The 143,144-nt window shown below is 41.1% G+C and overlaps 7 protein-coding genes and 1 long non-coding RNA gene across 18 annotated transcripts in view; 6 read left to right on the forward strand and 2 right to left on the reverse strand.

The window, feature by feature from the left end:
• Window positions 1–3,500, forward strand: part of psmb12 (proteasome 20S subunit beta 12) — a 4,277-nt gene extending 777 nt beyond the window's left edge. Inside the window, exons 3-6 of the mRNA XM_082522194.1 lie at window positions 1,033–1,164; window positions 1,708–1,837; window positions 1,939–2,083; window positions 3,055–3,500. Coding sequence (XP_082378320.1) covers window positions 1,033–1,164; window positions 1,708–1,837; window positions 1,939–2,083; window positions 3,055–3,182 — 535 coding nt within the window. The 3' untranslated portion in view covers window positions 3,183–3,500. The remainder of the gene's footprint in view (window positions 1–1,032; window positions 1,165–1,707; window positions 1,838–1,938; window positions 2,084–3,054) is intronic.
• Window positions 3,501–5,710: 2,210 nt separating this feature from the next.
• psmb9a (proteasome 20S subunit beta 9a) lies at window positions 5,711–11,497 on the forward strand. The gene is made up of 6 exons (XM_082522195.1): window positions 5,711–6,066; window positions 6,223–6,290; window positions 6,420–6,551; window positions 9,774–9,903; window positions 10,530–10,671; window positions 10,863–11,497. The coding sequence occupies exons 1-6, from the start codon at window positions 6,016–6,018 to the stop codon at window positions 10,988–10,990; spliced, it is 651 nt and encodes a 216-aa protein (XP_082378321.1). The 5' UTR covers window positions 5,711–6,015; the 3' UTR covers window positions 10,991–11,497.
• A 433-nt stretch (window positions 11,498–11,930) lies between these two features.
• Window positions 11,931–16,563, forward strand: tap2a (transporter associated with antigen processing, subunit type a). Its single transcript, XM_082522107.1, has 11 exons — window positions 11,931–12,524; window positions 12,988–13,102; window positions 13,200–13,330; window positions 13,445–13,650; window positions 13,809–14,006; window positions 14,108–14,236; window positions 14,612–14,800; window positions 14,894–15,067; window positions 15,245–15,404; window positions 15,576–15,712; window positions 16,201–16,563. Exons 1-11 carry the CDS (start codon window positions 11,933–11,935, stop codon window positions 16,396–16,398), a joined length of 2,229 nt encoding a protein of 742 aa, XP_082378233.1. The 5' UTR covers window positions 11,931–11,932; the 3' UTR covers window positions 16,399–16,563.
• Window positions 16,564–47,209: 30,646 nt separating this feature from the next.
• brd2a (bromodomain containing 2a) lies at window positions 47,210–56,749 on the forward strand. Of its 2 annotated transcripts, none has more exons than XM_082522106.1 (12): window positions 47,210–47,735; window positions 51,842–52,145; window positions 52,232–52,369; window positions 52,584–52,734; window positions 52,824–53,023; window positions 53,143–53,625; window positions 53,716–53,844; window positions 53,969–54,160; window positions 54,255–54,514; window positions 54,605–54,915; window positions 55,023–55,148; window positions 55,306–56,749. In XM_082522106.1, exons 2-12 carry the CDS (start codon window positions 51,867–51,869, stop codon window positions 55,431–55,433), a joined length of 2,397 nt encoding a protein of 798 aa, XP_082378232.1. In that variant the 5' UTR covers window positions 47,210–47,735; window positions 51,842–51,866; the 3' UTR covers window positions 55,434–56,749. The 2 variants fall into 2 exon arrangements, with proteins under 2 accessions (XP_082378232.1, XP_082378231.1); XM_082522105.1 differs by having other exon boundaries at window positions 47,211–49,333.
• Window positions 56,750–59,823: 3,074 nt separating this feature from the next.
• Window positions 59,824–66,946, forward strand: hsd17b8 (hydroxysteroid (17-beta) dehydrogenase 8). Of its 3 annotated transcripts, XM_082522187.1 has the most exons (10): window positions 59,824–59,891; window positions 60,784–60,986; window positions 61,063–61,179; window positions 61,399–61,494; window positions 62,266–62,351; window positions 62,426–62,510; window positions 62,769–62,811; window positions 63,477–63,551; window positions 63,645–63,697; window positions 66,040–66,065. In XM_082522187.1, exons 1-9 carry the CDS (start codon window positions 59,846–59,848, stop codon window positions 63,662–63,664), a joined length of 771 nt encoding a protein of 256 aa, XP_082378313.1. In that variant the 5' UTR covers window positions 59,824–59,845; the 3' UTR covers window positions 63,665–63,697; window positions 66,040–66,065. The 3 variants fall into 3 exon arrangements, with proteins under 3 accessions (XP_082378313.1, XP_082378311.1, XP_082378312.1); XM_082522185.1 differs by lacking the exon at window positions 63,645–63,697 and having other exon boundaries at window positions 66,040–66,946; XM_082522186.1 differs by lacking the exon at window positions 66,040–66,065 and having other exon boundaries at window positions 63,645–63,847.
• A 114-nt stretch (window positions 66,947–67,060) lies between these two features.
• Window positions 67,061–120,400, reverse strand: col11a2 (collagen, type XI, alpha 2). Of its 5 annotated transcripts, none has more exons than XM_082522096.1 (66): window positions 120,051–120,400; window positions 106,380–106,528; window positions 95,415–95,576; window positions 93,211–93,421; window positions 92,852–93,014; window positions 92,593–92,715; window positions 88,258–89,124; window positions 86,909–87,028; window positions 85,397–85,612; window positions 84,485–84,538; window positions 83,518–83,559; window positions 83,367–83,429; window positions 83,146–83,220; window positions 82,725–82,811; window positions 82,350–82,406; window positions 82,193–82,246; window positions 81,994–82,047; window positions 81,701–81,754; window positions 81,350–81,403; window positions 81,192–81,245; window positions 81,054–81,098; window positions 80,503–80,556; window positions 79,780–79,824; window positions 79,543–79,596; window positions 79,331–79,375; window positions 78,488–78,541; window positions 78,346–78,390; window positions 78,134–78,187; window positions 77,979–78,023; window positions 77,760–77,813; window positions 77,461–77,568; window positions 77,014–77,067; window positions 76,872–76,925; window positions 76,701–76,745; window positions 76,444–76,497; window positions 76,115–76,159; window positions 75,958–76,011; window positions 75,762–75,815; window positions 75,295–75,348; window positions 74,933–75,130; window positions 74,761–74,814; window positions 74,368–74,475; window positions 74,173–74,280; window positions 73,978–74,031; window positions 73,798–73,851; window positions 73,467–73,574; window positions 73,280–73,333; window positions 73,125–73,178; window positions 72,889–72,942; window positions 72,752–72,805; window positions 72,530–72,637; window positions 72,371–72,424; window positions 72,152–72,205; window positions 71,882–71,935; window positions 71,427–71,480; window positions 71,079–71,186; window positions 70,898–70,951; window positions 70,589–70,750; window positions 70,436–70,489; window positions 70,292–70,327; window positions 70,141–70,194; window positions 69,774–70,059; window positions 69,514–69,623; window positions 69,139–69,207; window positions 68,749–68,985; window positions 67,061–67,273 (listed from the first exon to the last, which is right to left on the reverse strand). In XM_082522096.1, exons 2-66 carry the CDS (start codon window positions 106,495–106,497, stop codon window positions 67,127–67,129), a joined length of 6,186 nt encoding a protein of 2,061 aa, XP_082378222.1. In that variant the 5' UTR covers window positions 106,498–106,528; window positions 120,051–120,400; the 3' UTR covers window positions 67,061–67,126. The 5 variants fall into 5 exon arrangements, with proteins under 5 accessions (XP_082378222.1, XP_082378223.1, XP_082378224.1 ...); XM_082522097.1 differs by lacking the exon at window positions 120,051–120,400 and adding an exon at window positions 118,684–118,743; XM_082522098.1 differs by lacking the exon at window positions 120,051–120,400 and adding an exon at window positions 106,649–107,988.
• On the forward strand, window positions 69,583–72,225 carry LOC309699275. The gene is made up of 3 exons (XR_014274293.1): window positions 69,583–69,648; window positions 71,402–71,496; window positions 72,154–72,225. It is a non-coding gene; the product is annotated as an uncharacterized lncRNA (long non-coding RNA).
• A 5,420-nt stretch (window positions 120,401–125,820) lies between the features above and the next one.
• rxrba (retinoid x receptor, beta a) overlaps window positions 125,821–143,144 on the reverse strand; it is a 22,339-nt gene continuing 5,015 nt past the window's right edge. Inside the window, exons 6-13 of one of the 4 annotated variants that reach the window (XM_082522111.1) lie at window positions 140,783–140,803; window positions 138,821–138,981; window positions 138,450–138,579; window positions 137,323–137,455; window positions 134,680–134,715; window positions 132,804–132,895; window positions 132,563–132,668; window positions 125,821–131,752 (exon numbers count right to left, since the gene is read on the reverse strand). In XM_082522111.1, the coding sequence (XP_082378237.1) occupies window positions 131,605–131,752; window positions 132,563–132,668; window positions 132,804–132,895; window positions 134,680–134,715; window positions 137,323–137,455; window positions 138,450–138,579; window positions 138,821–138,981; window positions 140,783–140,803 (827 nt within the window). In that variant the 3' untranslated portion in view covers window positions 125,821–131,604. The remainder of the gene's footprint in view (window positions 131,753–132,562; window positions 132,669–132,803; window positions 132,896–134,679; window positions 134,716–137,322; window positions 137,456–138,449; window positions 138,580–138,820; window positions 138,982–140,782; window positions 140,804–143,144) is intronic. The other 3 variants (XM_082522112.1, XM_082522113.1, XM_082522114.1) reach the window with 3 other exon arrangements.

A 143,144-nucleotide genomic window follows, 5' to 3' on the forward strand; every position in this document is an offset into this window, starting at 1 on the left:
CAAAGCGCCTGTCTAGTAAACGGGAGATCCTGGGTTCAAATCCCAGCAGTTCCTTCCTAAGTGGCTTGAGGTGACTTTTGTTGTGATTTGGTGCTATATAAATAAAATTTAATTCAATTGATACAATTTAGTACTTTTGTTTTCATCTGTTTCATCGCCACCGAAGCTATTACCTTATTTTCCAGTATAAACACATCTGCACCAAAATTTTATTTGTATAAAGTTTAATCAAATCTGGTTTTGTAGTTTTTGTGTAATTTTACTGACAAGTGAAAAAATAATCACATACACTGGGTCCCAGGCTTAGGCCACTTTATACTTTCCTGAGGGTCTGTTTGGGTGCTTTTAGATGTAGATTTTGTCATCAAAGGGATGGACAGCTTAGACAAGTAGTTATTGTTATTTTTATTGTTATTTTCAAGACCACATGCTTGCTGACAGTAGGCAGGCAGAGTTTGTATGCGTGGAAAAGTCTGGAGGTCACTATAAATAAGCGTGGAGCGTTGTGCATTGAGCGTTGTCCACCTTTAAAGACAGAATGTACGTGTCTTGGTCCTAGATGGATGTGAAACAGGTGCAGGGCAGGGGTATGTCTAAGGTAGTCATGGCACAGCACCAGCACCCCCTGAAATGGGTTGACCCCCTGTCAGTGCCAATGGACTGTTAAACCTACAGTGCCAAACTCATTGGATAAGACCATGAATATGCTTAGTATACATGTAAGCAAGTATTTTTACTCAATTACTTTACTGAACTACAGGTTTAATGTTTTTTTACTGAAAGTGTTTCTTATAAACCCAAGTAGTACGGTATAAAAAATGCTGGCAGCAGTGCCTCTCAGCACTGGAATAGGTGCACCTGTGATTTAAATGTGAAAATCCTACATCACCTCATTGTTGAGTTATCACATTCACATACTTTGATGTCCACACCATCTGCTACAGCCACAGATTACACATCTCCATGCTGCAACTATGTGTGTCGTGTCTATGTCAAACACTGAAACACTGTTCATTCCAACTTTCTCCTCAGGGAGTATGTATCGTCTAAGGCCATCAACAAGGTGATTCAGGTTCACGACCGGATCTTCTGCTGCATAGCTGGTTCACTTGCAGATGCTCAGGCCGTCACCAAGGCTGCAAAGTTCCACCTGTCCTTCCACAGGTATGTGCACAGCACAGGTTTAAATTACTTTGCTCAACAGTTCAAGTCCCATGAGGTTTGTGAGATCACAATAATAAGATAATGAATCCACCTTGCCAAACTTCAGACTTATAGTGGACTGGTGCAAACACAAATGTTTGTACCAGTCAGCGTCTACAGGCATGACCAAAGTTGTTCTTGTCCCCAGTTGGTCCAGAGTTGTTAGTGTAAGCACTGCAGTGGCTTCAGTTAGACCTGAATTGGAAAGTATTTCTTTATTTGAAGAAGAGAAAAAAACTACAATAATGGATTTCCTCAGTGTAATAGACGCTGTTTTTAGGCTCATTTCCCAGCATGCTTTGGGAACAGTTTAATTTATGAGAGGGCTCCATTGAGCTAACTATACCTGGTGATTGATATTGAGCCCACATTTCTTTATATTTTGCTGGAAAATGTTCTTGAATTATTCAAATATTTTTCTGAACATCACATTATTGTAAATACTACATTCAATCATATTGAAATAACATTTAGCTGTGTCTGCTTGTTCTCACTCTTCTGCAGTGTCCAGATGGAGAGCCCTCCACGGGTGATGGCAGCAGCATCTGTGTTGAAGGACTTGTGCTACAAAAACAGGGAGGAGCTGCAGGCCGGCTTCATGACAGCAGGCTGGGACAAGAAGAACGGACCACAGGTAGGAGATCTCTGTGAAAACTGTCAGACATCTCAGAAGAGCTGATGATGACTGTAAACTGAGCGAGCTGCTGCACTATGATCTTCTCCATCTCTTTCCAGGTGTACGTTGTGGCTCTTGGCGGGATGTTGATTAACCAGCTTGTTACCATCGCCGGCTCAGGCAGCACTTATATCTATGGCTACATTGACGCTAAATACAAACCCAACATGACGAAAGAGGAATGCCTGCAGTTTGCCACTAACGGTACCGTTTTTTCACCATGTTCACATCAAGATGTTAAAATGTTTTGCAGGGAAATTGTTGATTGCATGAAGAGGAAATATATGAATCACAGTACAGGAGAAAATAAGGATTGTGCTCGGAAAATGTTTGCTGGGATTGTGATGAATTTAACATAATTGAAAAATATTTTAGAGCTTTGAACCACATCTTACACTCTTAAGCAAGAGCTTAAAAGAAATGAAAATGAAAGAAATGAAAGAAATGATCCTAAATTATGAATAAACTGGTACTCATCAGGTGTTTTCTGCTCTAAATGTGCAAAGGACTTACTACATGCCACACACAGTAGACTGAATCATAAGCTTTGTGTCAAAATGCAGTTGCAAAGGAGACTTTACATATAACTTTATATGTCATACGTAGTCTTTATATTTTATGCAAAAACTACTTTTCAAGGTTTCTGTATTTAATTATGAGGAAACAGATCAAACATCCAGAGTATCAGTACTTCTTTCTGTTACTCTTCATCACAAGCATTAAATTGGCATTAAAGTTTTTCTATATAAACTATGATATATAACATGAGACTGAAATTCAAATTTGGGTGTAAAATTGATTTGGTTGCTCCTGTAGTTATCAAATAGTTTTTATTTTAAAGGCACAAAAATTCAACTCACTCCTGTGAAGTTGGAGGGTCTGTAACGCAAAAAACATCTAATATACATATATAAATCTTATATATAAACTCACGTTATTGTAAAAAAAATAAACAAAAATCAGCTGGTTCTCAGTGGGAGGCTTTCACTGGTGTTTCGATGTTATATAAAAATCAAACTTTGTGTTTGTTGGTGACACAGTTGTTAATGTTAGAAGTTGTATATATGCTGGAAACTGATGACCTCTTACTGTTCAACTCAACTAATATTTTTATTCCTGCCTTTCTTCTTCTCCTGCCCTGTTTTTGCTTCATCCTTCTCTCTCCCTGCTCACAGCTCTTGCCCTGGCCATGGGCAGAGACAACGTCAGCGGGGGTGTCGCTCACCTGGTGGTGGTAACAGAAAAGGGGGTGGAGCATGTGGTTGTACCTGGTGACAAGCTACCCAAGTTCCACGATGAGTGACCGCCTTCGTTCCTCCTACCATGAAACTACCAATGAAATCAAAGAGCGGTTATTTGGAAGCTGGACTTGTATTACCTGTTTTGTCTGTTTAGGATGTAACAAGTTAAACACTCAACTGAAGTCAGACACCTGAAAAACAAGTTATTTCTACTCAGTGAAGACGTGAAAATCTAGAAGCACAGTTGGAAAAACAACTGTTTAATCTTTATTACAAAATTGCAAGCAGATTCAGAGATACTTATACAGAAATCAACTTTCCACCCTTTTATGTGACCTTTTATGTCAAAAGAAAAGAATAAAATATTTCCATTTCCATAATCATTTCTTTTTGTCTTTTCTTGCAATTGTTGCTGTTGTGATGCTCTTTAAATATTGTAACTGTGTATTTTTAAGTGATAATAGGATTAATAATAACTTTATTTGTATAGTCCTTTTTAAAACAGAGTTACAGTGCTTCACAGTTTGAGTTAAAGCCACACGTTGAATTAGACATGCTCAAACATACACATAAAAAGACACTTAATCAGCCAGAGGTTCACACATTTATTCCAGCATACACACAAAAAGATGTAAACTATTGCCCCAAATAAAGGAGAAAAGATTAAGGAAAAGAAAACCTATAAAAATGTGTTTTCATCAGTCATTTAAAACAAATCACAGAATAGTCTGAAGGATTGCAGTTTGACATGAGGTACGGAGGACTGAGAGATGCATGTGAAAAGTGAACTGTGGTAGAAGAAGAAAGGCAGAAGAAAATTAAAGTGTGTTTAAAAGTCCAAGATGATTGAATTACAGCAAAAGTTTGATTTTTAAAATATTTCTGAGGTGAGGAAAATAAGTCTGAATGAGCCTTGAGCGTATATGAAATTCAAAATCGAGATGTTTGTGATGATTTGATGTTACTGGTGAGGGACCAGTGTACTGACCAACCTCCTTAGAGAAACTGTCTGGGCCTTAACAGAAAAGTGCAACTGTGTGTCATCTGAATAGCAATGGTAGGAGACTCTATCAAAACCAGAAACCTAGGGGTAACAAATAAACAGAACAGGTCCAGGGATTGACCCCCTGGGGGACTCAACATACAATATACATCGATTTATATGATTTCTAAATGATCTGTTTGATAAATTATCTGTTGATAAAAGTAGCATCAGCAACACTATCAAAGGCTGCAGATAGTTGATCAGGTCTAAAATCTAATGTTCACCCTCATCTGAACGCGTTAGAATAACAGTAATTTTCCATAAAACTGTTTCAGTGCTGTTGTTTTGTCTGTAAACTGATTGGAATTTATCAAAGATGTTGTTTCCTTCAGTGAGCTGAAGGAGCCAATGAGCAACAACTTTCTCTGAGATTTTAAACATGAGTTTGGTAATTGACCTGCAATTATCTAAAACTTTGTGATCTAAGGAGGAAAGATGTTGGCTATTTATGCTGGCTGGAAAGCAGCCAGATAAGCATTGTTACTTTATAACAAAGAGAAGGCACGGGAAGATGACAGGTCAAACCTTTTCAATGAATTTAGGACAGTTAATGTCCTTTGGGCAGGAAGAAAAACATATGTGTGAGAATATATAAAAAAGATTTGTTGTAGAAATCAGTTTAAACTTGGACAACAGACCTGGGTGAGAAACTCGGGCCAGTTGACAGGGTACAGACTTGAACTACAACCTGATACTGTTGATTTCATCATTAAAGAAATGCAGATTTTGTCATAATCATAAGAAGATGACAGAAGACAGCAAACTGAGAAGGAATCTCCTATGGTTTCAAACAAGAACCCTGGACTATGTTTATTATAGTTAATTAGCTAATTAGCAAAATAAGATGTTCTCACACTCATGAGTTGGATGAGCGTGATTAGTAACTCCTTCGTGTGGAGGTAGTGAACGTGGAGATTCATTCTGCACTGTCTTCTGTGGAGACTGATGTGATCACTGATTCAAGGGGAAGAACTGATCTGACTTTTAACTGTGCTATCCTATCCAGAACTAATGAACAAACACTATTAAACCAACGAACTAAGTCACTGATATCTGAAAAAAATGGTTGTGGATACAGTCATAATAGAAAGGAGAGCAGAAAGTCTGGCTGCCCAGTGCTCATTAAAGATATAAAACTAAACAAATTTGTCAAAAATGACAACGTATGCAAAACGTATGCAAATATTATAGATAAACCAAGCGTGAAAACCTTATCCACTGATAGAAGTGTGGCCATAGTTATGTGTGGGCTCAGTAACACTGCACTGAATTAAAAAATGTTAAGGAATTCTGTGGCAGCGCAGTTAGAGAGATCACTGATATGTAAATTAAAGTCACCTACCAAAATTATTTATAAATTTAATATCTCCAGATGAGAGAAGATTCACGCAGCAAAGCATTGCAGGATGTGGGAGGTAAAGGGAGTAAATTACAATACAACATAAACCGACAGTGAGTGGAACACAGTTTAGGTATAAATACGCCTTTTTGGCTCCCCTGTTCAGCTGTAATACTTTCTTAGTGTTGACCTACTGAACTGCGTGCAGCACAATGAAGCTCAGCTGACTGAAACACAGGCTGTTACTGGTGCAGCTCAGTGCTGAGGGTGAACAAGCCTAACTTTCGATTTCGAGTTTATCAGGGAAAACATGGCGTCCGTCTAAAACCTGACTGCAGAAATCGTTTGGTAAATCAAAGCAAAAGAAGAGTAGCAAAAATAGAAGTTAAAGCATAAACGAAGGCTTTCTAAAACGTAAAAAAGTGAAATCAAACCGGAGCTGCTCGACCAAACGCTTCGGTTTACGTGAGGAATCAGACTGCTGTCGGTGTGTAGTTATCTCTGCAGCAGCATGTTGGAAGAAGCAGCACCAGAATGGTTGTCAGAGGAGGTGAAAACAGGAGTAAGTAGAAAGTTTTATGTCTTTTATAGGTTTGGTGGACTGTTGATGTGCGCAGTGCTGCGCTCTTTCTTATTTCGTGGGCTAAATGCGAACATTACAGCTGCGTATTAAGCGGAAGTAATTCTGAATATTGTTTTTTTCCTGTTTTATTCGCAGACAACCATTATTGGCATAGAGTATGATGGTGGGGTCGTGTTGGGGTCTGATTCCCGAGTGTCTGCTGGGTAAGTCGTGCCCGCGCAAATGTGCGCGTTCGCCGTGTGACCGTTTCTGCCTGGATAACAGGTCCTTCTTCCTCCTATTTTAACATATTCACCCTTCAATGTGAATCTCTCCCTTCATCCTCCACACAGAGAGACGGTGGTGAACAGGGTGATGAACAAACTGTCTCCCCTCCATGATAAGATCTACTGTGCTCTGTCAGGATCTGCAGCAGACGCTCAGACCATGGCTGAGATAGTCAACTACCAGCTGGATGTGCACAGGTAAATGCACAAAGTACTGAAAAAAGGCTGATACACTGTGATCCTTTCATAAGTAAGGTTATAATTTAATAGTAAGATTGTAAAACAGAAAAAAGCTTAAAGTCTGATTAAGCTTGTTTGCATCCAGTCCTAACCGTAACCCAGAATGTTGGGATGCTGTGTAAAATCTAAATGAAAAAACATTATGAATGATTCACAAGTCTGATAAACCACTATGTTATTCACTATAGAGTGTATAAAAACATCACACAATTGAAGTGAGGAAGTAAACTATTTAAAAATATATTATCTCATTTCACATTTCTATGGCTGCAGAACATATGAAAAAAACATAGAGCCATGTTTACCACTGTGTAGTTACCCCTCTTATTTTACCAACAGTCTGTAAGCATCTGGCATATGAAGAGAGCACCTGCTGAACTTTTGAGAGAGTAGTATTGTCCCATTCTTCTGTGGTAGAGCATTTTAGCTAGACTGGACTGCATGCAGGTCAGTTCAGCATCCAGACTCTTCTACTACGAGTCACGCTTTTGTTATAGCTTCAGTATGTGGTTCAGCATTGTCTTGCTGAGATATGCAAAGTCTTGCCTGACAAAGATGTGGTCTGCGTGGGAGCATATATTCCTCTAAAATCTGTGTATACGTTTCATCATCAGCTGTGGCTGTAGTGGTTGTAGCTCAGTAGATAGAGCAGGTCAATAAGTAATCGGAAGGTTGGTGGTTCGTTGGTGGTTCCTGTAGTATCAGGTAAATGAGAAGAGGTAGGAGCGTTTGTGCTGGGTTGTTGTTGGGAGGGGGATTAAAAATAATAAAGGATACTCACTGGAGTAATGGTGGGTGTTGTGTGTCTGTGAGTTATGCCTCCAGTTTGATAACACCCACAACCTCTAATAATGGAACAGTTCCTGCCTCCACCAGTCTGCATGGCCAGTATTCTTCAGCAAGATACTAACCCCAAATTGCTCTCCGGTGATTCCATCAGAGTATGAATGTGTATGAACGTTTAAATTGAAAGCACTTAAAGTATAGAAGAAAGTGCTTGTGTGATGGGTGAATGTAGCAAGTTGTATAAAGTGCTTTGAGTGCTCCAGGACAGTAGAAAAGCACTATATACGAATCAGTCCATTACAGTGCCTTTTCAAATGTGCAAGCTGCCAACGCCACAGGCACCATATCATCAGAGGGTCAGACTTTCGAACTAAGCCAGTAATAAGCCAGATGGTCCCTTTCCTAGTCCGCAGGTACCAGTGTCCATGTTTTCCCAAGAGAATTTCAAATTGTGATTCATCTGACCAGAGAGCAGTTTTCAACAATTCCTCAGTCCATTTAAAATGATCCTTGGTCCAGAGAAGATGGCGGCGTTTCTGGCTCATGTTCACATAGGGCTTCTTCTTTGGGTGACAGAGCTTTCACCTGTGTTTCTGGATAGCACTGTGAACTGCCTGCTCAAAGACAGTGATTTTTGGAAGTGTTCCTAAGCCTATGCAGTGACTTTTTAATGACAGAATCATGCCTGTTTTTAATGCAGTGCCACCTGAGGGCCCAAAGATCACAGGTATCCAGTACTGATTTTCAGCCTTGGCCCTTGCACACAGAGATTTCTGCAGACTGACTTTTTTTTGATGATATTATGAACTGTAGCTGATGAGATATTCAAAGTCTTGAATTTTACATTTAGGAAAATTATTTTGAAATTTGTAAAAAATAGTCAGCACTTTTGTTTTTGCTGATTGCTGAACGTATGCCCAACTTTACGTCTGAGTAACTCTGCCTCTAAAACATGTTTTTTGTAGCCAATCAAGTTACTGACTTGTTGCCAGTTTACGTTATTAGCTGTAAAATGTTCCTCTTGCTTTTTCTTTTTAGTACTACTTACTTTTCCAGCCTATTTTTGACCCCATCCCAAACTTTAGCTCATTTTGAATTTGTTACTGCCATCAAATTCAAAATGAGCTAATATTTTTCATTAAACAGTAAACTGGCTTAAACTTTTAGTGTATTTTATAGGTTCTATTGTGAGTAAAATATGACTATGAGATTTTTAAACCATTGCTGTCTGATTGTATTTACATTTTACAATGCACAACAACTTTATTGGAATTGGGGATTTATAAGCTTATTAAAAATTAACAAGTTTAAATCTCTCTCTCAATATTTTTTAACTCTAAATACCTTTAGTTGAGTCACCTACATTCCAGTAAATGTTTTGGAACATTTTTTTTCTGGTTTCTTTATTGTTCAAACTAAAATGGTATTCAGAGTAAAAGTCTAGATATTATTGTGAAAAAAATGATAAATACTAACACTGAGTATACTATTTTCCTAATGAATATCTTCAAACTTTTTATGCTGAATATTTCTTAGAATTTAGCCTATTAGAGCGTGTAAAGGTCTGCCTGAAAAAAGGAAAATAAAATATATCATATTACCACATGTTGGTATTGTGTGTAGGAATCTGTCAGGCTTAATAATGTCAGTGCATCTAAATACATGCAGACACTTGCAAAACACGTGAGACCATACACTGAAACATTTAGAACTAAGATTTGGTAATTATCTAATTAATATTTAGAAACTGTACTTATCCTTCCTTATAATATTGTACATGGGATTTCCAGCTTTGGACCAACAGAGTTCTGTCATCGTCCTGAGTCTTTGACCCAGTATTTTTGTTTTCAATTTGTGATTCAGTCTTATGGAATTAAGAGATGTTCAGGTTCTAGTTCTGTATTACTACTCTGTCTTGAGTTCAGTATTTCTTAGTGCCTCTGGGTATTTTGAGTTCTTGGTTTTTTATGCTAATATCCTTTTTCGTGTCCTGTCCTGTCTCATTGTGTCAACTGTGTCGCCATGTTTGTTTACCTTCTGTGCCCCATGTCTGTCCGGCTCACTGTGTTCTGTGTCCGTTACTGTCTGGTTTTCTTGTCTTGCCAAATTTCTGTCTTTAGTTCTAATCTCTGTTTTTACCAGTTGCTATTCCTATTATCATATCGTGGTTAGTCTGTGTCTTTATCTCCAGGGTCTGTGTGAAGTCCACGTGTCTAAGTCTGGTCTCACTGTGCTTTATTTCCTGTTTTATTTTGATAGTCTTCCGTCTCGTGTATGTAATGGTCAGTTTGCTTTCTCATCAGTCAGATTCTGACAGTATGACTCTGCATACCAGACAGTACAAGCTGTGATGCATTTTCATAAAGTATGTATTATTATGTCTTCTTCTGTCAGTATCGAGGTTGGTGAGGACCCTCAGGTTCGCTCAGCTGCCACTCTGGTGAGGAACATCTCATACAAATACAGAGAGGAGCTGTCAGCACATCTGATTGTTGCCGGCTGGGACAGAAGAAATGGAGGGCAGGTCAGTAATCACATGTTGGTGGTTACAGTTTGAAAGGAACAAATAGAGCCTTTAAAACAAAGGTGTCAAACTCCAGTCCTCCAGGGGCGCTGTCCTGAAACTTTTCCATGTTTCCCTGCTGCAACACATCTGAATAAAATTAGTAGGTCATTAGCAAGACTATAGAACTTGAGTGCATGCTGAGTTACAAAGTCAGCCATTTGATTCATGTTGCAGCAGCTCATAAGTGAATGAACATGGTGCAATACAAGTACTTTTACAAGTACATTTTCCAAACACTTTACTTCACTTTAATTTACTTGAGTAGGGTTAGGAGTTGCCACCTCAGCATGCACTCAAGTTCTATAGAGTCTTGCTAATGACCTACTAATTGTATTCAGGTGTTTTTGCAGCAGGGAGACATGTAAAAGTTTCAGGACACTGGCTCTCGAGGACTGGAGTTTGACACCCCTGCTTTAAAAGATCACTGGGAAAAGTTTCATTAATACATTAATGGTTCAGAAACATCTGCTGCTTGTTGCTAGGAGCTTTGAATAAGATGCCTTAATGAGCCAACACACTTGATGTTATTACAGGTATCATCCATATAAATGACATTGCTTTGTGATATGATCCCTCCTTTACAGGTGTTTGCAACTATGAAAGGGCTCCTGACACGTCAACCGTTTGCAGTCGGCGGCTCCGGCAGCTCGTATGTTTACGGGTTTGTTGATGCTGAGTATCGCAGAGGCATGAACAAGCAGGAGTGCCAGCAGTTTGTTGTCAACAGTAAGATTTTTTCTTTTGTTTTTTTTACAGGGCTTCTGATGATTTGATGCTCAGGGGAAACCAGACAGTTGATGTTTCTTATACTGACAGCTCACAACACCTACTCTATTATGTCATGTTACAGCTAGTAAATATTGTAATAACTTGCATTGTAAAAATAATATTGTGTTGTTCATTTCCCTTTCTCGTAGCTCTTTCTTTGGCAATGAACCGTGATGGCTCCAGCGGCGGCGTGGCTTACATCGTCACCATCGATGAACACGGCACAGAGGAGAAAGTGATTCTAGGAAATCAGTTACCCACCTTCTTTGACCAATAACACATTAGTTGTCCTCACAGAAGCTGTTTTGGCACAACTGTCAATTAACTCAGCCTGTGATGAAACTATTAAGGAGCGGTATATCTTTAATAACAAGTTGCTGCATATCTCACTAATATCCAAAGGTATTTCAAGTTTATATCAACAAACCTTTATGTTAATAAAACCCTGTCTTTACAGTTGATTACATTTTTGTTTCATCAAATGAAATAAAATTGAAAAATAAGTTTTGCATTAAATGATGTTTGATTTCTCTGCAAAATACAAATACATTACACCGCTGCTTTTGTTACTCTTCATCATTAAGGGCAACCTTAGCCTCTTAAACTTACTAAAGATTAATTATTTGAATCTTTTAATGCAATAAATGGGTAATATTTGGAAAATATTCAGAGTCCCTGATGTTCCATAGCTCTACAGGGTTAACACAAGAAGAATCCTTGGTTCAAACCTGAGTGGGAATTTTGTCATGAATGCATCTGGAATAAAAATATGTGCCAAATCAAATATGTGAATCTATCTGCATGTGTTGACCACTTGTAAATAAGGGAGTGGCTGAAACCCCGGATGTTCCTGAAGCCTCAATATAAGTAACAGAGAAATGTTACCATCTTTTATGAGAGGCCTCTGGTCAGAGAAACAATTCTCCAAAAACAAATCACAGATTTTCTTCATTTCACTCGACAGTAAAAATCTTTAAAGGCTGCTTTATGGTCTAAGGAAACATTAACCTTTGTAACATTCAGTGTCTCATACACTGAATGTTACAGTTGCAAGTTTAATCCAGGACAATGTCGGTTGTTAGTTTGCATGTGCAGTAAAAAAAAGAAAAAAAAGAACTTCATATAAGGGATATTAAGAAACCGTCCTGCACTGTCCTGCTTCAGTTGGTGTTGCTTTCTGCATTTTGGATTTAAGGGAAACTCCTCATCCTGTGAGAAAATGAAACTGAAAGTACATAAACCTAAAACTGTGGTCCTGCGACACAGCAGGTCATTTGAGGACGAGTGTTGCCGAAAAATGGCAGCGATCACAGCAACAACAATGCGCCAAGTCGTTGATTTTACTTTATCACTTTCTGTCGACCTTTTGTTGTTTTACGCGTCAGGATTTGCGGTGTTTCACAGCGTCTTTGGACACTTTACGCGTCTCTGGCTCTGTGCGGCTCTCCGCTGGTTGGCTCTTATCGGCGTCTGCCTGCTCACACTCGGGGTTCCCAAAGCGCTGCTGATTCGGTTTATAACTGCGCACAGTCTGCTCCCCGCGGTGTTTGAGACCGGGACCAACGCGCTTTACAGAGAGGAGAGCGAGTGCGGCCAGTTGGGAGATGTGCGCTGCTGGCTTATGTTCAGCGGAGCTTCGCTCGCTGCTGCGCTGTTTTGGGAGATCACCATCCCGGACACCGAGGAAGAGGCCGAAGGTAAAGAGCAGAAACAGAAGTCGAGAGAACTTTTCATGAGAGTCGTCCGACTGTTCAGACCAGACTATCCCCTGCTGTTTGGAGGACTTGTGTTCCTGTCGTTGGCTGTCATCTGTAAGTATACTGTGATACTTCATCTCTAACAAAGGTGATGCTAAGATAATAAGACTGATGGGTCTGAACACAGAAAAGAATGTTGTGGCTGTAGCTCAGGTGGAAGAGCGGATCAGCCACTAACCAGAAGGTCGGTGGTTCGATCCCAGGCTGCTCCAGTCTGCATGCCAAATATCCTTGGGCAAGATACTAACTCCATGTTGCTCTCCGATGCATCCATCGGAGAATGAATGTTAGATACTTAAGCTTAGAAGTGCTTGTGTGATTGAATGAATGATACATGATTTACCAATGTTAAACACTAGGAAACTTTATTATTGTACATATTTTAAAATAGTATGGTCAATATGGGAGATGTTATCCTCTGAAGAGCTACGATTCTGTTTTTGGAACTAAATTTATTCTGATAACAATGATGGTGGTTTATTTTATTTGGGATTTTTATTTGTGCATCTCTTCTCAGGTGAGATGTTCATCCCTTTCTACACTGGGAGAGTCATTGACATCCTTGGAAGTAATTACCAGGAGAATGACTTCCTGTCTGCTCTCCTCTTCATGGGCCTTTACTCTCTGGGAGGGTAAGAGGCAGACAGTGTATTTTCTTCAGGTTTATTCTGTCAATCAAATGTAATATATAACTGACTTTTCCCCCCAATTTATTGATGGTTTGATTAGTTCTGTCAGTGCTGGCTGCAGAGGGGGTCTTTTAATTTGTGCCATCAGCTCCTACACATGCAGAATCAAAGTTAAGCTGTTCGGGGCTTTGACTCAACAGGAAATCGGATTCTTTGAGACCATAAAGACAGGTAAGGCTGTCATGTGCGCACAAAGGACAGAATAAGTAAAGAAGAAATTAAAATGACGAGGCCAAGGAGGGACAGAATGACTTCAGTAAAGGCTTTTATTAATTTTCCATGCAGGTGAAATCACATCCAGGTTGTCTAAAGACACTAACCTGATGGGAAGAACAGTGTGTCTGAATGCCAACGTGCTGCTGAGGACTTTCCTTAAAACACTGGGCATAATCTCTCTAATGTTGAACCTCTCATGGAAGCTCACATTCCTGGTACTGATGGAGACTCCCATCACTGGCCTCTTACAGAACATGTATGACACACACTACCAGGTAAAAGCAGGTTTAAAGAGACAATAAACTGATACCGAATCCACATAGTCATAAGTGTGTGATGCCATGGACGTAACCTTAATTAAAATAAAACAAATGTGAGTGATTTACAAAGGTTTACAGTAAATTTGTTTCCTTCTCCTTTATGCTTTCCTCAGAGGTTGACCCTGGCTATGCAGGACTCCATGGCTTTAGCAAATGAATCTGCAAATGAGGTAGTGTCTGGAATCCGAGTAGTACGAAGCTTTAACACAGAAAAGCATGAAATCTGCCGCTATGGTGACCGCTTGATGGTCACACACACCATCAAAACTCGCCGGGACACTGTTAGGGCTGTTTACCTGCTTGCACGAAGGGTAAGATGTTTGTCTTTTGTGTCTTTTAGAGAACAGGGTGTGTTTGTACAAATTGTTGTGTATTGCCGTATTCAGCAGCATTGGTGTGTGTGTCTATACAGCTGACAGGGTTGGCCATGCAGGTCTTTGTGTTATACTATGGACGGCTTTTCATCCAGAAGGGACAGATGACCACAGGGAACCTGGTTTCCTTCATCCTCTATCACTCAGATCTTGGAGACAACATCAGGGTATCCCATAATGCTTTCTGTTATGTTATCATTCAGGACTTGTGATTACAAACTTTCAGGTGAATTAGCCTGCAGCATCAAAATTGAAGTTTCTGAGCTCCAAAAATTCCAAAATCACAAAATAACTGGAGACAATTTTTTGCTGGAACATAAAACCTAAATGCTGCCTCACCAGGTTTTTAACTCATCCTCAGCACAGGCAGAAGAACGGTGTCAGATGACTGACAAAGTGTTGATGGTTCAAAGCTTTTACACCATTTTTCACTATTTTAAGTATTTGATTGCAAAATATTATATCATATGCAATATTGAACATACATGCATCTCTGTTATTATTATTAAGTGATCCATTTACCAAAGACTGTCATCTCTCAGACGCTCACCTTCATCTTTGGTGACATGCTGAACTCAGTGGGGGCTGCTAGGAAAGTGTTCGAATACCTGGACCGAAAGGCTCTGGTCAGCACAGACGGCAAACTCCAACCTGATCAGCTGAGAGGACACATCAGGTTCAAGAGTCTCAACTTCACCTATCCTGCAAACCCCAACAAAACAGTGCTGCAGGTGAGAATGCAATACAGGCGGGTTGGTTAATGTGGGTGTGATTGTCCTATCCATTTATTCTGTTAGAATAACCACATTTATAACGTGTTTCAGGACTTTTCATTGGAGCTGAAGCCTGGTCAGATGATGGCACTGGTGGGTCCATCTGGAGAAGGAAAAAGTACCTGCGTGAGTCTGCTGGAGCGTTTCTACGAGCCTGAGCAGGGAGAAATCCTGCTGGATGAAGAACCGCTAAAATCCTATGATCACCAGTTCCTCCACAAGAAGGTGATTCATCATGAATCCTGATGCTTTTTGAAAGCTTCCGTCTCCTGTCTGTTTTTAAAATGTCTATTTATTCAAATATACTAAAACACATGATTTTTAGATCATTATATTAATAATCTGTCTCCGTAAGAAAGTTGTCTCATTCTACATGTATAATGTGCTATGTGTGTTTAACAGATCTCTGTGGTGAACCAGGAGCCTGTGCTCTTCTCTGGCACCATCAGACAAAACATTGAATACGGGCTTAAAGGCTGCTCATTGGATGAAATCAAGGACGCAGCAATGAAAGCCAACGCCCACGACTTCATCATGCAGCTTGAGAAAGGCTACGATACAGGTACAGGGTTTAAACTTCCTCTCAGGCTGTTTTTCATGGCTGCATGCAGACCTGCTTTGCATGAAGTTCTTCATCACTGGGACATCAGCACATTGTAGATTCACTCTGTATTATAAGATATGAATATGTTTGCATTAAAACTTAATCTGTGACTTTATGTCCGTTTCTCAGAGGTGGGTGAAGGTGGAGGTCAGTTAGCTAAAAGTGAGAGGCAGCGCATCGCCATCGCTCGGGCTCTCGTCAGACGGCCTCAGGTCCTCATTCTGGATGAAATCACCAGCTCTCTGGATACTGAGAATGAAAATAAAGTATGTTGCACATTTGAAGGTCTCGCCAGCAGCCAGAAGCTTCTAGGTTTACGTTTCAAAGATGGACTCAAAAATTGAAAGTTTAATGTGCTTTTAACCCCTACATGATGAATAGTCAACTAAACTCAAACACTTATGACTACATGTTGTAACTTTAATACTACAAAAGTCACAAACAGTCTTCAGTCTTCTGCAAGCGACTAAATCAGAGAGCATTTTGATTATCTGCTCATTGGTCTTGCATGTTTGAAAGAAACCCATCATAAACATGTATTTATTTCATAACAAAACATTTATTTAACAGAACATGCTGTGAAATATTCTTATTTTTCTGTTATATTAACTAATGTTATAAAAATTAATTTCTTTTAAAATGTCCTACTAATAGGAAATGTTTTTTGTTGTTTGTTGTCTGTGCTTTCAAATAGAAAAGATAATTCACGAGGTTTATAACTAATAATATATTTTCTCCTTCTGCCTCTGCACAGATTCAGCAGTCCCTCGCTAGCATCCCCAACCAGACCCTCCTGGTGATCGCTCACAGGCTGAAGACCATCGAGAACGCAGATCAGATCGTTGTTGTAAGTGGTGGAAAAGTTGAAGAGCGAGGGACTCACAGGGAGCTGATGGACATGAAGGGAAGCTACTACAAACTGAAAGAGGAGCTCTTCACTGAAGGAAACTAACCACAGTGAGAAACCACTGAGTCTGTGCTGAAGCTCGATGTCCTGAGATCTTTGTCTGTAAAACTCTGCTGCAAACAGATGTGTGAGAACGAGCCGGAGGTTATGTAAATATTGAATATATGGTGTTTTGTATATATTTGGTAATAAACCTTTGATTAAATTATACATATGTTTGATTTTTTTCTTAAATATGTATCTTCATGATATAATCTTGTTCCATTTCCTGGCTTTTGATAAAGGTGAATAAATGTTTAACACATCAAACGTATGAAGCCATAAACCTTCATTTATCGTTAATCAGAGAGATCAAAGGTTACTTTATTTCCCTCCAAAAACATCATAGAAAATTAATCACAGACTCATCTAAATGTGCTGGATTGTTTTCCCATATTTACTTAAAAAAAACTTTCACTGGACATTTAATGGCTTCGGCCATTTGATAAATTTTTCCCAATGAAGGAAAAACTGAGATGGTCACATTTTCAAAATGCCACAAAATCGGTGCAGCTGAAATTAAAATAATAGTAACCTGTTACTTTACTGTGACGGGAAAAACAATTAAAAAATAATAAGTAATTGTACTAAACACCCAAATTACATTAATACTCATGCTTGTAGTAATCTAAAGGTTTCTGTGATTACATATCGGTGCCTCTTCTGTTCATCGCGTCTCTGGTATCTCTGCTTTTGAAGGATCTAACTGCATTTTTTGCCCAGAATGAAAATGAAAGAATTTTAGATACATGCCATCAAATCTAAGCGAGGGTTGGGTTTTATTGTTCGAGCTGATGGAAACTCCCCGAGTGTCAGAGCTGTTTTTACTGGCAGGGAAGTTTCTGGAAAGTTGCCTGATGCCATAAACACAAAACACAGCAAAACACCCCCCCTATCGACAAAGATCAGGCTCACCTGAACCAACCTGTCGCCATTTGGTCATCAGTCTGTGAATCCACAAAATGGCGGCTGAGGTCAGGTGACTCAAACGGGGTCAGCATTTGTTTCTTTTGATCATTAATGAACTTTAAAACTTAACCAGCGCTGTGACTTTAAAGTTTTATGAACATGTTGTATTTGTACTGCAGCCCACAGCTAAATGTGTTCTGAAACCTTGTTAACACTGCATTTATAAAAGATGACATGAAAACTCAAACGATGGAAACATCACTGCTGTGTCTGCTAACGACAGGACATTTAAAACAAGTTTAATCATCTTCATTTTTAGCTCGTTTTGGTGCCATATTTTCCCCTAACATTAGATTAACTTATTTTCATTAGCGTGGAGGTTAATATTCTTGTTCAGGAGTGACATTTGGTCTTTTATTTTCACCTAAAACTCCGCGTCACAGTCCATCTGAAAACAAAGACTTTTCTTCGATGGTTAAACTCTGATAGTTTGGAGTTCCCAGGTTTCTGCTGCAGGTGTGACTCATTGCTAAACTTGGCTGTTTCCCATCCACAATCCTGCACCGCCTGCAGGTTAGGAAGGCAGGAGGGCACAAACTCCCATCCGCCATCTTAGGCCGACACTGAACACTGAGTCACAAAATGGCTGACGAGTGCAAATAAAGTTAGACACTCGGTAAAATGACAGACGATTCCCCACATAGCGTTGGCATAAAATCAAAGGGTTGTGTGTTTGGTGGAGACTCAATGTGCACCTATACATATGTTTATGTACTGTATACACACGTGTGTGTTTCTGTGTGTGTTTGCGCCTCGAAGCTTTTGCCTAATCACGTCAGCACCACATCGCTGCACCACACCGCCGAGGTGGAAAGTCCCCGCTCTTCATGCTTTCACTTTCTTTTTATTTGATAATGCTTTTTATTCTGTGCCAAACTTATCCAAACCACAGACACGCCCAAAGTCTTGTGACCAAAAACATTATGTCTGCGAGTCTCTTTTTTAAAAACAATACATACACCAACAAATTATTATCGACACTAAATTGAACGATATCGATCATGTAGCTGCAGAGGATCGCTCTAAAGGTAGAAATTTCCTCCTGGTGTTTATGTGGATGTTACTTTGGCACGCACCACCCGCTGAAACACTGCTGCAGACCGAGTGTAACAGGTTTTATTTTTGCTTTGTGCTATGAAGGCTGACGAGGTTTAATCTGACACGGACAATGATGTCACTTTTCTGGAAGATGCATCTAAGAGAAATATAAAAACTGTCATGTTAAAATGTGCACTAACAGCAGGCCCCTCCACGCATCGAAAATGTGAACTGAAGCACAAACTCACAGATCCCAGTCTGAGCAAGGAGTCAGATCCACAGAGGGTCAACCTGCAACCCACCCAGACCCAAAGCCTCCATCGCCAATGTCCAGACACAGCAGGACACCTGCAGAGCTCCTGTCTCCACCCATGCCCTGATGCTTCACAGCTGCACATTTTTGCATATTCTTAATTATAATCATTATTCCAAGTGAATCTGTTTGTCTATTCCAGTACAAAAACACCAATCAATCATTTATCCAACTAAACTGATCGTGTAGTTACAGAGCTTCGTTCTGCAGGAAAATATTGTGTTTGCAGGAACTGGTGCATTGGTTTGGCAACAATAACAGACAGCTATCAGGCGCCATTTATGATCCTGGTGATTGATTTTATTATAATGAATAGAAAAAAAATGTTTGAAAATCACATTTAACAGACATAGTTTGATGAACCCAAACTGAGTTTGACGTTTGGTGGATTTGTCACCTGACAGGTTGTATTTGTGTTTGATTCTATATTTGATATTATTTAATCCAGTCTGCAGGCCAAACAACTAAAACTGAACTACATGGATGTTTTTCTGTGTTGACTCTGCTGAGTCATCCTCACAGACTGGACTCAGTATAACATTACACTCACTTCTCTCTAAATCAAATGCATCAAATCAGCCGATGCAGCACGACACGCAACAGAATGACACCAATGCAGCTTTATGTCATCACATGTTGCTTGAAACATGAGAACTTGAGTTTGAACAAAGCAGAAATGAGCAGAAAAGGATTAGAAGAGACTTGAGGAGCGTGCTGCTGTATTAAACCTGAAAAACTTCACTGATCTTAGAGAAATAAAATGATTCTTGACAATTATTTTGATCTACAGTTTTTCCTGCAGTAATAACAGCTGCATATCTTCACTGTGGGGTATTTTATATTGTTTTACTGTCAGGTAAACCTCCCCCAGTCTTCTGTGAATCCCCCAAATTCCCCAGATGATCGCAGGAGTTGCAACATTTAAGGCAGGACATTTGTAAGATTACAGTCGAGAAGTCGTTTCCCAGCTTGATAGCAATGAAATCTCCAATCAAATACATGCTGTGTCATGCGGTCAGCTGGGGGAAGTCCCAGCAAAAATACTGAAGCACTGATCTGAGATCTGCTGTTGAGTCCAGAGAAAAAAACAGAACACATGACCTGGATCTGTGATACAGGCAGAGTAAGAGCGCCGCGCCTGGCTGTATCTGGCACTTTACCAGCAGCCATGTGACTTACTGTAAGTCAGTTTGGTAAAGTTCGGGACTCTCAGAGAGCTCAGCACTGAGAGGACTGACTGCAGATGACTGACATCTAGTGAGAGAAAAACAGCTGAACATGGAAAACAAACTGCTCTGACTCATAAACCACAACAAGTGGTTATAAGCAGCGCTGCCACGCTTCTCACACCCGTCAAGGCTCTTTGTTATAAGATTTATTTTTCCCACGCGTGGGAAATTTCTTATTGTGTTATGATCAGTGACAACAGTGTGTGAATCCACAGCAGCTCACAGAAACCCAACAAAACCAGATCAAACTGTGGCAACAGACAGAGAAAGCAACTTTTCCTGCTTATAACTATAATGTGATTTATGTGCGTGACTCACTTTACATATAGTTAAGCTCTCTATATGTCAGCAGCTCTACAGATAGACCCTCATTATGTTCTTGGACTCTGCGAGAGGCCTGACACAGAAGCTTTATTCAAAGGTCACACGAGGACAGGCAGACGCTCAGGATGTCGGGGCTGGTGGGAGGATTTACTTAAAAATAGAGCTGTGATAAAGAGCATTAGAAGACCAGCAGACCCCCAAAGTGCTGATCTGCAGAACTTTCACCAGAAAACCGAACACGTGACTTCCTGTAATTCAGCTGCTCAGCTGCACTCTGTCACTCTGGCTGGGTTATATCTGGGCAAAATATTAAAATAATAGATATTTAGTTTCCCACTGAAAATATTGTATTAACACTGTTGTATTACTCAAACTCACACTTCTATTTGAAATTCTTACCAAACTGCCCAGAAACACCAGATAAAGACAAACTGGGACACCTGTGGACCAGTTAGATTGAGCTCATCTGGTTTTTATGCCAGTTCACTGGAACTGATTCCAAAATCCACAGACTCCCGTTTTAAACGTTCTTCAAATTATTTCGTAACAAAAAATTTGCATTATAATAAACAGGATGCTGTTTTTAGTAGCAAATATTCTTATTCCAGCTTTTTATTATTACAAATAGATTCAACAATTTCTCTCCAACATTCCCGACCAGATCATTTTGGTGAGATCACAGGCTGAAGACCATCGAAACGCAGATCAGGTTGTTGCAGTTGGGAGCTGATGGACGTGAAGGGAAGCTACTGCAAACTGAAGCTTTTCTCTGAAAGAAACTCGCCACAGTAACAAACTGCTGAGTCTCTGCTGAGATCATTGTTCTGCACAACTGTGCAGCATAAAGCTGTGTGAGAATGCACTGGAGCTTATGTGAATATTTAATAAATGTTGTTTTGTATTTACTGCAATTACAGGTGAATAAATGATTGACACACATACAGGAAACACCATAAACCTTAATTTATGATCAGAGAGACCAAAGGTTGCTTTATTGGTACTTTATATCCCAAATAAAGATTAATAAACAGCATCAGAGATGAATCTAAACGTGTTATGGAATTATGTTTTATGCTTTGTGTCCCACATTTATTTAAAATAAAACCTTAAATACATTCACAGGACATTTAAATGACCTCGCAGTGAGAACAATGGATTTGGCTGAAAGGTGATCCTGTTTCTTTTACTGAAGTAAAAACCGATGGTGCCACTAAATGGGTGTGACTGTAGTTTGATGCAATGAATCAAAAAACGAAAGAAACTGATGAATGCCTTCACATCTAATGGAAAGTCCCTGACTATCAATGCTGTTTGTTTTTGGAAAACTACCAGATCTCCTCCTTCAAACAGCACAACACCAACTCCCTCTGTCGACAAACATCAGCCTCAGTTTGACGAACACGTGTCGCCATTTTGTCACCGCTCCACAGAACGTCACCTTAGGTCACAGCCGGACATCAGTCAGTGTTTGTTTCTACTGAACGTTAATAAACTTTTATCATCTATAAAGTTTAGCCAGCGTTGAAGACTTTATGAATGTGGTCTTCACAGCTAAAGACAAGCTTCTGAACAACACAGGTATATTTAATATATACCTGTAGACGGGTTTTGCTGCATTATTTTTCCCCAAAACTTTGGAGCCACTTATTCTCATTCGCTGAAGTGTAATAGTACTTAAACTCTGACAGCTGCCAGGGTTTTGGGCAGCATGACTCATTATTATATTTGGCTGCTTCCCATCAGGAGTCGCGTACCGCCTGCGGGTTACGAAGACAGGCGGGCACAAAATTACAGACCGCCATCTTAGATTGACAATCAACACACATCCAGTCACAAAATGGCCGACAACCATGTAAAGAATGATAGATACCTAGACTGATGACCACAAAAGAAAAGAGTCGTGTTTATACTCAAACCTGTGTGTAAATATTTTAACGTACGTGTTTTTGTGTGTATGTCTTCGTATGTACGTTTGTTTGCGTCTCGAAGCTTTTGCCTAATCACTGTAGCGCCATATCACCACACTTCAGAGGCGGGAACTCCCCGCTCTTCATGCTTTCACTTTCCTTTTTGTGTAATGCTTTTCATTCAGCGCCAAAACTGACCAAACTAAAAACACGCCCAAAGTCTTGTAACTGAAAACATGACGTTTGTGATTCTCTGTCACAGTTTGTGTTTTGTTTTTGTTTTTTTGCAGTGTTTTACATCAAACAGCCACATAATTAATATCACTAAAGTGAATAATACTGATAATCTGATTTCAGAGCTTTGTTCTGCAGGTAAATATTTCCTGCTGGCGTTTATGCAGATGTTTCTTCGCCACGTTTCACCCACCGAAACGCTGCTGCAGACCGAGTGGAACAGGTTTTTACTCTGTGCTATGAAGGCCCGATGTCTAATGACAAACACTGACATCATAAATTTTACTGAAATTTCTCAGAAAATCATGATGAAATATGAAAACACTCATGTTAAAATTTATGCACCTCCCCAATGGCAGCGTCCTCCACTGAACCCAGCACACTTCAAAGAAACGGACCTGATGGCGTTCACCCGACTCTCAAACTCACAGATCCCAGTCTGATCTGATGGATCAAGGTCAGATCATCTGAAGCCCACTGTGTAAACTCCAGGACCCAAAGGATCAAATGCCAACGTCCAAACACAGCATGACACCCTCCACGGGTCCTGTTTCCATCCTCGATGGTTCACAGCTGGACCGTGTTTGGATCTGTTAGGATGTGAGGATCCTAACACGGAGGATTTAAACTTCAAGTCACCAAGTGTGTGCTACACCATTTTCAGTCTTTAAAGTATTTCCTACCATGATATCGTTCATTTATTCTCCAACAACTTTTCATAGTTTTCACAGGGTCGTGGAAAGTTCTTGCTTAATGCCCAAAGTGTCAATGCAGACAGAGCAGAGTAATTTCCTTTGGGCTAAAAATGACTGAAAGCCATGTTTGATGATATTTAAGCATTTTTAGAATATCAGTCACAGATAAAGACGAATCATTTTATTGTCATTGTGTCTTCATACAATAAGATTTTATTTTGCAGGTCTCAGCACAGAAAAGATGAGACACTAAGCTCGCCCTTTTACATGCACATAAACACGCACACCTGGACATACACACAAAAAAGAAAGACTCTATATAAAGCAGCGCTATCAAACTCCACCATGTGTGCGGGTCTGCAGAATAAACATGAGCAAGAAGTGGATTTCACAGCTCTGGGGAAGAAGCTGTCTCTCAGTCTGGTGGTGTATAAAGAGTCCATTTCCAGGGTGGGTGGGGTCTGCAGCGATACATGTGGCCTATTTTTGGATCCGTCCAGCGAGTCCAGCTGTTAAAGTTGACTTTGAACAATCCCCAGTGCTGTTCTCACCACCTGGGCCAAATTCTTTCTGTCTCGTGGTGCAGCTGCTGTACACTTTCATACTAAGACAGAGGATGCTTTCTGTTGTTGCTCTGTAGAAGTTCAAAAGCAGCTCAGAAAGTCTGGCCTGTTTTAGCTTCTTGAGGAAGAAGAGCCTCTGTTGGGTTTACTTAGCAGTTTGGTTTGATTCGGCAGCCTTTAACCAGGAAACAATGGAGTCAAAAATTAAATCAGCTGTGCAACAGAAAAACAACATTTTTGGATCTTTTGTATATTTTATATTTTTAATATCCAAAAAAACTCTGGTTGCTTATCTCTGAACCTTCACGGCCCGTGTAGGATAAAGAAAATACTGACTTCACAGACTGGTTTCAGCATGCATTACACTCACTTCTCTCGCAACTGAAACTAATAAAGCAGTCGATGCAGCACAAAATGACACCAGTGCAGCTTCATCATCACGTGTTGTTTGAAACATGAGATCATGAGTTTGAACAGAGTAGAAATAAATGGAAAAGGACTGGATAGAATAATCAGGAGGAGCATGGCGCCATATAAACTTCACTGATCTTAGAGAATAAGGTGATTCTTGACAGTTATGTTGATCTGTGTTTTTTCCTGCAGTAATAACAGCTGCATATCTTCACTGTGGGGTATTTTTATTGTTTTATTGTCAGGTAAACCCCCCCGGTCTTCTGTGAATCCCCTAATTTCCCCTGGGTATCGCGGCCATTGCAACATTTACTGCAGGAAGTTCGTAAGGTTACAGTTGAGAATTCGTTTCAAAGCTTAATGTTAATGAAACAATATCCAGTCAAACACGGTCAGCTGAGGGAAATCTGGGAAAAAATACTAAAGCGCTGATCACCAGAGAGGAAAAAATACCAAACAGAAACTGATCGTCCGTCAGCAAAATAAAACCCATGACCTGGATCTGTGACAAAGCCTTTAAGGCAGAGTAAGAGCGCCGCGCCTGGCTGTGTCCGGACCTTTACCAGCAGACATGTGATTTTCAGTAAAAGCTGTGAGCCTGGCAGTTTGGTAAAGTTCGGGACTTTCAGGAGGCTCGACGCTGAGAGAACTCACTGTGCACGACTGTCATCTAGTGAGAGAAAAACAGAGCTGAAAATGGAGAATAAACAGCGATGACTCATAAACCACAAGAGGTGGTTATAGGCAGTGCTGCCATGCTTCACATGCCTTTGAAGGGTTTGTGTTGGTATGTTATGTGAGGATCAACAGGAAACCAAAATCATGTGAGTGACAGGAGTGTTTGAAGCCACAGCGGCTCACAGAAACCCAACAAAGCAGCTCAGATAGGAGGCAGCAAGTTACAGAGAGCAGCTCCTCCAGTTAATGAAAACACTGCTGTAATTTATTTTCAGTGCATGAGTCACTTTATATGTTCAAACTCTATATTTCAGCAGGTCTACAGATAAAAACTCCATGATTTTGTTTGACTCTTGAAGCCTCGACACAGAAGCTTTATTCAGAGGTCACATGAGGACAGCCAGACTCTCAGTGTGTCTGGAGTTCAGCAGCCTGGTGGGAGGATGATGTCATTTACTTAAAATAGAGTCGGGATGAAGAGCATTCAAAGACCAACAGCACCCCGAGTGCCGATCTCCAGTATTTCACCAGAAAACCGACCACGTGATTTCCTGTAATTCTGGCACAGCCGCTGGGTTGGTGTTGGCAAAAGATCTGACTGATAGACTTCGACTGTCCCAAGTGGGAGGAAATAAACCTGAATTAAATGCTGTGAATGTTGTACTGACACTAATACTCTGGTCCTGGAACTGGTGTTGCTCAGACTGCAAAGCAGTTTGGTTTGATGTCAGGACACAGTAACAGTGTGTGAAATGTTATCTCATTAAAACTGTTGTCGTTACTGGTTACTGGAGGAGCAATAGCACCTCATTTGTTGATCCGAGACATTTTTCAAAACAAGACAACCACCTGATTTCCTGTAATTCAGCTGATCGGGAGAACCATCAGCTGCACTCTGACTGGGTTTGGTGTTGACAAAATGTTTGTACGTAGATCTCGAGTGCCCCCCTGTGGGATCAAATAATAGTGAATAAAATGACACTAACACTCAGGTGTTGTTCAAACCAACGGCTTTTAAATTAAAACCAAACTACTTGAACAACTTCAGGAGCTTAAAAATGAAGCTGACATAAAGTGTGCAAAACTATTGTTTCTATATAGTGCAGCAGATCATGTAACATTACAGGGAACTCATTCACAGGTGGATACGAGTACCAGAGTGAATCCACCATCTGACTGGGGCCTTTCTGTGTGGAATCAGCATGTTCTCGCCTGTTTGTGTGGGATCTCTGTGGGTACTTCGGCTTCTTCCCACAGTCCAAAGACATTCAGTTAGCTAGGCGCTAACTGATGATTCTAAATTGCCCATAGGTTTGAATGGTTCTGTGTCTCTCTGTGTTAGACCTGCAACAGACTGGTAACTTGTCCAGGGTGTACCTCACTTCTTGCCCTTTAGCTGATGTAAGATACCAACAAAGTCAGAATAAGTTTTTAAGTAATATATTTGACCTCCTTATAGTCAAAAGCATGGATATCCAGAATGAAACCTCTACATTTTTATCTAGTGGTTGAAAGTCTGTAGTAAAGCATCTGTTTCCTAAGATGGAAATTAATCTGAAAATGTAAAAATTAAAACAGCTGCTAGGATTTTTCAAATTACTGGAACAAACAAAATTGTGGACATGTATCTGCTTTTGAATGATTATTTCAATTATCTACTTAATTTAGTGCAACATGTTACTGGCCCCTCACGTAACATCACATGATGTATTCTAACTTTGTTCATCTCAGTTCCAGTAAAACTGAGGTTCTTGTGTTTGGCCCTGACAGTTTCTTCTACGGAGGTCAGTCAGTACATCGGTCCTCTCACCAGTAACATCAAATTACCTGCTAAGCACCTTGGTACCATCTGTGGTCTTGGATCTCACATCTCAAAGCTCATCCAGCCTTGTTTCCTTCACCTCAAAAATAAATCAAACCTTTACTGTCAGTTTTAAATTCTTGGGGGTAACTGTGACCGAGGACCTGTCCTGGGGCAACCATATCACCTCAGTTGTACGGAAGGCCCAACAGCGCCTCTACTACCTGAGGAGACTGCGGAGCGCACACATTCCCAGATCTCTGATGTTGAACTTCTACAACTGTGCCATCAGCAGCGTTCTGACGTATGGATTTCTAGTGTGGTTCCCCAGCTGCACCAAGGCCGATCAGCAAGCACTCCAGCGGGTGGTGAAAGAAGCTGGCAGAATTATTGGAACAAGTCTGCCAGAGATCAGTAATATCTTCCCCACTCGCTGTCTGAGGAGGGTGCACAGTATCCTGCGGGACCAACATCACCCTGCGCGCCACCTTTTCCATCTGCTGCCCTCAGGGAGAAGGTACAGGTCTATACAGGCCAGAACATCCAGACTGGCCAACAGCCTGTATCCACAGGCTGTGAGGCTCCTGAACTCTCTGCCCCCCTCTCACGGACAATAACCATATCCAACTTCTTAATAGCAATGAACTGGTCTGCATTGGTGCATCATATCTTTATTCTCTTCTCCCTCCTGCCCCCCCCCTCTTTCTTAAATAGATAACTATCATATCTGATATCATATCTCACAGTACAATAATATTGAATGGGTTGCATTGTTGTATTTTGTCATGTTTCTCAGGTCTTTGTCTGAATTTCTACGAACATTATTGCTAAGGATTGTCTTATTGCATTGGAGTCACACTGGGTTAAATATGTACACTTGGGTTTTAAGGGGTATTTATTATTTTTTTTATTTTTTATTTTTTTTGGGTTGTATGGAAGCCCCAAACGCAATTTCATTGTTCTTGACAATGACAATAAATAAATAAATACTTAAATACTTAAAGTTAATCACCTGAAACTTTTAATTCACCCTTTAATTTTCTCCTGCCTTGATTATTGTTACTCACTTTTCAATTCAATTCAATTCAAATTCTTTATTGTCCCAAAATAGAAATTAGTTTCACATCTCTCAGTCCTACATAGTTTATCGTCTCAAAGAATCACAGCATCGAGGCCCCTAAAAAAACTAGCCGACACACCTATTCTTGCATCACTTCATCTTCCAGTGAAATTCAGCGTCCACTTTAAAATCCTGCTAATTTGCAAAGCTCTACATGGACAAGCCCTCTTTATATTGCAGAGGACTTATCACTGCAGCTGGCCTCTCTGATTCCCCAACCAGGGTCTACTAACTGTCCTGCTGATTTTAAAAACAGAAGCAATTGTGGTTTTAAGGTTGTGGTGCCCAAACTACGGAACAACTTTCCTCAACCTACCTGGTCGGCTGAGTCTGTGGTTAGTGTTAAATGACTGCTGAAAATACATTTTTACAGGTAAGCCTTCCCATAATCTTTTCACCTTTATTTTGGGCCATAGATTACAACAATTTGCATGTATGGAAGTTAAGAGGATGAATAACAGCCTGTTTACAATCTTGAGGGACGGATGATAATCAGTGAACTGTTGTTACTGTAAACACACACGGCCCAACATTACAGAAAACTTTGAGTAAAAAACATGGATCAAACATCAGGAATATTTATGTTATCAACCGCAGTAAGGATGATATCAATATTAGCTGAGACATGGGACGGGATGAGAAACAGAAGGATTTATGTAGCTTTGATATTATTAATTTTTCCAATAAAAACAAAAAGTTTTCAGTCTTCATTATGCTGAACGGCTGTGGCATTTTTGGATTCTCTCTACTATTACAATCGCCTGAGAGGAATAAGCAGCCCTTGAATCTTTCAAATGTGATGTTAAAAGAAAATAGAAGTTCCTCTAAATGAATGAGGTGGAGCTGTGTTGTTTTCCATAAATGCTCCACTATCAGCTTTGCTGTGGTTCAAGCTGCGAATCTTTGTGTTTATCCACGAAGCGTAATTGTTAAAAGCAGCATTTCTCATTTTAAAAAGAGCTTTTCTGTGTAAAACAGACAAACCCTAATATTAACAGAATCTACAATAATGTAAAATATTTACATGAGAAAAAGGAGAAGCAAATTTATCAGCAGTAAGGTGATTAAAAATCACATGTGGAACACAGAAAATCCAAATTAAGAGACAATAAAAAAAGCATGATGAGAATAAAATGTCCACAGAATAAAGAGAAAAATAACCCAGAGTAATAAGAGGATCTGAAACATGTCCTTTGTTATGTATAGGGCCAGCACACGTTGGGTCAGCTTTAAAGATTACATCAGTGTGAGGACCTTTCCAACATATTTATCTAACGTTCATCTATGTGAATGTTAAAATCTCCAACAATAAGCAGTCTTGACGGGATCAATGTGGAAGACAAAGAGTCACAAAAATCCTTCAATAAGGAGGTACATGGACCAGGTGGATGGTAAATAACAACCGTAAAACAGATTATTTCTTCCATCTTTAAAGATCTTAGACTCAAATGAAAAGGTTTTGGAGCTCACAGCACATAAAGCTGCAGCCAGGCACCACATCCTGAAGAATATGAGCTGAAGAATAGAAGAGAGTTTCACAAGGGAAGTGTGTGTTAGCCAGAAACAGGAAATCCATCTCCTTGGACACACTATAATCATTCAGAATGAAATTGAGGAGGCCCCGAGGCAGACCCAGGACACGCTGGAGAGATTATATCTCTCGGCTGGCCTGGGAACGCCTTGGTATTCCCCCGGATAAGCTGGAGGAGGTGGTTGGGGAGAGGGAGGTCTGGGCCTCTTTGCTTAGGCTGCTGCCCCCGCGACCCGGCCTCGGATGAAGCGGATGAAGATGGATGGATGGATGGAAGATGAAATTCTTATTTGAGTTCCTGAGAGGAGATGAGCTGGGATCTTCACTGATGACAGCTGGGCAAAGAACACGAATCACCGTGCACATAAAACTCATCGGTGGGGAGACCACAAGACCTGCAGAAGTTTTCCTTCTGTGCTGATCAAAGTTTGACTGAGGTAAGTGCACTTGGGACAGAACGCCTTTCGTTGCAGGTCGATTTTATAACTGTATGATCAAATGTCTTGAACACTGAGGTGAAGAGAGGCGCAAAGCTAACAACTGATCACTGCCTGGTGGTGACTTGGATCAGGTGGTGGGGGAGGATGGAGAGGCCTGGTGTACCCAAACATATAGTGAGGGTGTTTGGGGAGAATCTGACAGCATTTCAAAGGAGGCTGAAGATATTGAGTCCAAGTGGACTGTGTTTCACACCCCACTGCCAAAGCAGCTACAGAGAGCTGAGGCGGGTGATGGGCGCCTGTCTGGTCAGTAATTCCAAAAACCAGATGGTGACCATCAGAGGTGAAGGGAGCTATTAAGGTGAATTATATTTATCTTATCAGGCTCGGTTGTGTTCTACTGTGAATAAAATATTTATTTATGAGGCATTTTATTTAAATTTTACACAGTGAACCAGCTTTTGAAACTTGTTGCTTCCACCCTCACACATGGTCACAAGTTCTGAATAGTGACTATAGGTCACTGAGAGGCCACCTGATATAAGTGGCAGAAATGAACCCCCTGAGAAGGATGGCTGGGCGACAGAGTGAGGAGCTTGGTCATTCATGGAGGCCTCAGAATATCTTATTCACAGTATAAACTACATACAGCACTTTGTAAAGCACACAAACGCTGATGATTCTCCCATTTACACAGAAATACTGTACATGAAAGCAGGACACGACCCAAACACAGCCTGAGGCACAGCTGCTCCTATTTGAATAGAAGTATGTTGAACAATACCCACGTATAGTACCAATACAACATATTAATTGCATTTCATTCTTCTCCTTCTTTTTTTTTGAATCCCGCCAGGGGGCACTCGTGTTCAAATCTTTTGGCAAGAACAGTCCCACCAGTGTACTGTTGACACATCACCAGGCCAAATAATTTACATGAAATCAAAGGGTAATCTGGCTTTATGGTGAAAATGAGTAGGCTGGTCATTTAATGCGTTTCCCACCCTTTCTTTTAAGTAAACGTATCTCCCAATTACAAACAAACACATACACACAATGAGGTTCCAGTGTCTTGACTTAAAAACAGGCGCCAAAACAAACTGTTCTCGTTTTTTTTTATCTGTGCTGTTTTTATTTGTTAAAAAAATGTAACTATATAGGATAAAATTAAACTTAAAATGTTTCACACATTTATTTTAAATTCAGAGTTACACAAAAATTATTTACACATGTAGCATATTTGTAGCGTTCATGCACCTATAACACCTTATAAAACCACCGTATCAGTTTTACTTCATGATATTAAACTAATTTATCCATAAAGGTTCAGATATGCATTATATCACATCATCACATCGCATAGTGATGGACTGACATGACGTATTGTAGAGCAGGACCTTAGCATTGCTGAGGTCCCACAAAAACTGGCAAATTTTTCCCAACAAACAAACTCTGTTTCTCAAATCAGTGAATACAACTGCTCAAATGTATATAGACATTTATATAGACAAAAAAGGAGAAAGTGTGACTGTAGAACAGTGAATAATAGAGCCTGAGGTCCAAGAAGGAAGCCAGAAGAGCCTCAGGTTTCCAAAATGTTTACAGGGAGTGCAGAATTATTAGGCAAATGAGTATTTTGTCCACATCATCCTCTTCATGCATGTTGTCTTACTCCAAGCTGTATAGGCTCGAAAGCCTACTACCAATTAAGCATATTAGGTGATGTGCATCTCTGTAATGAGAAGGGGTGTGGTCTAATGACATCAACACCCTATATCAGGTGTGCATAATTATTAGGCAACGTCCTTTCCTTTGGCAAAATGGGTCAAAAGAAGGACTTGACAGGCTCATAAAAGTCAAAAATAGTGAGATATCTTGCAGAGGGATGCAGCAGTCTCAAAATTGCAAAGCTTCTGAAGCGTGATCATCGAACAATCAAGCGTTTCATTCAAAATAGTCAACAGGGTCGCAAGAAGCGTGTGGAAAAACCAAGGCGCAAAATAACTGCCCATGAACTGAGAAAAGTCAAGCGTGCAGCTGCCAAGATGCCACTTGCCACCAGTTTGGCCATATTTCAGAGCTGCAACATCACTGGAGTGCCCAAAAGCACAAGGTGTGCAATACTCAGAGACATGGCCAAGGTAAGAAAGGCTGAAAGACGACCACCACTGAACAAGACACACAAGCTGAAACGTCAAGACTGGGCCAAGAAATATCTCAAGACTGGTTTTTCTAAGGTTTTATGGACTGATGAAATGAGAGTGAGTCTTGATGGGCCAGATGGATGGGCCCGTGGCTGGATTGGTAAAGGGCAGAGAGCTCCAGTCCGACTCAGACACCAGCAAGGTGGAGGTGGAGTACTGGTTTGGGCTGGTATCATCAAAGATGAGCTTGTGGGGCCTTTTCGGGTTGAGGATGGAGTCAAGCTCAACTCCCAGTCCTACTGCCAGTTTCTGGAAGACACCTTCTTCAAGCAGTGGTACAGGAAGAAGTCTGCATCCTTCAAGAAAAACATGATTTTCATGCAGGACAATGCTCCATCACACGCGTCCAAGTACTCCACAGCGTGGCTGGCAAGAAAGGGTATAAAAGAAGAAAAACTAATGACATGGCCTCCTTGTTCACCTGATCTGAACCCCATTGAGAACCTGTGGTCCATCATCAAATGTGAGATTTACAAGGAGGGAAAACAGTACACCTCTCTGAACAGTGTCTGGGAGGCTGTGGTTGCTGCTGCACGCAATGTTGATGGTGAACAGATCAAAACACTGACAGAATCCATGGATGGCAGGCTTTTGAGTGTCCTTGCAAAGAAAGGTGGCTGTATTGGTCGCTGATTTGTTTTTGTTTTGTTTTTGAATGTCAGAAATGTATATTTGTGAATGTGGAGATGTTATATTGGTTTCACTGGTAAAAATAAATAATTGAAATGGGTATATATTTGTTTTTTGTTAAGTTGCCTAATAATTATGCACAGTAATAGTCACCTGCACACACAGATATCCCCCTAAAATAGCTGAAACTAAAAACAAACTAAAAACTACTTCCAAAAACATTCAGCTTTGATATTAATGAGTTTTTTGGGTTCATTGAGAACATGGTTGTTGTTCAATAATAAAATTATTCCTCAAAAATACAACTTGCCTAATAATTCTGCACTCCCTGTAGATGGGAGTAAACAACACTCAGGCTAAAATAATGGGAGTGCTCAATACCATTTCTCCTGAGACACTCATTAAAGCTCTGGTGAAAAAAGTTTTAAAAAGACTAACGGACTACAAGAAAAAGAAAACTGGGTGATTACAAGGGCCATATGATGAGGAACTCACTGCAATGAAAAAATAAATTAAAATTCTCCAGCATCAATGGGACAGTGCCAGAAATTACACCATAAGTGACAACATAATTTTAATGAGAGACAAGAACATTTAGTATACGATAAGATGAGATGATAAGGTGTCATAGAACATGTCTAAATCAGCAGATGAATCTAGGCTGCTGCTGCAGTGATATGGATGGTGCACCGGTCCCTCAAGGTAAAAAGCCACAAGGGACCAGTATGTCCATGAGCTTTAGTAACCAAAAAACCAGGATCGCGATACAAGCGGCAGAAATAAGCTTCCTGGGAAGGGTGGCCTCTTTCTTAGAGAAGGGGTGAGGAGTTCAGTCATTTGAGAGGGGCAACACTAGTCCTCCACATCGAAAGGAGCCAGTTGAGGTCGAAAGTTTTAAACAGACTGCTCCCAACTGTCCTGTGTTACCACAGCATAAGTTACCACAGTGATTTAACCAGGTAAAGCTGGGCAGACACTGTGCCATTTTTTTCAGTCGCGTTATTCAGCTTCTGCTCAAACTGTACAATTGACTCACAGGGGTTAGAAGTTCGTAGGTCACGATGCAGAGGCTCACACTATACGGCCCGATGCTCTGATGCGACCTGAGCGCTCGCACTGTGCGTCCATAACATGAAGGTTATAACACAAAATCTGTCTTTTCCTCTCTGTCTTTCACTCACACAGACACACACACACACCACCATCACCTTTGCTAAATTGCTAATGAAAAACATTGACCAGGCAGCTGCAACTGAGCAGCATCCAACTCTTTTCACGGTTGTTGTGGTCGTGATAACTTTGTGAGGCCACATCGAAAAGGCTCGGATGAGCTTGCCAAAGTTCTACGACCTGGGCATCCATCGCTTGTGTCCAGATCACACGCTGCACTGTTGTGCTACTCCGTCTTTTTGACTTCAATTTCTGTGTTTGCACATGCAAGAGAGGTTGCGTTGACACCCTCATGAGGGGCGACAGGAATTCAAACAGGTTTGATTTTCTTGCGATCCCGATTGCTGATCGGGAGCTGGTTGTGAGGTGTTAATCGCTTCTTGTTACCCCATGTATACAACACGATGCACGACACACGATTAAGGTGAAACTCGGGTCGATCCCCAAAACGGTCGCACGACTGAAAAATCTTCTCACAATGGGCCAAAAATCGCACAGTGAATGCCCAGCTTTTGTGACACTGTAAACTCTGACTTTAAGCTAGTTTACGTCTCTGGCAAACTGACAACATGGCTCAGTTCTCACACTAAACAAAGTCGCACTTGCTAAATCAGGAAAATAAAAACATGTGGGTAGCAGCATGAAGCATTCCCTGAGCAACCTGGGATTTATAACAAGAACTTTCTGATTATTAGAATTTACTGAACGTTACAGCAGCTTACAGCATCAGAACACTTTTTAAGTTACATACTTGTTAAAATTATTAAGTGATTATGATATAGCTTACTTCCTCTTGGGCTAATAATGGGGCAAATAAGTGAAAATGAAACACTACATGTACAAAGGCTAATCTACACCATGGAGCCTAACTCTGAAAAAAATAGAATTTTTCAGAGTTCTTTTTTTGTTACTGCTGGCTGCACTGAAACATGAAAATCCATTCGTTATCCACTTTATGGATGAGGCCTGTTTGGAGGAGTGCCCGTTTGAGTCAGGTGCACTGGTGCTTCACTGGGCCAACGAGCTGGAGTCGGAAAGACTCATCAGGTCAGGTGTACACACCAATAAGTTACTAAACGCATATCACACCACAAACATAACTAAGCTTATTCTGGAATCGTAACATTCGCATGTCTGTAGGGGGAATAAAATGAAAAAAACCAACCAAACAACAACAACAAAAAACTGTAACCTTCTACATAATCTGACCTGCACCTCCTGAGAAATGTTACTACACATTGTGTCAGCACATAACACAATGACTTGAATTCCATGGAAAGCTGGCATGTAGTGATAAGAGGAGTTTCCAGTTACAACACGAGTTAGGACGTAGAGTTCCCGCAAAAGCCTAAATCAAGTCTATAAACTGCGAGCAACAAACTAACCAACCCAGTGATGCCACATTGTGTACTGGCACAAGATGGCGCTAAACATGCTTAAAATCTTTAAATTAAAGCACTTTGTAATTCCAGCTGTTTTTTTAGTGAAGTGTTGTTTGTGAATGAGGTGATTCTTCATAGCGAACAACAAGAGCCGAGTCCCTCCGAGCAAACCCGAATCTTCAGCCCTGCTGAGAATCCATGCAGGCAGGGCCGGGGCTACGGCTCCCCACACCCTCCAGCAGATGGAGAAACCTTTTGAAAACAAGCGCGCTGATCCAAACAGGTGTGCACACAGGTGTTCACAGACACAAACCACACCTCTCTTGGCTGCTACCTCAAAGCACATTGTGCGCTGTTGGTCCTGCGTGCTGCACAACAACATTCAATATTTAGTATTTACTGTTATTTACACTCAGATGGATTAATGTGATGGTGCTGTGTTTATTATGTTTCTCTCTCTTTTTGCTTGTTTTCTCTTTTTTCCTCTCAACAGGTGATCCGGGAGGTTTTTTCTTTTCAAGTGTCCTTTCTCACTGTCCCTCTTCCCCCGTTTTTCTTTTCCTTCATCTTTCTTTCTCCCTTTCCTACCCCCAGCCATATCTGTCAAATATTCAAGCTAACATTGATCACAGCATAGAGATCAGATTGTTTATGATAGATAACTAGCTAGCAGCTTTGTTGCTACCAACACAGATTCCTGGAACTCAATAAGTTATTTATTGTGAAGCAGGGGGCCAGAGTTTGCTTCAGTTCACGTCGCTGCTTCATTCAGACTGAATATGTCGGCTGGTTCAACATGACGGGCAGAGCTTTGAAACTTTGGCACAAGACTGTTTTTAAGATGACTGAAACACCTTTTCACGTATTGTACCATTTGCACTGTGCGTTAGTAAAAAAGTGTTGCTTTAGTGTATTTTGGACCCATCAAGGAAGCGTTCGCAAATGTGGGAATATTTTGAGTTGGTGACACCGAATAAGATGAAATACATTTACTCTCAGTGTTTAGTCAAATATACTCGTGCACACTAAAGACATCCTAAACAACTCTGATGACCCATTTTAACATTTTTATTGTAGAAAAAATAAAAAACAAACATCAGTACTTGTAGGCTCTGCTCTCTCCTTTGTAAAACTGAGATATAAAAAAATCATTCACTGCCTTCAGACTTTTCAGTTTTCATACAATAATACGCGAGCTGTGTCAGACATATCAATTTCCCTTTGGGATCTATACATTTATTCTTATTCACAGTGTTATATTATCAAGGGGTTCCTTTCTTACTGACTGTATATAAATAAAAGATGAAGATAATGTAGGGAAATAAGACAGAAATCTGGAGTGAAAGCAAAAATAATGACACGAGTACAGACTTTCCATATAAACACATCACAGCACATCAGTCACACCCACTGCTTCATTAACATCTTCCCTGTCCAATATGTAATGTATAATCAATGACAAATCCATTTCTCAATGCTTTTATAAAATTATTATTTTCTAGATGGAATTATTCAGGCAGGTGGTTTTTTTATATGGAATACAAATAACAAATATATAAAATTATAAAATTAAGTCAGATTGGGAGGACATTTGAGTGATTCTTGTAACATTAGTTACAATTCTATAAAATGTTTGAAAGGTGAATCACATATGTGAGGCTTTATGTGGCAGTGCAACAACCACTGTTGCCACTAGATGTCGCCCACCTTCATTTTCATGCACTTTCATTTTTACTGCTGCACCTAATGAGGAATGAGTTATTTACTCATTAATCACACAGCTAATGCACTAAATCAAAGCTCTGAAGACAACTGTCTGCAACTTTGTGATTGTGACAGGACAGCAGAGCATGTGGTCTCCTGCTTTCTGATATATATATATATATATATATATATATATATATATATATACATATTACATCTATGTATAATTAGGGGACCACGTCAACTGTTCAGTGTATAAAATAAATTTAGAGCAGGAAAACTGAACTTTTGAAGTATTGAGGATAGAAACTGGATAGATGTCATGGAATTAAACTGATACCATGGTTTTATAAGGTGTTATAGGTGCATGAAAGCTACAAGCGCTGTGTTGTTGTAGCTCATTGGTAGGTGGATGCCAGGTAACATGATGGAGCCATAATATGTGATATAGATCCTCTAGACTTCAGGAACAAGATATACCTGTGTGCCAAGTTTGGATGCTAAAGTTTAGGAGAAGTTTCTAGATTTTTTTGTAATATATTTCAGATCTGTCACTCTAATTCTTTTTCTAGATTTACCCTGTATCCAATGAGTGTGCTGTTAATGGTTCAGAAGGATGACTGAACTACAGGAAATCATATGATTACATAGTTTTATGGTAAAAATGCCTGAGCTTTGAAATTGGGGTACAGTTTGTCTTCTACTGCTCTTCATTGTAACTATATTTTACCCATTTACACATAAGTCTACAGCACAGAGAGTATAAAAGATGGACTAAAATATTTTAGCATTTTGCAATGTTGTGTTTTTGGAACCAGAAGTTAGCGCAAACAGATGAAAGGTTAAAGAGCAAATTTAATGATTCATTTAGTTACAACTCCAGCTTTGACACACATCATTACAAACTATCATGATAAATATAACTACATCATTATCATCATTATAAATTACAGGGGTGCAACGCACAGCCACACATATCAGCTAATCAGTGCCAAGTAATACACTAATAAAATAATGTAATTTCACTCATTAAAACTGATGCACAAACCTCTTCGGGTAACATTAGTCGGATAATCCATGAATCTAACTTTTGAGAGGTTACAAAACTGCTAAGCATAAATGATTTGTTAGATATAAGGCTATACTGTTAAGCAGGGCAATAACTGCAGGACAGACAGAGGCTTACACCGCACAGTAATTAGATTATTAAGCCTGGGTGTGAAATATGGTCAATGTGAGGTGATAATAAACTGGAACTGGTAAAGATGAGGTGGCTGACCTTGAGACTGGGAAGTCAGGCGGAATAACAGTGGTTTGTGCAGTTGGTGGAACAGCAGCCGTCCAGGGACCAGGTCCAGGCAGACTAATTACGCATAATAATTAAGACTGACTAATTGGAGGAACAAGTACCGATGTTGAGAAAACACGTAGGTCCTTAGCTTGTGTGGTGGCCACGGGCGAAAACTCCATGATAAACTCGTTGTTATTCCTGAAGTCCAGCTTCAGACGGGTATCATCCTGTAACACTGAGTAATGTCCACACACAGCATCGCTTGAGGTTAGCAAGCTGCTAGCAGACAGGCTAAAAACAAAGCAAACCAGGGTAGCCTACGTAGCAGACAACGTCAGGAAACCAGCCTAAAGGGGCGTGCTGGGCAGCAGCCGTGACAGAGCTGTAGAAGATGTTAGTCTCACCACGACCCAAGATTTAGTAAATCCATAAAAAAACGTTAAAAGCCGGACAAACTAGGTATCCCCGACAGAATTTGTTTCCCCTGCGTCGGGAGCACACGCTGGACTGTCCAAATCACGGACAAACAGTATCCCACATTGTTGGTTTTTAGTTTACAAACACTTCTTATAATGACTAACTACTCCTGACATTTTTGAGATGTTAGCTCTTTATACAACGAAGTTATAGTGGGATACAAATAATACCAGGCTGATCCTGCCACAATTTGTTCCCCCTGTGTAAATCACGGACAAACAGTATCCCACATTGCTGATTTTTAGTTCACAAACACTTCTTATTATGAAGCATTACTCCTGAAACTTTGGAGGATTTAGCTCTTTATATAGTAAAGTTACAGGAGAATAAAAATAGTTATCAGCCAAAAAGGTAATGGTTTATTAAAACAATCCCATCTGATACCCCATGAGCAATAAATATATAATTTTCTGTTGTAACCCTCAAACTGAATGGTAATGTAACGATACTAATTTTTCACTTTTTCACAAAATGAAAACATCAGTACTTCCTGCGTGCTCCCAGCACAGGGGAAACAAATTCTGTCGGGGATACTTTGGCACGAAACCGGTAAGATGGACAAAGCGGTCCGGAAGTTACGTCAAAAAAAAAAAGCTATCTTGGCTCAACAACAACAAGAATATTCCATTCAATTTTATTTATACAGCCCCAAATCATAACAACAGTAACTTCAATTCGCATTACACACCTCACTGCAGTTTGTATTGAGCAGAAGGGTGGAACAGTATGAGGTTTTTCAGGGAAAACCACACGCTGGTAAGTGTAGAAAAGCTTACTGAACCATCAGACCACATCATCCACATAACAGAGAAGTGACAAATTTAAGAAAGCCCTGCAGAGCCCTACACAGGAAGTGGTGGCACTTTTGATTTCTTTCTTTTTCCTGCCATGGGCATGCTTACTGTTTAAAATAAACAGTGAAAAGAAAAGAAAACAAATGAATCATAATAATAATTTCCACTGTTATGCATTTAATATGTACATTTTAGGAGTTGCAAGTTCATTGGTGCTTCACTGAGCACAGCAGTGGCGCACAAATTAGAGGGGAGACACTTGGTTGTTGAAGTTAAGGGAATCTATGAGCGATTTACAAGCTCAATAAAACTGGATCTACAGAACATTATTTTTTCCTTTTTTCAGCTTTAATTGTTTAGAAATGTCTGTGTGAACAAATATGTATGAAAACCCAGCCACTTTTACAGTCAGCCAGACATTAACTTAGGCTACACCAATCTTAAGATGTATATTTACAGCATTTTATATCTTAAGTCTGCAATTATTTAAGTTTGTTTAGAACAACAAAGTTCTCATAAGCAGAAATGTTTTCTTTTTCTTCTCCTAATGTTCATTCAAAATTCCATCACAGTCTGCCTTTCTGCAGACTTTCAGCCATTTGGGAAGGAAAATCATTTGTCCTCATTTAGTTTAAAAATGTTTTCTCTCAGTTTAACTGAAGCTGATTTGAAGCATCAGCAAAGTTTATGAAATCAGGTGGTTAACTTAAAAAAAACAAAACAATGGCTGAGATGCACTGGAGCGGTAAATAAAGAAAAAAAAAATGAGCATAATACTAAAGAATAAGATAATACCTTTTTAATTTATCTCATTTTATTCTGAGCTGTAATTTGACCAATAATAAAGATTTTAATTAGTTTTGAGAAAATATGCTGATTCTAGAACATAATATTATTTTGCTATTATTAGTCTGTCAAAGCCAATTTGTTTGGAATTAAAAAAAAAATAGAAAACTAGTATAAAAACTACTTTTATTTCATTTTCCATAATGCCTGAGCTTATTTAAAATAAATAAATACAGTTTGCACTTTTGGAGTGACAGTATGCAGGAAACCAGGAGCATAAAACATGTTTATTTTAAAGTTTCACATAGTCGCCATCAGATGGAGACATAATACAATTTAAATACCAAGTGTGACTTGTGGTCAGTAGATGGCGCCATATGTTTTTCTAAACAGGTTAGTCAGTCATGCCCACATCAAGTTTCAGGTTCAGGCTTTTTCAGTAATCAGAATATCGTAAATGTGAGAACACATGCACACAGATGAGCTCTAAATGGAGAGACTGTGAATGTAAACATCAAAACAAAGCTTCACATGGCTCATTCACAAGAGGGCGCCACATCATGCAGCTCCACATGATTCACTAAAAGCTTTGAAAAATAAAGCAGACAGACTCATGTTTTTATAAGGATAATAAAATGTTTAATTTAAGGGTCCATAAACAAATGTAGATAATGAGAGAGAAATTAGACAAGTATCTACATCTTAGCCTTTTGTTGGTAGCTCTTGCGACTTCTCCATTCAGAGCTTTTCTTGCTGCTGTGTATATATAGACTATGAAGATGCATCAGGCCTCTGCAGCCACAATGGAAGCCCCGAACGAAAAGTTAAGCCTCAATATATGTGGGGATGATCCGTCCGATTTTGTAGGCAGCTAAGCCCCTTCGAGTGTTTAGTAAAGAACTTATATGTCTAAAAATGAGAAGTAGGCCATAAATGAAACTAAGCTGCAATGAAGGAGAAACTCTGGTTTGTGTTTGTGGGGTAATAATTGCAAAATCATCATTAGGCTGTAACACAATGAGTGATGTAGTAGGGTTTCAATGGCAACACTATTGTCTTTGGAACAACAGGTCAAGGTTCAAATTTTGCATCCAGCAGGGGTCATGAGGCTTGCCCCCCCATGCTACCCAAGCATACCTCAGAATATGAGCAACATACATAACTGAATGCCAGATTAAAAGCAAGGTAAAAAGGGTTCAGTAAGTGTAGTTATTTGATATTCTACAGACTGCAGCTGTGAACTACAAGATCTGCTTGTAAGGCCTGCAAATAGACTCATATCCAGATGGAACTACAGCGGGGAGAAGACAGTTGTTAATAAATATAAATGTACTGACATAAAAACATTCATAACTTAGTTTTAAAACACAATTCAGAAAAGTTTAGGATTTAGATAACTGAGCTCTCAAAGATGTAGATCAGATCTGTTATACGAGCTCCTGTTTTACAGGTTGGACACAGACAGACTCGACCACACAGCAATTTATACACTGAATGCTTAAGTTCAAAAACAGATAAAAGGTCAAATTAATATCTGTGTAAAATTCTAAATAAAGATCTTGTTTGTTAAACTTGGAAACATGATTAGACTTGCAGATATTTCCCCTCCTCTTAATGACTTCAATGCACAAAATAAAAAAATATCCACCCCAGAGGAGAGCTTGTTGAAGGCTACCGTAGCGTTCCTTTTCCACTCTGTAAAGCAGTGGTTAATCAAACATGTCATAACTGTAAGTCTCTGTTTTAATAATTTTCTGTGTTTTAGACATTGTGTGTTGTGTGCCAGTTTTTCAGTGCTTTTTAATGTTTGACATGTAACGTTATAGTGCTAATGTTTTTGTTTCACCATTCCTGTGCTTAGTTTCTTAAACATGTTTAGATGAATCTGTATCTCATTTACAGACAATATCTTTCTTTATTGTCTGTAAATGCCATCAATCTGCAGATGAACATTAGCTTGGATGATTAAAGCTGATATATTTATGAACTTAAGGGCTTGTGCAGATTAATGTGCACTGTCGCTTTAAATAAAGTAAACAAAAACACAACTCAAGTGTCTCAAGTCTGAAAGCTCTCCCTAAAACTGAATCTCCATCATTTTGATTTACGACTGTGGTCAGAAGTTTACATTCACCCATTGTGGGCATAAAGTCAGTAATTTAGCCTTTTAATAACTTATTTGAACTGGGTTTTTTTCCACGGTGAAATGATTGTACAGCATACATTAGAATCAGAGGATCAGAGGATGTTGTCCTCATTTTGGACAACATCCGCCTCTCTGACACCACCTTAAGGGAGTCCAGCTTCATTCCCACAACATTACTAGCCTTGAGTCTGCTGATATCTGCGACCCTCAGCCTGCTACCCCAGCATGCAACAGCATAGATGATGACACTCAGCCTTACTCTGTTCTTTCCTGCAGGACTGAATAAACAAGCCAGTTAAACTTTCTACCAAACCGCCGTTGGAGAGTTTCAAAGGTTTAACAATTGCACTGTTTTGCATATTCCTGTGAGAGGTAAACAGACGAGGAGAGGAGGCACAAAGGGATGATAAGCCTGCCTTCACACCTGAGGACAACCGTTTTTCTGGCTGTTAAACAGACTGAAACAGTTCTGTCTCTATGTTGTCTTTCACTTTCTTCTTTCTCTGTACTTTGTATATTGTAACTTTCTGCTGCAGCCTTAAAGAGTGTCCAGCAGCAGTTCACAGCTCCACCCTTCAAACAAAACTAGCAGCCTCAGAGGCATATGCTCCAAAAGAGATTACTCGTGTAGGATTAAGCATGATAATCTCATCTCTTGTTCATGATTATCTTTGTTGATTTTGCTTTGGTGTAGCTGGTTTATGAGCTGAACAGTGAGCAGAGTGCAGTGAAAACTGTTCTAAACACATTGATCAGAGCACTTTCATTTCATAGACTCCCGTCTTTATCTCCACCCAGGAAACCTTCCTCAAGAGAGAGACCATCTCTATTCATTTGGAAATGTCTCACCTCTCTAGTCACGACTACCCTTTTGTTTTTTTGTGAAGTGTCCTACTCAGTTTCACACAACTCCCATTGCATGAATGCCTAATTAAGCTACTGTTGTCTTCCTAGTCATTACTTCTTGCAGGAGTCCAGCCTGTGAGTCTTTCAGTTTCAGGATCTCTGCTCTTTAAACTGCTGAAAGTATCAATGAGTAAATCTCAACGTGAATGTGACACAATAAGAAGCTTAGAGGATTTTCTGTATCTGTGACAGCAGAAGTGAAAGGGATGTTAGAGAAAGTGTAAAAGCTGCTCTAAATGAAAATGTAAATGACACTCAACAAGTGTGTGTGTGTGTGTGTGTGTGTGTGTGTGTGTGTGTGTGAGAGAGAAGAATCAATATTCATATTACACCTTTAGGGCTGTGATCATCATCCTAATATCCTCCTGTTGCTGCCTCGACAGGATTGCACTCGTTTGTATCCTCCTGATTCGTATCTTCTAACAATGAGACCGTTTTGAACCTCTGGTGGGGATTTTGTACCTAATGCAGCAGTGCAAAAATCTTCACAGCTGTATGCATGAGTAGGCCTACCCATTCATTTCATATATTTCCATTCAATTATACACTCACACTGAAAGTGAAGCATTTACAACACTTCTAGTCTTAGAAAACTATTTCCAGTTTATAAGACCAGTTAAGCTAAAATGTGTTATATGAAGCTTATCTGGAGCACCTGGAAAAAAAACAACAGGAACAAGAAGAACAAAGGCAAACAGCCTGCATCCATCCAGTCTTTGCTAACCCAACACTGACATACAAGACTGACAGAATGTATTTAAAGTTTGTCCTGTAACTTAAAAACATAGAAAACTGTGAAAACCTAAAAACTGCAAAATATAATATGCTCTATATTGATGTATCTTATGTATCTTTTACCTCAATATCTCCACACCTTAAAATGGTGCTAATATGGAAACTTACATACACCTTTGTGGTCCTTGAAAAGGCGCATTGTTGTCTTGAGGTGCATTAAGCCCACATTTGTGTAGACGGTACCTGTAGGGACAGAAACAGACTTCTGCTGAACCCCAGGTTCTGTGTTTCTGTCACGGCTGTCGAGGCGAGCCGTGTGGTGTTGGAGGGAAAAGGACCCAAAATGCAGGCAGTTGACTGATAATGCAAGTGACGTTTATTTACATGTAATAGGGTGACAGAGCTGACAGTGAGAAATGACTAAAGAAACCTAAACTGGAAAAACTAATTAACAAACCTGAGAACATAAGAAACGGGGTGTGGCGCAGAGAGAGGAACGAAACGCCATGGAACACAGACAAGCACAGACCGACACCCACTCACACACAAGCAAATCAGGTAATCACACACAGGAGGGAAGAACAGCTGATCCCAGTACACAAAGACGATCTGGAGGATACAAGCTGAACACAATGACAACAGACACAGACCTTCAAAATAAAACAGGAAATCCAGAACACGAACAGGGCACAAGGGGAGGACACAGAACACCAAAATCAGAATAACTAGAACAGAAGAAAATAACCATAAAACACAAAACGCTGGGTCAACGACCCAGCACCATGACAGTTTCTGTGAGTGCATGTTAGCAAAGTGAAAAATGAAATAATAGAGGCATGTGCATCAATAACACAATCAGCCCAATGGAAACAGTGCAAATGTGTTCAGCTTTGCAAAGCAAACAGTGGCACATTGGGATGCAAATGAAAAAAGCAGCGAATGGAAAATCAGCAAGTCATGTGATTCTGCACATGTGAGCCCGGCTGTTGACATAGTAAGCATGAGTTAGCATGTGGGTGACATGAGCGTTTGCAGGGAGAAGGATGTTTAAGCGATATCAGCACAGAAACGCTGCTGAACGGGAACCTGAACTGCACAGTGAGCTTCTGTATCCGAACACTGCTCCTCACATCAGCAGTAAAAGGAACTGTTGTTGCTAGGGAAGGCTTGTCAGCCATAATGAGTGAATGGACTGAAGCAGAGAGCTGCACATACAAGGTTACGCAAACACGAGGACAAAACCCAGGCACTCAGAAAGCGTTTATTGTAGTGCAATCAATTTAACAACATCTAAGATCCCCGAGTCTGTCTTTTTGTAAGGAATGAAAAAGCTTCCCTGGCAACTGTTTCTGGACTGATTGCTCTCATGTGACAAGATTACGCAGTCAAACATGGAAACAGAGGGGGGAGTGTGTGTTTGTCAGGGAGAGAGCAGGGCTGATGAGTCAGAGGAGGCTGATTCTGACGCAATCCTCCCTCCTCTTCCTCTGCCTACATTGCTGCTTCTTGAAGGCTGATCCTTCTTCCCCTGCAAGAAACAAACATAAAGGCATTAATGTAACTGACCTACTCTTTACCATCGCTGATTCCATATGTTATGTAATTCTGGATATACTTCACAGTATTTCTTCAGGTTATCATTATATGAGCCTGAGCATTAGTCTTATGCATTACATTTGGGAGATTATTTCAAGATATCTCCAACTTTAGACGTACACTCTACTTAAATCTAATGCTATGATATCTAGAGGTACACCTAGTTTAAGTGTACAGGCCTGTGGATTGTTGATTATTTGGTAATTCAGTTCTTTTTAGTTAAAAAAAACATTTCAGATATCCACAGGGATGTTATTTCCACATCCACAGTGGTTATACTTACACATCCATGTTATTTGTCCATGAACAAAAATGACTCACGAGTCGTTCATGAGGCTTTCACTTTCACTAAATACAGTTTCACTTTTTCATTCTTGAAAAAAATCCTACGGTTCAAATGGTTTTCTTTTATAATTTTTCAGATAATTTCAGATACAAATTAGATTTTAACAGGTAAAAGTTTCACTTCAGATGTTTAAAATTAAAAGTAAAACTTTTTAAGATAAAGTTGCAAATATGTATAAATGTTTAGCAGTGGACAGAGGATTAAAAAGCTCCACTGACTATTAAACTTATGACATCAACAACAACATGTGTCTCAGTCAAAATTATATTCTTTATAGTGAGAACCAAGAAAGACAAAGTCAGTAACTGTACTATAAATAGAGTATCTGTATTTTCTATGAGATACTTATCAACAAATACTGCAGTACATATACACCACCTATCAAATTTCAGCTTGCACTGGTGAATGCAAGTGTTTACTTTTAAAATGTGATTTACAAAAGTTGCAAGACTGATAAAGAAAAATTATGTAAACAAATTTATGAAATGTGCATCTTTGTTGTCGTTATCAATATTGCCTCTATAAGCTCACCAGTAAAAATATTTGTTTAACAATAAACAGTCAGTCGATACAAAGATATGATCACATACAGGATGTGCAGTTCAGTTTCCATCCACTGTGCAACATTTTCAGGCCGGTTGCACAATAATCACACCCTTATTGTGCAGATTGAGTTTTTATCTAACATCCAACAGATCACCGGCTGTTCCCTGAGTGTGCCTGGGGGAACATGGTTTTGAATAACTGCTGTCTAAATGAATTACCTGCTAACTGAAATCTGGGATCAAAAGATGTTGCTTTTATTATTTTGATAACACAGTTACGTGTCTGATAATCTCATTGGAATCCAGCAGTGAAATGATAACTCCACTTTAACGTGATGCAAAAGTCTCGACTCATCAGGGACTACTTCAGTGAAGCTTATTGTCCATTTTCAAATCTTATTTGAAATACAAATACTAAGGTGCACATAACACTCCACAGGCACATAATACCTGAAAAATAACAAGACTAGAGAAATACCAAAAACATTTTTCAAAATTACATTAAAAAATAGAGACAAAAGCGGAGATGATGGATATGCGTCTAAAGAGACATACATACTAGATAGGACAGGGTAGGGGAAGGAATAGATTGTAGTTTAATGTCAGAACAAGTTAAATTGTTGTTAAAAAACTATTTATATAAAATCCCCAGTTTATCCCCTTTTCCTGCTTTAATCTGTAAAATAACACTCATCACTTCCAGCTGAATCCCACCTCCTTCCAGGGAACACTAAGTGCAGAACACAAGAACGTATTTTATGGGTAAAACTGCTCCTGGATCAGCGTCGCTCTCGCACACTGGGGGCATTGTTGGCAAGGCGTCTACGTGGGATAAGCGCATGCGCCATGTTTCATGGTGCAACGCAGACGCAGATCGACAGCAATCACGATCAGAAGAAAAAAACAGATGTCAGTATTTTTCTTTGACAAACTCCGACAAATGAGATGTGGATTATTACGGCGATCATAAACGGATTACAGGTGCAAGAGTTCGGCAAACAGCGCAATCAATAAAACTGCAATCGTTTTTTAGTCACGTGGTCACGCCTGGCCAATCAGAATGAGCCAAATCCTACGGAAAGTATGTCCTTTGTTCGGATATTTCGACAACTTTATTCGCCTAATTGTGGCGAATAATCTGCGCGTCTCTCTGGATATGGACACGGTGTTTTTATGAGCTCGGGCTCGCGTTGAACACATTTTATCGCGGTGTTTGCAGAATGCCACGTGTCCAGATTTGATGAACGGGCACGAGCCGTCACATGACTCCCCTCCCCCACCCTGCGCAGGGAATGGGGGAAGAAGGCGGACATGTTTGAGGGAAATGTGTTGGTTAAAAAGTATCGAGGTGGAAGACAAGAAGATAATTTGAAGAAAGGTTTCGCATTATTTTGGGATTTATCATTGGAATTTCTTACTTACTTTACATTCCAGACTTTATTGACTTATACTCAACATTCATTTTATATTTTTTATATATATTTTTAAAAATGTTTAGTTTAATGTTTGTTTTTACAGCACAATGTTATGAAAACGTTAGAAATATTTGAATCTGTATTAATATGTGCCAGTGCTGTATCGTGTATTTCAGTGACATTGCAGAGAATTTGTAACCTTGGTGTGGGGGATGGGCGCAGTGGTTAGGTAACCTTTTGTGTGTCGTCGTTTCAATGAGTTTAAGTCGTTTGTTTTTTTGTTTTTTTTTTAAAAGAAGCCGCTTATATAGGTTTATTAAGTACGATTTTTGTACTATTATCTTGATGTTATTTGGTCTTTTATTGTTTGGTTGAACCACAAAGGTGTGGTTTGATGGTTTAATCTTTAAAACAATAGTCCAATCTTTAATTTAATTATTCCCTTGGACTGTATTGGTTAACGTAGTTGTAAATATTTCGGTTGGAGCTTGATTTAATCAGGCTTTGGATGAGGTTGTTAATGAAAACTGCTGTGTCATTCAGGCGTTGGTTTCTGTGACCTTCTTATAGGTGTTCGTGTTAGGTTTTTATTGCTGATGAAAGATGTAAATGATGGCTTCAGCACAAACATCGTTTAGTTAAATTATGTGTAAGGCCTGATCTGCGCCCTTTCACAGCGTGTAACTGCGGGTCGTGGAGGCCTCGTTTTACAGACTTGGCTGGTCTGACTGTTAAAATTGTGGCGCTTTCTTCACCAAGTGTTGGGATCTTACACCGTTTGTGCGTGTAAATCGAATATACGGCGTTTTACAGGTTTTTCTTGACATTGTGTGTTTTGAGTTGAGGGTTATTTGATCATATTACTGTCTCTCAACGTGCTTAAAGATGGCGGCTGTGCTTCGTTTCCCTTAGATAAAAAAATGCGGATGTACTGTTTAGTACAACGCTCGTGGGAAGAAGCCCTTGGCTCTTCGAGGGTACGCGTGACTGGATGCAACAACCAATAGGCTTCATGGTATTTACCCTGAAAGCCCGCGTTACAGCAGCTTTGACCAATACCCGTCGTCGCTCTCAACACGTTGACGTAATGTAATATGATATGGAGCAGGCTGGCTTCCTTGCCCTCGCTTTCTGGAGGGATAATAATGGCGGAGCCAGTTGCATACAGTATATCTTAAAGGCTGTAGAAGGGTGGACCAATAGTGTTGTGCAACTTATTTGACGGACAGGAAAATCTTGCGAATAGGCTGACATGAATTGCAGGTTGGAGAGTTTCAGTATCCAGGGGTGTGGTCATTTTAACTGACGTCGTGAACAGCCAGTAGAAATCCAAGGGGCGGGGACGTTTTGGGGTGGTGTGTCCAATGGGTTTTGCGACGGGTCTATAAAAAGCCGGGTGTAGTCGCATAGTCGCCATTTCAGCGAAGCAGATTTGAAAGAGAGCTCCGTGGCGGGGAACGGAGAGATCTGACGACTGGAGACGGATCCTGGTTTGAGTGTAGCTAAAAACAGAATCCGGATCCATCCCGATGGAAATGGCTGTTAACCCGCCCATTGACAGGTATCTACCGGTATAACTGACTCTCAGCTTTCCATCAGTCGGAATATTGTGAACATTTATGGTTATTTATTTTAAATATAACGGAACGGGCACCCTGTTTGCTGTAATGCCAGTTGAAGAGAGGTGGACGCTGAGTATGCTACAGGAAGGACTTTATCGTGTCGTTACAGGCATTAGAAGTGACTTTCATGTGGAAGAAGTAAGGTTGTTTTGGGCTTTTTAACATAACAAACTGCGACTGTTGAGCGCTGTGCCGGCGCCATTTTCGGCTGCCGTTGGCCGCTCTCTCACACTGTCTAGCAGTTAGCATTACTAGCTCTAGCCTGAGCCCAAAGGGTTGCTCATGAGACGCGTAAGTATCACGTTTGGTGCTGTATGTCTGCGTTTATTGACAGTGACAATTGACAATGCTGACCTGGCATCTTTTAAGAAGGCTTTATCTAATGTATAAATGTGGCATTTGTGTAGCACAAAACCATAGTTAAACTTGATCGTTGTGCAAGTACATACGTAGGGGGGTCGTGCGCACCGCCACGGCAGAGTCACTGCGTGTTTCGCTGGTTTGTTGTTGTAGCCATGTGGCGGTCATGGGGTTGTTGTGATCGCCGGTGTAACGACTCCATTGTAGCATAACGGCTAACGCTCCGTTATCAGTAGCACCACTACCAGTTATTTATGTATTATTAAAGTAGTATTGTCACACATACAGAGAGCCTGTCAATGTCTCTGGTAAATGTTATTTTTAATGTAGGGTTATTAGTATATATGTTGGGTGTTTCCCTTGGTTGCCTGGTTACAGCGCACACTAGCCCCAGTAGTTAGCAGCTGCTATCATTTTGAACTAATCCGATAATGCCAAAAAACTGTCTCTAAATATGATAAATTTTTAATACTTTAATGGAGAATCTATTTTTTGTCTCTTAATTTGTTAAATATTTTTTGGGCCAACATGTTTTTTGTGTAGTGCTGTTATATTTTGTACATGATTATTTCCCTTTTTAATAATAAAGTACACTAACTGTCAAATGTGTTTCCAACAGTTGTATCATTTAAAATGACTGGTTTACAATAGCTTTGCACTCCTTTTGTTGTATCATGTTGCTAATTCTTCTTACATTTTGTGTGTAGGGTGGATCAGTGCAAACATACCTTTAGGCTATGCATAGGAGACTTAAGCTACTAACCCCATGGTTATATTACTTGCACTGTTTGCTTAAATGTGGAACTTAAAAAAAAAAACAATTTTCTGTTTTGACTTAATGGTAATGGTGCAGCATCCAATAATACAACACCAGCTGTTTCAGGCTTTTGGTAGAAACCAGTTTTCAGGCGGGTGACCTTAAATACCCCCTCTGGCCTTGGTTAGTCTTGTAAGTCTTGTGGTTCAGATGGTGGGCCAGTGAAGGTGGATCATGGTGAGTCAATACTTTGCAGCACTGAAAGAGGACAACTGAATAAACAGAATTGCTGGTTTTTACATTTTTCTTTTTAAATTAAAAATACTAGCATTAGTGTCACTGTAGATTTGATGCTAATGCCACCAACAGTCCCCATCCAAGTAACCAGACTCTGAAAATACTGCACAGTTAATGACATAAACTACAACTACTGTTACCTTATATCCAGTACCCGTAACTATGCTGTTTGGCTCTAGAGTGTATAAGGATATGCTTTCTTTACACCTTAGTGTTATTAAAGGTACACATGGAGGCACAATGGTAAGTCAGGTCAACACCAGAGTTCAACAGAGATGGTCTTCCTTCGCTGGTGCAAAGTGTCGTGTTACGTATTGGTAATGTGACTTTTGTATAGAACTGTTTTCTCCTGTCATCTAAACATAACTCTGAAGTCACCAGGCGCTCATAGGTACAGTCATGGTTGCAGAGAACGAGTTTAGATAGTCGGTGTCTCGCACCTGTCAAACACAGAACAAGAAGGAGGAGTGGCTTAGTGTTAATACTGTGACAAGTTAATGTGTACCCTAAGCTCTGTTTATATATAATCACAATCCTGTGTTAATGACTAATGGGTGGCTTGTGGTAGACAAGGTTAGGAATTAGAATTTGTGTGTAAATTTTCTACACTATTCCAGTCATTACAGTAACATGGCAGCTTAAACTCCTCCCACAATCTAAGTTGTTTTTTTTTTTTTTTAAAAGCATGGAAATGGGTGTTGGGTTTAAGTCTGAGTGAGACGTGTAGAAGAGGAAGTGCTTGTACCAGTTCACCCAGTGTGAGCGCTCAGGGTCAGGCAGATGGGTGCTTGCTAACAAACGTGTAGTATCCTTTTTGACTTTGTATCAAATTTGACATGATAACAGGAAGCATACGTCAACAAGGGAACACTTATTTATTATGAAAGTTGATTAGCTTACATGGTAATCCCAGGATGTACAGCACAGAATATTCATTGTAACCTTTCTATAATGAGAAGAAAAACTTAATAGAATTTCATCATCACAGCTCAAACCAAAATACTCAGTTCCTTTGTAACTGTGCTCTCTGCAGCTCCCATGTTGGGCCCGATGCCAGTATGTTGGGAATAATGATGGATCAGAACTGTGGCACAGCTGGAAAACGCATCCGAAAACCTTCACTGCTCTACGAGGGCTTTGAGAGTCCTGGAATGCCCCCCCACAGCCAGATGACCCCTTCCGGGCCCCCGCAGCCCCCGGTGAAGGACCCCAACCGCCAGGGGAGGATGACCAACCAACTGCAGTTCCTGCAGAAAGTCCTGCTCAAATCTTTGTGGAGGCACCACTTTGCCTGGCCCTTTCACGAACCCGTGGATGCTGTCAAGCTCAGCCTGCCGGTGAGTGTATAGTTTCAGGTTTCGGTTCCTGTTTAAAGAGTGAAGTTTGAATGTTTCCTACCCTGAAAATGCCTCTCTTCCTCCAGGACTATCACAAGATCATAAAAAATCCAATGGACATGGGCACAATTAAGAAGAGATTAGAAAATAACTACTACCGCAGTGCCAGTGAGTGCATGCAGGACTTCAACACCATGTTTACCAACTGCTACATTTATAACAAGGTAAATCTGCCCTGGTCAATATAACCAAAAATTGTAAAAATATATAGTATAAAATATTTAGAGCAATACTACCCTTGTATATTATGTATCTGTATATAATTATGTCTTTAGATGTTGCCTATAGTTATTAACTATAGTTAATGAATGTATTATGTATAAAGTGTGTTAATATCATTGTTTTAAAACCATTTTGTGTGAATTTCCTTCACTGCAGCCGACAGATGACATCGTGCTGATGGCTCAGTCTCTGGAAAAGGCGTTCCTGCAGAAGGTGGCTCAGATGCCTCAGGAAGAGTTGGAGCTGCCTCCCCCACCTCCACGCAGCAAGTCTGCAAAAAATGGCAAAAAAGGGAAAAACAATGCAGGTGAGCAGATGTGTCAGGCCAGCAGCTGTAGTACACTCAGGACAAGATCAGTCACTTCACAGCCTGATTCTCCTCTTTCACTCTTTCAGTCTCTGGAGGCGTGACAACAGCTCATCAAGTCCCAGCTGTCTCTCAGTCAGCATACTCGCCTCCCACTCCAGAAACGCCCGACTCAATCCTCTCCACCCCACCACAAACCATTTTGTCCAAGAGCATGCCCCACGCCTTTCAGACTGAGCAGACCATGCCCACAATCACAGGTCTCCTGCCCACCCAGCCCACGGCTAAGGTAACTGTAACGCTTGACTTCTTGTATTTATATTTTTGGAATGTGTTCTAAAATTCATGGAGACTAGACATGAAACGGGATTCCTCTGACTTCCTCTGTTCTTCTTTTCTCATCTACAGAAAAAAGGTGTGAAGCGGAAAGCGGACACAACCACTCCGACCACCGTACCCATGCCTATAATGAGCACGATGGGCGTTAGTGGCATGGGGCTGGGGCACAACTCACCGCTAACCCTGACCTCTCTGAGGGTGGACCACAACAGCGGCATGGGCATGGGGATGGGAATGAATATCAACATGAATATGGGCCGACCAGCAGTGGTTGTAGGCACCAAAGGAGCAGGAGGGAACAGGAGGGGAGTGAGCGGACGACCCATCAAACCTCCTAAGAAGGACTTACCAGATTCTATCCTGCCGCCGCCGGTGCGCCGCAGCAAGCTGAGCCCTCAGATGCGTTACTGCAGCGGCGTCCTGAAGGAGCTGCTGTCGAAGAAGCACGCCGCGTACGCCTGGCCGTTTTACAAGCCTGTCGATGCCTCGTCGCTCGGTCTTCACGACTACCACGACATCATTAAACAGCCCATGGACCTCAGCACCATCAAGGTACGCATTCGTTCCACAGACTGAATTTATCACTTCTGAAACTGAAGTTCAGAGACTGTTTATCTAAAATCTTTTCTTTTGTTGTTTTAGCGAAAGATGGACGGCAGAGAGTACCGTGAGGCGCACCAGTTCTCCGCTGATGTTAGACTGATGTTCTCCAACTGCTACAAGTACAACCCTCCTGACCACGATGTGGTGGCCATGGCCAGAAAACTCCAGGTGATTTTCTTTATTTCAATGATTAAAAAAATTAATTGGAACTTTTAAATTCTCGCAATTTGAAACTTCTACTTCTCATTTTCAGTTGCATTTTTTTTTAAACCAAACCATTTTCTCTCTCCAGGATGTTTTTGAGTTCTGTATTGCTAAAATGCCAGATGAGCCTCCAGCACCACCGAGCTCTTCCTCGTCTTCCTCATCCTCTTCATCCTCCTCTGAGAGTGAGCTCAGCAGCGAGAGTGAGGAAAGCGACAGCAGCCCAAGCTCCGACTCTGAGGAGGAGAGGGCGAACCGTCTGGCAGAGCTGCAGGAGCAGGTGTGTACAGCAGCATGTTTGTAAACACATGTTCACACACCGGTTGTTCGCAGCACTGATGCCATTTTATCTTTTTATTTTTTTGATCTTTCAGCTAAAAGCTGTTCATGAGCAGCTCACCGCACTCTCCCAGGGCCCCATCGCCAAACCCAAGAAGAAGAAAGACAAGAAGGACAAAAAGAAGAAGAAAAAGGTTGAGAAAGAGAAGCACCGGAGGATAGAGGAGGATGTGACACCTGTCAGGCCGCCCAAGACCCCGAAAATGACCAAAACTCCAAAATCTAAGAGCAAGAGTGTGCCCTGCCCCGTGATGCCGATGAAGAAGGCACCGAGCAAGAAAAACAACAAGAGCAAGTGAGTGCTGCCACCTACTGGACAGTTTATGAGTTGACTGCATTGTGCACATTTTTATTTTGTTAAACACTCCCTGCTTTCCTCCAACAGATCCAAAAAGGCCAACGTCATCCCGCAGGTGGCCCACGATCCCCTCGTGAGCCATTTTGACTCAGACGAAGAGGAGGAGACGGCGCCTATGTCGTACGACGAGAAGCGCCAGCTCAGCCTGGACATCAACAAGCTGCCCGGCGAAAAGCTCGGCCGTGTTGTTTACATCATCCAGTCCCGTGAGCCGTCGCTCCGAGACACCAACCCCGAGGAGATTGAGATAGACTTCGAGACGCTGAAGCCGTCGACGCTGCGGGAGCTGGAGCGATACGTCATGACGTGTCTGAGGAAGAAACCCCGAAAGCCTTACAGTTAGTGAACCTCATAAAACATTGGGAAGAAAATGAATAAGCACTGGGTTAGTTGATCTTTGGTTAAAGTTCTCCAGCTCATTGATGTTCTCGTCTTCTGTCTGCAGCGAGTAAGAACAGTGCTGGAAAGTCGCGGGAAGAGCTCGCTCTGGAGAAGCAGATGGAGCTGGAGAGAAGGCTGATGGACGTCAGCGGTCAGCTCAACTCTGGAAAGAAGCCGATGAAGACCAAACGTAAGTCGTCCATGGTTGAAGAGTGAAACTTTATCAACAACGACTAAACTGGTCCCGGTGTTGAAAAATGACCAAAAACTACAGCCATGGAGCATAATGTAGTTTTCCTTGTTTTCCTCTGAACACATCTTGATGTTGTTTTGTTTTCTTCCTCCAGCCGAGAAGCCTGCAGCCGACACCCACACCCAGCCGTCGCGTCTCAGCGCCAGTAGCTCCTCCTCTGACTCTTCTTCATCATCCTCTTCGTCCTCGTCCTCAGACACAAGTGAGTCAGACTCCGGCTGAGAGACAGACTCTTCATATGAAAAGATGTCCCGTTGGACTCTTTTCCCCCCGAGTGGACTGAACTTATTTAAAGCTGCTGACAGAGCTGCAGGAAGGGCTGGCGAGCCCGGCAGAGATGGAGCGTTCCCGGCGCTCAGCTCCGACATGAAGGAGGTTCCTGCTCTCCTCCCTGAAGAACCGGCCTCGGCGGGTGGAGTGAGGGACGCTCCATCTCCTGCACATAAAGAAGATTGAGGCGTGCGTTGGAGGGATAAGGGTGCTAGAGCCAGAATGTGTCTAATTTCTGGAGATAATTTTCCCTTCTCACCGTGCTCCCTGTCTTTATGCTGTATAGACGAGGTGTACAGTACTCAATACATTTCTTTTATAAAGAAGCATTTTATGGAGCTAATTTATTCCCTCATTGTGGGAACAATGAAACTGGCATGAGCGAAGTCGTTTTTGTTTGTGTTTCTTTCTTTTTTTTCCGAGTGGATAAAGAGGGGAAATATTTGTGTGTGTGTTTCTGTGCGAATGACGTCGTGACGTTCTTCATAGTTTTGACGCAGGCGTTGAAAAAGTGGGTCTGCACACAGAAGCACCTTCAGAACGCATGAGATACAGAGGAGCTGACGAACATCTGCACACATCTGTTGGAGGGGCATGAATGTTTCTGTGTCGGCTGTTTTCTCATCCTTTTCTCTGTAAACGTGTTGCTTTTTCTAATGTGACCAATCTGCTAATAAATTGTGGGGGCGTTTCGTCCTGTGCTCAATAACATCTGTTCCTCTGATTTCTTTAATTCAGTCACAAAAACATCGGATCAGAGAGGTTTTAAATCCAGAAGTTTGTCTTTAAACAATCGGCCTTCGAGATCGACGGCAGCTGAAAGTTTCAGTTTTATTTGACTTTACTTTGTGTGATTAAACTTTAGTACAGCAGGTTAGAGACGGCGAGTTTGTTTTGATCGAGTAGACGCCGACGATGGATTCGTGTTGTTGTGATGATGCACTGTTTCGTTTTGTTTGTACTACTAAACCAGTTTGTGATTTTTAGGGTAAGGTGTGTTTTCTGTTCTTCTGCAGCGGATTATTTATTTAGGAGGAATTTTAAAAAGGAGAAACTTTTCATACCGAAAGCAAACGTTTGTGGACAGGTTACGTGTCGGGATTGTGGAGGTGTAGATAACCTACAGCCTCTGAGCATGTTTTTGTTTCCCTTTGATTCCTTTTTTAAAGTATTTTCAGTCTGAAGTTTGTCAGAACCCTGAAGCCTGTGTACTCCATCGCTTCACCTGAACATCTGTACATAAATAAACTGAGACGTCTTTTCACCGACTTTGGCAACGTTTTATTGACATCCTGAGTTCAAACAACACGACATAAAAAATACATCAAAGTTTTCAGTTTGGCGATCAAAGAGAGGCGCAGATTAAAGTATTAACTGCAGTTTGTTTATTCTTTTGCTGAAAGAACTTTTTAACCCTAATCTGGACTTTTTAAAACAAACGCTCTCATCACAGAGGGGAACAACACACAACTGGAACTGAACATTAAAATCGAGTTCCTCTGAATGACGTTCTCACAGTGCCTGACTTCATGTATCCTCACATGTGCAGCCTGCATCCTGCTGCAAGCAGTTTTCCTGCATATTAAAAATCCTGAGATTCTCTGACATGTTTATATTGATTATTAATAATTATTACTAATAATAAATAAAAGGGAACAAGAAGACAAAATCCATTTAATACTCCAAAACAGTCCTGCTGCACTGTGTAACCCCACAGACCAGCTGAAACTTCCAAACATGAGTTTTTTGACAACAGATAAAAGTCCAGAATAACACAGAAGATCATTTAAGTATTTGGTGTCACATTTAAAATCTATTCTTAACTTGGGAGTCTTAATAATATTAAACTGAACCTTTTATTAACATTTTATTAATGATATATTTATATCAGCCTTTAAATGTATTCAGTAATGATGCTGACAGCTGGGACAAAAACATGTAAAGATATTTTTGTGATATTTTAATTGGATTTTATGTAAATTAAGGTGTTTTATCTGTTGCAGCCGAATTAGTTTTTGCTCTTAGTCTAGTTTGGCTCATTTTTCATGAAAGCTCCTTGAAAGATGAAAGTGAAAACCAGATGAAGCAGTCAGAAGTTACCAGGCAACAGGATCTCTTCTTGGAAAATAAATAGAGCAAAGAGGACACAGTGAACTGGACTTCAGCACATCGCTGACGCTGCTGATAAATTTCTTTTTCATTTCTCAGGAAAAAGCTGGACTAGAGTTTTTACAGACACTTAAAAGTGCAAGAGTAAAAACAGACAACAGAATTATGACGGAGACGATTGTAAATCAAAGCCATGTGTGGCTAAATATATAAATGTTCCTCTAAAGGTTTCTGCAGCACATCAGTGTCAGATTTACTGATCATAAGATATTTAATGAGAATATTGAAATAAATCTACCCAGTAAATGAGGAAAATTAACTATATTCTAAACTATAAACGTTTCTGAGTTCTCACTGCGGTGTAGACTGATGCGTTGAGTGTTTCTTCTTCAGTCATCTTTCTCACTCACTATGTGTTAATAGACCTCTCTGCATTGAATCATACCTGTTATTAACCTCTGTCTCTCTTCCACAGCATGTCTTTATCCTGTCTTCCTTCTCTCACTCCAACCAGTCGTAGCAGATGGCTCTGCCCCTCCCTGAGCCTGGTTCTGTCAGAGGTTTCTTCCTGTTAAAAGGGAGTTTTTCCTTCCCACTGTCGCCAAAGTGCTTGCTCATAGGGGGTCATATGATTGTAGGGTCTACGTTACAATATAAAGCGCCTTAAGGTGACTGTTGTTGTGATTTGGTGCTGTATAAATAAAATTGAATTGAACAGACTGATAACAGAGATTGACTGCCCTCCAGTGGCCACAATACGTATTTACACCACTGGTATCCTGCCACATGTAAATACTTCCGGTATTGTGGCAACCACAAGAGCACCTGGCTTTAGCCACTGTAAGGTGAGGAGCGCCACAGTAGGCGGAAACGTGTGACTTCGACTTTAATAGCGAAAATTAAATTGCGTTTTGACCACATTGACAGAGCAGAGAAAATATACTAGACAACAGATTAAGTTGAAATTATGAGATAAAAACATTTTGCATGTAAAAAAAAACCAAAACAGTTTAGGTTTCAGCAGAAACAACACGTTACACTTTGCATGTAATAGATTTGGGGAGAAAAGTCTTTACAAAAAGATACTTTACAAGATACTTTTGTAAATTGTATGTATTGACATACAATTTAATAAAGGCTAACTAAACTAACTAACTGGGCAATAAAAGACATGAATAAAGTGCAATGTGCAGTAAATGGAACAATTTACATTGATGTTACAGACAGTGAAAAGTAGTGAAGTGAATTTGTTCAATAAGAAGCAAAAAACAAATACATTTGAAAGTGACCGCTACATAGGTGTCAAAAGAACACATTTTTCTTTACTCAAGTAAAAGTATAGATACCTCTGTTTAAAAAGACTCTAGTAAAAGTATTGACTCATGTTTTTACTCAAGTGGAAGTAAAAAGTACAGGCTCCAAAACATACGTAAAGTACAAAAGTATAAAGTAAGGTAAAGTAAAAGTAGAAACAAAAAAGTAGCAAAGTAAAGGACAGATACCCCAAAAGTCTACTACTAAAGTACAGTAACAAAGTATTTCTACTTCGTTTCTTTCCATCTCTGATGCCAACAATAAATCATATTTTAATGCAAAATGTGGTTTAAAGACTCCAGCTCTCTTACTTAAATATTCCCATGTTGTAACGCATGATCAGTGTAAGCGGACTTGTTGATTCCTACTAACGGTGAATGACTCTGTTCCAACCTTTACGATCCACTTGCGCGGTTTGCAAGTCACGTGTTTCTGCCTACTGTGGTGGTGACGTGTTTCCGCTTACTGTGGCGCTCCACAGTGGCTGCGCTGGTATTTAAACAGCTGTAAATGACATGTTAGACTATAATCTGTGAAACATGTTATGAAGGAAATTTCTTTGTTAAGAGTGAAATAACAACAAATATAACATAAAAGTGGCCAAAAGTTTGGATTGATTATAATGTAGAAACAATAATCATACAGTCATAAAGTTGCCTAAAAACAGGGCATTTATTTGTTTTGTGTAAATCCTGTTCACTACAGTCTATTTGACATTTTAGGTAAAGACGTTACACATAAAAACATACACAACATTTTTGGTAGACGGTCACTTTTTGGCCCAACACCGGTATCGATTTCAAAATAAAATGCCTGTATAGCCTTTATTCTTTTACTGATGATGTTGGGTTTTCATTACATTAAACACTGTTTACCTTTTTTCACCGTTTTTTATCGCCGCCTGATGGACAAACCTGAAACTACAACAACAGCAAACTGTCATGGCGGCTGCCACAAGGCTCATCTCAAGGTTGACGCTGGTCACCGGTTAGTTTATGTTTTATTACGGATCCTTCACAGAGAAATAAACCCGACCGTTTCTTTTTGTCTCAGGTGTTTTTGCTCCGTTAAACCGGGAGAGGTTTTCTCCGTTATCTCCGCAGCTGAAGGAAACTCGCGCTTCATTAAACTTCTCTGCGAGTTCAGAGGAGCTGTGGAGTTTCAGACTGACGTTCAGACTAAGGAGATTTATTTTGTATCATGTGAAGCTGTTCAAAGTATTCAGCAGCAGCTGATTCATATATAATTAGACGCATCTGTGCAGCTCGGTTATTGTTGCCGTGGAATAAACTGACGACAGGAAAGGATCGTTCATATAGCCCACTCCTTCTTCCGGTCAGTTTCTCTAGCAAATATTCCCAAAGATAACAATACATTATTTTTAATGCACACTAATTAATTATTCAGAGTTTAGGCTGCTTTCAGGTTATAAAGAGATTAAAATTTAGGCTCCAGCTCAACATCTGATGCATAATAAATTTCACCTGTGGAGAAAATGTGAGTTCATATTGTGTTTTAGTGGAGATAATGTTTCTTATTGTAGCTCAGGTTAGTTTCCTGTCATTTGCTCCTCGTCTTTAAGTCATTTGTAGTAAATCGCAACCTTTCATTTTAAAACAGGAAACACAAACATCAGAAACGTTCATTTCCAGGCAGGCAGCTCCTAAACTATTAAATGTGGATGTTTAATCAGAGCAGGAAGCTTTGAGCGGACCTGAGAGCCCTGCAGTTGTGTTTTCACGACTAACTCTAGTCCAGATGTTTTTGTGGGGACTTTTGTTTTCATTTCAGAAACATCCTGAGCTCCTGACGCCTCAGACGCTGCTGTTTCCTCCTCTCTGTTCCTGCTCTGACTTCATGCTCCTCTCTTCCCACCCAGGTGGAGGCAGTGGGATCGGGCGGGCGGTGTGCCAGCGTTTGGCCTCTGAGGGCGCCTCCGTGGTGGTCGCTGACATCAGCGAGGAGTCGGCCAATGAGACGCTGGGGAGTCTGCAGAGCGACCTCAGGGGGCAGGTCCACACGGCGGCTGTAGTGGACGTGTCGTCTAAAGAGAGCATCAAGAAGCTGGTAACGAGCGTGCAGGTGAGAACAACGCTCCTGCTGCGCGTTCGTCTTTTCCTCCTCCTCCTTCTTTAACGTACGCTCGTTCCTCCTGCAGACTCGGTACTTCCAGCCTCCCTCGGTGTGCGTGAACGCAGCCGGCATCACTCAGGACGACTTCCTGCTCAACATGGAGGAGGAGCAGTTTGATAAAGTCATCCAGATCAACCTGAAGGTAGGCGGCGCTGACACCTGGCAGCTTCTCCTCCATCTCACACTGCAGGCCGAGAGACGACTGAACACAGTTTAAAATGATGTGAACAGCAGAACAGTGACGGGCTGTTTATTTGTTTCCTGTTAGTGATTAAATCCACTCGAGCTCACAGGTAAAAATATATTTGAATCCTGTGTTAGATCAGAGTGAAAGGATTCATTTTTCATTGTTCTCTCCCAGGGTTCATTCTTGATCACTCAGGCGGTCGCTCAGGCTCTGGTGGCCTGTGGAGCGCCCAAAGGATCCATCATTACTGTGGGCAGCATCGTGGGAAAGGTGAGATATGAGCAGGCGCGGTTTGGGTCACAGTTTTGTACAGAAACATAAAAAAATGAGTCAAAGTTGGAGATTTTTGTTCTTTAGTTTAATTTAAAGGGAGAAAATAAAATAACAAAAAGAATTAAAGACAGAAAAAAAATCTCATTGGTCATTATTCTGTTTACACACACAGAAGTAAAAAAACACCCGAACATAAACCTGTAGGCAGGCTTTGAGTTTACAGTCTGTATAAACTGCCCTGTTTATGTCTCTGGTTCCAAACCTGCACATTATTAATAAAACTCTGATTTTTTACTCTGAGAATGAAGCTGAGCTGACAGCAGACTGAAGTCTCAGCAGTGACTCGTCCTGCAGCTCCACTCTAGTCGAGATGCAGTCAGTGTCCTGTGAGACGATCGAGTCACGACAGTTTCAGCGTCAGTTTATTTTCCTGCTTGACTTTTCTTTGAGTTTCTTCGCATCTGTTTAAAATTAATTGTATTTACATTTTATTTTTACATCTTAATTGATATATTTGTGTAAATAAAAGCTCCAACTCAGAATTGGATCTTGTGTTTGTGCTGGCTTCAGGTAAAAGTGCAGTGCATGATCCTGCAGATGATGTCTACTGAAGTTTTTGTTGCCTTGAAGTTTTCAAAGTAAAAGATGCATGAAAGATATTGTATTCCTGAAGCAGCTTTAAAAACCACTGCAGGTGTTCCTCTCTCTGCGGGTCCTTTATGGTTTATGTGGCCTTTATCTCATGTCTGTTGTGGTTGTTGTTTGCAGGTAGGAAACATCGGTCAGGCTAACTACGCTGCCTCTAAAGCTGGAGTCGAGGGTTTAACAAGGACCGCTGCCAAAGAGCTCAGCAGGTAAAACAAAGTGATGCAGCGACGCGCATGAGCTGACCGGAAACTCACCTGTGTCTCCGCCTCTCTCTCTCCAGGTTTGGGATTCGCTGTAACTGCGTGCTGCCAGGGTTCATTACGACTCCAATGACAGATAAAGTGCCAGAGAAGGTTATTAGCAAGGTACAACACGCACGCACGCACACACAGGTGCACACACGCACACAGACATCCACACAGACACACACAAACAGGTACCTGCTGAATGTGACGTGAATTTAGTTTTTTCCTTTTTTAAAACAATTTCCTGGAGTCTGATCACTGCAGCGAGCTGTTAAACATCATAAAAACTCGTAAAAATATTGTGACTGAAACAAAGCTGCCAACATATTTATTTACTTCCTGCTCCTCAGTGAAGCTGCAGCCATGTTTGTGTTTCAGATCGAGTCCTTGGTGCCTCTGGGAAGGATGGGCGAGCCGGCGGGTCAGTTTCATATCACTGATGCTTTTCACTGTCACTCTTCATCCAGGACATCAGATTCATACATGTGTCGTTCTGCTCCGGCCACACCGACACCAGCTGCGTTTAAATGAACACAAAGCTGTTGGATGAGTGGGATTTGTCCAAACATATATGTGGAACATGAGAACATCAGTGTTTCTGCATTTTAGAGTCATCAGCCACTTTAACGAGTGTTAAAATAGGACTGTGCTAGAAAACAGGAGTCACACTCAAACTGTCACACGCGGTGAAACAACCGTTCAAAATACAGACAAAATGCACTTTTTTGCGTTTTTCTCAGAGAATCACGAGAAACAGATCAAACATCTGTTTCTGTTACACTGCTTCATTAGGATGATGCAGTTTCAGAGTTGACACTGTGACACTCACAGCCGGGAAACAATGATTGACGAGTTGAACTTTTTCAAACAAATGTGTTTTTCAATTCTGAAACAAAAGTTTAGAGGGCTCAAAAATGCTGAAACAAATAATGCATATTAAAAAATGCATAATTTCAGCCCAGCTCTCTGACAGCTGTAACTCAGAAAATGTTGGTGGCATGAAGGTGAACGTTTGCATGGCCTCATAAAACAAACTAAAGTTAATTTATTAAAAAGATCAGCTGATGGGCTCTTTGTGTCCTCCAGAGGTCGCTGATGTCTGCGCCTTCCTCGCCTCGGACGACTCTCGGTACATCACCGGAGCCAGCATCGAAGTGACAGGTGCAGTTTCTCTATAAACTTTTCATTTCACATGACAAATGTTTTCAGTTTAACGAGAATACCAACACATCAGGACTCGTCTTTCTTTGTCAGGCGGACTTTTCATGGGTTAAATCAGCCGTCCGGCGAGCACGCGACTGAAGACTGTGAGACTAGTTTCTACGTAATTATTATTTTTTGACTTGATTTTGATTGCGTGAATGTTTTTGTAATTTTGATGTGAACCTGTCACACGTTGTCTTAATAAACACTAGAATGTAATGTTGAATCTGAATGAAGCTTTAAAAAAGTTTTAACATGTTTGTGTGTTTTTGGGGCACAGCTGGTTTGAACCAGCTGCTTTTGAGTTTTTAGTGTCTCCACACCATCATCACCACCAGAGCCTCCTCAGGCTTCCTGTCTTCTCTGAGAAGGTTTACATAATAACTCTGGCTTTAAAAACATTGTTGGAGGTCAAAGGTCAGCACACACAGTTTGAACCTGAAGGCTGAGCTTCCTCAGATGTTGCAGGTGTTTAACTCTGAGCTGCGAGCCGAGGTGCTGGCAGGCCTTTCAGGGCTGTTTGTTTCATAATCGGAAGCATCTTTGCTCCATCTGTGCTGCAGTTTTTCTGTCTTTTATTGTTGAAACCACAGCAGTTTCCACTTTGAGTCGTCTTCAGCAGATGCTGTTTCTCAGCTAAACATGTGAGTTTGGAAACAGGACCCATAATCTCAAAGACGACGTAGCAGCACATTACATCCCCCTCTGAGTGACACAGCTGGGCTTGACTTGGTTTTAGAAGTTTAAATACAGCTGCTGAGAGGAGGAGAAAACAATAACGATGCCAAAATCTGTCTGCAAAACAATCGAGCAAAGAAAAACTGAGGTTTCCGTTTTTGTCTTTATAAAAAGTGAAGCTAGCAGCTCTCCAACAGCCTGTCTTTTACTCACAAACGCATAAAATGTCTGAAAGCATTTTGAAATAATTATTTGCAGAGAACAAAGTTACGCTAACGAGGTTAACGAGTTAATCCCAGTTCTTTAAAAGTCTGTGACTAGTGATGAAACCGAACTGATGCTGATCTAGAGGAAAACAGGGGCATAATTTCAGAATGGCCACAAGATGTCGCTGTTTCACCTTCTAGTAACAAATAGAAACAGCAATCACTAAAGTAGACCATAATAAATATTTAATGGAGAGCACATAAATAATTTGAAGTTAAGGATATTTTGTTATATTACCAAGAAATAAATTAATATTGTCACCAATGCAGATTATGCTACTAAGGATTTGGGGAAAATACATTAAAGTAAGTCAAAAAACAAAACATGAAGCTGATCCAGAAGATAAATTAATTAAAAAACGCACAGAAATAAAAACATAATTACCAAGAAAACCTGTAGAGCTCTTTAAACTGCTAAATAATAAAGCATTTAAAATACATTATTAATAGACATCGTTTCCTATGTTGTTGCCTATGAACAAGTACTTTGACAAATAGCGACACCTTGTGGCCCTGTGTAGTAAAATCATGACAGCAGTTTGGAAGAAAAACAAGAGTCAAGCAGCTCTTTTTAAAAAGATTATATATTACAGAAACAAGAATTTAAAAAAATTACTTACAGACATTATAAAATACTTTTTTCTTTTTTCAGCACCATATTTTTATGTTGAAACGGCTTCAACACAATAAAAACAAACAAATAGTTGAGGTCATTCTCTCTGGAGGAGGGCAGATTTTTTTGGTTTTGGCTTTTTCGGTCATCCATCCTCCGGTTTCCTGCTATATATATTTAAAAAAGCACAAACAAATAAAACCAGAACCCCAGAATTAAATCGCCCCATCATTTTTCACTTTCCATCCCACAGTGGCGGACGACCTTCGCCCCCCTGCCTCTCTCACAGCCTCTCTCTCCCCCGTGGTGGTTCAGTATCTTTACCATCACAGCTCAGATCGATGCAGACTTTAAGTAAAAAGTTGTTCCGCGATTGCAAACCTGCAAAAGCCAACAAGTGAAACAGCAGCAAGGACAGGGACGTGACAGAGGTGGAGAGTCACCGTTTAATCATTACAGTGGAAGCAGGATGTAACAGCACAGTACAGTCGATGCAAACACTAAGACGGGATCTTACAGTAACGTGTGGCCACAGATTCTTATTTTTATTCCGTACAAAAGGAGTTTGAACAGGGCGGAGCACCGCGGTGAGTTTGACCTTCAAGTGTCAGCTGCAGGAAATAAATACAAACCACATGTGACTGAAATATTGGTTGGTTCTTGTTTTTTTAATCTCAAAGCACCCTGTTAGTTTTAAATAAATACAATAGAATATCACTATTTCTGTACAAATGGTATGTAATGCACATCTTCCCCAGGTACAAGCTTCATGAATTAGAAGAGACTACAGGAAGGAGTCGGAGTGGACACTACACCTTTGACACGTTTGTGTAATTAGCACCTTACCACACAGGTCAGTAAAAGCGTGCATTTTTATTTGCTGCTGCAGGAAAAACAGGAGGAATCTCTGAAGCTCTGACATGTTTAAACACTGATGGAAAACAACAAAGAGTCCAGACTCAGCAAACACCGGAGCGGCGTGGTGTTAGCGGCCTCGGTGAGGAGTGATTTAAAGAATCGGGTCTTTAAAAAAAAGGCACCAGCAGCATGCAAATACAACAGCACTGCATTTAGCACAGTTTACAAAATGAATGGCTTTGATTTCACTGATCACACGTCTCTCCTGCCTCGTGCATGCATCACATCGGCTCAGCGCGGTCTCGCTCCTCTCGGGTGGAGGAGGGATTGTCCTGCACCTCGCCACACGTTAACCTCGGTGCTCAGTTCCCTGTGTTTCTGCCGGTGTCGTTAATTCTTTGGTTCCTTAAAGTGTAAAAAGATCTGAATGTTACTCTGTAAACAGCATGGCTGAAGAGTCGCCCCTGATGACCTCACAAAGAGCCTCATCTACAGCTCAGGGGAACGTTTCTGACCTCTGGCTGTTCTTTTATGCTCACGTTTGTCTCCTGTTTTGCTTTCATGTGATTTTAACTGCATCACAGATAAAGGCGGCTGCACGGGAGCCTCTCACAGCCTGAACGACCGTCAGTCATGCTGCCTGCAGAGTGAATGTAGATTAGAGAAGTGGGAATGAGTGTGACCCGTTTCTGGGAGGAGATGTTGGATGGGGAGGTAGAGGGGCATCAGACCTCAGGTTGCCGGCTCGCTCTCAGGTCGGTGACGTTAAAGAAAACACTGTTTTATGTTGAAGAACGCTCCCTCCTGGCTTTATCTTCGTCTCGCGCGGCGGGTCGAAGGTCTCCTCTCCGCGAGTTTTTCAGATTTCTCTCCTCTTTTTTTTGTTTTTGTGACGTCCATTAACTGTTGGGAGGATGTTGGTTTCCCCGGGCACGCACTTTACTGTGAGCGCGTGTTTGTCTCACAACAACTGCATGTATATGTAAGTGTGTGTGTGTGTGTGTGTTTTATATCATTTACAAATTAATTTACAAATTACTGGGCATGAATGTTTTTTTCATATATAAGTGTGTCTCTAAGTGTGTGTGTGTTTGCATGTATTGTGTGTGTTTGTGTTCTTAGGCTTGGAAACAAACAGGTCCCACTTCAAAACCAAACTGCTGGTTTTTCTCCCCAAAGTCTGACACCTTGATATCCCGCAGAGGAAGATGCTCCAGCTGTGGCGTGCTGATCTCCAGGACCGTCCTGTCGAAGCCCTTACGATACTGAGGAGAGACACAGAGACACGCACGTCAGGAAACCACAAAATGAAAAAGGTTTATAAAGTCTGTGTAAGTTGGCACATTAGGCTGAAGTTAGAGCAGACGTGGTTCTTCTCCTTATATAAAACAAACTCTCCCGTTGCACCCGCTCAAAAACAAACAGCTAAACACTTCATAAAATCCTCTAAATGTTCCTCTTGTGTTTTGCAGCTACATGTGAAACCGTTTGTCATCATAGTGTAATTAGTGATCGTTCTCAAATTTAAATCAACCCCAAAGATCCCATAAAATGAAAACTGTCTGTTATTGATGAGGAACGTGACACAGTGTGGGGTTAAACTCTCGTGCTTTCTCCAACAGCTCAGTCACACGACATAAAACTCCAACCTCTTTGTGACAATAAGTAAAAAAGCGGCTGCTCTCAACTTATGATTGAATGTTTTTGATCTCAAAGCGACCGCCTGGTGTAAGGCGAACTGTCTCCAACCAATCACAGTCCAACTTAGACTGACTGCAGTCACTCTCAGACAGATTGGTGAAGGTTTGCCAATAATTTTTGTTCATCTACAAACACAATTTGCCCAGATGCTGCAATTAACCTGAGTCAGTCTGCATCGATGAGCACAGCTCGTCTGTTTTGTGTTTCTTTGCAAACAGCAGACTCGACTTATCTGGTTGCATTTCTGGTTTAAACTATGCAAAAGTCTCGAGTCTGCTCTTATTTCTTCATGTTTGTCTCGCTTGGAGTCAGACTATCTTTACATTTTTTAAGTGGTCAAAGTTTTTCTTTGCACATCGTCTACTTTTTCATTTACTTTCAGTTCATCCTTGTACCTGAGCATTTTCAGAGGGAACAGGTCAGAGTTCATAGATCGGTGTTAAACCAGTTAAACATTCAATCGAGAATAAAAAAGGCACCTGACTCAGCATGAATCAGTGTTCTGTCTACAGAAAACAGACAACTCTAGACAGTTTGTTCCATTTCTTTGGCTGAATCTATGAAAAATTTAAAAAAATGACACTTTAACAGACAGAAAATCGTATTTTGTGATTCCCAAAGAGCGACTAGTTGAAAACATATCTCAGCATGCTGTGCAGTGTGTCCTTAAAAAATCTGAGGAAACTGGACAAGATCAAAGTAGTGGTGATAGTCCTAAAAAAACTATAGCAGCACCAAAGTTGCACAGAAGTTTTCAACTGACTGTGAGTTGTCGTAGACCTGCTCTCTGTCTGCAAAGCAACCATTTCCAAGGTAATGAGAGCGCAATCATTTAAAAACACTGTTTTTTCTAATGTGACTGCAACATCACAGAAAAAGAGGCAGCTTAATTTACTAGGACTGGATGAGGGTCAGACTAACTCTGGTCCATCATACATGGTTACGATGGTCCAGAGGAAAGATGTGACAGCTCCTCATCACCTTCAGTGACACGGAGCCTTTAACAGGTCTGGATGTAGTTTTATGTGTGTGAACTCACAGAGCAGCCATCGATCAAGGCTTTGATGTACGGGTTGGTCTCATAGCTCAGCTCCTCGTCGTTGGCACCCAGGAAGTGCAGCGCCCTTTGGTAGTTGTTCTCGGCGCTTTGGTCGGCCCAGGCCACGGAGCGGTGGCAGTGGTAGGTGAGGTTCTGACGGGCCTGGACGCTCAAGAGGCGCAGGAAGCCCAGCTGGACCACGCCCACGGGGTCACCGTTGGAGTCGACGTAGGAGAACTGGGAGGAGGATGAGAAAGGAGAGGAGAAGATTTAATGATAAGACAACAAGCAGCAAAGAGGAAAAGTGTAAGATGAGTGTAAGGATGCAAACAAACGAGGGAAAGAAGGTTAAACAGGTCAAGAACTAAACTATTAAACTTAATTACTAACCTTACTACCAGTGGAAAACTGACTGTACCACGATCCTGGAGTCTCTTTGTCCCAGGAGCTCATCTCCACCTGTGACCACAATGATCCACGTCACACATTGTAGTTAAAGTTTCATTTAAACTCTGTTTTCACACAGACAGATAAAAACACCTTTTTTTAAACCTGGGTGGCAAATTTCCTCAACATTACTGCTCTGACATCTTAGTTTTGTTATAAATGTTAAATAATTTTTTTTTCTTACATAAAATGAGAAAATAGAAACCACCACAAACGCTTCGGGAACCCAAACATGTTGATTTAACCAAATTATTATGAGTTTAGTTAATAATAATGTTTTTTGACACAGTTGTTGTTTTTGCAGATTGCTGGACTGACCGTGTTGACGTCCTTGCTCGGGTACAAACACGTCTCTCCAGCACTAAAGTTACAGAAGACCTTGAAGGAGTCTCTGGAGCAGCCCTGATTGGGGTCGATCCAGTACTCTCCTGCAGGTGGCGACAGAGAAAAGAGGTGGGAAAATGTAAAAGTCTGACTTTGACTCTTAAAGATGTTCATTCATCATCGTCCTGGTACTGATATAAGTGCCAGGATCAGCTGCCAGGTTTGTTTTGGGTTTTGTGGTTTGTTTCCGTTACCGTCTTTGAGGTCGGGCTGGCTGAGGTTCAGGTCCTGGCAGGTGCGCGCGGGGCTGTCCTGAGTGCCCAGAGGGAAACGCATCGTCTCGATCTCTTGACGGAGGGAGTTGAGAGAGCCAAAGATCTCCTCCATGCCTTCGCTGCCCATCAGGAACTCTGTGCCGGCGGTGTCAGATGCCGGCATGTCAGGGTCAAACTCCGGCGCCAGCTGGCTGGCATCGATGGAGCGTTTGGACTTGGGACTCCTCTGGATGGGCAGCGGCTGAATGACCTCACCAGGTGGGCCCTGGGAAGCAAGTTTACATCATTAACTGCAGTTCAGAGAGCACATGGAGAAGATTTAAATGAAGAAAGGTGGAGTACTAACAGGAGGTCCAGGAGGTCCTTGTACTCCTTTTTCTCCCTTTGGTCCAGCTCCTCCCTAAATCCAGCAGGAAAAGGAAAGAAGCATTACATCATCACATCGATTCATCTTTGAATTTTACTGACACTGCACTCATGTTAGCGTGGTTACTCACAGATGAACCCTTAGCTCCTTTGATACCTTGAGGACCCTGGAAAAGATGTCAGACTTTAATAAAACGGCTTCAATGACAGGTTTGAGGAGCAGGAGGAGGAAGAATGACGTCATGTTCCTGAAATAAAACAGCACAAATACTTACAGGAAGACCAGGAGGACCAGCAGGGCCGAGGGGTCCGGTGCCTCCAGGAAGTCCCTGTGTTACAAGACATGAGAATCATTTCCATAAAAAAGAGTCAAATAAAATAAAGGTTTCACTGCCTGCTCTTCATCATGTGACAGAGGTCAAACTTACGGTCTCTCCTTTGGGTCCAGAGGATCCCTGAGGCCCAGGAAGGCCTCGGTCTCCCTTCTCTCCCTGCTCTCCCGGAGGTCCGATGAGACCGATAAGACCTTGGTGACCCTTCTCTCCCTTGGCTCCGGGGTCTCCACGCAGGCCGGGCAAACCAGGCGGTCCCTGCAGGAGGAGAAGCAGAGAAAAGAAAAGAAGAGGACGAAAGCAGGAGGACAGACGAGAAGAGGAAAGATGGAGGATTAAAGAAGGCAGCAGGAGCAAAGTGCAGCGTGACGGAGCATCAAGTGCAAACTTTGTGTTTGCTCTTACCAAAGGTCCAGGCGGTCCTTTCTCTCCAGCAGCTCCTGGTAATCCTTGTCCACCCTGAAACACAATTATTAACACACTTAGTGAGTGAACAGCAACACATCAAACAACAAGTGTCACACACACTGAATTTGTTTAGTTGCTGTTTGAATAAACCCAAAAATGACTGATACACTGAACTGACCACTGATCCTGGGAGTCCTCGAAGACCTTCGGTTCCTGGTTTTCCTGGTTGACCCTGAGGGCCGACAGGACCCGTCTTTCCTGGGGGACCGACTGCACCTGGATCTCCCTGTGAAGGGTGACGCCAAAGAAACGCGATTCAAAGATTCCTTCTTTGCATCAGTAAAAGTTATGCATCACAAAAATAAGATTGATAAGAATCTGAGAAAAACAGAGTTAATCATTTATTGTAGAATCATTATTAGAAATAAAGGGTCAGTAATCAGATGTAAACATAGTTTTGTCTTATCATCTGAGAGCTTATACTTACTGTGATCTGTGCAGATCATTTAGTAACTGAAGGACTCACCTTGGTTCCCTTCTCTCCCTGACGTCCCTCTGCTCCTCTTGCACCAGCAGGACCCTGACATGTAAATGAGGTAACAGTGCATCAGTGAACATAAGTGACAAAACACTGTATTCCTTCAAAGTTAATAAGCTTTCACTAAATCATAGGAATGAATTGTATTTTAAATAGAGGCCATTTAAATACAACTGCAGGAAAGAAACAGAATAAATGTTTGATGGTGTCCAGGATGCTGCGCTCAGGTTGGGTGTTTGGGTGATGATACTCTAAACATGACTGGTCAGTAAACACAACCTTATATGCTCAGGTAAATAAAAGGTCAAACTGCAAAACTCTGTGATTGTTTTCACCCTTTTTCAAAAGCTGGAAGCATTAAAAAAAATATTGGCTGCATGAAAAACTTGTTACTTAAGTGATCTTTCACAGCAGCAGGTTGCCATCAGACTGAGTGATCTTACCCTCTTTCCTGGGGGTCCAGGAGGTCCGTTCTCACCAGGAGGTCCGGGCGTGCCCTGCGATAGGAGGCAGAATGAAAAGATTGATCCCTTGAAAAATTATATAAATGAAACTTGTCTGTTTTGGATATTTACTAAAACAATATATGAAAGTAATGAGAAAGTGGCCACTTTCATGAGTATTTTATAAGTTTTTACTATTTCTTTTCCACATGGGTGAGGAGCTGGATCATTTCTAATCCTTCATTTCTGCATCTCTGCTTTTTTACTCACAGGTTCTCCTGCTTCTCCGTCCTCTCCTCTCTCTCCCTTGGCACCATCCTGGCCCTAAAAACAAAGACGATGATGTCAGAGGTTTTCTTTGGGTTGTTCGGTTCAGCACGAAGCTCAAACGTGCAGTGAAGAGGCTGAACTGAACTGTCGGCAGCTGTGGAGCCACATTTAACATCTCTGCAAATAAATAAACGTGAATCATTCAAAAACGACACTTACTCTGGGTCCAACCTCACCAGGGGGGCCGGGATCACCAGGGAAACCAACAGGACCCTGAAATTAATACAAAAAGATCAATGATTAAACACAGTAAAGAGATCGGTGCTCACTGATCTGTGCGGCAGTCTGTGTATGTTCTGGTGTGTCCGGTTCTCATACTGGGTTTCCTTTGGGCCCGTCGTCTCCTGGTCCTCCTCGTCCTCCGGCAGGTCCAGCAGTTCCAGGTTGGCCCGCCTCTCCCTTCTCTCCGCGCTCTCCACGAGGACCCTGTCCACAGAAGTACAGACCTCTTTGTTTGCTCATGGATGATATTTAGATATCAGCGACAGCATGACCTCCTGATGCATCGGCTCAAAAAAGCATTAAGATCACATCGTTCACCTTCTTTCCAGCCTCTCCTACGATTCCAGGTGGTCCGGCCTCACCGGGCTCTCCCTGTGGAACAAATATCACATATTTTAAACCAGTTTTTCTGCTTTTGGACACAAAGCTGTAAAAATATTCCTTCAGTACTGCACCTTCTCTCCAACAGCCCCAGGATTACCAATACCACCAGGAGGACCTTGAGGACCCTGAAAACAGACAAAAACTGATCAAATAATTTCCATCAACAGTTACTCGGAGGAAAAAGTATCAGATAATCTACTTTAATTAACCCTGAACATGAGTTTCATGAGAATTTAATCTGCTAAAATTAACTTGATGGAAAAGGAGCGAGTTTCACAGAGGTTCAGTAAAAGCTCCAAACACTCACGTCAGCTCCGCTGGGTCCAGCAGGGCCACGGGGTCCTGGAGGGCCTGGAGGACCCTGGAAACATAAAGAGGATTTGGTTATTATCATCATGTTATTTATTTTGTTGCATACGTCATTACCAGTTATTACAATATTCATGTGTTTGTGAAACTCACCATAGGTCCAACATCTCCCGTCTCTCCTTTCTCCCCAGATGGTCCTGGCAGTCCCTGCAGAGCAAAGGTCAAAGTTCTGGATTAGGAGCTTTGCACAAGAGCGATGCTCGAACTGCACGAGTATTTACATCAAATCCAACGTAAAGAAAGGAAGTGTTGCTGTTTTTTGACATTTTAAGGTTTTTACCTGGAGTCCGATGGGACCTGGGGCTCCTGGGAAGCCTCGGGTTCCCTCATCACCTTTAGCTCCGAAAGGACCCTGCTGCCCCCTCGGTCCAAGATCTCCATCAGCACCCTGCACCACAGAAGAAGAAGAACAAGGACAAAAGCAGGACATAAGGACAGTTAATGTGCTGTTCTCCTGACTGGATGGATCTAAACTAAAATCTGGAATAATCTTGTATATTCATCACATAACTACATTTTCATTTTAACAAGACCTTTATCAAATCTGTAAAGTAAAAACTGCAGCTATCATCAAATGCATGCACTTGAAATAAAAAGGAGTTTCTACTCACAGCTGGACCAGGCTGACCTACAGGACCGAGCGGCCCGGGTGGACCAGGAGGACCCTGCAAATAACCAGAAACAAGCACATGAACACAGAGAAACAACAATCATTAGGGGAGAAACAGCATTATTAGATCCTGATCGTTACCATCAGAGGTAAATATTAACCCCTGATTTAAGTCACTCACATGCTCTCCTTTGGCTCCTTTGGCACCCTTCTGCCCAGGCTCTCCAACCTCACCCTGAAACAATAAATAAAATTCATTTTATTTTACGCTCTGAGCTATTTTGACTCTTGACACCTTCTGAGGTGAAACATTCACCCTGCAGCTTTCCAAGAATCTTAAGCTAAGGTGTGATCTCTGTTACTTAGAGTTACTGGCCTTGTCTCCGTCCTCGCCAGGAACTCCAGCTGTTCCAGCAGGGCCGGGCAGACCCACAGGACCCTGCACTCCGTCCCGACCTGCTGGGCCAATGGGCCCTTTCTCACCCTGAGCAGGAGAAAGAGAGAAATCAATAATTGATTTTCATCATTAGCTGGACAGACTAAATTTGATTAACACATCCGGAAGACTCACAGGGACTCCCTTCTCTCCAGCTGGTCCAGGTGGGCCCTGAGGGCCTGGTCTGCCAGGAGGTCCGATGGGTCCAGCAGTACCAGCTGGTCCCCGCTCACCAGGAGACCCCTAAGAAATACATGAGGTCAGCACCAACCACAGCAGGTTTTCATTAAGTGAATAATTCATTCTTAAGTTGGAAGAATAAGTAACAGATTTTAAAAGTTTTTAAAAGATTTCTATCTCCTAGTGAGAGACTTGAAAAATTAAACAAATACAATGATGGTTAACATCCAAACTCAGAGTACGCGCTGTTCTCCTCACTTAACTGAAAGATCCAGACTTGTATCCATTATTTCTGAACTATGAACATTTCTTTAAATGAGTTGTTTTTTAATATGAACAGAAACCTACAGCAGGTCCAGGAGGTCCAGCAGGTCCTTCGCCTCCCTTCAGTCCTCCACCACCCTGGAAGAAATGACCATGCAGGAATAATCAGGACTCTTATTCTAATGACTGAGATAAGAATGTTTCTTAAACACCTGGATCCTGGCTTGATGACATATGCTGGATCATTTATACTCACAGGGGTTCCAGGAAGTCCTCTCTCTCCTGGGAAGCCTCTCAGTCCTGGAGGACCATCTTTTCCAGGCCGTCCTGTGGGTCCAGGGTCCCCCTTGGTGCCCTCTTTCCCTGAGGGACCAGGAAGCCCCTGCTCACCAGGTGGACCTAGAGGTCCGGGATGGCCACGCTCGCCCATGGGGCCGGTCTCTCCTGATGGGCCCTGGAAGATGGACATGGAGAGGGTTGAGAGAAGAAGAAAGCAATGATGGAAGGAAGAATGCAAAGCAGCAGGGTGTGAATATGGAGAAGTGAAGTGTGTAAGTTGGCTCGTGATGTGATTTACTGTAGCAGTAACAGTATGTGCACCACGATGAATGAACTCACCTGAGGTCCAACAACTCCAGGTGGCCCAGGTGGACCCATTTTACCTTGGAAACCCTGCAAGACACAAACTCAGTTAACAGTTTATCTAGAAAACACAGACGCTCAGATCTGAAAGGCAAAGACGTGTCCACTCACAACCATCATCACAGTCTGCGACTGAGATGAAGAAAAATCTGCTGTGATGACTTTTTTGTTTATTTGACACAAAACACAAATAATTCTTCTCCATAAATACAGATTCAAGCATCTCTGTGCATTAAATTTCACAGATCACTACTTAAATACTTCAGACAGACAGAAGACAGCAAAGCTGGGAGGAAGACATGCAGTCAGTGGTCTGGATTAAAACCCACATCTATGGATTAAGGCCTATGGGCCACCTGCTCCACTCAGTGAGCTCAGGTGGAGGCACCTTTAAGAAAGAAAAATAAATAAATAAATTAATAAAAAATACAAATTTAACTTACAACTTCTCCTCTCTGTCCGGGATGTCCTGGCAGGCCATCCTTTCCTGGTGGTCCCTGTAATAAAACAATAAAGCAATTTTATCAAACTGTACAAAGTACCTCAGTTTTTTTATTAATAGCTCAGTGATATCACCCTGAATTTGTATCATTACTAAAATCAGTCTGTGAGGAACCGTAAATGAAAACGTTTACTTACAGGAGGTCCCTTTGGTCCGGGGAAACCATTGGCTCCCTGAGGTCCTGGCAAACCCTGAGAAATCATATGTGGTAAAGTAAGAACATTAAATATTTGACTCAAATTTAAAAGTAAGTTTTTCCAAGCAGGACACACTTCTGTGAACTTCAACACTCACCCTCTCTCCAGGAGGACCATGAGGTCCATCACTTCCTGAGGTTCCCTGACAGGAGCAATAAAAGAAGAATGAATTAAATACAAACTCTTCTTTTCTTTATTTAAATTATTTACAGGCAAAAATCAAAAGCAATAAATGTAAATGGCATCGAGGGTTTTTAGGCAAGTCTTGTTTAAAAAAAAATCCAGCTCTGACTTTTTTGTTCAAATATTTATATAAAGATGAGATACGAGTAATTTCTTTCACACATTCATGTAAAATATGAAGTGAAAACAGGATTCATCAGTAAATCACAGTGTGGACAGTTTGTTTCAGGTGTGCAGACGAACCTTTGCTCCTGGTTTCCCCGTGGCCCCCCTCGGCCCTCTCTGCCCTCGGGGGCCCTGATGGTCAAAAACAGCACGTATAGTTAAGTTACTACGATACACTCAAATCATATGAAGCAACAATTAAACAACTCTGAAAACTGTGTTTCTGCTGATCACCAGAGGTTACACTGATGATGGGTGATGTACTGATAGGTTATTCTTTAAGGCTGTGAGCAGAGCAGCTTCTAAACCCTGAGCATAATAAACAGAAAAAGTACCGTCGGGCCTCTCTGTCCTCTCGGACCTGGTTTGCCGGAAGTACCCTGAAGAGAATCAGACAGACAGTTAACATTAAACATTAGTTAACATTAGAACTTTTGTTATAACCTGAGAAACTTTATCCTTGTTAGGTTTAAATGTCTGAGTCTTCCACAGAGACGTCGTCTTACCCTTGTTCCCTTCTCGCCGTTTGAACCAGGGAATCCTGGGAATCCAAGAGATCCCTAAAAATAAACCAACATGTCAGGATCAGCTGTTCCATCAGGATCAACCACTGATTCAGTGCTAATGAAAGGCTTGTGCTTCTCTTACCTTTGGTCCTTGTCTTCCAGGATATCCAGGAACTCCAGGTACACCGAGTTTACCCTGGAAACAAACGATGACGTCATCAATCACAGCAGGTGTGACTGCGTTTTCTAACCTGCTCCACTACAAACCAGCTGGTTATGACTGATTAATGCTGGCATGTAGGTGAGAAACCTGAGAAGCACTCAACATGATGCACAGGTGTAACAGTCACATTATCTTGTAATAAAGTTCATGTTATAAAGTTAAATGTCAGGTTTAATGGAGAAATTCACATCAATAAAACATAAAAAACTCCTCAAATATTTAGAAAAATTCAAATAAATACTTGTTTCAGATCCCAGGTACAGGTGAAATATAATTCTTACACAAGTTATAAAAGTATTAAATGATGGTCTGAATGATAAAAATAATTACTTTTATGCAGTCTTGCTGTAATGAAACAGTTCATACCTTCTCACCAATCAGTCCAATAGCTCCAACCTCACCGGGGGGTCCAACACGACCCTTGGGCCCCTCCGGGCCGTCCTCTCCTCTGGGCCCTGATACTCCAATCTCTCCCTGTAAGAGATCAGAGTGGAAACACAGCTGTGAGATTAAATCTGTGCTGTACACAAAGCAATAACTCAGAGCAAATATTAACATGGGTTAGATTAAAAATCTGGACCATCCAGTCCTTCATTCAGCCATCTAGTGTTACATTAAAGAACCAGCCAACTGACCAATCAGCTGCTTCATTATTCACACTTTACCCTCTCTCCCTTGACACCGAAATCTCCTTTAATTCCCGGGAAGCCGTCTTCTCCCTGGCAACAAAAACAAATAAAAACACAATGAATAGATGTACATGACACCAACCTTGTTTTTAATTATAAAATGCAGTCACATGATATCTCCGTTTTCCTTTTTTAATCACCAAATGTTCACATTAACACGATTTTATTGTGTAAACGTGATATTTATTCATTTACCTTCTCTCCTTTGTGGCCTTTCAGGCCGCGGATGCCTTGTTCTCCCTGTGATCACAACAATTTCATAATCAATACATTTGCATTCTAATAAATCACATTTAAAAAATGTCTTTGCTAATTTGTTTTACGACACATTAAAAATGAAGCGCAGTGACCTTGACGCCCCGAGGACCAGGATAGCCGATAGCTCCCTGAGGACCGTTAGGACCCTGCAGACCAAAGAAAGCAGGTTTACAGCACAACACACACACTGTGGTAACTACGACCACAAGGACAAACCTAACAGAGGTTACAGGTCTCCTGTTAGGATGGATAATAATAGTAATATGAATGAAGTAATATAAAGTGATGGAGTTATGGCACCCACATGATTTCCCTTGGTGCCAGGAGGCCCCTCCTTTCCTGGGTGACCCTGTGACATGAAAACAGAGAGTTTAAGGCTTAGAAACGACATCACCCAGCTTTAGGTGGTTCAACTTAATAAACAATATAAAGAAAGACAAACATACAGGAGGCCCATCAGCTCCAGGCATTCCTGGGAGACCTGGTTTTCCTGTGGGACCCTGGAGAAGGAGACAAAGTGTATATAAGGTCAATAAATGCTCCTTATTTGAAACGCCTCATATCTGCATGAAGCACACTTTTCTGCTTCGTCGCTGACGAGTACGACAGACTCACATGGTTGAAGTGTGAGTGACAGAAAAGTGCACTGATACAGAGAACGAGTGTTATTCTATGAGACTCAGAGTGCTGATACCACTGCTCGGTGGGGAAAGTGTCGATGTGAATGAGGTAAGGCTGCACAATTTCACTTTAGTTTCAGAGATATTCATGCTGTCACTGTCACAGCTGCAGTGTCTGTGGGTCACAGCTGTATGTGGTTGTCGGGTTATATGAGAGTGACTGCAGTCTTCATGCAGGCAGCTGTGTGCTGTACTGTGTGTGCGTGAGGTAAACCCTGCACTTCATATCAAACTTAATTTAGAAGATTCATTTTTAAGTGGAATAGCATAAGATCATCATCTCTGACAACAACCATCATATTTTCACCTTTGTGAGATGTGTGAGTTTGATTGGTTACTATAATTCTTAAACATCCCACAGACTCCTGCTGTAACAGGTGTTTAAAGATCTCTTCCTGACAACAGCACATCCTACTCTCTTTGTTTACTTTCTCGGTGTCTTCACTGCAGTATTTAAATGTCAGAGTTGGAGAATAGAGTTGAATAATGCAATGAATTAATAATATTCCAACTATTATATGACTGTTTATTGTTGAATACTTGTTTAGAGCCAACTTTCATTATGTAAATGTACTTTAAATAGAGTATGATGAATATCTAAGGTCTTACTTTCTCTCCTGGGGGTCCGATGGCCCCCTGAGGTCCCGGCATTCCCTGCAAAAAACCCCAAAACACCGCGTGACCTTTAATCAGTTTATGTAATTATTACAATTTGAGCATTAATCTTTCCTTTTATCTTTGTGTGCATGTTCCTGCATAGCTATTCCCATACATTATCACGTATCAGGTACGTGATAATGACCAGGTGTTCTCTCTCTCACCTGAGTTCCTGGGGTTCCCTGCTGGCCTGGAGGTCCTGGCTCACCTTGGGGACCCTGAGAGACAGAAACAGAAGAGGAGAGAATAACGATCAGCGCAGGGCAAAGTGAAGGAAAGAGGAGGAAGAGAGAATCTGTCAGAAACTAGCTAAAAGAAAAGTTTTGTGTTAACATTCTGAGTTCTGATCTTAAATGTTCAAATACACACGATAACAGGATAACATGGAAACTGTTACTGACCAAGCTTCCTTTGGAACCGTGGGGTCCATCGTTTCCTCGAACACCCTGAGAGAAGATCGAGAGGAAGAAATTAAAAACGATTCCCCATAAATGTCTAAATGTCAGCTTCTAGTCAAAGCATCCAGGGAACAGGAACTGAAAACATCATCTCTGGTGCTTTGCTCAGCATCACTCATAGAAAACGAAACATGTTGATGTTGATGCAGGTTTGTCTTTGTGGGCATCTTCCTATTTAAAGTGCAGTCGGCTAATTTTACACAAGTCTTTGGAAAAAAGTGCACAAAGTATTTGTCTGAAAGCGCTGGTTTGTACTTAAACATGTTATAAAATTTCAAAACAAATGTGAGAGTGTAAGGTAATAAAAAGTGTTTACTGTGTTTAACATTACATATTTAAAATCTGTAAGAAAAATACATGGAACAAGAACACTGATGTTCCTGCTTCTGTCATATTAAACTGATGGAGTAAACTTCCCTTAAAGCTAAAACTTTACTTTAGCAGAACAAGCAGAAAGTTTAAATATATCATGCATTCATTTTTTACATGTTGGTATGTTTTGAGGAGGCTGTGGGAACATCACACGTTCATTTTTAGATTTGGGATGAAACCAGGTTACTGGCTGTTGGTTCAGGTGGTGCTGTGGGTGCTCAGTGGTCAGAGTGGGGTAAAACAATGCAGCCAAAATAACAGCAGAAGGCTGGGCGTGAAATCGCTTCTACTCACAGGAGGTCCGGGGATTCCTGGAGGACCTTTGGGTCCAAGCAAACCACGAGGTCCCTGCAAACACACAAGGACACACAGGCGTCATGCAAACCAGGATCATTCACTCACACATACTATTGTTTTTAATGGAAATGAAAGGAAAAACATAAAGAAAGAGAACTTATAAATATATAAAGTATAAATACAGAATGAGCTATTTAAAGAGGTAATCTGCATTCTCCTTCTTTATCAAATCTAAAAGACTGACCCACAACTAGCTGCATAAAAAACACAACTCCCTATTTCAGTGATTCTAAAAGCACGTTGGCTCCTCCTCCATCTTTGTGTTACTGCACTACATTATTAATTACAGTAAAGATCCCTAAAATATCATAAAGGTGTGATGATTATGAAACAACAGGTGCAAAGGTGACCTTGTTATGTGAGATATAAAAACAGAGGCATGTATTTTGGGAGACCATTTAAAACACAGACAATAAAAGCACGAGTAGAATATAAATAGAAAATAGTGGGAGGTGTAGAATCAGCTGGGCTGTGACTGAAACACTCACTGGTTCACCTGGGAGACCCCTGGGTCCAACGTCTCCATCATCTCCCTGCAAACACAGAAGAAGCACGTTATGGATGAAAAGATGCTGATCAGCAGTGACACAATATCTGGATGTAATAATATTCGCAGATCTACGTACCCGCTCTCCGTCCTCTCCTGGGCCCCCTGGTGGTCCCAGTGGTCCAGAGTCACCCTAATAAAATATAAGGATGAAGCAGTTGTAAATAAATGATTCTCCAGTGGTAATAAAGATTATAACTGAAAAACAATCATTGTTTTTGAGATTGTTAGACGTACCCTGTGTCCTTTATCACCAGGCAGACCAGGAAGACCATCGAAACCACGGTCGCCCTGTGATAGACACAGACATAAACATTACTATTATCTCACTGTAGAAAGTAGAAATGCATCAGAAACGATCTCAATACAATAACAATGAGCACACAGCTGAGGCCTCAGGATCCATGAGAAAGACTTTGATACAGCTGAATAATCAGGGAGAACAAACTGACTGTGTCGAGCTTTTGGCACCAAAATGACACCAGTATTTAAATTTTAATATCAATTCTTATTGGACCAATAAAAAAGCTACAGAGACAGGGTGGAGGCTTCAGGCTGGTGGTGTTTAAATAAAGGCAGTGAGGGTACCTTAGTTCCAGGCTCTCCTGGCATTCCTCTGGCACCATCAGCTCCAGCACGGCCCTGCGAGGAGCAGAGGAAGAACATGTTTAAGTGAACCTACGTTTAAAGACAGCTTAAAGAGGATCACAGGTGAGCGTCTGGATGGACAAAAACTGGCTTTTAGAGGTTTTAAAACTTTCTGGTGACAGCCTGAACTGCAGGCCTGAAACGACACCTACTCTCATAAAACTTAAAAAATAAAATTTACAACGACAAGTGATACACACATCTTGATAAAAATGTCAGCTGTTCATACTCACTCTTCTTCCTGCTTTGCCTGGAGGGCCCATCATACCGTGGGGTCCCCTTGGACCCTGAAAATAAACCAGCGGCCCGTCAGAAGTGTCAGTTATAACTGTGATCTCACAGACATGAGCTGAAAAGGTTCACTTAGAACACAATACAGGAGTAATAATAATAAAGTCATTAATAATTTTACACACAGCTGTTGTTATTTACCTGAGGACCGGGGTCTCCAAGCTCTCCCTTCAAACCAGTACTTCCTGGATTTCCCTGAAAGAGACTCAATCGTCTCAGTCTCATTTTACTAATGACGATGTCATATACACTTAAGAGAACAGACCGATTATTATGATCCAAATGAAAGGTAGCATACCAGGGGTCCAGGGCGTCCGGTGAATCCCATTGGTCCAGGAGGCCCCTTCAGAGCCATCTACAGAAAACACGACAGCTGCTTATAGCAGTGATTCAGGAAGAAACTCTGTTTGCATATTGATTTATGTTCCCTGGATAAGATCATCGTCTTAACGTTCACAGAATACATCATCTCTGTTCTGTGTTCTCTTACTGACCACATTAAAGTCTTATTTTGATTCTGAGTTTTCATAACATAAATAGAAAAAAGAAATAATTAACAAAGTGCAGTTTTTAATGAAATATTAGAAAAAAATGTCTTTCACAAAAGGTGACAATACCAGGGCGAAACAAAGCATCATAGATAGAAAAGCTGAAATAAAAACTCATATCTGACCCTGGCTTGGGATAAGATGGCTGCAGCCTGAGCCTCCTGTGCAGAAACGACCGGCCCCTTGTCTCCTCCACTCTGCCCGAAGCGGAACTGCAAACACAAACAAACATTCAGACTCAGACTTGATCTGTGACAGTGACGCAGGAATTACTCTAACATATATATAAAAAACAAGGAATAAACGTTTGAATAAACAAACAACTCAACATCTGAGAGCATTCCTATAGACTGTAGCTGTGTTCAATGAGGAAAACCCGAAATAATCCAACTCTCGATGCTTATAAAAAACCAACACCGACAATAAAGAGTTAAAACACATTCAGATCTGGTTTAAACAAAACATTTGCCCAAATATGACTCATATTTATAGCTATTCTGATAGTTTCCATAATCAGTAAAGGCTGAAAGGTTAAAGGTGACTTACAGGCAGCATGAGTGAAGTTCCAGGAGGTCCAGGAACCCCATCAGCTCCAGGAAGACCAGGCCTACCAGGAGTGCCCTGCAGGATATCAGAGGGGCAACGGTGAGTCGGCCAGTATAAGAATTTAAAAACATAAACAATTCAGCTCCTTTTGTATAGCACATGTGTAACACACAGATTCAGATGCATGCCTACAAACCTTCAGATAAAGGAAAAATACTCACCCTCTCTCCGGGGTCACCGACAGAACCAGGAGGTCCAGAAGATCCAGGAGGTCCAGTGGGACCCTGCCAGATAAAAATTAAGAGTTTAAATATTTGTCGACAGAAAGTGAGGATTTATTTTTTAAGATGGAGAAAAATAATATTAACTTACAGCAGGTCCCTCAGGTCCTGGAGGTCCTTCAATCAGCATCCCCTGCAAAATCCAAAATAAAGTAAAAAGACAGACAGACAAAGCCTCAGACGTCCTCTTAATGTCTACTCCATTAATCCTCTAATGAGCAACACTTCAGAACGTTTCTTAACTGGCCTCACAAGCTACAGCGCCACAAATATCTTTGTAAAGGTAAATGTGTATAACTACAAGGTTAACTGGCCACTTTGTTAGGTACACAGGTCCAGCTGCTTGTTAACACAAACATCAAATCAGTGGTCTGAAAAAGAGAAAATATCCAGCGAGCGCAGTTCTCTGGGAGAAGATGCCTCAATGATGTCAGAAGTCAGAGGATAAGGACTGCTTCAAACTGACAGCAGGCACAGAAAACTCAATTAATCACCAGTTACAACCAAAGCATCACTGAATGCAAACTGTGTTGAACCCTGAACAGATGAGCAGACCAGGCTGTGCTCCTGTGAGCTCAGAACAGGAAACTACAATCAAAACTGGACAACTGGAAAAATGTTGCCTGGTCTGATGACAATGCAGGAAGATGAAGCACAGAGCTCAGATTTCCTCAAACTGTTTTTTTTTTTTTGGATAAGACAGTGAGTTTACTGTATTCACATGATCTCCACAGCCACCAGACCTCAGTCCAACAGAGCACAGAGGATGTGCATTACAGATGTGCAAATCTGCAGCAGCTGTGTGATGCTATCATCACCAGAGTCTCTGAGGAATGTTTCCAGCACCTTGCTGAATCTAAAGAATTAAGGAAGTCCAAACTGACTGTAACAAGCAGCTCCTAACAAAATAATTGGTGAGTGTATTTCTTGGATTACTGTGAAGAGCAGGATAGTAAGGGGAAGGTTGCCAGTGCAATTCCCTGTAGCTTCTGGTAAAACAACCCCCCCCCCCCCCCTCCCAAAACACCCGGTCAGGTAAAACTGTTGAATTGACTCACAGGCTCCAAGACAGCAGGCTCGCCCTTTTCTCCTTTCTGGCCTCTAACAGCAGCCTGAGGAAAACACACATGCAGTCAATAACAAGTACGTACACACACACGAGGCAGAAAAAGTGTGCACAAAGTCACTGAAAGCAGATTTCAGTGTTTTGACTGCATGCACTGACACATGTGTCAAACATTATCGTACTAGAGTTGATAAAAGAGTAAAATAAAATGAAAACCTGCTCTGCTTGAATTAAAGTGTAAGTTTGTATCCAAATACCATTGATTCAGCAGCTCTCCAAACTGTTGGTCCATGACTTACAGACGTATTTATGCACAGATACAGAATCCTCTGAGCTGGGCACCAAAATACAAAGACATATACTCAAAACGACATTCAGGGCAAAAGATCACCTCTGAATGCCTCTTTATGGAGCATATGTGACAGTATAAGTTACTGTAAGGCTCAATACACACACTGTAAATTAAAACCCATTTCAACCACTGCTGTGATAACTTTGCCTTGAAATGCATTCGCTGTCCGTTTCTCTGTGACTGACTGAGTTTGCAGGCTATAAAATGGAGACTGTGAACAAATTTTACATGAATGTCGTCCACTCTGAATTCAGTTTGGTGAATGATGGTTGATGCATCCAGTCTGGATAGCTGAGGCTTCTTAACTCCATGTTTGAGGATCATCTCTGTGCCAGTTCTCAAAGCAATGTTCAGTGTTTGAATTCAAATTAGCAAATTAGCTACCAAAACATCAGTAGCTGAATTAATGTAAGGCTTAATGTAAGATAATCTCTCTCTGCAGTGCAAACTCAAACAAGTCACGTGACGGGACACTGAATGCAATTTCACGATACTTTGTAGAGCTGGTTGAAATGTTTTTTGTGTTTTTGCCTCTGAAGCAAAGCGACTTACGCCTCCCTCGTCTGTCACAGCGGACAGGGCGGGGCCAATGTTGCCATCAACCTCTGCAGTCTCTGGTGATGGTTCATTGTAGTCTCTGTAGTTATAGTCGTACTCCTTAAGGCCCACGTCCCCAGTCTCATACTCCTCAGTGAAGAGCTCTTCTCCAGTACCGCCCGCCTTGGCGGCGTCTACCTCTTCTCCCACCAGTGCTGGCTCCACCTGAGGCTGCGACGAGTTTATCGTAGCCACAGCGGGATGGATGGAGGGGCACGAGAGAATGATTCAAGCAAAGGAAAAGAAAAGGTGCAGAAAGGACGAGGAGAATAGTCAAAGAAAGGGGGAGAGGTGTGCAGGACGGGGAAATGTTCAGGGTGGAATTGAAATAAAGAATGAGAGGAAAACAGCGGTGGAAGAGGAGCATACAGAAAAAAGTGAGTCTTACCTTTTATAAATAAACAGTCACAGAGGGAGAGAACACAAACAGACATCTGGCAGACCGTACAGGCTACAGGCGATCGGGTTTATCCTGGAAACCCTAACTCTTCCATTAATCATCTGAAGTTTAGTTTATTCTGGAATAATTTCACCAAAGCTTTTTAACATCAGCCCTCGTGATGACCGGTGATCAAATACGTTCTCACAAATGTAAAAGTTTGAGAAGTAAAAACACATTTAATGGTGATGTTTGCATCGTACGTGCACACACAGAACTGATGTTAAACACTTTGTGAAGACGAGCTGCTACGCAAAGCAAAAACTATGTTATTTCTTTTTTTTTTTTACTTACCATGTAAGTTTAATAACAAACAAGAATCCAGTGAATTTACTGCACAGTTTTCTAATATAAAAAAATCCACATTGCATTAATATATCTGACACACCCTCCCTGATAATTATGAATAATGTCGGTATTTGGTTTCTAAATCATATGCTGATAAAAAACGCAGCAAAAATCAAAACTGGAAAACAAAACAAAATCAAAAATGTGATGAATTTGCAAATCATCTAGATCTTTAGTACAGTTAGATTGTCTCTCAAACAAGAATGCATTTAATTCATCTTTTTTTGCTGAGGTTCAAAGCACACATCAAATATTCTCATGTGGATCCTGTTTTCACAAGATTCTTGTTCTTATGTCGAGATAACGACAATGATGGATCTCGAGATGAGAACAAAACGGGACTCTTGCTGTTAGGAAAAACGGGAACCGCGTAAAAATATCTGACGGTACACTCGGATGATTGCGGTGCATTCTGTCTTGAAAGAGGTTTTTCTTATGTCTTGTCACGTGACATCGATGCCAACAAAACAGTGATGAGTGGTTAGAAAAGTAAACGGAGAAACAAAGAGCTTAAACTACTTTGTTACACTACAAAGACTGGGCTCACCACCACACAGGAATCACATCCTCCTCTCCCTCAGAGGTTTTATTAAAACACTCATATGTGAAGTTTAAGCTGTTCTGTGGACTCTAGCTTGACCTGATGTGTGTTTCTGATAAGTGTGTCATCTTCTTTTTACCTGTACAGCGTTTTCTTCTTGTCCAACCACCTCACCCTCTGGCTGTGTGAAGGTCTCCTCATAGTAATAATCAGTCTCTGTAGGGGTGTGGCCAGCCTCAGAATATTCAGTGTCTACATCCTAATTGGTCAAGTGGACAGGAAGTGGGGGAGCAGGGAGGAGGTAAGCAAATTCGATTGAGAGAGTGTGGTTAGTTCAAAGTCTTCTGGTTCATGATGAGTTAAAAGAAGAAATGAGACATGAAACTGTGGTTGGCAAAGGCAAAGAGCTTTTTAGCTGCAACTCACATCTTTAAAGTTTAAAGAACCATTTTTGAAAAGAAATTTCAGGTCGTTTCAGAATCTCAGTGACTATAAATGTTGCCTTACGCAAGATTTAGAGAGTCATTGAGATAACTGTAGTGAGATTTCTTTTCGTTTCTTCGCTGAACCATTTTTGCTTTTTAAAGCTCACAAGCCAAGACTTAAGAAAGGGTGAAATATGATCGTATTGGTGGTAGAACTGAGAGCTTCTAGCCATCCCATCAGGTGAAAACATCATAACATGATGCTCTGGGATGAACTAGTTTCACCTCAGGATGAGACAACAGTGAAACAACCCCATTTAACAGCCTCACAGAACACGATTCAGTGAAGTCAATCACTGCTTTCCACAGCATGGAACATTTACTGAAATTCTGATTTTAAGCAAAGCATAATGGAAAGTTCTGTGAAGCTGCTTAACTCACATGAGATACAAAATATGACAGCAGACAGGGAGACGGAGATCAGGGAGAAAACACAGGTACGCAAAAAACAACCAAAACATAGAGAGGACAGAGTGACAGGGAGGTCTGATGTGTTGCAAGTGTGTAAAATATGATAGTATGTGTTGCATTTATGTGCCATAGCAATCCATGCTCATTCATTAGACCCGTATGTTAAAGGTTTCCCCGGAAAGAAAGAAACAGAGGGCTGGAGTGCGTTTATGTTCTGACATCCAGTTTCAGCAGCTTGAAGGTAGGAGTGAAGTAAAGAACAGTGAAACCGTTCGATTAGCCATGCTTCCCTTTGCACCGCTGTACCATATCATATGTGGAAGCTGGTGTGATCATGGAGATCATATGATATATGAACAGACAGCTTGGTATGAACCAGCTTCCATTCTGAAGGCCAGATTTTGCATCATCGAGGATTTGCATCAAAATTACTGAAAGTTCAAAGAATTCACAAAAGAAAGCAGGAAAAAAAAGAGGTTTCATAAAACTTTTGCTGCAGATCCTGGATGATGGAAAGATCTGGAAAAGAGATTGGAAAGATGGGACATACGACCCGGGCTGTTCCAACCCAAACATCGGCCTCCTGCTGTACCTGCTGATAACGGTTGGTAACTTTCTTCGGTGGGACTCCAGTTCCGCTCAGCGCTGTGTTGCCAAACGGTGGGAAAGGTTTGTGCGATTTTATATCCGGCACTTTGTTGACTCTTGTGGGTCTGGCTGGAGTCGGTCGGACTGGGGCAGATGTTGCCACTGACTTCGTCGGGGGGGAATCCCTGACGAAGTTATTCCCCCGTTTGCTCACCGGGGGGACTTTGGTCACAGCTTTAACGTCTTTGACGTCTGCCTTGCTTTGGGTTTTTACTTTTGGAGCTTTGGTGGCTGCAGATTTTGTAGGTCCTGGTTTTGATGCTTTGGTGGGTTTAGGTGCCTTGGTGGCTTTGACCACAGTTGTTTGAATTTTTGTTGTAGTTTTGTGGTTGCCATTAGCCTTAGCCCCACCATTGCTGTTACCTTTTGCTTTAACATCGGTGGCCGTTTTGCCGTTTCCATTGGCTTTCTTCTCTGTTGTGACTTTTACATTGCTGCTAGCCTTCGAGGTAACAGGAGCTTTCTTCTCAGCTACAACCTTACCATTGCCATTTCCATTTACTTTGACCTGAGGTGTTGGTTTGGCTCCAGTTGTAGCTTTTGCATTACCATTTGCTTTCTTCACAGCGCCAGTTTTGCCATTGCCATTCTTCGCTGGGGCAGCTGTGGGCTTAGATTTGGTTGGTTTGATTTTAGACAGGAGGACGTCTGCTGCAGTGGGCTTTGCTTTGGAGGACTTGGAAGCTTTGGTGGGCATAGGTGGCTTGATGACGAGTTTATATGATCCAGACTTGACGGGCTTAGCTGGAGTGGGCTTGGATTTTACAAGTGTGGGTTTAGCAGGTGCTGTTTTTTCAGTGACTGCCTTCTTCTAATAGCCGTGATTATTGTTTGGTTGAGATGTTATTTTGTATGTAAACGTGAATATGGACAAAGACAATGAAAGAGAGTAGAAGATGACAAAGATACACGGAGATGGGGAGGGGGATGAAAAGCACAAACAAGGGATGACAGAAGGAGAGAGAAAGACAAGAACGCATGTTTTGAGAAACAATGACATAAAGATGGCTAAGGCTCGGATGATTTACTGAGACTGTACAGGCATTACTGGATACAGCACAGAAGTACACTGACACCACTTAAGCATTAAAAATGGAATTTACACCAAGATGGCCAAACAATATGAAATATTTCATGTCTATGAACCAATTTATTTGAGTTTGTTTTTGCTGATCTCTCCAATAATGCCATTCCCAATACTAAATAACAAAGCAGCATCTTCGTGCTAATAAGAACTGAGGCTGTGGTTTGGCAGAGGCACTGAGAGCGTGATGGGGCAGGTAAAGCTGGCTGCAAAACACTCACACATACACACACAGGTACACGCAAACATACATAACGCTGATACCAAACCTGCTGTGTTGTGATTAATGCACCAAGCAAACTGTAAGAGAAGGCTGCTGCAGTTTAGTCATGCAAAAGAAGTTGCAGGGACGGCGGTCTGGCATGCAAATGCGTGTTAGTCACATAAAACCACAATGTGTAAAGTTGTGTAGATCAATGACTCTAACCACCATGCTGCTACAATAAAATACATGCAAATCAAAACTGTATTCACAAACAATCGCCTACAAAAATACGTTATGAAGAGAAAACAGAGGAATATACCCTCCTCACAAAGGTCAGGGGAACAACCATGAATGCATTTACTAACACAATCACGTGCACTGACATTCTCGTATTTACACAGACGTTGATGTAGAAACTTTTGGTGCAGAAGCACAGTAGGTGCATGCGGTAACATCCTCCCAGACAATGAAGTAATCATGCAAAACAGTAACAGGACATCAAAGACTGTGTGTGTCATTAAACTCCATGTAGTGAGCGATCACAGGAAAGCTTCTGTAAGTGAAATAAGCTGATTACCCAATGTATGACAAACCACACCTAGTATCTGGTAACATGACAAACATGAAATCCACTGCATCTGTAATCTAACATGTAATCACTGTAATCCAAGAATTTTAAATATCTTAACGCTCTCTTAAAGTCCAGTTTATATGATTATGAAATCATATAAATATCAACTTTATCTCACAGCAATTCATTCAAAAATCTCCCTTTGAAGGTGTTTGACATCATTTGTAACCTAAATAAAACAACACAGCTGCACCCTCACTGCCCCAGTGCCCCCACCTGGCCACATGTGAACACACAACATATATGACAACATGTAAATGACAAAAATAATCCTGTGTGATGGGGATGGAGGTAATCACATGTCTGCATTAACGAGAGAAGCTGATGTAATAAAACAAAAAGGGGGTGTGGAGTAATGAGCGCAGAGCGAGAGAGAGGCAAAAATAAAACAAATAATTTATCGTGTAAGAAAATTTCGATTACATCCCAGCACTTGTAAACCTAATAATACAGGATGGATTATGAGCCAGTTATGGTTTAAATGCCTCTCTCTCCCTCTCATTCTCCCTCCCTTCCACAAACCCTGCTCGTGTTTTCCTTCACTCTCGCTCCCTCTTTACCTGTTGGTTGGGGGCCCCAGGTTGGGGAGAGGGGGTCGCGGAGGAGGAGGCAATGCCTGTTGTTTCCTCATAATAATAAGGGTATTCATGGTCATCCTGCTCCTCATCAAAGTACTGAGACAGATGGAAGGAACGCGAAAGCGAGAGGAAGAACGCATGAAGAGGAGTTTAGATTTCCACAGGGAGGTTGAGAGAGGTTTTAGAGGCCATGTAGGGATAAATGAAGGTTAAGATGAAGAGTATGTGATGCAGCATTGGGGACGGGGGGAATAAACAACAGTAGGAGACAGGAAACAGGATGATGAGAAAACACAAATCTTTGACTTTTTTCCCACTCATCAGAATCTGTGTCAAAAAGTGTTTACATATGTCGGTACACAAGAATCTGGATGAATGAGAAAATAGCAAAAACAAAGCAATAGTGGAAGCCAATGAATAAAATCACAGAGATTTCTATTCATCCAAAAAAGAAAAAGTCATCTCAACAGCATCAACATGACAGGGTTTGGGAGTGTCGGAGCTCTGAAGTGACCGATAATTTATCCTGATTTAACATCAGACAAACTTCTAAAACAAAGTCTGTGTACTTTGGATGGATGCAGACGATGCAGTCACTGCCAGCTCACAAATATCAGTTTGTTTTACAGTGAAATTAATGAATGTAAGCTTGCAAAGCCTATAGTACTTAATGTAACGTGCACAACCAGTCTCAGTAAGTAAAGAGGCTCCACCTTAAGCCATCGTGATGCCAAATTCTTATACTTGAAAACCAATCAGAATTTAACACAATTCTATGTTCTAACAGGTCCTTTTCTTTCAACTCATTATATATAAAAAATGTCAAAAGACACTGATGTTTGCTTGTATCATCCTCATTCCCCTACCTTTCTGTGTTCCACTGCTCTAAAAAGTCAACAGCATAAAATCATAAAAGTGTAAAAAATGTAAAATCACAGCTCTGGGATGGGACGATGACAACGCCTCTGCTTTACGTCACCGAATGGGAGACACAGACTGTGGCGGTGAGGAGGAAAGCGGATGGATACAAACTGTTGCTGATGACGAGGATGCGAGAGAAAGACAGAAAGGGGGAGCAGCACTTTGATGACATCATCAGATGACCCAAACTGAACCCGAGGACTTCATTTTCAGACGAACTTTAGTAGATTTAGTTTGACAGCTAGACTTTTTAGAATCTTAAAAACTTTTTCCAGAAGGTTTAAAATATATTGTTTACTTTTTTCTGATCTCAAGATGTTTTCAATATGTTGTGTTGTAACATAAATAAAAACAATAAAGAGTTAATAATCCTAATGATAGAACTTTAACATAGGCAGTGGAACTGATGGATATAACAGAGATATTTTGACTACTTTGCACTTAAGGCGGATGTTGCACAAGGATCAGCGATATTCACTGACTGCTTAAAGTTTATTGTAAGCATTCAGCAGGCCGGTCAGTTTTCGCTCCTGTTCCTGCTTTTTATCTTTCAATAGCTACAAAATACATTTTTATTTAAATTATTGGGATTCGGTGAAAAGTTTTCTTTCTACAGGAAGTGTCACAGAAATCCAAAACAAAGTCCGAGATTCTGTTTGGGCATCTTTTACCGGAGCTACAGACGAGCCCTCAGTTTTGTGAATGAGCTGTAACCTCCTCAGGACTTTATATTTACTTTGTGTTAACAAAGCACCACGAATGCGACTCTAACAAAGGTTACTGTGGGAAGATTTTTTGATATTAAATGACTAATGAATTGATGTCTGTTTCTGGACTTGTTCTGTTGTGGTGTTACTCACGTATGTGTTGGGGTCCTGAGCTTGGGTTTTGGGCAGAGGGGAGTCACAGTCAGGGCTGTAGTGTTCACAGAAGTCATAGGCAGCTTGAGGGTTGGAGGCAATCATCAGCTGCTGGATGTCTCCCTGTGGAGGAAAAAACAAACACACAATTAGAACTTGTTCCTGTGACCAAAACACGAACAAACGTGTGATTTTCCTGCTGAAACTTTGTTGCCACCCAGTCAGTAACATCACAGTTTATCTTGATCGAGCTCCTCACCTGGAACACCTCCTCGTCCAGCAGGCGGGCTCCAAACACTGTGATGCCATTGGTGTCAACCACTGCCTTGTTGCCCCTGGGCAGAGGGCGGGTCATCTTCTTCTTGCAGTCCAGCAGCAGTGTCACATTCTTCTTGGAAACAGAGAAAGCAATGCGATGCCACCTACAGACGACGAGGAGGAACCACAGGCAATTCAATGAGCAACGTGAGAACAGCCCTAAATAAACAGCCATCAGCAACCCCACAAAAAATAATATTGAGTTTCCACACAGCAAACACTGGTCCCATTCACACTTACACCACCACAATCATGTCATTTCAACTGGTCACAAACTGGTTGTTGTTGCTGGTTACTGACTTGCCATCAGCCAGGTTGACGCCTTTGAAGAGTGGGTAGTCCTCGGGAGCTGGCTTGCCGCTCTGGTCCTCGTACAGGAAAACAGGTGAACGTCCCAGTTCGATACCCAGCTGCTGGACGCCCTGCTCGCTGTAGATGGAGAGGAGGAAGGCCTGGAGGCCAGCCTGGGCTTTAACCAGAGCCATGACGGAGAAATTCTCCGGGAAACGACCTGAGGATGAGAGCGAGGGAAGTATTAACCATATTTGTAGATGAGGAAAGATGACAAGAACGAAGCAGGTGTGCAGACTGGAAAGAAACATAGAGGCAGAAAGTGGTAGAAATGTGAAAATAACACTAATGAAGAGCTTTAATTTATTAAATACACATGTCAGCATGAAGTGGTTACATAATGTCACGCTCTGATCCCATGTGGAGCTGGCATAGATGGTGTATCACATAATGACAGCTGGAGAAAGAAGGCTGAACATCAGCTTTGACTTTTGAGGATTTATTCACAGCCACATAAGTGCTACCGTCTCCTTTCTGCCCTCACTCCGGGGTGTCAGGCAGCTTCTAAAGTTAATTTGTTGTGGGTTTTCCACATACTTTAACTCTGCTCCTGCACTGAAAACACATAATTATACTTAATATCCACGAGCATCACGCAGAGGGCTCAGCTGCTCCACGCAGCTCAGTGCAAACAGATACCAACCAGTAAGGATAATTACAGGTTTCCTGTCTGGAATTCATGGTAAATATTAAATGCAAAGCTGTTTTTACACTGTGAGGTGGGACAGGTTTAAATAATACTACCTTAAATGTTAAATTCCTTTCCCCCAAACAATCTGAAATATTAAAATAAGATAAGATCTGCTATATGGCGGTAATACTGTGCAATATTGATACAGCTAGCAAAGATAATTATTACAACAGAAGCTGTTCTGAGCTAACATTGGGTATAAGATGCAAAACTTCACGACATGGATGAATTACTTTCTACACGATCAGATTTATGGCACATTTATGAACGAAAGAAAAATACTTTTTTCTGTCTGCATGCAGACTGGGTTTGTTTCTTTGGATGGCACCTATGAGGAATTACAAAAAACAAACAGTCTCTTCACAACATTTAACTCTCGGCCTAAAATGTTTTTACACATATAATTATAATGTTCATACTTTAAAAGATTCCTTAAATGCTTTACAATAAAAGCTGTTGTTCTGCAGGACTGTGCAAAAATCTCCCTTCACTTCTTTAGATGTTGCCAAAGAGACATATTTGTTCAGTTTCTAGTCTCGAGTAAAAGTTCTGCACGATTTCAGGAAGTCATGCTTTTTATCTCCTTGTATCCGAACATTTTCACAGGAATGTTTTTGTTTGTTAAACCACTTTAAATTGACCTGTGAATCATTCAAGCGTATAAAAGGCACCAAACTCGTGGGATAAACTAGAATTGTGTTTAAAAATAACTCAGGCACTTTGTTACCACCAGACTGTCATCAAAACTCAATTTGTTCCCATTTGAAATAGTTGAAAAACATAACAGAGTTTGACTTAAAATTTTTGTACCAACAAGAGCTGCTTTCTAAAAATATATCACTGCATGATGTGAACCTTGATGTGAAAAAATAGGAAAGTAACCGGTCAAAAGAAAACTATCTGGAGCAGTGAAGCATTCCTGGACAGAATAAACCCAGAACTCAACATTATCGAAGCAGCGTGGATGCACTTTAACGGAGAACAGCATCCGAAGGAGAGCTCTGAATGTCCTAAAGACTTCTTAAATTAAGAGTTCAGACTGTGTTGAAGAATAATGATAGTCATATCAAATATTCAAGCTGTTTTTGTGTCATATATTCATACATACTGTGCATGTAGGTTTGCACATTTAATAAATTGTTGCACCCATTTTGCATTTTTTAAGAAAAATACCGTGTAAACCGAATCGATGACATATCAGGTGTATTCACCCGTGAACGGCTGAACTCTGCAGCTTTACTTTAATCATCTTGAGAAAAGTGTGAGAGAATACCTCTGATAATGTCATTACGTTTTATTCTTACATCATATTATAGAAGTCAGTCACCTCAGTAAGTAAAGTAAAACAACAACAAAAAACAATTGGGTTGTGTATAAGGTTAAAAACAATTCTTGAGGCTCTTTACAAACCAGTCAGCCCAAAGACTCTAACACTTTGACGCCCAGCCGGGTGGAGGCCTACCTGAGAAGAGCTGCTTGGTGGGTGCGGAGATCTGGGCCTTCTTGGTGATGCGGAAAGCATGATCGGGGCTGCTGGAGCGACGGGATGTGCAGAAGCCAGGGACCTTCTTCACACCCTCAGGGAGAGAGGGAACCTGCAGAGCCCGTAACACATCGACCGGGTCTAATGACAAAGAAACAAGCAAAGAAAACAGTCATTACGGTTATTTTTAAGACGTGACGTTCACTAAGTAAACAAGTAAAATCTTAAGGCTGATGGTTTAGTTGCTAGAAATACTGCAACATGACTCTAAATCAGCACCTTACACACAGTCATCATTAACACAAACTGGTCTGTGGAGCTTTCAGAACAATGGAAACTAAAGAGATAAAATCTGAATTACAGCTTTTTCTGCACAGAGTACTTAACTCTTTTTCTTGAGTGAGAAAAAAACAGCCTCACACCTTGAACGATTACTCCACAGCAGACCTAAATATTGTAAGTTCAGCTGTTTCCTCTAATAGCTTTCTGGAAGGCTGTCCACCCTGTAAGCTGTATAGAAATAACTGAAAAGACCTTTTTAATATTACCAAATATTTTACAAAAAAGGGCAGTTTTATTTTTCATTGCAGTCATTCTTTGCAATTTTCCCCAGAGAATCAAAAAGGTCGATCTCAAATGTTCTCGAATCACTAATGTGATATAGGATCAGGTCCAGCAGATGCCCACAATGGCCGCCACTGTACATTTAGGTTTAATGTAAGAAAGGAGGCCCTGTGTCAGAGCGAGCGGGCGGCGGTCCAAGCCACATATATGAAGCAGTGCAGGGCAGGTACAGGAAAGCTCAGTTTAATGCAGAGCGTAGACAGTGGCGTCTATTCTGCTCGCGCTTATCGAGCAGCTGAAACAAGCGGCTGTTGACGTGATCGCGCTGAGTCAAACGAAGATTTGTCTGACACCACACAATCATTTCACAGTCCCCCCCTGACACGTACACGCAGGAATGCACGCGCTCGCTCGACAAATATTCAACACATACCTGAACATCGTACAATCACACACACACAGCCTCACATCCCGTCTCCACATCGGAGGTCAGTCAGTCTGTTTCTGCGGCTGACTTTCTCACATTGCTCAAAGGCACTGTGTCATTGAGGAACCTCTGGGGTTCAGGGTGTGAGTCCCTTTATGATCAATTTTAACAAACAGAACTGTAACAGCAGAAGCAGAAGTGCTGCTCCCTGTACATCAGGAATATTTCTGCTTAAAACCAGAATCTTTGAAGTATTGATTTGTATTATTGGCATGTTTTAAGGCTGGATAGTTTGATATTTATAATACTTGGTGTTGAATCCTAAAAAGGCTGCTTGTTGGCAGCATCAGGGAGACGTTATACTGTCACTGTAGCAGGTCCAGAAGTTTTTTATTATATACAAATGTACATGATTCTCATTTAAAGACTTAAAAAAATAACAGTGAAGTTTGTTTCTTATGAAATGCTCAGAGCTGCTGGGTACTCTGCTGTCCACTTAGATAGAATAATAAATACACATGGCACAAGTGCTGCCAAGGCGTGAAAACAACTGGCCTGCATAAAAACCCAGTGAAGTCTAATTATAAAGCATATCTCACTGAGGTTTTAAAGTGAGGCAGTTCCATCCTCCCTCAGTGTTGGCGAGCCTCTCTGTGTTTGAGCTTACTTTACTGTTAACAACCAATTAAACTCATTTACAGCCAGCCCTGCTGTGGCACCTCTCATAATAAACTTACAGCATCACTGACACGTTTCTCTGGTACAAAAAAATGACAGAAAAAAAAACTTTTTTGAGATGTATCATCTTCTACATGACAAGTTTCTTTTACTTTTTTTCACCCTGCAGCCACATTAATAAACCGTCATTTCCACGTACTTCAAATAGCGTCCTATTTATAGACAACCTGTAATTATTCCACCCTCAGCATGTTTAAAAAGCACAGTGGACCATATAACAGCAGGGCACTCACTCAGGGCCACTGTTGCCACTGTGGACATCACAGCCAAACATGTGAACAGCAGAGAAGTGAAAAATCACCGCACAGTGTGAGACATGTGTTTCCTAAACTAACGATCAGGCACAAAGTTCATCAGACTTCCGAAGACAGAATCAGGAGTAAAGTTTCACATTCAAAGTGTGAATGAGAGAGTCAGAAAAAAGAAACAGTTTGACTACATCAGCATCATAAATGACTTTAAGTTGGCACAGATCCTCAGTGTCACCTGTCTGCTGCTGTCAAACATAAAGATCCACAGTCGGCTCGTACTGTGACACTGTGAGGCTGTTTATTGTGTTTATCAGCCATTTATGAGGTTTACACTGTGGTTTCCTCAAATCACACTCGTCCCATCAGAGGTGCATATGTTTAGGTGACACCCAGTTTATCAGGGGCACAGTTTATGAGATCGTGCCCACAAACTGTAATATTTATTCAGACAGAGCAAACGGTGCATTAATATTGGCTCCTCAACCACAGCCCATTAACGTCACTCTGCTTGAAGTTAGTGAAAGTGGAAACATGAGACAGGTTAAAACAGAAAACACATATGAAGAAGAGTCCTTCAATAATATAAAAAAATTCTAGCCTTTTCTAATTTTTCATTTCCAGACATAGGTGTCTCGACGGCACTAGCTGTACATGATATAATAAAGTAAAAAGAGGTAAAGAACGAACTGGAGAAAACTAGGCTCCATACTTTCCCTGACTTTCAATGGAGTTTCCTTAATTAAAAAACTTTCCAGGACCTGGAGGATGCTGATCTGTTTATCTGCATAACTTTGAAGTCTTTTGCAGATCTTTGCAGCAAAAAGACAGAGAAGAGGTTCAGGCAAAAGTGGTGTGTGTGTGTGTGTGTGTGTGACAGCAGACAGCTTGGTTCTGTGATGGCAGGATACTGGATCGGATTGCACCCCGAGCTCCCCCAGTACGCCCAGTACAATGTGCCGCTCTGTTCCCGACTCCCTGTCCAGCTCACATTTGCAGACGGGGCCCTTCCTGCCTAAAGGACCACAATCAGGACAAAAACGCACCCACAAAAATAACACGCTGGGCCACAGAGCTACACACAGAGAAAATTGCACCTATACGTGAGACGAGGAGTGGCAAAAATGAAATTAGACAAGGTAAGAAAACAGACGGCCGAGGGGCACAAGCTCTCCTTCTTCACTTCTCTCTCCTTCCTCTTCCCAGTTCCTTGCTCGTTCGTACCATAAGCGCTAACAGATGGCTGCAGCCTTTTGATGTAAATGTGGGCTAATTACTCTGCTGTCATTAAGACAGGAAACGGGGCTCCCAGCCACCTGAGAGCACATTACAGTAGCCTGTACAGGTATACCTACTGACAGCCTGAAATTTTAGAGAACATCTATCTATCTATCTATCTATCTATCTATCTATCTCTATCTATCATCTTGAACACAGCAAGTGTAAACACTGAAAACGTCTATTAAGTGAAACTGAAAACTGCCACAATATATTTTAAAAAGATTATCAGACTCGGTCTGTGTGTTTTATCCTTAAACCATCGAGTCTGGAATAATGGTTTGCTGTTCAGTGTATAATGAGCCTGGAGCATGGAGTAGATGTATTTTTGAACAGGTGCCCCACGACTGAAACAATCCTGTCCCTGTTACACTGGGAGCCACCCAGTTACACACAAACCACAACTGACCAAACACGCAGACCACAAGCTTCTTCCACTGTGATAGGAAACACATGTGATACTCAGGGTGGCGATCACACTGTAAAATGACTCGTGCAGCTAAAACTGCAATAAGCTCCTCCATGGTTTCAACTGCTGCAATTCCCCAGAGTCACCACTAGATGGAGCCGAAAGAGACTTAACTAACTGTGACATGAGCACAGTCAGGCCTGTTGAAGTCCCACATGCCACACCAGCACACATATGTGTTTACATGTACACACTCAGTGCAAACAGACACACTCACAGGAGTGTGAGATAAACTGCTAACAGGAGTCGGTACACTCTGCTAACGAGCAGCTTCATTGACTTAACAGAAAACACAAAGCAGCTGGACACGCAGATTAAACTCTGTCTGCACATAACGTCAGAAAGAGGATTACTGGGGAGGAAAGCATGCGCAGAGAAGGAATTAAGCTCATTGTATTCCTCATAAAGAGCACAAGACCTTAAAAAACTCCAAAAATATTAAACATTAGTAACAAGCGACTCATAGTGACACGTGTCCGATCCATCCACTCATTCTGTACAAGTGCTTCTTGGATTAGAGTTTATCGTGACGTACAATGACTCAAAGGACACTCTGGATACGTTTAAAAAGTTTAAAACATCAAAATAAAGAATAAAAGAAATAAAGACAAAATTATGGGTTAAATATTAAATATCAATATTAAATTAAATATCACAGTAGCTTTGTTTGTTGAAACTGGTTTACCAGGTGACTGAGTTCACTTGCTTCCCTCTCCACTGCTTTGTGCCTAAGATTATTTGTGTGTGTGCCTGTGTGTGTGCCTGTGTGTGTGCCTGTGTGTGTGCATGCCCTTTGTATTTCTGGTACAGCTGTGCCAAATACCAGACACACACTCCAGCTGACACTATGACCTCTCACCTTTCACCTTTACACAACTACAACGTTGTCGGACACAAAGAGCAAGAAAAGTGCTATATTGACAATGGACACACACACACACACACACACACACACACACACACACACACACACACACACACACACACATGTACACAGATAAGCACTTTAGAGTCACTCATATAAGAAAATTCTTTAAAAAATTAAAAATTAAAACTACTTTCAAAAACTGTCTCATAAAATTTGTTCTGTGATCACCAGCTGTGTCTCCATCCAGCCTGCTGACCACGGAGGCTTGCAGCTCAGGCTCCAGGTTATAATTTCCAACATGCTGCTCTATAGTTATGATTTATTTATAATGCCTGTGTATACAGACAGAAAATCCATTATGAGAAGCCGTGCCGTAGAAAGGGAGTTATTTGAATTGACATGATTTATTTGGTGTAAGTCAGTGTGTGGCTGTTTGCAACATAAATGTTACACCATGTGACACAATCTGTAACTGAAAGAGAGAAAACCAAAGCAGGACTCGCCTTTGTACCACACGGATGTCAGTAAATCCTCCCTGAAAACCTGAAGGAGGCCAAAAAGAGAAGAAACTGAACAGACAGTAGCAGATAACTGCTGCTGTCTGTTCTGCTGTCAGCAACTAACACTGGAGGTAACACACATGGATTAAGAATATCATAATTCAATAAGAACAATTAATCCCCTTAAAACATACAAGTTATTGCCATTCATCCTACTCTGATCCAGAAAGCAAGTCGAGTTTGTGAAGTTATTTGAAGTAGAAGATGATAATGTTATTTTTAATATGAGTATCTGCCACTGTACCAGTACATATATGAAAGAAAATAAGAAAAACCTTTGTTGTTACGCTCCTCTGCAGCCCCTGATCTCCTCAATGTGTTCAGCTGGTAATAATTGGCCACGCCTACTCAGGTGTGAATAAAAGCATACCTGAGGCAAGCTTCCCAGGAGCTCACTAGTCTTTGTCTTGGTGGCACCAGCCAGTTCAGCCAGCCTGCTGTGCCATTTTAAGCTAAAACCTCTTCTCACTAACACTCTGGTATTCGTCTCCTTTTTTTATTTTGCAGCTTTTGAGCCGGGTCGTAACATTTCTACTAAACTTGGTCTTATTTTAAAGGGCGTCTCTTTTGCTTTCTTTGCTTATCCTGTCATCTATGATGGTCCTTTAAAGTCAGCGCTCAGTGAGTGTTAACTGTACTGTAAGTCCAATCATTCCTTTGAGAAAACAAACAAAGCATCTCTTTGTCTTTATACTTAATCTCATATACTTTGTTTTCAGCTTTTAATACCTGCCTCTAAGTTTAGAGTATCTGCACTAATGAATCACAGTCTCCGTGTGGTTTATAAGTAACTGCAGGGCAGTGCCAACATTTACTGTACGGCAGCTCCCCGTGTGCCATTATGTGGTCTGTGCCAGTCTGCGTGTGCGTCCCCGATGATGCCAACGTGTATCATGCAGAGTCTTGTGTGGTTTCAAAGCTGCAGGCCGCAGTCTCAGTTTGGATCTGAGGGTGACTACTGACACCACAAGGCCTACCCGGGACCAGAAGGCCCCGGAGCAGGAGGCAGTCACGAGTGAGTCCCTGTAACTTACTATCACACAGAGCAGACAGAGAGAAAAGGCACAAATTAGACAGCAGTCTTAAGACCGTTGGTGCCCCTGTGCTGAATGAGAGGCCTTCACAGCTGAGCTCTGGATGTTCTTCACAAGTCTGAACAGCGCACATCACAATCTACACTTTTAACTGAAAAGCACTCGTTACACTGAACACTTTTATAACAGAGAAAGAAAAATGAGCATCAGTGCCAGTCCATGTGGGTTCACACAATTCTCTCGTTATAAAAGCTGTTTGTAGACTCCACACACATAAACTGGATCATTTCACAGAGAGACCTTCTGAAAACTGCTACTGCACATTACCCACAATCTATATTTTACCATTTAAATGCTGTAAACTAACACAGATCTGAAATTATCCACAGTAGAGATAATATATTTACCATAAATCAAACACTTTAAGTAAGAATGAACCAGACAAAGAGGCGATAAGAAAGAGAGGAATGGGAGCAGTAAGCAGTTGGAAATCCCCTAACAAACACACACACACACACACACACACACACACACACACACACACACACACACACACACACACACACACACACCCTCATCGTGTGTTCTGTGGCAACAATTTAGCTGCAGGAACACATGTGAGGCGTCGGCGGGTAAACACCACTTCAGGGGGAATGCGTGAGAACTTTGACTCGTTGTAAAGTTGTGTTGAGATTCTTACTTATGCGGGAAGATTATGCCTTCAGGACTGCAACATTTAAAGCATTCAACCCTCAGAACTCCAAGAAAGAAGGGGATAAAGTCTGAAGACACCTCTGTAAATCTGAAAACATCGACTCTGAATACTAGAAATTCTGTCGTTATTATAGAATTAAGATCTAACTCTGACTTTCCCTGTCTTCCACACAATACACGCTGGGATAAACTCCATAAATGCCACTCCACCTGTGAGCTCAATAAAGACAAACAGATTTAGAGGCAGGATTAAGTGGGACAGCTGGTGGTTACTGCATTAAGAAAATGTAAAGCCCCAAAAACCTTCAAAGTGCTTTTCTGTCATCGTTCATGCTTCAGGGTAGCATTTTCCAGTGAAGTCTAAAAACATAACTGGTTAAAGCCACAATTTAAAACTATTTTCAAATGCATAGACAGCATTGATGTCTGGAAAAAAGATGTACATTAACATTACATGTAAAATCACACAGCTGCTCTCCATACCCTCCCACATCAACTTCCTTGAAGCAGCAAAATAACAGTGACTAGGAATAGCATCCTATACAGACAGCCTGTCATTATAAAGTTGGCACGCTCTCACGTCGTTCTTGCACATCTTCTGCTCAAACAGAATGTCTCCCAAGAACGACTATCCCCACGCACAAACCGCTAAATCATCACCTATAAAACTGTGGAAACGAGACCAACTATCTTCAGCTCGCTCCAGTCTGCAGTGCTAATGTGGTTTTGTCTGAGAAAGGATTTCAAATATTCACCGTCTGAGGGGATGTCGTGAGTTAGAAATGAGGCCTGAGAGTGTTTCAGCATATCTCAGCTTTGACGTATGCATGCTTTAATCTTGTCTAGACTGAGAGAGTAGGTCAGCGTGTCACACATTTTGTTACAATACTGGATTCAATAACGCATCAATCCAAGAGTGAGGACAACCTGTGGAGGCTCGAATCCAGGAAACACAGGAAGTGTTAAAGATGAAAAGGAAACCGTGCATGTGTAGGCTGCGCTGTGATATCTGTGTCACTGTTCAGCTTCCACTTTGTTAATAGTTTTTGAACTGCTGGCTATTAGATGGCATTCTGACAGGCATTAAGAACATGGGCTGTGTTTGCCCTGAACTGTGCATTTCAGGCAACCTGCTCTCACACGTCGTGTTCTACCACCAAAGACACTTTACATTACATATGGTTAGGTTTAGATTTAAGCACTGGTGGAGATTTATTCATCCCAAAAGTAGACATGGAATGAGAGGGTGCATGAGAACTGCCTGCAAGGCTCAACTTAGGGCACAAGTCAGCTGAAAGTTTACTGTTTTACAAAGTCTCTGAGAAAAAACGAAACCAGATATTGTAACTGCAAGTTTTTCCCCACTGTGGTTAGACAGAGCTCGTTATCTCATTTTTAAAGTGATGGCTGTTGGATGTAAAATGTAGATATTTGATGGGGGAAGGGTCCTGATGTCCAAGTGTAAAAACTCTGAGAAAAGTGTGCAAAAAAAGTACAACAGAGGAAAGAGGATAGATGTGTCACATCAGGGGCCCAGGGGAACATGATGACAGGGCAGGAGAAAACCAAGGGCACGGGGTTAATGCTGCTAAACTGAGTCACGTGCGGCTGAAATACCACACACTTCCATTCAATCACAAGAATGAGCTGTCAGGCTCCTGCTCCACCGCCACATAGAGTGGCTCTATTCACTGGCAGTGAGGGAAGGAGAGAGAGCAGAGTATGTTATGTTTAGCCTGAGTGAGACAGACTGCCCTTTGAGGAGCGGTCGCCTTTGAAATGGGGTTGAGGAACATCCATGTCAAGAAAATATTGGCCTCTGAATTTCTGCTTCTTTGAACAAAACTCTGCTTTCATGTGTTTCTGGGCGTGTTGCTCTCTGGGTGATGGCGACGTCTTCATTCTCTCAGGACACATCTGAGAGCAAACATCTGGGATTCAGACCATCTTCACCCCTCTGAATCTGCATTTCACCGCCGCAGTGTGGCGCTGTTACAGTTTACTCTGACATCTGCTGCTGAGCCACACCACGCACACAGAAACGCGCAACAGTCCGTGCACCGGGCCAGTGCGAGCAGGAACCCCCACACGCGCACGCAGCACAGACCTGAGAGGTCGCGTGAGTGTTTTACTTGCGTCACGCTGACATTATCACAGAGCAGGTGATTATAAAACTTTTTTCCTACCAGCAAACGAAACCCTGTGATTTGGTGTATAAGCGCTCACAGCCTACCCGGGCTGCTGCACACAGAGGCACATTCATGCAGATGAGGCATACGTTTCCACACCCTGAGCTGGACACAAACAGCCATAGCTTGCAGACGCACATACGTAAACACAAGTGCACAAAGCGCGCACACACGCGCAGATACTGCTCGCTTTCAATTCCGAACCCCGACGACCGAGCTGTTCCGCCGCATAACAACCTATTCATGAAAAGCAAAAATGTCTCAGGCTCCCGCCTCCAAAATACACACGGGACACGGCTGGAAGGTGCAATCGCCTCTCGCAATCTGAAATTGGAAACGCGGCCAAAGAATACAGTGGAGGAGGCGAGTTATACCACAGAAGCCCCCGCGGTCCGTAAACTGCTGCAACTGTGCCAACAGCCAACCTGTTAACGTCCAAAGCAACAACTGCTTCAAATTATAAAAGTTCATGAAAACGCAAATAGAAAGTGAAAAACTATTTTTTTATTATTATGAAAATAGTTGCAGTTTGCGCTAAAACAGCTTTTTTGTGCCACGCTTTTAAAAAAAAGAGTTTCTTTTCAGGTAAAACTAAAAAGCATCAAATGCACGATTTTTGGCTGAACTAATCCAGACTATAAACGCGGATAAATGGATTCTGTTAAAAATAACTTGAGACGACTAGCGGTCTATCAAGGAACAGCAGCGCATACGGATCATTCCTTCATGAAGTCCACAGTTTAAAATCCCAAACTAAAATAATCCTGGAAAACCAGCCGGGTGTTGGCTGGGAATAAAGTTCACTTTGTCTTATTGAGATCCCTCAGAAATCCCTCCTCTTTGAACAACCAGAGGCAGTGATGGATGGACTGGTGCACAGGCTGAACTGGTAAACACATTCATATGGTTCCAGCTGGTAGCCCAGTGCACACTGAATCCAATATTTAGTCAGAATAAAAGAAAAAAACCCTAAAAATACTAGAATCCAACAAACCAAATGTTTTATTCGACAAAGCTCATCAGAAACTACCAAACAGGACTTTGTACCGTTTTATCTCATGCCCCACTCCGGGTAGGGGCACAGAAATGAGCACCATCCTGTCAGAACTATTCGGAACTCTAGATAACAAGGTCAGGTTAATACAGAGCACATAGAGTTCAGATCGGAGGAAAATCACAAAGAAACTGATCAGATTAAAACAAACAAATAAAAAAATATCTGTATGTTTCGTAACAGGAACAGATGATGACACCTGTCAGAAGTCTGAATGCAGAGAGGAAGACAGATTCCACGAATGGGAAATTAACAGCTTCTTTGAAGGCATTATTTTTAAAATGGATAAAGGCCGTTAATGGTCATAGAGAAAGACAGAATGCCCGAGAATATACGTTCTTTTTTTCAGATTCAGAATCGGACACCTCTTTATCACCTGATCAATATTTTCCGACCAATATCAGTTCGATATCAGCAGTTAGTCGTTAGTATGGTTCAGATTCAGGCCCCAAAGAGAAACACAAGTCACAAAAGAGCGTTTTAGGAATAAGTCCTTTAAGTCCTCAAAATATAAACGTCTAAAGACGTAATTCTTGCATGCAGCAAATACCAAACAGATTTAGATATTTGGATACCGTGGGGCCCACTGATGGGGCACTACTGCCCTCATTCTTCTGGGAATAAGTAAAGAAGCACGTCAGGTGCGCAAACGTCCCATAACGGAGAGATACAGACTCATTACGGCCACAGTTTATTCAAACAGATGGCGTTTCAGACAGAAAAAAACAGGAAACCATATTTTAAATGTTATTTAAAGAATAAAAATAACATCACCAATAAAAAGTGGAAAATCTGTCTTACCTGCTTGAACCACAGTTGTTTGGCACAGGGCGAGCGCCACGGTTACCAAGGCGAAGGAGGAGAAGTCCATGCGCCATGGTCTCCGTTTCTTCCGGAAGGGACAAGCTCCAATATCCATAGTGTTGCAGTAGTTCTCCGGCCTGGGTCAGCTGTAAATGTGGGATATGGGGGAAGTTATCCTCTCACAGAAAGCCAGCCGACGAGAGGAGCCCGACTGACCCTTCTGTGAGGAAACAGACAAAAAAGCACGCCTCTGGAGACGTCTTTACCTTTCTCCGGAAACCTTCCTTAATGAGTTACCTATATTAATGCACCAAACCTAAAGACTAAAATGGGTTTGGGGTGAATAAATATATTTGATATTGAAGTTTAATCCCTAGCACTGAAGCCCCATTGACTCAGATTGGGTACGAGTACCCAAAGTGGAGAGAGCAGAGAGAGACCTGGAATCACGCTCTCTCTCCCTTCTCTCTCTTTCCCTCTCTCCTTCTTTACTTTCTCCCACGAAGAGTGAGAGCGGTTGTGTATGTGTGTGTGTGTGTGTGGAGAGAGAGACAGAGGGGGAGAGAGAGAGAGAGAATGGCAAAGGTGGAGAGGGAGGGAGAGGGCGTGCGTAATAGCGCGCCGGGCGCACGTAGAAGTACGTGTACGAGGAGAGTCTGGGAGTGGAAACTGGGTCTTTTCTTATGATCGAGCTGCAAAGATGTTTCAGCTTTTCTGTTAACTCTGAGTTATTAACTCAGTGTCAGTGAAACCTTTTTGTCTTCGTCTCGATTCCCTCTGAAAAGCCCAAATTACTGAGATGAGTATTTATCTTTGCCACTTCCTGCTTTCTGCGTCTGTACCTGCGACAGGTAAATGCAGGCTTTGTAGAGCAAGCAGGGCTGTTCAGGTAAACTGAGGATGAGACGGCTGCTGTGCAGAGTAACTGAATGAACGTTGAGTCAGCCAATCAAACGTCTGTCCGCGCTACTAGCCACGCCCCCTCGGCTAAATCCTCGAAGTTCTACCCTTATTCTGATTGGTCAGCCCCACGTGGCCTTGTTTTGCAGGTGTTGGATGGCGATGGGAAACTGAAGAGTATGATGAAGCCTGATGCTTAAAAGGAAAAAATGTTTGCATGCAAGAAAACATGCAGAGACTCCAAAGTCTCAAGGCATAAACCCAAAAAATGAATTTAGTACTGGAAGAATTCTGAGTTATGCTTCAGAGACACTTGAAGAACGTAAACCTGATGGTTTTACATTGTACTCATCCATTTATTTAACAGCACAAATGTCCAATGAGGATCACTCATTACTATCCATTAATTCCCATCCAGATTTCAGCCAGTCAGGACTCCACCTCTATCTGTCTGCCCTGCATGTGCATCTTGCAGTAGATGGCACCATGTGATGGCAGCCTTTCTTCCTCAGATTTGATTCAAGCTCAAGAATGATTCACTCTCCCTCCTTTCCTGCGCGGTCCAGACGAGGATGGAAAGAACTAATGTACATTTCCAGCCTTTTAATATTTGTAAATACTGTACATCTGATTATCGCAGATTTTGACCTTAACTGTGCAAAAAGCTGATGTGGTTTAGGATGATTTAAGAGTCACCACAGGACATTTAAATACCAAAGTTAACACAGTTTGAGTGAATCTTTAGTAGCTACCCTCCTTACTCTTGTACCTTACTAACAATATCATGCAAAGATGAAAATAACTGGCATGTTTTTAATGGCTAAGGAATGCTGCCTTAAGACATAATGAACTCTTTGCCAACAAAACCACAACCTGTCATCTCCAAAATTACCAGAGATGAGTCAAGAGCAACTGAACATCATAAATTTTAAAAAATTGTAGTACAAAGACACTGAAGTAGATATTTTACAGTATCTAACAGGTGTTTATGACGTCCCGTGCTGCTGTGTAAACTGCTCGAGCACTTCTCACATTTCAAATTAAAAACCTAAAGTAATAAATATGTGTTCAGACACCTCAGCTTCTTCTTCTTCTTTTTTTTTTTACATGCACGGGGGTTGAAATCGTCTCTTTAACAAACACAAACCCTGTTAAGCAGTAATATCAAACACACATTCCTTTCATATAAAATCAAAGCTGCTTTCATTGGCCTACATGTGCTATACGTATATTTCAAAGCTGCCTGTGTGCCCTGCTGTAAACGCTCCACACAGCCATGCTTACTCACTTTCTTTGAATGCAGACTTCACATCCAAAAAGCAGTAATCAACTGTAATTATCTCTTGATGTTCCATACTGCTCGCTCTTTCTCACCACCTTTCATTTCTTCTCTCCTATTTCTGTGTGATTCTCTGAGGGCAAAACAGGGGTGTGTTTGCATTCTCTGCTAAATCCCAGATAACTGGCGTCACTACCAACTGTTCAAAGGGCCTGGTGGAAATGGCAGCACACAAAGGAAAATAGGGTATAAGTTATTTACTTAACATGCAAACAAAACAATTTTTCATCACCACAATGTCTTAATTCTTTTTGATGTTCTGCTAATGTTAAACCTCACAGCTCAGGTGACTTTCAGTCAGTTTGATATGATGTCACGTGTGTTGACAAATGAATGATAAAGGTTTTGCTTTATTAAATACTCGTACTTCCAATCACAAGGTGACCTACTGCCCGCTGTTTTAATATTGCACGTTTATATTTAAATGCAGAAAAAGAGGAAGTGTGAGCAGATCCATTCCTAAATTACAGGAAAATTATATCATGAAATCGTCACCAGGCATGTAGCAAAAGTCTGTTTTAGGACTCCACTTCCTAAACTGGAGCTAAATGGCGTGCAGACGTTTTCCCTTCCCCCTGAGTTTTTTACTAAAATACTTCAAATGCAGCAGCGAGCAGCATGGCCCAAACTGCATGACAATGTCTGCGTTATTCATTGAAAACACTGTAAGTCTGACTCAACTGAAGAAAAATGAGATTCAGGTATTTCTTACAGTGCAGATAAGAAGTGGACTATGGCAGCAGACTAAACATAAGCATGCTACGAGTGTATATTAAAAACTAAATATTTATGTCAGTGTGGCAACTTTGCTGAGTGTGAGGGTGATGTCTGGAAGCAAAGGCATTTCCCAGGAAGTATCTGTGGCCCTAACACCATAAACCATTACTGTAACATTAAAAGATGAATGCGGATCCGGGTCGTGAAAAACAAGTTGTAAAAAGGTTTGTTTTTACCACAACTTTTATAAATAAAGTTAGAATGTAAAAGCACAACCAATCACATTCCAGCAGCCTGTGAGCTGCATGAGAGCGCTGCAGAATATGAAAGTGTGTCATTGCAGTTTTCAGACTTTGTAGAGCCTCACTGGGGCTCAATGAGGCTCCACAAAGTTCTGTAAAGAGTTGCACAACTTTTTCTTAAATTTAATAAAGTCATTAAAAACGCTTTAGCTAACACAACGTGCACACGGTTCAAAATGTTAAGTTGACAAAACTTCTATCTTGTTTCCACTTTTTACTTCTATCAGGTCAAGTTGGTCCAACTTTTCTTCAAGTTGAAAAACTCCTCACATATTTTTACAGTTGGTGGGTAAACCTCATGCTTGTGTTTGGGGCACATTAATACTAGAAAGTGTCAGTTTATTCTTTTACATGTTTTACGATTTTATACTGATCATTTATAGAAGAGCAAACATCACCCAGAAAATGTGCTGAGCAGTCAAACCCTCCTCAAAACATCTCCCAACTCAGACTGACATCATTTACAGAAGAGCCTGAGCTTTCCACATACAGTACATTAAATATGTAGAATCAATAAGATGGAAAAACACGGGGCTCATGTTAACAGTCTGATATCCACATGTTGCTAAAGCACCTGAATTAATGTTAACATCATTTGACATTATAATCACTCAGCATCGAGAATACATTTTTAAGAACGTTTATTTCTAAAAGTCTAAGCTGAGTTCCAAGAGGTTTGTTGGACAATAAAAAATGCAGTTTAGCTTTAATCAAGTTTAAATTCACTGTTTATAGGTTTTATTCTTGATTTATAACTTTAAGGCAACCATACTTCAGGGTCATCACCAGTGACGGCTGACACTGCAGTACAGAAACTCTGAGGGTGGATGCTGCCACAGTAGCAGTGGTTATATATCATGGACAATGCTGGATTTGTCTTATTTATTTATTCTATTTATTATTTTTTAAATCAGGGGTTTAAACAATGATTAACTCCACCATCTACATTTGAAAAACATGTATAGCAACGGGACTCTCCCTGGCTCAGATTAGGCCTTTGCTCTGCATTCAATGAATATTGGGCGACTTTATGTGACATAAATTTCTGCATCCTCTTGTTATTTCTGATCATTTAGTAATATTTATTACATTTGAGTTAAAGAACATAAAATAATTTAAAATCACAGTTCTGGTGATTTACTTTTGGCTCTGGCTTAAAATTCTTCTGAGGGCATCAAACTTGTTCAGTGATGAAAAAAACCCTGATACTAAATTTCACGTGAAGAGAAAAAGGACACGCTTTAAGTACCGTGTCCGTGTTTGAGCCTGTGTGCAGCAGTAATGACTGCTAAAAGAAGAAAGCGCACTGCCCTCTCATAAGAAACTACAGGGGTGAGCTCTGATGAGAAGGGCCGGCCATTCTGTGATCACTCAGTGAAACCATCAATAAGCCTGCTGCATCCATCAATTATCCATCAAGAATCATGAGGAAAATGGGCCCGGGCACTTTTAGACCTAAATATTATTACATGAAAACCAAGGAAAATATAGCTTTCCATGTTCACAGATGCAGAAGAAGAACATGAAAGTTTTCTTTGTTGGAATAAAAGTGGAGGTCAGCAGAACAGCTGCAAGGCTGAAAAATCAGAAAGAGTTGAGCACAAAATATTAGTAAATTGAATGCATTTAAATGGCATCTAAATACCATACACTCAAAAGTTACTCTATCATCTACAGTCCAGCTTTACTGAGCTGTTATTTTCTCTGTAAGAGTATTTGTACTAAATCAGAAAGTCCAGGAAACGCTCCCTCAGTGCGGCCGCTCTGGGTTTTATTTTGGCTTTCTAGACACACTGGATCGAGTGTTTTTGAGGACAGACTGTTTGTTTCTGGCTTCCTTGTGCTCTGAAAGTAGATGCCACGGGCCGTAAAAAGAGACACCCCAAGAGACATCTGTGGTATGTGTTTGCTTTTAACTGTACATACAGCTTTGATTCACTTAACCTAAAGCATTCAAGTGGAGAGCTTTTGTTGTATTCATGGCTGAATCACAGACAGAGTGGTGTTCTTGTTTGTTGCCCTTTGTTTTTCACTGAAGTGTTGCTTTTTGTTGCCAGTTTTCTCATCTTAAGAACAAAAGTTTCTATTCTCATCCACACAGGATATAATAACAAAGTTTACTTACAACAATAACTCGTCGGTTGGGTTAATGTTGAAGAATTAAACACAGATCCCAAATGTGGAAATTAGTAATACGACGAGGAACAGAAATTTAACAGATTAAAAACAGCAAAATATGGTCTTACATGTTAATTTGGAAAAAAACAAGCTATAATAGTTTTGTTAACCACTGAACATGTACGCTGTATTCTGACATCCAAACCACCGCATGTATCTGCAACTAAATGCAGGTGCTTGAGCAGGTGCTTAGGCTTACAGAGGCACCGTGCACCTCTGCAGGGCAGTTTTGGATTTAAAGAGTAAACTGGAGGAAACACTAAAACCAGGACAACAGCAGGAAATAAAAGAAAAGCAGTTCATTAAGTTGTTTAGTTACATTTCTTACACAGATCAGCATAATGTGGCTTTAGTTGTTAGCCGGTGTTGCCGTCACCTTGTGAGAGTTTGTCTGTATGTGTGTCAACATGGAAAAATGTTGTCCTGGAGACACCTGGAGTTGTGGAAACTACCACAAAGGTGGTTTTGAGTACTTTGGCCAGTGTCGGTGGATAGATTTTGTCATGGCAATAGAAACTGTCCAAATGGAGCTCTGAAACTTCACAGGTGCGTCGCTGAGATACAATTGAAGTCGAGGTCAGTGGAAGGTGTGAGCAGACAACTTACTGAGTTTGCAGTTGGTCTGATATCATTACAAAGTTGTCTCTAGTTGTCTAGACTAACTACCCGTACAGTCAGAGCCTGGGCTGCTGGACATTTGAATCACTGGCCAGCACAACCACAGAGTCTGATGATGAAAGTAGTGTGATGTGAACTACAGGGTGACAGAAAGACTGATGGCCTCAGACATTCGGTCACCGCGGGTGGTGTTGCCCGGTCTTGTTATGTGGTGCACGAAGCAGCCAGTTTACCCGTGTAGGAGTAAATTTCTATTTACAAGGCAAAATAAATGTAATAATGTGCGTGTATATGTTTACAAGCAGACATTTGATTTGTGGGTTCACCATCAAAATTATAATCAACACATTTTATCTTTTACTTTCTTGTGGCAGCTCAATAACATCTCATTATTTTGTTGCTTTTAGAGCATGAAAAATTGCAAATTTGGGTTTTAAAACGTCTTGTTCAGCTTTAGTATACAGTGTGTTTTATCCAGTGTGACCACACCCTTTACCAAGTACAGCAGAAGCGAGCGTTCCCTGGCAGAAGCACAGTCCGCACAATCTGCTAAGCATCCATGTTATGGAATGACCACAAATTCCAAAGAACTAGGACTGCACGTATTCCTTCACTCGCAGCATGACTTCATCATCCTCAAACAGACTTATGGCAAATCCCTGTGACCACTTTAACAAGAGGTGAGGCTGCGAAAATACCCTGACATCCAAAGGCAGGTGCTTACAATGTTCTGTCCAGAAAAAGGAAATAACCTGTGAGGCAGGTCAGTGCAAACCCTGTAATTACTCAATTAAGCTTCAATGTCAGCTGAGCAGGGATTAATGAAGCCTTCTAATTTTCCAGACAGAAATTTAAGGGTTTTAAGAGCCCAGAGGCCACAAGGTTTCCCTGAGGGTGCGCTCCATCAGATGTGGCCACCCACTGAACAGATTTCTCACAATTCATCCAATCAGACAGCAGAAAAGTCTTTGCTGGCTGTAATGCTGGTATACAGCTGATAAAGCCACATGGTGTGGCAACATCTGAGTCAAGACAAGCAAGGGAGACTTCAAGGATAAACGAAACCAAGACAGGGAAGTCTGCAGAGGGAGAGCAAGAGATGGCATTAGCTCAGGAGATGGACTCAGCAAGTGGCTGTGGGCAGCTCGCCCTCTCTCCGCTCTGCCATTTCCAAAAGGAGAACCTTGTAATTACAATAAAGCGACCATATTATATTGCTGACTTCCTTGAAAAGTCTGTATTTTACTGGGCAGGGCTGCAAATGCACACACACCCTGTTGGCCACAACACACTGAAATAGATCAGAGCAGGGGCTCGCTGGGAGGAAAGAGTAAGGGAGTGTACTGATACTCTCGGTACCAGCAGTGGCTCCAAAGAGTGAGTGTGTGTGTGTGTGTGTGTTGAATACACTCCACTCGTCTTACTAAAACAGTATGAAGGTGTGCTGAGTCAGGTCAGTAAAAAGGAAAAAAAGGAGGAAATTTCTTTGGAGAATGGCTCAGTGATTTTGAATCTGGCCACCAAACACACCCAGCTAACCGCATACCTCGAAATAGGCAGGGGAGGAGGAGGGAGGACAACGAGGGGTGACGGTGGGGCAGACGAGGGAGAAGGAGGTACAGCGAGGGTGCACACAAGTGGGTGTGTTTTTCTCTGTGGGGTGAGTGTTTGCGTGCCAGCTGATGTATAACAGAGCACATATGTGTGCAACACAGAGGGACGGTTTATATATGAGCACACTGTATATTTATAAAGTACACAAGTCCTTTGATGATATTCGATAAACTGAACAGTAAAGAAAATAAAAAATACAAAAGGCGTGTGTGTGCCTTTCTAAGCATTTCTATTCCATTACTTTCTTTCAACACTTAGCAATTCTTTTCTGGGAGTTTGAAGGCAGCTTCTTTAGTGTTTGACGTTAAATATAGCAATAGGAGAACTCCAGGATTTGGTCAATTTAGCACAATTACTCACTGTTAGAAGGTAATTTGCCCAGGTGGTGCATAATAGTTGTGCTAATAAAAGGCAACTGAAAGAACTGTGGCTATAGCATGAACAAGAAAGAGAAGGTATGCTATACTGAGCCATAAAATTATATATATATATTTGAGCAGCCGGTTTCACCTAAGGAATATTAAATTGTCAGGAGCTGAAAGTCAGCCCACTACAAGCCTTACTGTGCTTCACAGGGGCCACAGATCCACATCTAACCGACACTGAAATGGCACAGAAAAACGTGCACATTAGTAGCAGCGATTCATTTTTTCTCTCATAAATGCCAATGAATATTGTCTAAGCCTCAAATAACCACATCTAGATTTGCATCTAAATACCAAAATCCCTGAAATGAAACAGAGCCAGAGATGGTGGCGAGCGATAGGACTCACATGAAGGCTGAGGAAACTAGTGCCTGGGAGGGGACGTTAGGGCCGTGGAAAGGTACAGGCAGGAAAGAAAGTCACAGCAATGAATAGAGAGGGAGAGCTGGTGGTGAGGGGCACACAGGCATGCACAGGGTGAGAGGCAATGAATGAGGGCCATTGATAAAGAGGGAAAGCGCGGACAAGGGTGAGGGGAGGGAGAAAGAGAGGGAGGGAGGAGGGATCAAAAGGTATTTACACATCGAGATTCCAGACTAAAACTGAGGGAGAGGGTGGCTGCAAGGATGGGCAGATGCATCTGACCTACTGACTAAAACACAAGGTGGAACCTCGGCGACTGTGACACAGCAACATTTTTGTGTCGCTAAAGCTGCACGTTTTTCCACAAATGAAGTCACCCCAGCAGCCGGCAGACAGAAGCCTTCAGTAAAGTTTAGAGAAGTTTCCCTCAGAATGAGAGCACAAAGGTGACCTCAGTCAGTCCTAAAGTGCTAGTTCCCATGAAAACACAAATAATCCTGCGGTGTGGTCATGGTTATACTGTTCGAGCACAAATACAATTACATATTTTATGAAGGTGGTGGATATGTAGTGCCTCTCCAGGAGACTTTCAGAGGCCCCAAACTGCATTTTCTGTGTTTTTTCCCACTAAAGTAAAACCTGTTTGCAGAGAAAAGTTAGAGCTTTGTGCTGGATTTAAATATAATCATAATGCAACTTATTTTTTAAAAAAAAAGATAAACCTTTTAAATGTTAAAATGTAAGCGTTTTATGGTTATTTTGAGTTTGGTGTTTAGGACAGATGCAGGTTTACCTCCATGTTTACCTCCTTTGGTAACTGAGGACAGCAGATGCTGTAGTTGTAAAGTTTCCCTGTTTTTCCACAATGAGCTAAATGTTCATGAAGTATTTTACAAAGTGGAGAATCCTTTTCCATGTTTACTTTAAAGCTAAAAACAACATATTAACTGCATACATGTCTGAGTAATCAGGTTGGAATATTTTCCACTATTTTCCTTCTCACATGTGAAACAACAGGAAACAATCCACCTCAACATGTTTATACAGTTATAAATGTTCTGCTTCAAACATTGTTGGAATTGCTACTGAAAATAAAAACCTCAAGATGCTGGAAAAATGTAAATAAAATCAATGAAACAAAGTGAGAAAAATATTTTCTCATTTAAATTTTACATCTCACAGAATTTGGGATGGGAGCAACAAAAGGCTGGAAAAGTAAGTGGTACTAAGACACAGATGGAGAAAATGCAGGTTTATGATATTTACAAATCGTTGTGTTTATTTACATTCCTCACAGCATCCCAACAGCTGCGTAATTTGGTCACAAACTGGGTATAAAAAGAGCATCGTATAGAGGCAGAGTTTCTAAGAAGTGAAAATGGGAAAAATTTAATCAACCGGCAAAAAAAAAATCTGTCTACAAATCGTGGAACAATTTCAGAACAATTATCCTCAAAATGAAATAGTGAAGTCTTTGAATAACTTATCATCTCTAGAACATGATATCATCAAAAGGCTTAGAGAACCTATTTAGAAATGACTGAGGAAAAGTGAAAAATTGTTCTACAGTCAGACAAACTTAAACTTCAAATTCTTTTTGAAAAATGTGGACGCTGCATCCTCCAGACCAGGGGTCTCCAACTCCAGGCCTCAAGGGCCGGTGTCCTGCAGGTTTTAGATGTGTCCTTGATCCAACACAGCTGATTCAAATGGCTAAATGACTTTAACATGTCTTGAAGTTCTCCAGAGGCCTGGTAATGAACTAATCATGTGATTGAGGTGTGATCTAAAACCTGCAGGACACCGGCACTTGAGGCCTGGAGTTGGAGACCCCTGCTCCAGACTAAAGAGAAGGACCGATCAGGACTGTCGAGCAGCTATAATCCTCTCTCAGACAAGAATGGGATGCATTTCCCAGAAGTCCTGCAGCTGGACTCCTCTGTTCCCAGATGTTTAGAGACTGTTGTTAAAATGAGAGTGGTAGACACAAACTTCTCCAAACTTATTGGTGCCACCAAATTTCAAAATGAGTAAATAAGTATCAGTTTATGAATTTTCCAAATCATTGCACTCTGCGTTCACATTTTTCACAGTTTTCCAACTTCTTTGGGATTGGGGTTGAACTCGGGGTGGTTTGGTGAGGCGGCGCTGCCTGAAAAATGTTCTAAAAGCCAAGTCAAACCCATGTAGAACTCCCTAAAAAGAAAGAAAACTAAAATGACTGAATGAATATCATAAAAATTAACAGCAGTGCAAATAAACCTGTGTAGGAACCTGGTTGGTGAGGTATTACACTTCCAGCAGTACAAGCTGCAGCTCCCTGTGAAAGACGGAGCTGCTGACTGGCTCTACAAAGACAGGGGAGCACTTTAAAGATGAAAACAAGCTCGTCTTCTTCATTGTAAAGAATGAAAGAGGAGAAGCACCAAGAATGTGAGGCATTAGGAGTATTTGGTTGGTTGAAGGGACAGAGGGCAGTGAAGCCCAGCTGTAACCCCTGACTAGTCAGCTGGACTCTGCGAGGTGGAGGTGAAGGTCAGTTTGCCATTAGGTCGACACTTTGCTGTGCCTGACCCAGCTGAGCATTTCAAAGAACGATGGAGGAGCCGCAGCTGAAGCGCGGAGCTTAAAGGCTCCTTTCACACCAGCTGCTGAACTCAACTCCTCCACGAAATGCGTTAAAATTTCAAGATGGCAAATGAGAGAAACAGTCACCCTGAGTGAAAAATGGAGGAGACAATAAAATTTGGTTATATTAAGGGATTGGTTATATTGGTTATAATTTGGCATATTAAGGGATTTAGCTTCAGGTTTGGTAGCAATTACATAAAAACAACATAAACCAAGCACAGTTAGTTTGGAAAATTAGCATCATGCTGAGTCTTAGCAGGACAGCAGAGAGAAGTTTCTCACTGGTGCATCTGTCATTATTTAAATTGTAGATGAAAGATTGAAGATGAAAACCTCAGTGCATCATGGGAAGCCCCTGCAGCCAAGGCCTAGTGAAGCATAGCTATAGGAGGGCTCAGGGTCACCTCATCTTTAAGCCTGATCTTAGTAGAGTGAGTGTCTGTCTCCTGAATCCAATCAAAGACTCTGAGTAGACATTGAAAGATAAAGTTCATTTGTTTTTCTACAATGTGGGAAACCATCAGCTAGCCTCTGGGGGTCTAGCCTCTGGGGAAAAAGGCTAATTTTTCGGGGCCTCCAGACATCCGGGACGAGATTTTCCATTTCTGTTACAATCCTCAGTATGTAGATGATGCTAATCTTGTGCAGTTCTGGCCAATATAATCCCTTTTTTAATCTCCACATAAATTGTTTACCTGAATGTAATGAACAGACATTTAAGCATGAGTGGTCAATAGGACTTAGACTACAAGAGGAACCCAGAAAGCTTCGAGTGCCAGTTTCACCAGGATTTGACACATTAATAAACAGAATCAGTTTGTGGAGATTGCAGTTGATGCTGGATTGAACAGACAACTAACAGACTTGAGATGCACCCGTCGGTAAACCAGGTGAAGTCAGTACAGCAACCAGGTCGTGTTGTTATCTCGACACGAAGCTTCGATGTACTTGAACATTTGTGTGTTCAAGTAAAAATAAAACATTTCCATTAAGCTTTGATTTAAAGCAGACACACCTGCATATAATTTAACTTTTATTTTGACATGTTTGGCATATGATAATTAGAGATGGACCGATCCAATATTATGTATCGGTATCGGTCCGATACTGACCTAAATTACTGGATCGGATATCGGAGAAAAATAAAAAATGTAATCCGATCCATTAAATATCACGAAAGCACCTCACAAAACTTGCAACACGCCGTAACTCACCTCAGAACGTTAGCACGTCAGAGCAGTATGCATCACGTGATAGAGCGGCTGTGGCATGCGGGACCTGTTGGTGGTCTGGATAGCATGTGGAGCTTCGCTAGCAACCCGGCATTTCATCTCCGACAAAGTTATCCCGAGAGAAGTAAAGCAAGTGTGTAAGTCCATCTCTGAATGTTTGTAAAGCATTCCTGCCTTAAGCTTAACAAGCGACTGCCTCTCCTGCTGCTACTTCAATCATGAAACTGCTTAACGATCAGCTGATCGGCTTTTCTGTCACGAGTCCGTGTCTCTTGTTTGCTTTTGGCCCACTTTGCACCAGAAAGAGGAAACCAGCGGCTGAACAACAGCAGCACGTTTAAGCTTGATCAGCTGTTGTTAGAATTTATTTAATATTACTTTCTACTCGAGGATCTTTTTCTACGTAGCTGACGCTGGTAACTGTGCAGGGGCGGATCTAGCAAAGTTTAGCCAGGGGGGCCGATAGGGCATTAACTGGGAAAAGGGGGCACAAAGACATACTTTTCTTTCTTATTCTCATTTAAAATGTCTCGCTTTTAATTATTTAATATTTATCTGAATCTTACACCCAAAGTTTTAATCTGATGTAAAATGTATAGAAGTCCATTACTGTATATAGTAACTATTAAGTCTAATATATATACCCTAGTAAGCTATAGTACTTTTTCCTTTGGGAAGGTACCATCTGTGCAGTCTGCAATTTTGTTGAAGAAAGATGTTGAATCTATTTAATATTTCTTGAAAAATAATTGATTTCTGTGCATTTTTTTTCACACTGCATCAAATTAAGGTTGATTACGTCGATTAAGCATCATGAGGTGGAGCGTGAGGGGTGGTTCCCTATTTTTTATTTATTTATTTTTGTTGCTGGGACTTGGAACCCTATTAGTTAGGTTGCTTAATATTTATGCTAAGTACTCTTTAAAATACCAGAATAGGGAGGATGGTGTAGGTTTAAGTTTATTAGATTGATCAGTATTGCTGAACTATGAAATATATTTTTTTGCATACAGGTATAACAGAATAGCTTTAGTGTAGTTGTTGTTTTAAACTTGAGTATGAACTTATACAAAATGCAGCAAGATATTTAAAAAACAGTTTTGTTGATTAAAAAACACTATATCGGATTCATATCGGTATCGGCAGATATCCAAATTTATGATATCGGTATCGGTATCGGACATAAAAAAGTGGTATCGTGCCATCTCTAATGATAATTAAGTATTATATTATAGTATTGTAAGTGTGATCATCGTGCTATCGGCCCACGTTTGCAACAACCTGTGTTGCAACAACAATAAAGATAACTCGGCTCACTTTTAAAGGCACGCTCTGCAGATTTACTTAACCTGAACTTAACAGCTGCTTCCACCGACGAGTGAAGGCTCAGTCCCACTCTCACAGAGCTCACTGACAGAGGGACTCCTCAGCCTGCCGAGGTCAACGAGGAATGCATCGAGGAGGGGGGAATGTACCACAGGGGTGTTGAAGAGTGGGTGGGGAGGCAGAGGAGGAAACCTAGAGGGGGGAAACAGAAGGGTCTTTTGTGAGACAGGAAGCTGCTGAGACCAGGGCCTTCTCTCTGGTACAGTAGACAAATCTGGGATATGAGAACGATGGCGAGAGCAAAGGTGAGGTGCAGCGAGGAAGGCAGATAAGATCGAGGACAGACGACAACAAAACGGCAGATTAAAACAGATCAAAGTGTAACAAGTGAGGCGGAAGACGAGAACACAGTGAGAACCTAAGGTGGTAGAAAACCTACATAGTGTGATTTATCATATTACTTCCTCTTGTGATACAATTATCGATACACTGACTTCAACAATAAATGTTTTTATTGCAACAGTCAGTTAATTTAATCCTACTTGTGTTGAGGACAAACTTAGATGGGAGAAAATAGAGGACAGAGGTGAGAGGTAAATCAGAACGCTTACAAACTGATAATAGCAGCATCACTGCACCACAGTACTGTTGTTATGTATTATGAACCCACAGTTACAGTACTGTAACTATTACACTATGATTCCCGCCCCTGTGTGTTGGTGAGACTTGGCTGTCCTACAGACAAAAGATCAAAAAGAGGAAAACAAATTACTAACTTCCAAAACATGAGGCCGAGCATACAGATGCACAGTATTGGTGCACAGACACAGTTAATGAGGTCAGGGAAAACCTGCAATGAAAACAATCTGAGCTCATTCCGGTCTGTCTGTTCATCAAAGAGCTTTTCATCTTTGCCTGCAGCTCAGTCCCATCCGGGTCATTACTGTACGAGCAAAACAGCCGAGGATGCAGCATAAATGAAAAACGACCCTCCCTCTTCCTTCTTCTGTCTTCCAATCCACGTTTCCCTCCTTCCATCTACTGGTTCCCCCTCGCTGACACATCGCGCCCCTCTCACGTTCAGGCAAACAGTCAGGAGCTCGTTAATCTTCCCACACACAGACTTCCCACTCTCTCATCATTACAGTGAAATTAAGAGGCGGAGCTTCGTGATGTTATTTCCATTAGAAATGCTTCAAATCTTCCATGCACACTGGAACCCATCAATCGAGGGTCCTCCTCGATTGGTGGGTTGAAACGTGCAGCTCTACAGATTATTTTTATTATTAAATTTTAATATTTTAGAAAAAAATGATCAATTTCTAACTGAAATCAATAAGATGATGGAGTTTGTCCATGACTTTAATAGATTTACTACAGCTGATCCATACTTTGGTAGTATGAACATTGCTTGCATTTGTTTGCCTTCACTGACCAATCATGTCGCACTTCTAGAAATGTAAAAAAAGGTAGGAAGAAAATCTTGTGTTATTGAAATTTTATATTTTCCCACTTTTTTGGTGTTTAGATGTCTTAATATAAAAATTTAAGGCTGAATGATTTTTATAAGACAGATTATTTTGGAAAGTGACACAAAAACCAGTAGAACCAGTTACTTGAACTGAGATGGACAAAACAGGCAGTCACTACGCTTAAAGGATTAGATTTGATTTTCTCTCCTGGTTTAGGTTTTTTACCTTTACTGTAAAATGGAGAATACACCACAAATTGCACGTAAAACGTAGCTGTTTAAAACGTTTGGGGCACATTTCTTGATTACGTACCCAGTTGGCACCACCACGATGTCTTCCTCTCAGCCTGACATATATTTATCTGCCATGTTCCTTTGATTTGAAAGCAAAACCAACTATCCTCAAATGTAGAATTATATACTTTGTGTGGGACCCGTTCTCAGTTTCACCCAGATTTAGCTCTGCTCAGGAGGCGCTCTCAGGCATCTAAGTGCACGCTGGCTCAGAGCTGGTCTGTGTATGCCCAAAACCTAGCATATCATTACGCCTGAAAGAACATGGGGACAGTGGCTGACCAGTAATTTGGCTTTTATAAATGTTGTCACCACTCATTCCAACGTTTCTCCCCGTCCCAAAAGTCTGAACTGTACAGACACAACATAAAAAAGACAGAAACGTGACTTTAAGCTTGAAACGAGACAGAAATAGTGTTTCCAAGAATCTAACATGTACCACCCGGTGCCCCCTAACAGAAAAGTTTAATTTAATCACAATAAACTGTGACGACTATATTCAGCGGATGGTTTAGCAAGATAAATGTTTTTGTTTTCATTTATTTTACTTTTTCAGAGTAGGTAGCTTACCAAATGTGACCGCCCTCTACAGCACCATAATGGACCCCGATGATCCACACCACCCGGTTTCCCTTCTGTCAGCAGGGAGGTGGTGCTGCAGGATCTGTGCGAGGACCACCAGTTTTGTAACAGCTTCATATGTGAGGATAATAAACACTCAGCACTCGTTCTCCCAGACTCCTTTGCAGATCCATACACATTCATCCTCTGTTTGTTCATTCACAGTTGGTGAATAAACAAGAGGACACAGTAAAATCCACAAAATACATTAGATGCCAGTACCCACGTCTAATCATGTTCATTCTTTTATGTGCTGTCAATCACGCACATATTAAAAACTTCATCCTAAAGGCCACACGAGGTTGGCTCCAACAGTAACTACAGTTACAGACTTTTCTGTTAAAATGAACTTTAACAGGGAAAATAACCTGTTAACATCCAAGTAAAGGTGGAAGGTTTAAGTCCCTGTAAATACATTTCCTTTTCCTTGACACCTGTATGTATACAGATGCATTTCCAGGTTTGAAAAATGAAGCCATTTCTGTTTTAAGAGATGTCTTCTGCCCGATGAAGGCATCAGGGGCAACTTGGGGCTCAGCATCTTGCCCAAGGTTACCATGAGTAGGGGAGCCAGGGTTTCAAACCATCGACGTTATGATTAGTACACTACCCGCTCTCCCTCCCATTTATGGGCTCTCTCACTAATTCTGGGTCATAATGAATTAAAAATTAAGTATATTTTTCAAATTGCGGTCGCACCATGTTTCCAGATGACAGACTGTCTTGCGTATGAAACTACACACCTAATGAGGACACGGTTTGACAGTCAAAGCTGCCACATCTCGTCACATCCAAGTTTTTGCAAGCAAAATCTTGATGGCGTAAACGCCTAAAGCTTCAGAAATCTTTAGGTGATCGTCTCGTATACCGTTTTGTTTCCTCTGCAAAGCTTCACCTCAGAGTTAACTGGAACTTTCTGGTTTGATTTGCCTCTTGGGGCTTTTTGAGGTCTCTGTCGTGCGATTATCTGACACGTGTTTTTCTGTTTTCATGAGTGAATATGATTCTGGGGCTTCAAGACGTGGAGTCAATCAAACAATGGACGTCACAGTGGTGATGTTATTTCTATATACAGTCTTTCCCACTAATACATGTTTACTTTAACTGGCTTCTAAAGTAGTTCATCCACTTCTAGTTTACTAGTGTTTGTACTTTGTCTTATAAATAGAGAGATGATGTCTTTAAATGATCTTTTCCTACTTGTGTTCTGTGGTGTAGGAAGAACAGGGTCATTGCTTTTGTGTGTATGCTGGTGCAAACCCCCAAAAACTACTAATTATTTGTCCCTGCAGTCACCAGTATTAGTAATGCTTAACAAATCTGCAGTAAACGGAGCTTTAGCATAAAATACACAGAGTTTAAGATGGATTTTAAGAAAACAACAAAAACCATGTAAAAAAGCTCAAAGGGGATTATAGTGTTTATTTTACTGTGTAGGCCGAACAGAAAATAACAGTGAGCAGAAAACACAACTGACATGTACTCCTCCTGCGTAATATTTGCCTCTCCAAAGAGTACACAGGCTCAATAAAGCTCTGTCCTCCTCAGGTGTGTGTGTGTGGACGATGTGTGGGGTATTCTACCACACGGGATCCACAAAAAGTGACTTCAAACACATCATGTTTATTCAGCACAGGGAAAAAACATTTACCCGGTGAAAAATCGACATTCGCTAAGCAGGAATTAGGAGGAATCTGACCCCTGGCATAAAGGTGTCTTTCTACAGCCCTCAGCCTCAAATAGAAGACAGGAGAGGGGAGGGGTGAGAGGGCGGGAGAGCCAGGAGGAGATTGGGGACAGAGCAGGAAAGAAAGTGAGACAAAATGCAGGCAGTCAATATTAGAGAGTGGACGAAAAGCAAGACAACAGAGGCAAAACTGTGATGAGGAAGGAAACGTGAGGCAGGAAGTAAAGCAAACTCTGAAGATGCTAATGAGCCTTAGAAAAGGTTAAAGGCCCAGGCAACAGCATAGCTGCAAAACACTTAAACAGACCGCAACGCTAAAGGTCAGCTATAATTAAATGCTGTTATTTTAATTCACTAAAAGTGATGTTTCAGAAGTTTCAAAATGCTGTGTTTAGTGTCAAAATACAACTTTACGGGAAAATAGTGACTCTAACCAGGTGGAAACCTTTTTTTGGAATCTAAATAAACATCATTTGACAAATATATTCCTGGATCAAACTGGGAAACTGACTGTCTACCACTCCAAGATGAGAGGTTATAGGGTCTTCTCTAAATAGAGGCTGCTGACTTGGCTGTACTGAGCTCCCAGAACAGACACCTTATTGTGCCTGCGCCCTCTGCTGGCAGCAGGTGGTACTTCAGGAGCCGTTCAGAGTGGCACACTTGGCTCAAACATCTGTAGCATTCAAAGTGACGCTCGGCATCCTTCTAATCTGTCTTAGTTTACTTATCCAAGTCAGGATAACCATGACCAGCTAGTGATTTGAAGCTTATTCACCACCTCTCTGCTCTGAAGTGATGGAAAGTGTTACAAACTCTGAAAATCTGACCCATATATTTCAGCTTTTAAAAACCTCCAGTCTAATCTGTAATCTTTGGCATAAATCAGCTTGAAAAACACAGAAGCAGCTACAGTATTATTGTTATGCTTCTATGGTAATGTGTGGTTTCCCATGTTACAGATCCCTCAGAGGGAGAGTAGTTACAGGTATGAAAAGTGCCCATGAATAACTAGCGTTTCTGAACAGGCTTATAAAAAACAGGTGGTCTAAAATAGTTGATTTATCTGACTCCCTGCAAACTTCTGTTGATTATAAACATATTCAGGATTAAAGTTGTTGTGACCATGACCTAAAACAAATCCTGATGGTTCTGCATAGTGAGCTAAAGCTTCTCTTAGTCAGGAGGAAAAGGAGATTTTTTTGATGGACTGTCAGACGAGGGAGGAGACAGAAAAAAGGAGGTGGCACAAAAGTGAAAGAGCATTCCCCTGGCTACATCTCTAAGAGACAAACTCACACCCACATTTTTCTTAACATTTAAATATGCAGCAGAGAGAACAGAGCCACCAGTGTCGGGTGAAACCTATCAGCAAAGCATGCTCTGATCTTAGGTCTGCTGCATCCTTATTGGTCAAGGTGTGCAAAGTAGGCCGGGAAAGAAATGCAAAGCAATTTTACCACGGTGGCAGAAAATTGGACAGGACAAAAAGGTCAGTGCTCCCTCTAGAGGTGGAAAGATGGGAGTGCGGTGCCAGTGGTCACTCGGGGCCCTGGGGTCCTGCTGGACTGAGGAGGATATCGTTTCCCGAGGCAGTCGGAGCGGAGGCGGCACGTTCCCTTACATCTGTGGTCAGTCGGTGTTTTAAAAGAAACTGAGTGCACTCTGGTAACTTTTATCATCTTATAGACTTAAAAAAAAAAGACAAACACTAAACTCGTACAGTATTAAAACCTTTACTCATGATACAACAAACAGAAACGAGATTCAGAATTAATGACTGAAAAAAAAAAGTTTCATTTTTTTTTTTCTTCTTTCAGTCCCCAAAGCACACAATAGTCAATCAGCTCCACATGTACGATGGAGTAAGATACAAACAGGACAACGAACAGACACAAGAGAAAGAGAGAAATTAATAACGAGTGACAGATTCTTCCATTCTGATTTTACACTTCTCGTATTTGTTTAATACTTTGTAATAAACAAAAGATGAATAGCATAGATTGAAAAAGACTGATACAAGAAACGAGACAAAGAAACTGTGTGTGAAGTTTTTAAAGTGAAGAGTAAACAATTAAGGAAGATTCTAGATCTACTGGAAAATAGTTTTCCTGCTTTTCTTCTTGATCAACAACCGAACACCTGATCTGGGTTCTTTAAGTCCCTGCCCTTCTTCTCCTCCCTCCTCGGCTCTCTGACCTACTCTTCGCGGTTCCTCAAACACAACCACCTTCTCCTTCAGTGGAGAAATCCAGTTCAGCTGATCCTTCCTATCAAGTTAATGCAACCAGATCCTGCTCACCACACCTATGCATTTTAGTGGGCTATGCACTGTTTTCTCTAAAGTTAGAACCCTATTTTCTCCCTCATAATCTAAAACAGACTCTGAAAAGCTTTTCAAACGTCCACTTTTAGCCAGACAGGTAACACCCAGCAGCAAAAATACCAAACCAAACCCAGCTTAAGAGCAGGTGGAGGACTAGGCTAGGCCTCTTAAATCGTTCCTTATCCTAATTTCACTCATCGATGCATTCCCCTCTCCTTTATAAACCAAAGCAGATCTTTTCAGGCTATTAAGCACCAATGCACAGCTTGAGCACCCAGAAGGGTCCACAACACTGATCCACTCTCTCCTGTGACCAGCACGTCCCCTCTCCACACGTGCTATCATTCAACTCTTATTAGGGCCCCCGTTAGTAAGCATCACAGACAGGCCGAGGTGGGCATCACAACATATGACATGACAGACAAGCGCTGGGGACTGAGTGGCCCTGCATTTAAAAATGGCTGCAAACAGCTTGGCAGTGATAAATAAACCAGTGAAGGTGGTGGCGGTTTTGAGGCTGCACAGCACACTCTTTAGCACTCACTGATCAAACAGGAGGGGCCTTGGCGCCTGGGTTAAAACGTCCAATCAGACACGGTGATCAAATCTTCAGTCACAGCCCGCAGGGGGGAAAAAGCATATTTATAATCAACGTCTTTATTCTCAAAAGCGAGTCATTTCAAAATGTAACAAAGATGGCGACAACAATACTGCTACACAGTCAAAAGGTCACAGCATGCGTCTGCCTTGAGTGCACAAGGTTGCAACGACAAACATTTTTGGCGGTGCGGCGCAATCCCGAGGCCCCTCGGTGGAGACCACAGATCGCCGCAGCTCTGCCGTCAAGTAAAGTAAGCAAAGAGGACAACACACCACGGGATCCCTTCGCCATAGCTCTCCAACACTTTGTCCCACGATAAGCTTCACATCCTTTTCAAACGGTCCGAGTCCATTCAGATGGAAAGCCCAACAATTTTCAGCCCACGTGGGTGACTGAATGTTAAGTTAAAAAAAAAAAGGCAGTGGAGATGGGGCAGTACAGGAAGGAAGGAGGCTGGGCTGTACTGACAGGGATCGGGCCAATGAGCGAGTTCATCACCCCTCCAGCCTGGCTCCCTTTCCTGCACCATTTTATTATTTCACGCAACTAATTTATTTAACAGCGCTCAGCAAGTCACAGCCAAAGCTACAGTTTCTGCCAGTCAAAAGGCGCAGCTGCAGAGGATTCCATACACATGTGCATAAAACCTTACACACATACCTTAAAACAAAAGCTGAAAAACAAAAACACCCAACCACCAGCTTTTGCCAAGACAGCCTGAAAGCTTGAAACGTCTTAGCACGTAAAACCTGCAACGACTGTATCGCCGTTTTACTGTTTCTGTTTATTGTCTTCTAAATGCTAAGCTCATAGCAAAAAGTAAAGTAAAAAATAGCATAGCACAACTTAAATACATTGCTGTTATATGGAGGGATGGGAATACCTAAATGATTTTACTGCCAATTAATATTAAGTTATGTAACAGACTAAGCTAAAATGAACTAATGCCAGAAACACAACAGATATATTGCATGACAAGTTGAACCACAATGAGTATACAAGTTGCATATTTTGACTTTTGAAGAATCACCAACAGAAATCGGCGTCCGTTCAGTCAACTCTGCATGTGTGTCTAGTACTTAATGTCAGCTAGTGAACCCTGCAGCACTGTGACTGGCTGTATAATGATTCCCATCCCAAGGTATAAACACAGTGCAGTAGCAGCAGGCTTAAACATTCAACAGAGGAAGCTCCAAAGCTAAAATCCTGCAGAGAAAGTTTCAAGGATATCAACCAACCAGAAGAGGAGATTATTCACACCATCACACATCCTGAAGTCAGCATACTCTCTGAGCGGCACACTGAGGGAAAAAAAAGCTTGTTTAAGGTAAAACCTAATCCACAGCCCAACTGTCTCAGGATAACCAAACCTGTGTCCAGACCACAGATTTCAAAGCTCAATGGCTGCAGAATCACTCAAGTCTCTATTATTTCATCTGAACCACCTCAAGTCACTAAAGCACTGAGACCATACTACAGCTTATACAGTACAAGAATGCTGGTAGATGCTCGTGCATCTCACCTAAATCATGAGCTTATCACCATCCCGCTTTGCTTGCTAATACATAACACGAGTCAGCAATGGTGCATAAGAGAATGAGCTTTCTCTGCATGTAGGAAATTAATGGACATCTGGAGACTACTTTGTTGAGTTGATCGTTTGTATGCAAGGAAAAAGAAGAAATGAAACAAAACCAAACTCTAAGGTTAGACCAACTTATATGTTAAACACAACACCTGTTTTACAGGTCAACTGCCAGCCTCTATGTCCACATCACATGGGGGAGGCCGCGGATCCTCTCTGAGAAGTAGTATTTGGACTATTTGCAGGGCGGGAAGCTCTTTGCTCATTCTGGTAGCTGGCAGACCCCAAAATTCAACAGCTACTTCCACTGCTTCCACCAGGCAAACTGCTTCCTACAATTACAAAACAAACTAACTCTGGCTGTGACTGGTAGAGCACAGAGCCTTATCAGCCACAGCCAACAAGTACAAGCACTTTGCTGGTATTCATTTTCCAAAGTAAGGAGACTAAAATAAAGGCCGGGGTCATAAAAAAAAAAAATGAAAAAGAAAACTTCAAGTGGGAGATTCAGTTTTAAGCTAGAGTGGAGAACGGCTGTCTGATTTGTCTGTGTACTTGCATACTGTAATTGCATTGATGTAAATGTGCAAGTCTTAAATGAAAAGACCGTATTCATTATTTAGCACCTGGTAGAGGACACTTGTGCCTCTTCCCTGTAGAATGATACTGCAAAATGTGTATCTAATTTCTATTCAATGTGGTGACTAAAAAGAAGGCTAAACATACTTCAGAATGTCAACACTCTTTTAAATACTAACAAAAATGGCAGAAAATCTTTATGTGTACCCCAGTATTGCTCGCCTTTGAGCACGTGTAGACGGTTTAATTCATAGTTTTAATATCTCCTGATCGTGTGGTAGCTGCATTTGACTTTTCACTGTAATTCTCAGATTCAGTTGCTCACAAATTTCAATCACAGTAAATGTCAAGTGCCATTGTCAACAAAATCCAGCCAACCAATTACCAAGAACTACAGGAAACATTGGCAGAAGTTGGTGCAAAAGCAGCATTGAGGTGTGGTTTGGCCCTGGGCTCCAAAAGGTTCAATGGTGAAGGTTTAATGGTTGTCACATGGGAATCCAGTCCAATGTTGATTCAACAGCTAAAAATAGAGCTTTATAATTTGTTTGGTGGAGCCACATCTCTGACGTTCTCAAGTGTGAACAGGCCTTTGTTTTCACATGACTCCATTTTTTCTATTATTTACATCTACTGTACAAAAGGTTGCAAGCACCGAGCCCATACACAGTGAATAAAGTTTTGAAAGAGTAGGTAGTAGGTGTAGGATTTCCATTATATATAATCACAAGTTAATTCCAGGAGAAACATGACATACACGAGGATCTTTGTAAACATGGGGGCATCTTCACCGATCTCCATCCTCAACACGAGATCTATAACGAGCTGTGGGCTGCAAAATTATGCCAATGGACAAATTATGCAAATCTCAGCTGCTGCTTTTTGTATTGCACAAACCCTGCTTTAACAGAGAGTATGGGTGCAGCACAGCATGCCTCTCAAACTACAATAACTGCTGGGTTAATTTACTGAAGAGTCTCCCTGAGCTGCAGGCCACTCAGTTTAGACAGACCGTTCAGTTACATGCAGAACTGCTCAGGGAGAAATTCAAATCATCTTCCTCTTTTGTGTTCAACACACAATCGATTAAAAAAATATTTTTGCTTTTAAAAAAAACCCAAAAAAACCCATAACAAATGGAGATGTTCAGCTGTGCTGCGTCAAGACAGTAACGGTAATATAGTCAGTATATTAGAGGTTAGCATCCAATCCAACATCCAATCTGATTATTATTTGTTCAGGACGTGACCGAACTTTTATAACAAATCACCACATGGGATTTGAAAATAACACAACAATAAGAAAATCCTACACTTAGTACCTTCAAGTTCATCTTAGATGTCTGAGATGGTCATTTCTAGGAAACAGAAACATTTACACAGTTACAATTCACAAAAGTGCATAAAAATGACCACCAGCAAGAGGAGCCGTTAAATGAATGGGAAGTTAAATGAATACTCTTTTTTTTTTTTTGCATGAAGCTGTACTTCCTGTGAGCCTCAAGCTGTTTAAACCATCTGCCAAAGTAGAGAAAAGGATAAAATAAAACTTAAAAAGAAAAGAAATTCAAGTCATTCTTCTTACAAAGCCCGCTGTGCGCACCAGGGCGGGAAGGACCATGTTTGGCTGTTCAGAGTCCTCCCAGCCCCCTTTTTCCTGGATTTCAAAGCCTTGGAAAAAGCTCTCATTTCATGAGTACAGTACTTCAAAATAGAAACTTAAACAAGTTTCAGCATGAATAAAAAGCATTAAACATTTCAATTTTTACAAGATTGGATGAGCTTGTTGGGAGGGTGTTTCTGCCTGTCCATTACAGGGCACCTCCTGACAAAAAAAAAACAACTTTTGATGATGGACAGTTGATTGAAATGCTATGCACCTGATTTCAAGCTAAAATCAAACATGAATAACTAACCAGCTAGTGATGGATATAATATGCAGAGGTGCAACTGGCAGTAACCCAAGTAAAAACGGGGGAGGTACACCAGTTACACAGAAGCAAAAACCCACTGCGAGTTGAAGATGGGAAAACGGAAGGCTAACTTAAAATTAAGACATTTACTGTATATATAAGATAAAAAGGGCGTGTATTCCTTGAGTCATAACCCCTATGGAGGAAAACTGGATATGGGAAAACAAGTGAAAATCTGTGTGTCTCAGTATTAGGAAACTTATTTTCACAGCCATATTATCTGTGTATTAGTTACATCATAGGTCAATCCATGGTTGCAATCTGCATGCGTGTGTGTGTGTAGACAATTAGCCAGGGTGAATGTGTGTTCTTGTGTGTCCACCAGCAGGTGCTGCAGTTAAGTGAGGAAGAACAAGAAGAGCCAATGACCCAACACAGAGGGGTCGTGTTGGTAATCCTGGTGTGCACTGGATCCTGACCGGAACAAAGCTGGCTCCTCCTCTAGGTGAGCTGGTGAGGCGCCTCTAGCATCTCCATCAGGAAGGTGTCAATGGGCGTATCACCAATCAGTTTAAAGAAGAACAAGTGCTCCAGGCACTTCAGACCGATGGAGCGCAGTGCCGGGAGCCGGAGGAGGAGCTTTGCAAACCTGTATAACAGAAGGAACGATGAGGGACAAAAATGGCCACTGACCTGGTAATGTCTTAAAATCAATTAAAATGCACGAAAAATTGTGAATAATTTTTCAGATTGCAGAACGAAAGCATCCTGGATAATCTGTTAATATAATGTATTTAAGCAGAACTAACAGTTTGTGAAAACAATGTAGCTTGCCATCACCAGTGTGTGAATGGGTGGATGACTGGATATGTAAAGCGCTTTGGGGTCCTTAGGGACTAGTAAAGCGCTATATAAATACAGGCCATTTACCATTTACCATTTAAAACACGAGTTGGAATACATAAAATATCTGTCCATAATCACAATATCTAACAGTGTACAGCTCAAGTTATGCTTATAGTACACAGAATCTGCCCCCACTCTTGCATTGAGTTTCAAGTAACAAGATCAGAATCAGAATACTTTATTGATCCCTGGGGGTATCAGCAATACGACTCCTTTATGCCAATCCGAGTTATCTCATACAACTAAACTAAAAGAATGAATTATAAATTGTTGTTTCATTTTAACAAAGTCAGTGGATTTAAGAGGACTTGATTAAATGCTGCCCAGGATTCTTGGCTGTTTTATAACTTTTCTGTTTTCACACTATGAGCACAAGTAAATTTGATCAAGATACAACATTCAGTTTGTTTGGTAACAGCCCAGAGACTAATTCAGAAAGGCAGACTGTATCAGCTGCTCTGTGCAGCGGTGATGAGTGTACGTGGGTATGTGTAAACAGCAGAGCCCACAGTGACTTCACCTCTTGTCTGTAGTCACATGTGCAATATCTTACCTTCCCTGCTGATCGGGATATTTCTGTTTGCAGTAAGACTCCAGAGATGCGTACACCCTCTCTCTTAGGAGCTCCACCTCACTGGAGTTGGACAAACCCTTAGCATCTTCAGGTAAAAACAGGATATTTTCATTATTTCAACAGTTTAAAATTTCTTCAGTTTTCCAGACTTTAATGAGTCTGTTTTAGTTTTCCCAATGACACTTTCACATGATTTTCAACATTGCACCAGCCCATGTACCTGGATTGAAGAGAATGATTGCTCGAAGGCAGCCCAGCTCTGTCTTGTCCATTTGCATGTCTCTCATTTTACTAACAAGCTCTGTCAAAACCCTGAAGAGAGGACAAGAGATATGCAAAGAGAGAAGTCCCAAATGGAGACAGTAGGAAAAAGCCGGGAGAGAGAGGGGGAGAAAAAAGAAAGGATTGTGCCAGTGAAGAATAAAAAAAAAAGAGGGGGAATCGATAAAAATAGGAGAAAATACATGAGAAAAAGACAATATTAAGTGAAACAGAGAGACCAGATGGCAAAACCACTGCTATTTATGGTTACTTATTAATATAATGACTGTAAGTTAGGCCATGGCTGAACACTGCTGGTTCTGCAGCTGCACCGGTGACTGAATCTGTCCTGTCATGAAAATGGCTGGCAAATGTCAAAATCTACAATGACTGGAGATAAAAATGTTTTTAGTAATTTCTTGTTTAGTTTAAAACTTTAATTTGTGTCTTTCCCTCAACTGCTCATGGAGCAGAGACACTCGGGTCAGAAAAATATTTTTCATTTACCAAACACAGACACATAATTTGGACCAAAGCTTTTGAGAATAAACCCAAAATGTATTTAGTGAAGGGAACATATCCGGTTGTTGTCTCTGTTAAACAGTTTTTTTCTTTTTTAACTCTTCATTTCAAGTACAAAGCTGTGGCTGTGGGGACAGCAGACCCATCTGCTGTTAAAGCCTCCTGTTTGAAAGGCACAACCAGTGAGAGGAGGTAAAACGGCTCGCTTCAGGCAGTGGATGGACTGAGGAGCTGCACAGAGGCCGAGGTGGAAATAATCCCCTGTAATTCCTAACAGTAATCCTTTTAACATAATTTAAGGTAAAAAAAAAACTACTTTTCTAGGACTGTCACCAGCATTTTGATGAAATGCTCACTTTTAAAATAATTTCTTAAAATTAAAAGTAGAATGGCTATTTTTAATTTTTCACAACTGCATGAATAAATGCAAACAACTAACAAAAACACCGCCTAAACATGAAAATGTCACAATAACAACATTTTCAAACATTTCATTCAATGCATTTATCAATCTTTAGTAGATGTTGTGTTTTGCAATCTAAACTATTAAGCGTTTCCCCTCCAGGCAAACGAACTGACTGAAAGAGGAATGGGATACAATTATAGAGTAAGAGGAAGAAGTGATGACTGTTAGAGACTGCTTATTTGCTTCTCCATCGTCCTTGATCAGAAACGAACATCTGTTTTTAATGACAGGGTTGTTTTTGTTAAACAGACACCACCTTAACCAACATTACGATGCACTGCCAAATCAATTGTTTTATGCACGGCAGCGCTCTGGATAAATGCCTTTCCCCCCCCTTTTTACTTGAGAAAGTGGAGGAAATGAGGAGTAATTTATGGGGTACACCCAGAGTACGTGTCATTATTTTTATACTACGGGTATTTCCCATCTGATGACAGCCAACAACACCTCCACTATAAATTAGGGGCTCTAAACTTTAACCGAGGACTTCGGTAATACAGTATTTGCTGTTCACAAAGGCAGTCCACACATTTAGTTTCACTCTGCAGTCGTCTAACCTAAATATACTTTAAGTTCTAAGAAAATGAAGTGCCAAAGTGCAAAACATTCAGTGACAGGATGCATTCAAAGCCACAAACAACACATGGTGTCTGACAGTACGCCGATCATTTACAATTTTAGTAGGTGATGTTCAGACTTGTATCCTGTTGTAAGAACCTGGCTTGCAGCTGTAAGGCTGCAGGAAAGTCTGACAGCATCAACGTTTCCACGTCGTTTGTTTGTTTGTTTTAAGGTAGACTTAAAGAGGAGGGGTTCAAGGAAAGTGTTTGTGTAGTGGGGTAATTACCTGTCAAATATGGCCCCAACCTCGGCATTGTGCGCCCTGTGTATTCAATCACAATGTGTTATTACAATGTCATTACACAGTTACAGTACAGTACTTTCTGTTCTGAGCCCTTCAGCTGTACAGGTAGTGCACAGGTAGTCCACGCTTACATGTGATGTGACATGGTTGTATTAAATGCGATGTCTGGTTTAAGGTTTGCTTTATTTGAAAATTTATTGTGCATGTACTGTTACATGTTGATAAATGTGGACCTCTGGTAGAAATGTGATGTGCTTTATTACATTATAGTGTGTATATAGTATTCAATGATTTGCACATGTATTAAAACAAGCACAGGCTGTAACAGATTTTATGAGCCAAATGCAGGACAGCAGAAAAACATCTTACAGAAAGGGCCCTTCAACGTTTAAATGATTTTTCTAGCTAAATGTTAACAGATCTGCAAAGTAACCTGAGTAAATGTCACTGAACTGTGTCTGTTGGATGAAGAACAGAGGCTTGACGAGCAGAATACAACATTTAGGACAACAAATTAACCACACACAAAAAAGGAAAATAAAACATCAGTAAACAGAAAACACATTTAAAACAGCACAAACACAACAACAAAGTAAAGCAGAGATGCTTTCTACCTTTGTCATCGATTTATTTTCACATAAATGTGGAGTGTATGTAGGCAAAAGGTCACTGTGTGCTTCTTTTCTGTGTGTGTGCTCATTGCGTCATCTTTCCTCTTGGCCATCTAGTCAGTAGCAGCATAATAATATACTAAATTTAACTGTTCAGTAGCTTCTTTGAATGAGGTCAGCAATGACCATAATTTAGTATTCAACTGAATGAAACACTGCTAGGCAAGGACTGGGTCTGCTTGCTCTAGGAAAGGGTCATTGACCAGGGAAGCAAACAGGAAAGGATGTGCAATAATCAATTTACTTTCTGCCTGTCCAAACTCAAAAGAAAGATGGTACCTTTCAAAATAAGACACCAGAGTCATGGTACTATTAAGACTTACATCTTTTAAACCTACATCGTATTAATCTGGACCTGCTCAGCTTTTGTGTTTGCTGAAATTTGTCCGTTAGTTCGTGTAGTTAAATGATGTGTTTTTCAGTTTGAGTTTTGTGTGGAGTTTCTTTCTTTTCTTTTTTTTTAAAGAGCTTGTGGTATTTTACACTTCAGGGCCATTAAAGCAAAACGTCTACAGCGAGTAATGTGTTACAAAGAAATATCCACATCCTCTTTCATAAAATATGGTTCAGTAGACTCAAACAGATGCTGATGCCAAGCGGAAACAGAAGCCTGCTGCTAGTAGAGAGCAGTGCTATGAGAAAATGACCTTTGAGCCATTTGCAACAAGCCCAGCATGATTTGAACTAAACTGGATTTGAAGCCAGGATTAACCATTTGTAGCAAATTAGTAATCTATTAATGTGCAACTACTGTGAATTAAAACACTGTGATTAAGCCAAAACTTTAGATAAGATTAACCAAGAGCTGCAATACGCATACTGTTTTTTAAAATCGAGGCAAAAGCCGTCTGACATCCCATCATGACATGAAACACGTTATTTCATCTTACCTAAGTATTAAATGCATCAACTGCAAACAAACAGTGCACCATTTTGTTCTGGGTCCTCGTCCAGCAAACCTCTCGGCTATGAGGGGAAAACCCCCGCTCAGCGCAGCCACACATGCCTGGGGTGCGACTTGGCGGTCAGTCGGGGAAATATACCTCCTTCATGAAGCTGGCAACTTTTCAATCTTTGGCCTGCGGTCATAAACGCTACGTGGATTGTGATCTGATGGTTTCTTGTAGACACACTGGAGTTTGCACCAGAACTTTAATCATTTATAAATGTGCCAGAAGGGTCCGTTTGTATATCTGCATCCATATTAAAGCCCAATAATTCAAAGAACATAAAGTTTGACATCTTTAACTTATAATTAAATCTGTTTATGCATGTTAAGCCAGTCGTACTGAAATTGTGTGTGGGGGGGGGGATAATAAAAAGGGAAGATTTAACACCTTTTAACATACTTACGGCCTCTAAAACATTCTGCACAGTAATTAAATTATAGTCACATATTTTTAAAGACATTTCCATTTCATATTTGCACATAAGATTGTACATTTGCCAGCCATTACCACATTACCAGATTATACAATGAGTGATATGCCACTGAGTGTGCAGGAGTTTGCATGCATGCCTATTGCTAAGTATTAGTCACCAGCCTCCCTGGCATGCGCTGTGATCCTACAGGCAGCACTACAGAAGCAAAGTCTCTCAGCCAATTACAGCCAATGCAGAACACAGCAGCTGCAGCCAGCCAAAGATGAACACTGTAACCTCGATTCTTGTTCACTATCCAGAGAAACCAAAAGGGATTTCATTTTGGCTTTCCAGGATCTGCTTATTTTACTATGTAGTACATGATTTTATACTGCATACATGTAGACGTAGTACACTTGAGATTCAAAGTAGAACGGCTTCTGAAAATGCACTTATATAACAAAGCTAAAACCCTCTAGTGAACACAATGTTTTGGTTTCATGCCTTCTTCTCCTTAAAGCTGCAGAGAGTCCCAAATGTTGTTTGTGTATCAGAGTTGCACCATTTGTGTTTCCATACATTGTGGCATTACCTGTCAAAGATAGCTCCAACACCTGCACTGTGGGCACTGTTCCTGTGGACATGCAGGCCTGTGGCAAGTAAAATCCCGTCCTTCACCGAGATGGAGCGATGGGAGAACGATGCAATCAGGAGCTCATTCCAGCCTGTTGAAAAGTTGGTGTCTCAGTATCTTTAATGAGGTTTATTTCATGTTTAAAAAACAAATACATCAAACTGCAGTGGCTAATACATGAGACAGATCCCCAGTTCAAGACTAAGACACACAAACCCAGCCTCAGTGGGTCACAAGCTACTGTGCTCCTGCGCTCCTGCAAAGCCCAGAAAAATGGGAGCGATCAGGCAGAACACTCATCATTAAATGTGTGCAAAATCAAAGACACGGATCCATTCAATGTGACAACACATCAGAAACAAGAGATTACCCAAATTTACTGTACTTCACAAAGCACAAAAAGCAGAAAATGCCAAATACCCTTGCAAAAATAGTGTGCAAGTTTATGATTAGCTTTTCTTGGCTGTAGTGGCTGCTGTTGTAATAACTGCATCAAATATACTGCTCAATAAATAGATAAGTAAATAAATATGGGAACACTTAAATGAAACATGATTGATGAAATAATTATTCAAGTTGAAAATCTTTACTGACACAGTGTGAAATTTATTGAGAACAAGACGTAACAATGGATCTTGAAAACCAAAATAATGAAATCAAAATAACATCAAAGAGTTAAACTTAACATTGTTAAATTGTTTCCTGAATTTCTTTAATAAGCAAAAGTGATGTTTGCATTCTTCTTTGATGCACAAGTGAGGCTAAAAGCTGCACTGGAAGTTTTAAGATCGGGTTACAGGACAATATAGAAAATCCTGAGAACTAAAGATTATGTAAGATTAAAATGTTTACATTTTGATGGATAGACCATATGGTGTACTTTATATCAATCCATGCATGGTGAAGATCAAACTGTAATGCCATTGTTACAAAGAACCACAAAAAATGTTCATTGTTTGCAACAACCGCCCTGTTATTTGTGCATTTTTAAAACTGTTGGAGTATATCATGATAGTTTTAACTAAGAGTAAAACCAGTAGAATCTCATCTGAGTTATTAAACCGGATCAAATCAGTCTGACTTACCTGCACGTAGCAAGATGACCTGGTCATCCAGGGGCAGCTCTGAGAAATGAGGGATCCTCTTGGCCCACTCCACCAGCGTGAAGAGCTGCTTGTCTGCTGCCTGGCAGATGTTGGTGACTGGATCGTTGGGCTGAAATAAGCAGATTTACAGTATTAGTGGTAGTGATTTCATTGCAGCTTTAATGCATTACTATGTGCCTGTGAATAATATTAAAACTAATCTGACATCTAACAGTAACTGTATCACGCAAAGCTCAAGAAACACAAACGTGTAACTGCTATAGAGTTTGTTTAAACTCAGACTTCCTTTGATAATTATTTCTATTGTTAAAAACATCTAAAGGGTTTATTTCCACCCCCAGGCTACTCACAGAGCTGCCGCCTGAACTTCCATCTGCATGCAGCTCTGTCTTCTGCTCTACGGCCATCTCTGCTTCCAAAATCTTCTCTACTGGCATCTCCTCGTTGACTGCACTGGTCGACTCCACGTCACCATCTCTATCCTTGTTCCTCTGCCGCTCCTCTTGGACAGCTGCAGGACAAGGGAGAGAGGAACACAGGGGAAAACAATAAAAGGGAAGAAGGTTGGAAGGGAGGAAAAAGTAGGAAGAGCAGAAAGGAGAAAAAAATGCAGGTGGGTAAAATGAGTGAATGTATGTTATTATGAGAGGAGGAAAAGTACACAAGCAGAGGAATGGCCGAGAAAGCAAATGATTTGGGTAGGCAGGCAAATGTGGAGAACAAGAATAAACAAAGAATGAGCCAAGGTAAATAAAGTGAGAGATGCAGAAAAGGAGATTAACAGATAATGTGTGAACAATGAGGGATAAAGATTGGTGTAGGAAGAGGTGAGCATACAAAAGGAAAGAAGCAGAAAGATTCAAATGAATTTGGAAATATGAAAAGAAACAAACAGCAGGGAGAGAGAGGCACATGTATACACAGTTCATAAAAAGTCTCTCATACTGTCTTTCATACTTCTTTCAGGTCCACAACTAAGGCAGAAATAGACCAATTAAGACATACCACATAAATTATTAACAAACCATTTTATAGACAATAAGGAAGAAATTACAGTGAAATCAAACTCAGAGTGTAAGCGCTTTTTCCTAGATTGAATTCCAATTCCAGGCAATTAACAGTTAATGGCTGGAACAAAGTTTTTGGAACTATTAAATCCCTGCTGTAATAAAACTAGGTTTCTATTTTCATAAAATTCAAGCAATCTAGTTATTGCAGACAGTGCCCATGTAAATACAATCAATATAATTCCATGAACTCTACTTTCCCTTTTCATGAGGTATTAAAAAGCTGTGTTTAATAAAAATATGGTTTTATATTCACTTTAGATGACCCATTTCTGTGGGAGTTTTTTAATATACACAGTAACCAGATTTTTTTTAAAAGAAATAAATGCACAATTACGTTAAAATAATCAAATTCATAGTCCGTTACAAATGATTTGCAGTCAAATGTTTTGACAGTCTGATATCCTACAGACATCAGCAGATGCAGATTATGTGACTTGGCCGCTTTGGTTTGTTTAAAGTACCAGATTTATGCCATTGACCTGAATTTTGTAATATGATTTTTTTTAAATAAAGCCTGTTTCATAAGTGTACAAGCTGACAACCAGTTGCTGTTGTGGCAGTCCTAAAGCCATTCAGCTGCCACTCCAGTGATTCTCTTGTCCACCATCCTGGACTAAAGCTGGCGACAGTAGTTCTGGTTCTGCTTGCTGGGAGATCTGCTGTGAGCTGGAAGGCTACTGAAACCAGAAACCGCAGCAGGTGGAGGACTGGTTATCTGCCACTACGGCTAGCTCACTAAGGCGGCAGAGCAGAACAGAACCGGGACTACCAGTGCCAGCTCCAGTATGAGACAGTGAAGTGGCGTCTGTCTGCAGTGCAAGACAACAGCTGGTTGGCTAATTAAAAGAATCTGGATACGTATCCTCACAGTATTCTTACTACGGTACTACCAAGCATCAGTTTATTCTTAAATAAATGTTTCCACACGGTTGAGGACCTCTTCTGTAAGTGTGACTCTACTGGGCTGCACCTGGTTAAGAGCAAAGAATAGGTAACTTAAACTAGTGTAACGATGACTGAACGAGTGGGCATACTCAGCAAACTTTCCCTGTAACCATGAAGGTTAAAAACACATGGGGAAGTAATTCAAGGCTGGCACTGGTCCTCCTCTCAGCACTGGCAAGAAACAGTGGAAAAATATTTTAAACTAGCTGCTCCTAATTGATAGGCAATGTAATATCTCTGCTTCCTGCTCACTCATACAGGCACAGACACACACCCCTCCCTCCCTCTTCTCCTTACATCTGTCGTTCATCTTGGCCACTACAGAAGGAGGGTGGGGGAGAGAGATCGAGAGGAAACAAAAAGAGGAAGAGAGGGGGAAAGGGGTTAGTGTTTACAAGGCTTACCCACCCCCATCTCCCTCTCTACCACTCTTTACTCGCTCTTTCTATCCTCCATCGTACACATATTAAAGCCTTTCCAGTCATGGAATATGTAGCATTGCTGCTTTATCAAGCTCATCAATTAGATTTGGATGATTTGTGACATTTAACAGGCAAGAATAGAAAGCAGAGGAAGTTGCATATAATTTAAGAGATCATTACAGTCCCTTTAAGATACAAGTCTTTTCCATAATCAGCACGATTTGAGATTAGCTCTCTAATCTGAGTGTCAGGCAGAGATTACACTCCCTTGCAGAAGTACATGCAAACAGCTGCAGACAGAGGAAGAATAGTTACTTCTATTCAAATTAGAAGGAGCGCTGACAGCTACACAAAGCTTTGCGTATAACTTCTAATGTTGAAATTTGTGTCACGCGGACAATCATGCTGCAGCAGATAGAAATACAACATTTGCGTCAGCAACATTTCCAGCAGCTTTACTCAAATTTGCAGCGACCGAATGATGCCTGGAATCACATGGAAGCTTGTTAAGAATAATTTATTTTGTTGTTATGACTGGTGAGGAAAATATACAATAAAGTTATCTCATATGAATTGGTTCTGATTTTTTGCATGCCTTCCATTTTGATTGCTCTGATTGGACAGATCTAGTGGGGTTGCCATCGTGTCTGTTACTGTTAACTGACCTGCGTTCTTATACAGGCACGAGACCAATTTGTTAAACCGTCATCAGATTAAGACAGAAGTGTGTTTTTAAATAGTTTTTACACATGTATTGCAGCCCTCAACTTCTCTATATTGTTATTTCACAGCACAAACCACAAACACAGTGAGCGTGACTCACTGTCGTTAGCTTGCCACTTCCCTTGTAAAAAGGTGGACTGTGGTGATGTGCAAATAACTCCGGTACATAGTCCAGAAGATTTACCTCTACTGAAATGATGTCATTAGTGCTGCCTACTGAACACACTAAGCAGCTTTCTCACCCTAAACCACATGGAGTAGTGCTAACGTGTGAAAACAGCTTTAATTAAAGGAAGAATATTTGAAAGCAGATGTGTTTAATTGTATTTTTATGGTATATCATCTCTCGGCTGGCCTGGGAACGCCTTGGTGTTCCCCCGGATAAGCTGGAGGAGGTGGCTGGGGAGAGGGAGGTCTGGGCCTCTCTGCTTAGGCCGCGACCCGGCCTCGGATAAAGCGGATGAAGACGGATGGATGGTATATCATAGCTCTTAAAATGTTGGGTAAAGTTAAAAAATTAGGCTCAGAGTTAGGCTGCAGAAACTGCAGATTATGCAGACATTAGGTCCCACAGAAAGCATGCTGCCTCGAATATTCCTAAATCTGTGCCGTCTTAATACTCCACAACCACAGTGACAATATCAGCAACAACAGTGGTGACATACCTTACATTTAACTTGCATTAAGTCATTATCAATGTTCATAAAATTTGCATTGTACAACGCTAAGGAATTCAGTGCTAATCTAATAATAGGACACGAGAAAGCACAGGGTGCAATATGGTTAGCTTACTTACACTGCTCAACTCTAAGACGCTTAGCAGCAGATAATCTCAGATGGGCCGGCTTGAAATGGATATAACGTAACTTTCAGTGTTAAGACACTTGTACAAGGCAAGATACAGATTAGTAGATGTTTGTAAAGGTTTCTTAAGGACAGCAGTGAGAATTCTGAATGGCGTTTGATGTTTCGTGCTAATTGCCATGTCATCCATTTTAACATTGTTATTGTTTAATAACTGTTAACAAGGCATGAAGTCTGAGGTAGTGTTCAGGCTGTGTCAGACTGAACTACAATGCACACAAAAACACAGCAGAGCAACCACAATGGAAGAAATGCGCACTTTGATAACTTCACACAAAATCTGGCAAAGCACCAGTTTTGAGCAGGGTTGTACCGAGATGTGAGCTTATTTATTTGTATTTCAGAAAAATGTTTATTTCCTCTTTTCACTTCTTTGTTTTCACTCTCTGTTCCTTCACTCGTGCTTCGGCTCACTGAAGCTGCTCTCCATTTCTCTCTCTCACCCTTTGAATGGGGACATTAGGGGCCAAGATTCAATGCTGTGTTTACAAACAGTAACCAAAGATTTCTGTGGCATACTTTAAAGTAACCAAACTGATTTTTACAAACTATTGCGCAGTGTGACTGTGAGGGGCTGGCTCAATTGCTTCATGTTGGCTACTCCACCAGTCAGAAATGATCACTGCTGCAAACCCCACCCATTACATTTT

The sequence above is a fragment of the Aulonocara stuartgranti genome (genome assembly GCF_965226115.1).
Source record: "Aulonocara stuartgranti genome assembly, chromosome: 22".
Lineage (NCBI taxonomy): Eukaryota > Metazoa > Chordata > Actinopteri > Cichliformes > Cichlidae > Aulonocara > Aulonocara stuartgranti.

Bases quoted from the DNA above. Each gene is read 5' to 3' on its own strand.
- psmb9a (XM_082522195.1), top strand. From the start codon at position 6,016: ATGTTGGAAGAAGCAGCACCAGAATGGTTGTCAGAGGAGGTGAAAACA. The intron at 6,291-6,419 runs GTAAGTCGTGCC...TCCTCCACACAG, and splicing joins GATTCCCGAGTGTCTGCTGG to AGAGACGGTGGTGAACAGGG. The intron at 10,672-10,862 runs GTAAGATTTTTT...CCTTTCTCGTAG, and splicing joins CCAGCAGTTTGTTGTCAACA to CTCTTTCTTTGGCAATGAAC.
- tap2a (XM_082522107.1), top strand. From the start codon at position 11,933: ATGAAACTGAAAGTACATAAACCTAAAACTGTGGTCCTGCGACACAGC. The intron at 14,801-14,893 runs GTGAGAATGCAA...AACGTGTTTCAG, and splicing joins CCAACAAAACAGTGCTGCAG to GACTTTTCATTGGAGCTGAA. The intron at 15,713-16,200 runs GTATGTTGCACA...GCCTCTGCACAG, and splicing joins ATACTGAGAATGAAAATAAA to ATTCAGCAGTCCCTCGCTAG.
- brd2a (XM_082522105.1), top strand. From the start codon at position 49,302: ATGGAAATGGCTGTTAACCCGCCCATTGACAG. The intron at 49,334-51,841 runs GTATCTACCGGT...TGCTCTCTGCAG, and splicing joins GTTAACCCGCCCATTGACAG to CTCCCATGTTGGGCCCGATG. The intron at 54,916-55,022 runs GTTAGTGAACCT...TTCTGTCTGCAG, and splicing joins GAAACCCCGAAAGCCTTACA to CGAGTAAGAACAGTGCTGGA.
- hsd17b8 (XM_082522185.1), top strand. From the start codon at position 59,846: ATGGCGGCTGCCACAAGGCTCATCTCAAGGTTGACGCTGGTCACCG. The intron at 62,511-62,768 runs GTACAACACGCA...TTTGTGTTTCAG, and splicing joins CAGAGAAGGTTATTAGCAAG to ATCGAGTCCTTGGTGCCTCT. The intron at 62,812-63,476 runs GTCAGTTTCATA...TGTGTCCTCCAG, and splicing joins AAGGATGGGCGAGCCGGCGG to AGGTCGCTGATGTCTGCGCC.
- col11a2 (XM_082522096.1), bottom strand. From the start codon at position 106,497: ATGGATATTGGAGCTTGTCCCTTCCGGAAGAAACGGAGACCATGGCGC. The intron at 73,179-73,279 runs GTGAGTTTCACA...TTATGTTTCCAG, and splicing joins CGGGAGATGTTGGACCTATG to GGTCCTCCAGGCCCTCCAGG. The intron at 70,490-70,588 runs GTAAGTTTGACC...CTTGTAACACAG, and splicing joins CTGGACCCAAAGGAGAGACC to GGACTTCCTGGAGGCACCGG.